We start from the raw sequence: 129,083 nt of genomic DNA on the forward strand, positions 1-129,083 counted from the left end.
GGCAGGGCTGGGGGGGTGGAAGGGCAGGGCTAAGGGGATGGAAGGGCAGGGCTAAGGGGATGGAAGGGCAGGGCTGGGGGGATGGAAGGGCAGGGCTAAGGGGATGGAAGGGCAGGGCTAAGGGGAGTGGAAGGGCAGGGCTAAGGGGATGGAAGGGCAGGGCTAAGGGGATGGAAGGGTAGGGCTCGGGGCGTGGAAGGGTAGGGCTGGGGGGTGGAAGGGCAGGGTTGGGGTGGTGGAAGGGCAGGGCTGGGGGGATAGGGCAGGGCTGAGGGGATGGAAGGGCAGTGTTGAGGGGATGGAAGGGCAGGGCTGGGGGGTGTAAGGGCAGGGCTAAGGGGATGGAAGGGCAGGGCTGAGGGGATGGAAGGGCAGGGCTAAGGGGATGGAAGGGCAGGGCTGAGGGTATGGAAGGGCAGGGCTGGGGGGATGGAAGGGCAGGGCTGGGGGGTGGAAGGGCAGGGCTAAGGGGATGGAAGGGCAGGGCTAAGGGGATGGAAGGGCAGGGCTGGGGGGATGGAAGGGCAGGGCTAAGGGGATGGAAGGGCAGGGCTGGGGGGATGGAAGGGCAGGGCTAAGGGGATGGAAGGGCAGGGCTAAGGAGATGGAAGGGCAGGGCTAAGGAGATGGAAGGGCAGGGCTGGGGGGATGGAAGGGCAGGGCTAAGGGGATGGAAGGGCAGGGCTAAGGAGATGGAAGGGCAGGGCTGGGGGGATGGAAGGGCAGGGCTAAGGGGATGGAAGGGCAGGGCTAAGGAGATGGAAGGGCAGGGCTAAGGGGATGGAAGGGCAGGGTTAAGGAGATGGAAGGGCAGGGCTAAGGAGATGGAAGGGCAGGGCTGGGGGGATGGAAGGGCAGGTCTAAGGGGATGGAAGGGCAGGGCTAAGGAGATGGAAGGGCAGGGCTGGGGGGATGGAAGGGCAGGGCTAAGGGGATGGAAGGGCAGGGCTAAGGAGATGGAAGGGCAGGGCTAAGGGGATGGAAGGGCAGGGCTAAGGGGATGGAAGGGCAGGGCCGCGCGGGGCACGCTGGGCTTCGGCCGCCATCTTGTCAAAATGTCGCCTCCCTCCCCGCGCCGCCGCCTCCCGCCTCCCGCGGCGTGAAGCCTCTCCACCTTCTCCTGATCCTCGTCCTCATTACTCTCCTTCTCCTCCTGATCACTCACCAACAACAGCACCATCATCCTTCTTAACAGCATCATCTTGAGCCTCCTCGTCAACATCATCACCGTCATTGTTTGATATCCACTCGTCAGGGGACCCTCGTCTCCTCATCTTCCTCGTCCAAGTTTCGTCGTCTCCTCCTCCTCGTCGTCGTCTTCGTGTGGGAGTTGTAGTGAGTTGCCTTGGTAGTTGTGGCTGTAGTTGTTTGGTTGTAGTTTGTTAGCAAGTGGGCGGCCCGACCGCTCCCTGCGAGAGTTCCCCATACAGGCGACAGCTACAGCCTCGGGGACAGCGACACACAGCTACACAAAGTTACACACCGCTACAGCTACACACAGCTACACAAAGTTACACACCGCTACAGCTACACACAGCTACACAAAGTTACACACCGCTACAGCTACACACAGCTACACAAAGTTACACATCGCTACAGCTACACAAAGTTACACACCGCTACAGCTACACACAGCTACAGCTACACAGTTACAGCTACCTACAGCTACACACAGCTACACACCGCTACAGCTACCTACAGCAACACACCGCTACAGCTTCACACAGTTACAGCTACACACAGTTACAGCTACACACATCTACAGCTACACACAGCTACAGTTACACACAGCTACAGCTACACACAGCTACAGCTACCTACAGCGACACAGCTACACGCTACCTACAGCTACACACAGCTACAGTTACACACAGCTACAGTTACACAACTACAGCTATACACAGCTACACACAGCTACCTACAGCTACACACAGCTACAGCTACACACAGCTACAGCTACCTACAGCTACACACACCTACAGCTGCACACAGCTACGCACCGCTACAGATACACATCGCTACAGCTACACACCGCTACACACAGCTACAGCTACACACCGCTACACACAGCTACAGCTACACACCGCTACACACAGCTACACAAAGTTACAAACCGCAACACACAGCTACACTGTTACAGCTTCGGGTATAGCGACAGCTCCAGTTCACACACACTACACAGCCTTAGCTACACCCAGCTGTAGTCTCAACTGCATTCAGCTACAGTCGTAGCCATAGAACAGCTACAGCCTCGGGGACGGCTACACACAGTCACATGCTGCTGTAATCTTATCGTGTTATACAATTACAGATATAGCAGTTGCTTGATACAGTTAAAGTTTACGGCTACATCCATATACAGGGCATCTCTACAACCATAGCCACACACTGAAGCTACAGCCTGATACAGCCATAGCTCCGCAATACACAGTAACTCCGAGAGCCCCGTCCAGCTGTAATCTTCCATAGCACATTTACAGGACGGCTACAACCATACCCACATACAACTACAGCCGTATAGGAGGAGGGCTACAACCATACCCACATACAACTACAGCCGTATAGGAGGGCTACAACCATACCCACATACAACTACAGCCGTATAGGAGGGCTACAACCATACCCACATACAACTACAGCCGTATAGGAGGAGGGCTACAACCATACCCACATACAACTACAGCCGTATAGGAGGAGGGCTACAACCATACCCACATACAACTACAGCCGTATAGGAGGAGGGCTACAACCATACCCACATACAACTACAGCCGTATAGGAGGAGGGCTACAACCATACCCACATACAATTACAGCCGTATAGGAGGAGGGCTACAACCATACCTACATACAACTACAGCCGTATAGGAGGAGGGCTACAACCATACCCACATACAACTACAGCCGTATAGGAGGAGGGCGGCTACAGCAACTGCTACAGCTCTTGGGATACAGCTACAGCTGTAGCTCCGGATACAGCGACCACTCCTGCAACAGGGACAGCTGCTGCTGCAGCTTACATCGACAGCCTCTTCCGAACAGCTACATCTACAATCGCAGCTGTATCGACAACCACAGCCTCGACGACAGCTGCAGCAGCAGCAGAGATGACGGAATAAGGCGGCCGGCGAGGTGTGGCAGCGGACATTGTCACGATTGTTGTCACCACCACCATCATCACCGTCATGCTTATACAGTAACATCATCGTCGTGGATAACTTCATAATGCTCACACGTTGAACATCACTTTTGCCAATGTCACCGTGGTCATCGTCAGTTATCTGAACAGTTATCAGTGTCGTCACAGGCCTCACGATGGCCATGGTGGCTTTCATCATGACCATCCTCTTCACGGTAACCCACCCTCTAAATGACCACGCTTATGGTCAACCTCGTTATAGTCACTCATCAATGTTATAATTATGGCCTCATCACCACCGGTCTACCTGTGGGCCCGCCTGTCTCCTAGTTTGTGTGTGAGTGGCCGGCTTGTGTGTCTGGCCATGTGCTAACTGAACGTGTCCCTGTGTATGTGTGTATTAATCTATGCCTCTTTGTCTATGTATTTGTTCCTCGGTTTATGTGTTTGTATATAACGCCTGTGTGTGTGTCCATGTCTCATGTCTTTGTATCATTGTGTCTTATGTATCAGCGTCTATGGGTGTGTGTACTGTGGTGTCTGTTTATGTGTGGGTCTAGCTATCTCTTCTGATGTGTCTTTCAGTGTGGCTGTTTATGTGTGGGTCTAGCTATCTCTTCTGATGTGTCTTTCTGTGTGTCTGTTTATGTGTAGGTATAGCTATCTCTTCTGATGTGTCTTTCTGTGTGTCTGTTCATGTGTGGGTCTAGCTATCTCTTCTGATGTGTCTTTCTGTGGTCTATTTATGTGTGGGTCTAGCTATCTCTTCTGATGTGTCTTTCTGTGTGTCTGTTTATGTATGGGTCTAGCTATCTCTTCTGATGTGTCTTTCTGTGTGTCTGTTTATGTGTAGGTCTAGCTATCTCTTCTGATGTGTCTTTCTGTGTGTCTGTTCATGTGTGGGTCTAGCTATCTCTTCAGATGTGTCTTTCTGTATGTCTGTGTATGTTCGTGTTTCTGTAGCCTTGTCTGACAATTTATCCGTCTCTCAGATTGGGTGTGGTCTTTTTTCTGTCTTTGTCTACCTGGATCTCTCTGGTTATGTCGAAGTGCGTGACTCACTGTGTGCGTGTCCCCTTTTGCTCCGTGTACGGCTGTGCATTGTGCGCCTCTGGCTGTCCCCGTGTTTCTGTTTATCTCTACCGTGCCTGTTTGTGTCGAATCGTGTGAGGTGTCCCATGTGTGCATATCACTTTTTTATGTTTTCTGTGTGTATTGTATATGGATGTGGTACAGTGAGGTAAAAAAGTATTTGATCCCCTGCTGATTTTGTACGTTTGCCCACTGACAAAGAAATGATCAGTCTATAATTTTAATGGTAGGTTTATTTGACCAGTGAGAGACAGAATAACAACAAACAAATCCAGAAAAACGCATGTCAAAAATGTTATGAATTGATTTGCATTTTAATGAGGGAAATAAGTATTTGACCCCTCTGCAAAACATGACTTAGTATTTGGTGGCAAAACCCTTGTTGGCAATCACAAAGTCAGAGGTTTCTTGTAGTTGGCCACCAGGTTTGCACACATCTCAGGAGGGATTTTGTCCCACTCCTCTTTGCAGATCTTTTCCAAGTCATTAAGGTTTCGAGGCTGACGTTTGGCAACTCGAACCTTCAGCTCCCTCCACATATTTTCTATGGGATTAAGGTCTGGAGACTGGCTAGGCCACTCCAGGACCATAATGTGCTTCTTCCTGAGCCACTCCTTTGTTGCCTTGGCCGTGTGTTTTGGGTCATTGTCATGCTGGAATACCCATACACGACCCATTTTCAATGCCTTGGCTGAGGGAAGGAGGTTCTCACCCAAGATTTGACGGTACATGGCCCCGTCCATCGTCCCTTTGGTGCGGTGAAGTTGTCCTGCCCCCCTAGCAGAAAAACACCCCGAAAGCATAATGTTTCCACCTCCATGTTTGACGGTGGGGATGGTGTTCTTGGGGTCATAGGCAGCATTCCTCCTCCTCCAAACACGGCGAGTTGAGTTGATGCCAAAGATCTCCATTTTGGTCTCATCTGACCACAACACTTTCACCCAGTTGTCCTCTGAATCATTCAGATGTTCATTGGCAAACTTCAGACGCGCATGTATATGTGCTTTCTTGAGCAGGGGGACCTTGCGGGCGCTGCAGGATTTCAGTCCTTCACGGCGTAGTGTGTTACCAATTGTTTTCTTGGTGACTATGGTCCCAGCTGCCTTGAGATCATTGACAAGATCTTCCCGTGTAGTTCTGGGCTGATTCCTCACCGTTCTCATGATCATTGCAACTCCACGAGGTGAGATCTTGCATGGAGCCCCAGGCCGAGGGAGATTGACAGTTCTTTTGTGTTTCTTCCATTTGCGAATAATCGCACCAACTGTTGTCACCTTCTCACCAAGCTGCTGGGCAATGGTCTTGTAGCCCATTCCAGCCTTGTGTAGGTGTGCAATCTTGTCCCTGACATCCTTGGAGAGCTCTTTGGTCTTGGCCATGGTGGAGAGTTTGGAATCTGATTGATTGCTTCTGTGGACAGGTGTCTTTAATACAGGTAACAAGCTGAGATTAGGAGCACTCCCTTTAAAAGTGTGCTCCTAATCTCAGCTCGTTACCGGTATAAAAGATACCTGGGAGCCAGAAATCTTTCTGATTGAGATGGGGTCAAATACTTATTTCCTTCATTAAAATGCAAATCAGTTTATAACATTTTTGACATGCGTTTTTCCGGATTTTGTTGTTGTTATTCTGTCTCTCACTGTTCAAATAAACCTACCATTAAAATTATAGACTGATCATTTCTTTGTCAATGGGCAAACGTACAAAATCAGCAGGGTACCAAATACTTTTTTTCTCTCACTGTATATCTGCATGTATCTTATATTCCTGTTTCTGTATACAATATCTCAGTATTGCAGTTCCTCTTGTGTGTCTGTGTGGGTATTTCTCTGTTTGCTGTATATCCCTATGTTGACGTGTGTGTCTCTATGTATGTGTGCAGTGTCTCTGGATATGCCTCTGTGTGTCAATGTGTGCATTTGTATATTGTGTTTCCGTGATTATGGCTGTTTGTATCTCTGTATTGATATGTGTATGGGTGTCTCCCCACGTTTGGTTGTTGTCGCCCAGTGTGCCAACACAATAAACAGGCCTGGACCCGCAGTCATGTCGACGGTGGAACCCATGGATGTGCGGTTTGGCCGCCTGGAAGGGATGGTCAAGGACCCCCGCTCAGAAGTAAACGCCGAGGGGCTGCTGGTGAGTGTTCTGGCCGCGATGATCAGGTTTGTCCATCTGTGTAATTGTCTGGAAGTCACAAACCCAGCGATGTCCACTTATACCCTATTTCCACTGGCACATCTGAGTTGAGCCAGTGTGGGTCCTCACAGTATGGGTTAATTTCCGCTGGCTTTTTGCCTTGCTGAGCTGTAACCAAACCATGATAAGTTGGCCACAAGACATTTGAATCTACCTTGGGGCCAAGCAGGGCCAGGTGCGGTGTTAAATACGCGTTCATCGCATGTGACATTGCCATTTACATGCCTCTCGATTTCGCACATTGCATGTGATGTTAGCGGTGGGCATCTGCAATGGAAGAATTACCTGTATCTCCTGACCTGTGACAGCCTGGCTTGGTATGGCACTTGCGCGGCTTGGATTTGCTAGTGGAAAAGGAGTATTGTTAAGTGGTAATCATGGTAGATCAGGGGTGGCTGCTTAGTTACTGAGTTAAGGCTGTAGGGCCTGGTTAGTACATTGTGCTGTGAACGCAGTTAGTCGAGTTCAATCCCCTGCCAATGCTAACATCAGTAAGTGATATCTAAACTGGGTCAGGGCACTCCCCTGCTGTTCAGGCTACACTACCCAGTGGGATGAAGTATGGGCAAATAATCTCCCCTTATAGACATGGCATTAGAGAGGCCTTCATCCAGCAGTGGATTTACAAGTTCCAGGTAAATAAAATAATGAGCAGCAACCATGCAGTACGGTACACGCACTGTCTTGTCGGGTGAGCGTGTGGCTGGATGGGCCGTGTGGGAAGCCGACTGCAGCAGTCTCGAAAAGTGAAACCGCACTTCACGCTTTAGCGGTGAGGTATGCAGGGCTGTGTACCCGTAGCATTCTCACTTGAGGTCAGCAGGGAGCCACCTGTTCCACTGATAACTCTTCAGGAAGGAAAACATTCTTCGCTGGGTTGCACCGTTACTCACGATCAAATGTGTTATTTTTAGAAAGCCCTATTTGCAGAAAAAATCCTCTGGTCGCACCGTCAGGATTTCCAGGTGTGCTGGTGAGGTAGGTTGGGCAGGTGGGGCTGATGTGTGCGGTGGTGCCTGGGTTTCCTTTTGCAGCCTCCATGTGCATTTAGGCCATTGCCCGCACTGGCCACACCCTTCGTGACCTCTCCGGAAAAGCCCAATCTGACTCATTTTCTCCCCAACTTCTGGATGTGAAATTGAACCCTCGAAGGAGTTAAATATGTAGAAGCTGGCAGCGCTGGGCTGTGCGTTATAGCGTTTTATTCAACGTGCACATCTCTTTCCATAATTTGCCCTGAATCATGCTTTTAGTTGCATGACTTACTGCTGCAGTGGTTACAAGCAATTTTAAGTTATCGCTGAGTTTCTTATTCAGTCCAAGTTAGCATTAGTTTTTGCATTATGATTGTGCTGGACATACGTATGCACATTGGCAGGTAATGTGTACAGTGAGTGTGATTTCCTCGCCTTCCGGTGTGCATTAGCACCAGCTAATGAACCGGCTAACGCACGCAGCAAGACGTGCATGTGACTGTTGGTTTACACGCCTGACCACCCTAAGCAGGACATGGCTACTCAAACATGCTCTATTTACTTGCTCCCCTCTCGTCATGCGTTTCACAGAAACAGGAAGACTTCCCGTAAGCTTCCCAGGCATTTGTATGTTGAACTTCTTTCGCACCATACGTAGCCAACCGTGCTAATCGGAGGTGCGGAGGACGGACAACAAACTAAACACAAAAAGCAGTTTGAAAGAATATAGTTTTCAGTCGAGAATTGTACGAGTAGATCATTGAGTGACAGTGCAAACCCCAATGTGGTTGGTTGTATCTCGCAGATCTGCGCCCACTCCCAGAGATGTGGGAAGATGGGTGCCAAGTTGTGTATTAATGTGGCTTCACAAAGCCTTCCCTTGCATGTTTTCTACTTCTGCCTCTGTAGCTGTTTGTGGTGCTATCATTGCTTGGTTCACTTGGAATTGAAGGAGACTGGCCGGCGTTGCAAGCCACACAGTAGTTGGGTTGAGGGCCGCAGTTAAGATCCTCTGTTTTGCTTATGGTCGTAGCTGTCTGTGCCACACAGAGAGCAGAGTATGGGGCAACTGCCCGCTGAAGTGAGCAGCAGTTTTGCCTCCTGCAATTGCAGACAACAGAGACCGTCCTGCGTGGACATTTTTTGTTTTGTATATTTACATAGCGTGCTGAAATATTCGCTCAACCGGACTCACCTCGTGCCACCCAGCACGTTCCAGGGCTGCGCTGTCTTGTTTGCTGTGGCGCGAGCTGCTCACGAGTCACATGCTTTGTTCGTTTAAGGTCAACTGGGTTTCCCAATGCACCGTAAGGTCTAGGTCAGTCATACATACATAATGTACTGTACGTACGTTAACATTTGGTATAACCAGGATAGAGCTCGGTTTGTGTTTGGCTCATTCATTGTGCAGCAGACTCACCGCCCACTTTTCCCTTGTGTACCTCTGACTTGAGGATTGTTGCACATATACAGTTCTTTTGTCAATCCACTTTTAGATGAAGGATTTCTCACGCTGTGTGAGTCGTGGGAGTTATTTGACCAAGCCTCACCACGCTGGTTAGTGGGGGTTGGTGAAGGCTGGGAACATAAGACGTGAGAGGTGAGTAGCAGTAAAGTACAACATATTTGACTGCACTACCGGCAACATAGCCTTACAGCTCGTTTGTGTATGGTGGCAAGCCACCCATCCAAGCATTATTCAGTCTGTTTAGCTGGTGAGACCTAATGTTATCGGGCTCATTATGGGTGATTTGGTCATATGCTGTTTGAAGTGTTTGTTGTGTAAACTCCACAGTCATCATTGTTCATTGCCTGCACTGCCCTATAAATGTTTGTCATGTAATCTCTGAGATGAATCCAGTGGTGGGGCAGTGAGATGCTGGCACGGCTGGATGTGCCACTCTCCGTGTTACTAATCAAAGGGGCGGCGTGCGTCGTGCTCGTGGCGTGAAGCTCTAATTCCTTCTCAGCACGGCGCCCACATTCACATTTAACGATTGTGGCAATCACCTGCTGACACGCGCTGACGAGTGTCCTGTGGCTGGTAGCCTCTGTGGAGGACTGTGCTCTGATCTTGTCTTGTATTTATTTTTTTGTTATCCCATGCACAGATGGTGCTGCTTTGGTGTAACTCTGGTAGCCTTCAGTATTATAAAAAAAATGCAGCCCAAAAAACTGACTATCTCTAATGCTGTGTCCTAGGCTGTCTTACCTTTCAAGCTTTATTGAAAATAATGCTTTTGAACATTACTGTCAGGCACGTCATTATAGTACTCTACTGATGTCATCCATGACTGCTTCCTCATGACGTAACTCTATTGGTGTCGTATCATGAGACAGATTCCATTTGGATCTCTCAAGAGCAGTGCAAATAAAACTGCTAGAAAATGGCCCACTGAAGCAGATACCACAGAGTTATGTCTGAAATCCCTAAAAGTGACCATTAGTCCACTCAATTCTTGTCCACTTTCTCACTCACTCTGCCACTGAAGGTAATGTTTGTCGCATGACAGCCAAGCTAACGTTTTTAAAAATTTCTCAGACCTGACATTTATCCAGATTGAATGCATAACCAAATTCAATACGATAATAATTTTGCGTGCAATAATTGGTGGCAAGGCTGACACCATCAACTCACAACATTTGTGGACCCGGTTTAATCACAGGCAACTTCCTGCATTCAAATCCAAGATCTCAGTCATGTTAACTCAATACTCTGACATTTCAGCCATCCAGCCACCTATGTATGCATGTATGTTGTTGAACTTCTTTCGCACTGTACGTAGCCAACCGTGCTAATCAAGAGAATGTGATACCAGTATGCCTGACCAAAATTTGTTGGTATTTTCATATTATAACGAACCTTAAAACTTGTATTTTGACAGCTTAGGACACAGCATATGTTTCTAGAAGATGAGAGCTGTCTGGATTGTTTGATCGATGGCAGAGTCGTGTGTCTGACAGATCAGCATCTCCCAAGCAGGAGCCCCTGCTGTGTCTGTTACCCAATGCACATATCGCTTTATTTGTGAGCTAAGAAGACTGGCTGACATGGGGAGACAGGGAGAGGGAGTTGTGTGACTTGCTTTAGATGGGTATGTATTCAGCTACTGTACTGTTAGTGGTGTAATGTCTGGTGGTACCCGGCTATGTGGTGGTGTGGTGTGGGCGGTGCTGTATGTCAGTGGTGCCTGGCTGTGTGGTGGTGTTACTTAGTGGCTTGTGAATGGTGATCTTCGTACGTTTTTGGAGTCGATCAGCAACTTGTCTATGTTCATGTCGAAGTTGGTGAGTGATCCAGTGGGCGGCTTCCGGAGTAGCCAAGTGAATATCTGAAATTCTGCCAGCAAAAGTTTGAAGCGAGCAGTGCAGTTACTTTCGAGTACATGGCTTGAGACTGGTGACCCCAGTCACACTGTGGGCTATTCTTAATTGTCCACCAGTGTAAAAGATAGCCAAATCTGTCGTATGATGTTCTGATGTGGTTCAACACAGATCATTGCTTGTGGGAAAGATGAATGTAGTTCGGTTTTTCTGTGGGACTGGCAATTAAGTTAATTCGGGACATTGGCATTGTCCCAGGTTGCTCTACACTGAGCCTTAGGTTTGAGTGTGGACGTTGTGAGAATGTGTGCTCAGTCTCAAAGTGGGTTGCAGAACGTTAGGCATTTTGAGGTTCTGAAAGTCCTCAGGAATTGGTACATTCTGATTGGCCGTGATGCGGATGTAGACACAAGTTGTTTAAATGGTGTGCTATGTGGTGCTGTGTTGTGGGACTGTGTTGTTGGTGGTATGCTGCATGGTAGATCTGGTGCTGGGCTGTGTGGGGGTGGTCTGTTGCATGATGGTGCTATGCGGTGATGCTATGTGATAGTGATCCTATGGTGTGGTGGGGGAGGCTGCAGAGGCTGTGTTCACTGTGTGAAGAAAACACGTACCCACACACAACAGCCGTCTGTTCTGCAGCCGCTCCGGAGATCCACAGGAGAAACAAAGACACAAAACAAGTTGAAACACAGCGGTGCATAAAAAAAACACGTGTTGCCAAATAAAATGACAATTGGGTGAGCGTTTGCATGGCTGTGCTGGTGCTGGGGAAGGCACGGCTGCTTGCGCAGCCCAAGCTCCGAACAGAGCCGCTTTCACGTTGCTCCGGCCCTGCGACGCCACCACACGCTCGGTGGAGCAGCACAATCGGCGTTTGTGACCGCCGGCATTTGCAGAGTGATCTTTATACTTGACGGAACCAGTGTACCGCACATTTGGAAGTTGTGATAAAAAACACGGTGGAATTTAAAACAATTTTTTAATGAGTATTTACACAAAGCGCTCATTAAGAAATCGGCTAAACATCCCTGAGGCAGGACCCTCCTGTCAACAAAAGTTCCTGAGGTTCTGAAACGTTTGTTGGATAAATAATAGGGGGTGTATGCTTACATACATACCCTGGTGATGTTACACATTCCCTTTACTTTTACCGGCATGCCGTTGCAGCATGAGGCTTTTCCTTCAACTCTGCTCTTGTATGAATTACATTTATATTTTCTAATACAAGCAACACAGTCTACAAAGAGAGGAGTCACATTGCTGCTTTCAAAGCTGCAATGTGTGTCGGCTCAACCCTGAGGCTGTAAGTCATTAAGTGTGCCATTAGACTTTCAACAATGCTCTGATTCACCTTTTAATATCAATGGTTATGTTCACAATATTTGCATCGAATCAGAAGTGTATCGATCGTTTTCAATTTGCATATTTTGGATGTAATGGTTTTGTGTCATTTCTGCAGTCACTAGAGGCTGATATGTTCGCCACAGTTTAAAATAAAACAATTCTAAAATCTAATGGGGACCTTGAATTGTGACTTTTAATAAAATCGCCAGGGGCGGTTTGTGGTAAATCGTTACACCCCTAAAAAATAACTCGCATCGTTTGTAGCAGCATTACTAAAAATATGTATCGCTGAAGGCATGTGTGGGTGGACGGACGTGCGTAAATCTGAAGCCGTCACGTCTGTAAGTTTAGCCGTGTGTTGTTTTAATCATTCCACCCCAGCGCCATTTGTGGATTGCCGTCTCTGGAATCTCCTCCATTGCGCTGCTACTGCTGCGTGGCCTCGTGCCATCGCAACCGAGGCGCCGTTGTGCAGCCCGCAAGCATGTGATGCACGGGGTTGTGCATAGAGCCATGAAACTCGTCCCATTATTCTCTTAGCCCTCGTATTTAATTCCTTCCCATAAAAACAGTTTCAAGCGGAAAGTAGCTTCAGCAGATGGCCACTTGAAGGTTGTGCCATTCGCCACCACCACGGTATCCTTGTTCAGTCGTTTCTCACACGCTAATTCACACATGAATGTATAAGTAACAGGCTCATAATATATTAATAACCATGAAATAAGCCCTCTCCATCACTGCCCTCTCTGAGGTGTTACCGGTTGTTAATCCTTTGAAAAACCACACGATATGAAATATTCACTCAGGTCACGCATGTAAGACATGGCAAAGCGCTACGGTTATGCGCATAACGCCTGCCTTGTCATCTCGAAGATCTCTGGTTGAGTGACGCTTGGGTGCAGCGCTGACAGGAAACCTCATGCTGCTTGCGGAGCAGAAGGCGTTCACGCTGGTGGGTATGGCTATGTGTGCTACTCCTCAAAAACCTGACGTGGGTTTTTGTGTTCATGACCTTGTGGTATATGCCTGTGCTGATGCACGAGTGGTACTTCTTATGAGGTGGTACGTACCAAGTCTTGTGTGCCAGGTGGTACATGCTGGGTGATTCATCTCAAATGGTTCGTCCTGGAAGTTACTTGCCGTTTGGTTCTGGTTCATGCTGGATGGTACTTTTTGGTTGGTATTTGCCTGATGATTTATACTGGCTGGTACCTGGTGGGAGGTGCATGTCATATGCCTGCTGTGTCTTCTGAATGGATTGGTAATAGCAATTGATGTGTGTTAGCCGGTGTATGCTATATGGTGTGTGAAGTGGTTCATGCTGGATCGTGTGTGTTAGCTGGTGCTTGTCACTGGCGGAGCCAGTGTAGCATATTATTACGTGCCAGGGACTCTGAGACGATAGGACAATAGTCTGAGTCCATAATTGGCAATAAGTAACGGAAAAGCAGTTATAAGTGACTCCCAGAATTGTGCGCAATTGCGTATACAGTACACGACTTCCCTGAAGGCATTCACCTTCAGCGAGCGCGATGCTGATCACACACGCTTCGAATTCGACCCTCGATCGATGACTGCGCCATCGCCGCACACGCGTCGAATAAAAGAATAAAAATCAAGGGACAAGTCCTTACTTACTATCATTTTTCATTGCTGGAGGGGTTGCCCCCCCCCCCCACCTGAAAATCCTGGCTCCGCCATTGGTGCTTGTTCATTTCTGTGCGTTAGCTAGTGGGTTCCGGCTGCTTGGCCAGAAGTGAGCACCCAGCATAAGTTGCTGGGTGCTCACAGTCACTGGTGCCGAGTTGTTCAGATGAGTGATCCATGTAACGAGCGAGCCGCTGCTTCTCCTGTAGCCGTGCACTTCGGCTTGCGGGTAAAACAATCGTAATGGCAGCCTCGATTGGGCAGGTTCATACTGAACCAGCAGGAGTGTCATGTGCTATCTGCATGCTGGGGCACGAATGGACGGGCAGCCACACACACGCAGCAACACCCAGCCCCAGCCAAACACAAGATGCTGTCGTCAGGAGTCCAGTAATTATGAAACAAAAAATTGTGATTCTGCATTGGCAGTGGTGCACGAAAATAACTTGGCATGTTAATTAATAACACTACCCAAACGACGAAAAGGTATGTAATAGGTGAAGGGTCAGGCAATGACCCTGCTATAAAGAAAGCCATTGCCCGAAACGTTGCTTTTATATATATTTCTTAATCATTAAAAGTGATTTCCTGCTCATATGAGCATAGGGGCAGTGCTCATCTCCTGTTTACAGTCCTGAGCAAGTTGTGAAAATTCCACATTTTGATGGTGGGGCAAGTCTCTCCTTAGTGCAACCGCTTGACTTCACAAAGTGATACTCTTTGGTTCTATTCGGTAAAGTCACTTAGAATAGAACCAAAGAGTATGGATCCTTGCAGTCACGAAAGCTTCAAATCCATAAAGTGATACTTTTTTACTGACCCCCGAGGGAGGGATGATGGGTCAACTCTCAACCAGGATTTGAACTCGCAACCTTCTGATTTTGATTTAAAGCTTTCGTGACTGCAGTGATTCATATTCTTATTCTTGGTTCTTTTGATTGCAAGCCGCTCACTGTATTGCTTAGTCACCTGTAGTTATGAAGCACCTTAAGCATGGTGTTGGATAAGCATTCCTCTGCAATTTACAAAGAGCTGTGTAATCACACTGTTCACCGATTGTGTTTTCAAAAACGGGGCATCTGCTGAACTTTCCTGGTTCATGAGGCTGCTGACACAGCTTGGCCTCTGTAATACCTGGGGCTGTTGGCATTTGCGTCGCGATATGAGCTAAACTGGTATCTAAATGTTACGATTAACGTCGTAACGTAACAATTAGCTGGTCCGTGTTAGCTGATGCATCTTAGCTGGTGAGTGTTAGCTGATGTGTCGGAGATCATCCCTGCCAAACCAACCGCTTGTGTGCCACGCCACCTTCCGAGGTGCTTGCTAACAGCACTTACCTAAAAAAAAACCTATGTAGTCTACACGGGAGAGGGAGGGGTCTTTATCATTTTACTCAATGAGCAGACTGCGAGCGTGAGTGAGCGAGCGGCTGAGCGGAGTGTTGCCAAGTGGCTCTCGGTCACGTGTCACCATGCTGACAAGCCGGGACCTGCAGCGCCAGTGCTGCCAAGCGAGCTGACCGCACCCGTCACCTGGCGTTGGTGTTCACTGCGTGCCGCCTCTGATCCGCCACGGCGTGGCTGGTGGATGGAGCACGTGTCGAGGAGGACCGCCCACTTCAATAACTTACACTGCTGCTGTAAACAAGGGATGTCACAATTCCTCAGTCAGTCAATTAATTGTCGCCTATAATTTATTCACTGCTGAGTAGGTGTGTCACGAAGTCGCTGCCATCCATCGTGGATGGCAGCGGTGGTTTTCCTCTTGAGCAAGTTTCATACTTTGGCTGGCATTCCTTAGTCTCTCACACTGGCTATTGTACCATGTGTCGATGTGTTCTGTCAAAGCCCACTTTTTAATGCTATGGATCTGAGTTGTTTAACTTCTTTCGCACCGTACGTAGCCAACGGAACTATACACAAAGAGCACCTCTAAAGAAATGGGTTTTCAATTTAGATTTAAAAATGCATAGCTCCAGTGGCGTCCCAATATCGGAAGGAAGAGCGTTCTAGACGGCCACAGATGCGCATCTTGAAACTCGCGATGTAGCATGATGGCCTAAACTTGTTTTTGCTCTCTAATCCACGTTCCACTGTTTCAGTGTAATTCCAAACATGCGTCTCACTTCTGTGTGTATGCCTTGCAATTAGCCCTCATTTGGGTATAAATAAAAACTTATGGATATCTGTATCTCTTTGTTAATGGAAACAAATACTTACATGTGTCTGTCAATGTGTAGCAGCATTGTTACGCGCAACATGTATACTTACTTGCATAATAGTATTGTATGAGTCACAACTACAATAACCGTTGACCAGGGGTGAGGGGGCCAGAGCCCACTGAGGGAGGGGGCTGGGGGGGGCAACGGTTGGACACAGACCCTCTCGAGACAGCACGGTTGGGAGAGGAAGAATGTAAAGGGCAGCAGCTCTCCCAGCATGAGTCAGTCCGCACTCACCTCAAGACTCAAGACATCGAGATAGTGCCCTGGGACTTCCCACCTCTGGCCCTTGTCAGTGCCAGGTCCGAACGTGCCCAGTGGCAGTACGCGTTAAGCAGAGTATAGTGTGAGGGCACACTAAGTATGAGGACGTATCCTCTAGGCTATCGGGTGGGAGAGGCTGTTACCTCTCTGTGTTAGGGACGTTCTCTGACGTTAGAGTAAATAAACAGTTTTGCCTACAAAGAAGTCTCTGACACAACTGGTGTCAGAAGAGACAAAGAATCCACACCGCCATGGACACTCGAAACAAAACAACACGCGTGGATATAAATAAACACTTCTGTCCATATTTCTGTCCATATGTCTGTGAGTGGGCTCTTGCATGAGTATTAATGAAGACTTCCATCTGTGTGCCTTTGTCAATGGTTTCTGACCTGCATTTTGATAAAGATCTGTCTTGTTTGTTTATTTTTATTTGTTGATGGGAGTAAGAAACATGGCCATCTGTGTGTTTGGGTGAATCACTACATCCCAGTTTTGGATTTTTATAGTCCACGTGGCATTGGCGGCCGCCCTGCGGAGTGGAGCGTTTCGTATTGCTGGTTATGGGCATGAATAGCTGGAATATATCCGACACTCAGACCTTACACAGAACCTGGACTTTCACTCTTGCTTGCTCTTTGGTTAATGTGGTTTTATGCTTATCTCAGCCCTGCTCTGGCAGTAGTATTGAGTCATGACCACCCTGGGCTACTTTAGGAGTAGTGTTGTTAATTTAGTTTATTTTTCAGTTTTGGTAACGACCTGTAAAAAAAAAGTTTAGTTTTTTTGCGCTGGGAAATCAAATGGAGCTGGTGACTTGGATTGCGAGACCAGTGTGCTAACTGTAACACCACGGCAGTCGTTGTCTACATTGTGTTCCTGTCATATCAAAATTCTCAATCCTGCATTTTACCCAGTTGGGCAAATCATGATGTCCCTTGTAGTTATCACCAGAGACGTGAGTGTCCAAATCCCCTGACTCGGTCTCTGTGGGAAATGCTCTGGCAGCAAATGTAATGCGTCTAATGTTCCAACATTCTAGAGTAGCAGTGAAAATTAGAGGATGCGTCCTGTGTGCACCGACTTGACTCCTGAGGAACGTATTTATTAATTTCCATATGTGTGCGTCTGTGCCGTTATTTTTGTTTTGCTTTTAGGATGGCCTCGACGCGCTGGTGCTAGATTTGGACTTCCCCGCGCTTCGCAAAAACAAGAATATCGACAACTTCCTCAACAGATGTGAGTGCTCTTCATCTTCACCAGTCAGCGCTGACCAGCTTAGTGAAATACGGTCACCCTTCTTCAGCACTCTGCCCCACTCCCTATGTCGCCACCCTGACACCATGCCTAGCATTGAGCTGTGCCACGCGTCCAGCACTTCTATCAATCCACTGCTGGATTAAGGCCTCCCCACGCTGTGTGGGTCTTGGTGTTTTTTTTTTACCATACTTCACTACCTTGGTCAGAGTGCAGGTTTCTGAAGGCAGGGACTGTATACAGGGGAACATGAAGTATAATGCAACAGTGTAATAAATTGCATTGCCTGCCCAAGCTGTACTCGCAGCACCTGTTGTACATGGAGGTCACCCTTCTAAGAACTTTTCAGGTTCATGCCTGCTTAACTTCCAAGATTTGATAAGATCGGCTGCATTCTGTGTGATTTGATTATAGGCTGAGCTGTGGGGTTATCTTACGAATGTACAGTGGGCAGAGGTGCGTTGGGGCAAGAAACAGGAAAGTGTGGTTTTTGCCCCTTCCTGGAGGATAGGGTCATGACCCCTGGTCTAATCCAGCATCCATTCGTCTTGAGAAGTTGGGGGAGGTAACATACTTATCACTTCAAGGTAAGCTCTCTCCACTGTAAACCTTTGTCCCCACTATATTCATTGTAGTCCTAACACTCACAGGCCCCCTTCATGTTGTGCGTTTTGAGTGTGTACATTTACACATTTGTTTTAGTCTTGTGGATCGAGGGATTTTGACCAACGAGGTGTAATGCTTTCAGACGAGAAGGCGGTGGGGAAGGTGCGGGACCTGCGCATGAGAGCCAATGACTACGATGTGGTGAAGGTGATCGGGCGGGGAGCCTTTGGCGAGGTGCAGCTGGTATGACGCACGCCTCGCTCGCACGGTGCAGCACCAGCAGCAGGACACACGACATGAACGCAACCCTACATACAAGACACTTGACATTCACAGGACACACCCGCATGACACATGACACTAGATACCGGACCACACGAAACACAGGACACACAAGATTATGTAGATGTATAGTTGAGGATGTATGGCTACCTGTTAGATGTGTGGTTGTCTACTCGAGATGTATAATAACAACTAACATCGGAAGGTGGTTCCTGCTAACCCCCTTTTCCTGATGACGACCGCTTGTGCTGCGATTGAAACGTCGTAGTTTTTTGTTAATTTTCTTTGAACCTATCTACGCGACTTTACCAAAAGACCCAAAGAATAAGAGTTACATTTGTCTATTGGATGTGTGAGTGTGGCTGCGGTGGTTGACCGTGATTGCTGCCTGCAGGTTCGTCACAAAGCCACCAAGAAGGTGTACGCCATGAAGCTGCTGAGCAAGTTTGAGATGACAAAGCGATCTGACTCGGCATTTTTCTGGGAGGAGAGGGACATCATGGCCTTCGCCAACAGCCCCTGGGTCGTGCAGGTGAAATGGGAGTGAACACTGTCCATCCCTCTCCAGTCTGTGATCGTGTGGCCTACTACACTTGGGCCAACTAACCCTATCCCATAGCCCTCGCTTCCCCCCGGTCCAGTATGCGTTGTCGTATTTCCATTTGCGTCGGTGTTTATTGCTCGCTGGCTTTGTCACTGCAGCTGTTTTACGCGTTCCAAGACCACCGCTATCTGTACATGGTGATGGAGTACATGCCGGGCGGAGACCTCGTCAACCTCATGAGCAACTACGACGTCCCCGAGAAGTGGGCGCGTTTCTACACGGCCGAGGTGGTGCTTGCCCTCGACGCCATCCACTCCATGGGCTTCATTCACAGGTGACGGCGCCAGGGGTTCGCACAGGGATAACGCAGCAGCTTTTCCGCCATTCGTAGAGCGCAAGGCTATCACAACGGTGCTGTATTTCCCAGATGACGGTAGTCTTCAGGAGTTTCACAGGAGCGGGTGATGTTGTGATTAGCATCATGATCTATAACCTCCACTGCGAAGCAGACGGCGTGTAATATTTATCGTCAATACACCCAGAGTATTAACCAGAGCAGCTGCTGAGGCGCAAACCACAACCTCTGCAACAAGTGGTAAGCGTGCTACGGCTTAGCCATGTCACCGCCATTATGCGATGAAGTCGATTAATTCACGAACATAATCCACTTTTTTTGCTGGTGATTACTCAGTGCCCCTTTAAAAATGGTGGCTATCCCCTACATGCCATGCCCATCGTGACACAGCTGAAGATGCCAATGATACAACCAATCCCAACCCATTATCTCTTGTCCAGCATCCCACATGGCAAGAGGCGAGACTTTTTACCCCAACTATTTTTGCGTTATCCGATTATTTGAGTAATCGAGCTGATAATTGGTAGAGTGATCGATAATTACTCAACTGAATATCCTAGCTCCAGCAGCGAGAGCTCCTTGCTAACTCTAGAATGGTCGTTAGTAGTACCTGCCGCTATCCGAGCTAACTGCGAATGCGCGCACGTGTGTGCGTCGCAGGGACGTGAAGCCGGACAACATGCTGCTGGACAAGAACGGACATCTCAAGCTTGCTGATTTTGGCACCTGCATGAAGATGGACACCGTATGTCCGTCCACAGACACACAGACGCACGTTTCTGGCACTGCCGCTTAAAATTTCAGCAGCGTCTCCGACCCGTGGTCGCATGGCCCGTGTGATGGTGCCATTGCTAATATATCTAGATTTAGTAAAGGCTCTAGGACTAAGCCACAGACAAATCAGGAGTTATGAATGGTATGTAATCTGTCAAAAGAGCCGGTGCTCAGTTAATTTTATTGCACAACTGGGACGAGCTATTACTGGCTTGATAATCTCGACCACACTTTTCAGAGCAGGCGGTGGGTGAGAGCATTTGGTGGGCGAGAGTATCTGAGGCCACAGGTGAATGTGCGCACGGGTCAGTAAGGATACGGGTGAGGTGGGGGTATTTGGCGAGCGGGGACACGTGTGATTGGGAGTGAGGGGTGAGCGAGCCGGCTGAGCAGGTTGAACCTGTGCGTGTGCCGCCTGCAGGAGGGCATGGTGCGCTGCGACACGGCGGTGGGCACTCCGGACTACATCTCCCCCGAGGTTCTCAAGTCGCAGGGCGGGGACGGCTACTATGGACGCGAGTGTGACTGGTGGTCCGTGGGCGTCTTCCTCTACGAGATGCTCGTCGGTGCGTCCCACTGTCTCCACAGCCTCACCGCTATGACAATAATTAGAATCGTAAAGGATTTGTACTTTAAGGGTTTTAATAGTGTATGATAGATATGCATGTGATGACAATGTATTACCTAAATTATTAAAATATATTTTACGCTATAAAACACACGTTAAATCACGTGTCTAAGAGTCGATTAGAAATGATTATCGCAAATTGTTAACAAATTCGTCCAAATGTCACGTTTCCATTAATGGAATGGATGAGACGGAATTTTCCAGATTCAACAATCGAAACAGTACAATTCAGACAAAAAAGTTAATGCTGGTTGACATTGGAAATGCTCACTGAATCGTGGGGAGGGCGACATGTTAAATGTTGTGCGACGGTGAGCGTGCGGAGAGAGTGACCGCTTTGTGCATGTGGGGTCCGTGCGGCATGCGATCAGGTGACACGCCATTCTACGCGGATTCGCTCGTCGGCACCTACAGTAAGATCATGGACCACAAGAATGCCCTCAACTTCCCCGATGATGTGGACATATCTAAGGATGCCAAGAATCTCATCTGTGCCTTCCTCATCGACCGGTACTGCCATTGTTCCTTCCGTTATTAGTGAGTGTGTCGTTTCGGTTGTTGTTGCAGTTTTTGTCTTGTATATATACACACACACACATAACTACATTTGTTTAATTTCACTGTATTAAACAAGATTGTGTTCTTAAATTGTGATCTAACCCAGGTCGCCCTCGAAAAACAAGCAATGTTGTTTCCTGTGTCTCAATCGGTTATTTAATCTGCTGGTTAAATAATGGGTGCAACAATATCTCAAGTCTCAGTTTAAAGAGGGTCCTGATGCATTGTGATGTTTGGCCAACACCAATGGCATCACATGTTTTAGCTATGGGAGGAAACCAGACAAAAAAACATTTAGATCAGGGGAGAACATACAAACTCCACAAAGGTGCCCAAGTCAGGAATCAAAGCCAGGCCCTTCTTGCTGCGAGGCACACGTGTTAACACCGTGCCATCAAGCCATCATTTATTTCTATATTTGTTGTTGGCATAGTGAATGTCTTAAAAAGTGAAAGACATGGATGCTTCTCTTTCCTTTCTAATAATAAACTTTGTTTAGAGTCTTAACACGAGGAGCCTCGAGAGATGCTGTACAACGATATAATCAACTAATATGGAGAGAACATAAAATAGTATAGAGACTTACATTGCTCTTCATATAGTAACATAGGTGTCTCTTGCTTGTGATTTATGATGCTGTGTTAATTTGGCGCATGACATGCCCTGCGTCGTGCTTGGGCACGTGCATTTATCGCGGCACGGCAACACCGCGATGCACGATGACACGGGGCTCGGAAATGCAGCCGATTGCTGTATACATTTCGAGAACAGGTTTTATACGTGCGTTGGTGAGAACGCGTTCCAAAGCAGTGAGAGTGTCGCTTATTACGAGGAGCCCGGGATGTTTTTAAAGCTCACGTTTGAGAGAGAGAGAGAGTGTGTGTGTATCGTGTGCCGAGAGGGACACCAGTCTGATGGGCACAACCCCATTGCTCCCGCCCTCGTGAGATCCTGCTCAAGCCTCTATATTTGAAAGCGTGTGTTTTATAGGCTTGAGAAAATATTTTCACATTTTGTTTATTTTTCTTCCAGAGAAGTGCGGGTCGGGAGGAATGGGGTTGGGGAGATCAAGAGACACCCCTTCTTCAAGAACGACCAGTGGACGTGGGAGAACATCAGGGAGAGTGAGTGATGTTGAAAGCAAGATTTGTTTTTTAACTTATCGTACAAAATTGAACAAATGCAGGTGAAGCTAAATCGAGGTGAGGTGATAGCACATCCTTATGACATTGGCCCTCACCTCCTGCAACATTTCATAGTAAACTGTAGCCACTTGTGAGCTGAATGGAAGGTCTTTACAAAGCACTGTGAAACTCTGCCAAGCCTGAATAATCGGAGTGCAGTCATTACATTGGCGGTGGTGTGAGCAGCATCTGTTGTCTACTGCAATTAGACAGACGTTCACGTTAACATGGGCCCAGGTGCAAGCCATTGAATGGCCCCCTCCCACCCCCAAGCCATTGAATGCCTCATTGCCTCGTCCAATGTTTCTGCTCCTTTTAGTCGGAATTGTGAGACTTGGTGCAGTTGCATCACCTGTGCACTCAATAGCTACCTGCTGTACCTGCTTTGAGTGTGTCGCAAGGCAGCGTTGTGACTGTGCAGTTTAATTTCTCACTGAATATTTTCTGGTTCGCTGACAGACTTGAGTAATTTTGCACTGTCTAGTTGCAGCCTATAGTGAGAGTTATACTGGATGTGATGTACCCGGTGCTAAAATATTTTTCGGGTCGCTGGCCTTGACAAACCCAGCTGAAATAAATCCCTGGTTGTGCCATCTGCAGCGGCTGCACCCGTGGTGCCAGAGCTGGTGAGCGACACGGACACGAGCAACTTTGACGAGATTGAGGAGGACAAGGCGGAGGACGAGACCTTCCCCGTGCCCAAGGCATTTTCCGGGAACCAGCTGCCCTTTGTGGGCTTCACCTATTACAGCGACTACCAGTGAGTAGGGTCGCCAATGTATTGTCTAAGCTGGGGTGCCAAGGGGTACTGGAGTGGATGCTGTGACCAAGGTGGGTGATGGCAGCGAATGGTGTGAAAACTAAGTGGTTCCTTGAGACTTTGGGGCTGTGCTGACAGAGCGGCCATACTGAAGGGAGGGACCACCTCATTACTGACGCATGTCTCCACAGGTTGTTCAGTGTGAATGGCACGGAGGTGAACCGCGCATTAATGAACCAGCCCCGTCAAAGCAGTGTGGTACGTACGTTACACCTCTTCTTGTTGTTTTATCTATTCGTGAATTCTGAAATCATGCACACTTAAACACTTTTACAAGGGCAGTGACGTGACCAATTCACCCGGAATGCACCCAACCTCGTCAGATAAACGGATATGTGCCTGGTTAGTGCTTGGATGGATTAACACCATCATGCATAAAACAGCTGTTATAGGCGGTGTGAGGCTACATTTTCAGCATTGGACAGTGTAGAAAAATACAATGTTGTACTGTATTATGCTCGAATGTCTATATTCCCAACATTCAACCCGCACTGACCAGCATGGTGAAGTATGTCAAAGAAACCCTACGACCGACCTGCACAACATGGGAAGGCCCATTACCCAGCTGTGAATCGATAAAGGGTTGTAAAAGTTCAAGGGCAATGATGATGACATTGTTGCACACACCTACTTATCACAAGTACAGCCCAGGCGTAAGCTTGTTTTAATAAAGTGGGAGTTTTGCAACGTGAGACATTTCACAGACAGTTGCTGCATGTGACAGCCCAACCCCTAACGCTGCAGCGACCATTGAGTGGCCCAACCAGTGGTGTAAAGAGTCCAGCACAGCATTTCTGTGTGGTAATTCGGCTGTGCGTGCGTGTGTGTGTCAAGCGCATGGGAAGGGAATAGTTAATTTCTGCCTTGGTCATGAATCCGCGTTGCTGGGGCAAGCAGGTCGTATATATGCGCATGTAAATGAGAACCTGGGGCGGGGGGTGGTGTTGCTATGCTGGGTTCACCGCTCGGCCCGTGACATTTCCTTCCCGGCTGCGTGCTATGCCTCGGCAGACCCATCGCCGCTCCGCTTGGCGCCATTCATTTTGCTTGCGTGTTTATTCTTTGCGTGTCATGACGTGTGTGGGTTTGTGTTTGCGAGGATTTGCGCGCGCGTGCCCCTTGTGCTAGCGGTGGAGATTCGCGTGTGACGAGTTCCTGCTTTGCACTGCTTCGGCAGAATCACCGCGTGGTGTTGCACATTTATCACCTTTGAATGCTTAAAGAAAAACATTGAGCTATAAAGCCATATTCTGTGGTTCTTTCGGTAAAGTCATGTCGACAGATACGTGACTTTACCGAAAGAACCATAGAATATGAATTCCTGCAGTCACGAAAGTTTTAAGTCAAAACTATAAAGCCATACTAATGTCATCTTTTTTGTTTTGCTTAATTTCCTTTTAGGAAAGTAATAGAGAGGTGAGTTATTGCCATTCATTCTTTAAATAGTTTTATAATGGTTATAAATGTTAAAAAGGGACATGTATGTTTAAATTGCCTTTGTAAATCTTGCTGGCTCTTCAGCTGACAGTTGACCTTCAGGGGGTGAATTCTTTAAGCATTTCCTGCATGTTTTTGCTGCTACATTTTATTTTTCCGCCAAACTGCCTGTGGCTTTTACACATAACGGAATGTATTTTGCACGGCCCCGCTGCTTTTTTTCACAATGCAACACAACGTAATGCCGTCCCTACCCTGCGGTGCAGTCACTTCATTCAAATATAATTTCCATTCCATTCTGGCCATGGGGTGTAATAATGGTTGTGTCACCGTGCCAGTTCCTGTTTTGTGTTCCTCTCTCGTGTTCCTCTCTCATGTTACGCCGTGCATCTGTGATGCCGCATCACCGTGGTTACTGTCCGCTTTCGTTCAGGTTGACAAACTCCACCAGAAGGTTTATCAGCTGGAGGAGCAGCTGCACAATGAGATGCAGGCGAAGGATGAGATGGAGCAGAAATACCGGTGAATGGCTCACCCGCCCACATGCACACTTGCATACCTGGCCATTAATTAACAGATCATTAGCATACATAACATGGTTGACCAATAGGGAGCCATCCCTTGACCGCAGCCAGGCATCGATCAGCCTCCCATTGTATATGTAGTATATGGAAAGTCCTCCCATACAGCCATGGAAAGCTTCTCGAACTACGTGGTCAAAGATGTAAAATAGTGTAGGGGCCAAAGGACGTCCCTGTCGCACCCCAAAGTGGAACAAAAAACGCTTTTATCTGGGCCAGCCCACCATCATGAAGGTCCCTCATGATTGTGATCAGTGGGTTAGGGATCCCAAAAGCACAAAGTTTAACCCAGAGCCCTGGCCTATGGATGGTATCATAGGCTTTGCACAGGTCAATAAAACAGAGATGTAGGTCCTGCTGAAATTCCGTATACCTGTGCTGTAGCAGACGGACAGAGAAAATGGCATCCTTGCAGAACCACCCCGGTCTGAAACTACATTGGGGCTCCGTAAGCCTCTCCTGCACACACACACAGCTGTGCACACATCCACCTTCTTGTACACTCGCCCGCCTGCCTGCTTGCACGTGTCCACCTGCACACTCACCTGAGGGCCATCTGTCACACTGCAGTGTTTCTGTATAGCATCTTGAGATGCGGTCGCAGTTGAATGCCACGTAAACCAAATTGTATTGTCCTGTTTTAGTCTCCATGGATGGAGCCCTTGATGATAAGTGTCCTGGACAATGCTTCATGGAGTATTTTGACCTCTCACCTTTTTCTTCTGCAGGAACACAAACATTCGGTTGGAAAAGATCATGAAGGAGCTTGATGAAGAGGTATGAAATAGGCAATAATTGCTGCCCCTCGCTATGTTATTTACTTTGAAAGGCACTCATTTCACAATCGGCGCGCAAGTTTACTGCATTTGTTTGCCACTAAAGTTGCACAAGAAGTTACATCTGCTGTGTATGATCATACCTGTGTGCTTGCGTACCTATGTCTTGTGTGCGTCTTGTGTGCGTTGCCGTGCCCATGTGTGCATGTCTGTACGTGTGTGTGTTGCGCTCGCTAACAGTACTTGCCCTAACAGTCTGTTAAGGCTATACGGGGGATCTTTGCCTGTTGTGTGTGGAGCGGTAGTGTAGAGGTTAGCATGCTGTGCTACTAACCCGGCAACCCGAGATCAATTCCCGCTCATGGCCAACACCAATTGGTCCTGGGCCTAGATGGTCGAGTCAGCCGCAAATGAGTACATGGTGTAGTGTGTAAACATTGCCACTCCGGAGACAAAGGCCGTTGGGTATGGTGCTAACAGCGCTTGCCCCAACTGTCTGCTAAGGCTATATGGGGGATCTGTGTCTTTGTATTTTTTTTGTGTTTGCACACGTTTGCGCGCGTATGTGTCTCTTTTCTTTCGTTTGCATGCACATATCTGTGTGCTCCTGAGCGAGCGTGCATCTACACTTGAGTGCACGCACGTGTCTGTGCGCAAGTGTGTATGCTGTGTGTGCGTGCGTGTATAAAACAATTTTTATTTTATCAGGTAAGGCCCACTGAGCTGTATAGCTCTACAGAATACTTGCGTGCCTGTGTGTGCGCACCGTGCAGACGGCCACTCGCAAGAGCGTGGAGGTGCAGGCACGGCAGATGGAGCGCGAGAAGGCACTCTTGCAGCATAAAGTGGCGGAAAACCAGCGCAAGGCGGACGCCGAGGCCGAGAAGAGACGCAACGCCGATAACGAAGGTGGGACTCACTGGGGTCGGAAATCACAGGTCAGGGTTAGGTTTGGTGAAGCTTGGGAGGAGGTGATAGCAAGGTGAACGGTTTAAGGCAGGGGTGGGGAACTCTATGGCTTGTTCACACATTGGTTGCGGTATTGTTATGGTTTCAGTTGGTCCATACCAAGGGTATATATTTATCGGTACAGCTGTGAAAGCTTAAAATGGGAAATGCATATGGTCAGTAGCCACATGAGGCGTACCACTTCAAAACAGTCTGAAAGCATTTTTGCTGCACTATTCTGGTACAAGAGGGGTGTATAGTTTAGACTGGAAATACTCTTGAATCAATTTTATGGACGCTTGGTCACAATTATCGCTCACTGCAAGGGCCACAAGCGGTGATCGAAGTAATTAAGGCATGTGTTTGCCCGCTAAAGGTATTTGAAAGTCCTATTTGGCCCTTGGTGAGGAAAAGGTTTTCTACCCTTGTTGTAAAGCAGTGGCTTGGCGGGCCCCCAATAAATAGAATTGGTCCCCACGGCCCCCCAGCCCTCGTGCAACCCCCTCCCCCTGGTTACTAAGGCTGTAACGCAGAGACCACATGTCCACGCCGCTAGTTAACGCGGTGTTGTAAGGGCACTTTTTATGTTGTGCATCAGTGTTTTGTTGCTGCAACGTGGCACTGACGTTTCCCGCGCACATTGAAAATGTATCCTGCATAGTCTTCTCTTTTTTAATTCTCTCACCTGACACTGCCCTGGCCCATCTCGCCCCCACCCTCACCACCTCCTCCTGTCTTGTGCTGCAGTGGCTAGCTTGAGGGAGCAGCTGGAGGAGATGAAGCGGCGCAACCAGAGCTCCCACGCGTCGAGCGAGAGGGTCACTCAACTGCAGAAACAGGCACGCTCTCTCGCTCCCCACAGGCGCATCAGTGACCAGCACCACACGTCATGCTATGGCATTGAAGAGCAAACGACGAGTTTCTAACTGTATATATGTGGAGTTTGAGATGACATCACATGTTATGACGTCATGGGGGAGTATGTGACGTTATCGCCTTGGCCGAAAATCTTTATTAACTATCGCCAAGTTTTGAGCAACCCTTTCATCAATATGGCCATTTTTCTTTGTGTTGGTCCCACAATATAAAGTTTTAACTCACCTTTCATATATATTGTATCATCTTTATGAGAGTTATTGGGACGCTAGCAACAGACAGATAGTCATCCTAAATTAAAAAGCGTTAAAACATTAAATTGGCTGTGTTTGAGAGTCACAGCACCGGCTTGGCACCCCGGTCTCATCCCTCGCGCGTCTGTCCGTGTGACTCCATCGTTCGCCCCTCAGCTCGAGGAGTCGACGGCGCTGTTGCGCGCGGAGACGGAGGCCGGTGCGCGAGCACGCAAGGCGCAGGCCGAGGGTGCAAAGCAGGCCAGTGCCCTGGAGGCAGCGAACCGAGAGCTGGCGGAGCGGATGCGTGGCCTCGAGGCGGCCCGCCTGCGCCAGGACAAGGAGGTGCTGACGCTGCAGGCTGCAGTGGAAACGGAGAGGAGAGACCGCACGCACGGCACCGAGATGAATGCCGACCTGCAGGGTGAGATGGCATGAGCGAGCACGAGGCTTGACATTACACTAACCTTGATACTCGGTACGAGCCCTAACCTTGGCCCCAACACTCGCCGTAAGTTTACGTTTATTTTATATGTTACACGGATGATACCGTTTAACCAGTTGCTCGGTTATAAGGGAGATCCGTGGTGCGTGAGCACAGCAACAACAAAACAAAGATTAAAACTTCAATATTACAGAGAACAACGACAGGGTCCTTAAGGAATATTGCACAACTGACTAGCCTCGACACTCAGCACTAGCGTGGATACTCCGCACGAGCCCCAACGTAGCCTCTGAAGACTAGTTATAGTCTTGACGCCCAGTAGTACCCCAGGCCATGCGATTCAAATAAAGAGCTGAGTGGTCCTCCTCTGTTATAGTGTATCACTCCCCATGCTGCTGGTGTTCCAAATTCATTGCCTACACATTCACTCTGCGTGTTAAATTATTAAACGTAGCATTCGTGAGGCGATCAGTGATCCTGCTTATTCCAGACACGTGACACTTTCCCATGCGGTGCTCAGCGCAGTTGCCCCGTGACAGCTTTATCTTGAGATAGCGAGTGCCCGTCCCCCCGGGGCTGGTATGTTTAGCCTCGAAGTGACAGTGTGCCCCTACAAGGGTGTGCGGTAAGAAATGCCAGCTGGCAAGCCACGCCAGTGCCTGCCTGCATGTTCGTGAAAACGTCCAAGTGAATAATAATGTAGAACGTGTACACAGACAGCCGTTTTGTCAATCCACTGCTGGATGAAGGCCTGCCCAAGCCTTGTGGGTCGTGAAGGTTATTTTACTGCACTTCACGCTGCTCAAGGAGGGTTGGCGAAGGGGGGAGTATATATGCTGGTGCGTAAAAGTACAGTACAACCATGGAATTTGCTCATTGCCTTCTGCTGAAATGCAGGCCCAAAGTAGACTATTATACCTGTTTTTCTGCTTGGTGATTACCCATCCAAGCCCTTTCAAGGCCTTAAAAATTCTGCTTAGCTTTCGAGGTCTGTTGAGGTCGGCTGCATTGCATGTGATTTCGTCATCGGCGCATGCAGATCAGCATGAGGAAAAATGAAATGGGGTATGTTAAATTATAAAAATGAAATGTGTGTTCTCACAAAGTGTCATCTACACTTCAGGCATTTTTAAACATTGTTTCGTGAACAGGCACCATTGTATGCAGCCAAACACATGCTCTGGGGCAGACTCAGCTGCCCGTTATGACAGACGCCACCGTGGTTGCTACTGGCCGTCACTTACATAGAGCGCAGGCAGGGCAGCGGCGACAGCTCCGTCTCGGGAGTAATCTTGAGGGGGCGGCGCTCGTCTTATATGGCAACGATTGTCGACACGGCTGTGTGTGCGGAGACGGCGTGGGTCTGAGAGACACGAACGGCACTCGCTCGCGCACACGAAGCCAGCGTGATCCGAGATGTGGCACTTACAACTCCGCTGCCTGACCGTGCTGTCGGATATCACATCGACCGGTTCGCGTTAGTAATGCAAACCCCCGTAATATCGAAAGCGATGCTCGTTAAAAATGCCGTGTACCAGGTGAGGGAGGGAATGTGTAGAGGGAGAGTCTGACCTTTCGTGTCGTTTTACATTCTCTTAGAGGAACACCAAGGAATGAGGAACGCGACTTTTAAAATGCTCTTTACTTGTTTTGCACACCCACACGCACACATTCACACACGCGCACGCTGATGCACACAGCACGCATCAGCTCCCTGCAGGACGAGGTGAAGGAGCTGAAACTTGCTGTGTCACGGACCGAGGCTGAGAAACGGCAGCTTCAAGATAAACTCAGCAATGTGGAGAAGGTGAGGAACCCCCTTCTACCCTGAGCAGTGGTGCGTCGTGGACATTCTGTCCCTGATGGCCACTGGGCTCATGGTGGATACTGGGCACCGAGTGGACACTGGCTAAATGGGTTGACAATGGGTGACTGGTAGGCACTGGGTACCTGGCAGATGCTGGGATCTTGGTGGACACCAGATTCCTGGTGGACACCGGTTGCCATGGCTGTAACCATGAGCGTGATCAGAGATGCAGGTTTGTGAAATATGAGTGTCCTCTTCAGGATTTAATTTGCACTGTTGAGGCAGTCTAGTGTCCTTTAAAAAGGATCTGAGAAGCAGTTTAATTTTTAAACAGAGTAACCCTGGTTAATGCTTCGTCACCTGCAGTCATAGCGTAAGCCTAACTTGCCAGTGCAGCTTAGTTTAGCCCCTTTATTGTGTTAAACATTAACCCAGCCGTGGAACCTGTTATTTCTTTTGCGTTGCGAGCCTGTAGAAACTTGTGTGAACTGATGTTTGTCTCTTGTAGAGTGGCTGCTGCATCTGTGATGGTTATTTTTGTTTTCCTATTATTGAGCTTGTTTACCTCGGAAAGGCTCACTGATTATCATGACTTTTTCAGGGCTATGTACATTCCAATTGAGTCATTTGCGTATGATTTTTCAAATTTGGCAAATCTAGATCCTGCGTGTGAAAATTCGTCTGCCTTCATTTAAATTGAGTCTTACACTCGCAACACTTGCTCGAATTGCACCTGTGGGAATCGATTATTGCCTCTTCCAAAGGTGGTGTTTCTTTAGGCTAAAGGGCAAACTAAATTGTACTGCATGAGGTCAAAAAGAAACTTAAATTGCAGCTCCCAATCCTGACAATCCACCACCATGGGATGAATCGCCATGTGGCCACTGGAGATGCAGTCTTATCTTAGCTGCTCTCATTCCGCGTGCTACCGCGCTTAGAGCGAGAGCTGTGTTGCATTTATGTTGTGTGGTGGTCCAGGCTCAATTCATGGATACTTTTATTTAAGATTATTATACGATGTTAAAATATTTTGGCAAATTTGCCAAATAGAACTGCATGACAAAAAATTTCAACTTTAAAAAAAGGAATGTGAAAAAAACTAGTTCATGCAAGAATTAGATTTGTCGCATAACCAGACTCAGACCTTGGCTGTCACACTGACATCATCATGTCCCCTGTCTCCACCCTTCAGGAAAAGAACAGTGTGCAGATAGAGCTCAACTACAAGCTGAGCACCCTGCAGCAAAGCTTGGAGCGAGAGGTGGCGGAGCACAAGGCCACCAAGGCCTGGATCGCCGACAAGAACCGGAAGTACGAATCCATCGAGGAGGCCAAGTCCGAGGCCATGAATGGTGAGGCCCACAGGCGCACTGCACCCAGCTGGGCTAAACACAGACCGACCGCTCATGGGAATGTAAAATATCTCGGTTATGTGCCAATCATCGGCTCTCTGTGAAACAAAGTCAAATGTCACTTTCCATCATTTTCCATCAGTAAGGATTACAGTTATCTCAGTGCTCTAATTCTACAAATGCATGTTGAAGACATCAGCCAAGCTGTGCAGGAAACTAAGTGGGCCTGGGCAGGACACATCACTGGAAGGAGGGATTGATGGCCGATGGTAAAGAATAATTATGGAGCGACAGGGGATAGAAAGTGCCTGAGAGGACTTTGCTAGCTAGATTGTTACATAGCAGGATCTTGCAAAATTTCGATGGTCTTGGGAGGCCTTTATCCATACGTGGATTGATCATGGCTGATGATGAGGAACTGCTGCCTAAAAGGAGCCTTAGCATCCCCAAAGAAAGATTGCGCCGTGTGTTGTGGTCGCGATGCTTGCCTGCTTGTAGAGATGGAGAAGAAGTTGTCGGAGGAGCGGGCGATGCGCCAGAAGGCGGAGAGCCAGCTGGTGGAAGCGGAGAAGCGCTGCTCCATGCTCGACTTTGACCTAAAACAGGCAGTGCAGCGTGGGGAGCAGCTGGGACGGCACAAGGACAAGCTCGACAAAGAGGTGAGTCGGCGATGACATGATCGAAGATGAGGAGAGGCACTGCAATTCTGTATTTTCCACCGATTAATGGTTCTTCCTGCTTATGGCCGAATAAATAACGTCACAATCGTCGTCCAGAGTGGTGTTTAGACAGGAAATAGCTTCAGTTGATGTGCAGTGGATTTCTTTGATGCCTCCATTCAGTTTTTTTAGTTCACAGTTATCTGCTACCGTGTGGTGAATAGTCTGGTCTATGTTTCTGCAATCCCATGCTGGGCTTGCTTTTAATTTCCATTTCTGAAGAAGGTTGTGGTCGGCTGATCGGCCGTGACATGTGCGAATTCTCTTGATGTGCACCATTGTTTTCACAATAGATTATATCATTGTAGGTTTTTTTGTGGGATCGGTGATGATCAGGTGCTTGTTTGGAATATTGGTATTGCCATTTCCCCGAGACGTTAAACAGAACCGACAGGCAACGGTGAGCGGTAGGCTGCATCTCACTGTCGTCACTTTGCTCTGACCGTGATCGATCGATGTCGACCGCAGCTCAAGGACCTGCTACTGCGGATGGAACAGGAGAGCCAGAAGCGGCAGCTGACAGCCACTGACCTCAAACAGCAGTCGCAGCAACTGGGTGGGCTGCGTGCCAGCGAGAAGGCGCTCAAGCAGGAGCTAAACCTGCTGATGGGCGAGAAGCAGGCACTGGAGAAACAGCTGGCCGATATGCGAAAGTACGCGGCACAACACTCGCGCTGTTCTCCCCTGCAGACACCCGGCAACGCACTCGCTTGCCCGTACGCTCGCTCACTTGCCTGTATGACCCCGAGCCTCTGCCACCAGCTTTAACTCGGCGAGTGAGCCGCTGACACGTTTTTGCCACTCGCGCTGATGTTGGGGACTGCTTTGGCAGGGAGAGGTACGAGACCGATGGGCAGATGCGTGAACTTCAGGACCAGCTGGAGACCGAGCAGTATTTCTCTGTAAGTATTTTATCTTTTAAATGGAACAAACACTCGCATTGGTATTTTTAGACATTTGTAGCCAAGGTTGAACTTTTGTCAGGTGGGTCATGACGTGCAGAGGCACTTCTAGCCTTAGCACCATTTGGCGTTCCTCTATTTTCACATATTTCCACAGACAGGTTTAGCTAATAGGTATTTAAAGAGCGCTTTACTGTCTTACATCATAACCCCCAGCCCGCATTCCATCGGCACTCTGAATGGAGCCTGACCACTGTCATTCGTAACCTACGCCTGCACACCCGTGATGACCGCTTGGAATTGGGAAACCGCCAAACCCACTGGGCTGCTACATGACCAGGAAATTAGTCCATCTGTGTGGGCCTTTTGAGTTTTATCCCTTTGTATGTGTGCTGGGTTTTCTCCAGGGTTCTTTGGTTTATACCAACATGCAATTTACAAAAACCTCAGTGCAGGGTCCTCATGAAAAATAGTTTCGTAACTCCTTGAGGCTGTTTTGGCTCTTTGAGGACAATAGGATCATTTGGTAATTGAGGCTATTACTTTGTTCAATAGCACACAGTGTATGCCATGTAACTTTTTTCCATAAAGCATTATCTGTCCACTTTTGGATGAAGGACTTTCCCGATGCTGTCGCCATCTCTCGTGGTCCAGTGCCGCTGCTTTCGATCTCACTCGCGCACATGAACTAATCTCATTGCTCCTGTGATTGGCAGTCTGTTACCAGTCTCGTCCAACCACCATCCCGTTTGGACACGTGTCCTGCCCAGGTCCATTTACTGTGACTAATGCTTGCTTATTACCAATGTTATCGCTGACTATCAATTATCCCAGGTCATGAGACGTGGGAAGGGATGGCCTGGATGAAGCTAAACTACCATGAATACAAAACATGCAAACGGGTCCATAAAAAGGCATTTATTATGTACCTGCATAAAATGGGAGTGAAGACATAGAGTGGGTTTGTGGTTTTTATTGTTTCCTGAAGCAATCGGTCACTGAGTCACAAGTGAGGAGGAACTCATAATCATACCAACCAGTGCTTCAACAACTGCAGAATAACCTGATCCACAACCCGGTCCTCTAGCATTCACTGTTTATAAAATGTGAATATGAAACAGTCAAAATAAACAATGTCTATTTCGATTTAAAGCTTTCATAACTGCAAGGATTCATCTTCTTTGGTTCTTTCGGTAAAGTCACGTAGAATGAGAATAAAATAATAAATTGATAAAATAAAATAACACAATAATAACACAATAAATTAATATAATATTATTGTGTTATTTTATTTGATCAATTTATTATTTTATTCTCATTCTACGTGACTTTACCGAAAGAACCAAAGAAAACAATGTCTAATGTGCTTTAGAACAACAACGGTGATTTTTGGCCATACTGTTAATGTGGGGCTGACATTCAAATAGCTCTGCACAAATAGATTCAAGAATCCATTGCTGCACTGCAATCTTTTGGCCACCTCTCAACCTAAACCTGGCAAGCCCTGGCTGACTCCTCCTTAGCTTCCTCGATCTGATGGGATTGAGCTCCAGCAGGGCTCCAGCAGCCAAGAAATCCCCAGTCAACTTTATGCTCTGTGGGAGGTCGGTCATTCCCTTCTGCTGCCCCATGTTCTGGTACCCTTCCCCGGCTGGGCTGCTGACTCCCTTCTCATACTCAAGTCCAGGCTGAACACCTTTTTTATTCATTTACCCTTGACAGCTTGCCTCTCTCTACACAATGAATATTCCCACTTTCTGTAAAGCGTTTTAAGATGTGACCATAAAGATGCCCATACTCAGACTTGTAGGAACGTTTTGACTCATAGAGACATATGACGACCTCTTTCTCTCTACAAAAAATATTATGGCCACTGCTTCTGTACAGTGATTGAGATGTGGTCACATTGAGATGCTACATTAAGCCGCATGCTGTGTTGCGTTGTATCAGTGACATCAGTATAGAAGTGACTTGTGCTGTGTGTGCAGACGCTGTATAAGACTCAGGTGAGGGAGCTCAAGGAGGAGTGCGAGGACAATCTCAACACCACCAAGGAGCAGCAGCAGCGCATGCAGGAGATGCTGGAAGAGAGGTGAGGAGGTGGCCGTGGGGGCCCGGGTCAGTGTTGAGTTCAGCGCTCGGGACTTGTGGTTCAGCTTGACTTTGGAGGAACCGCTTTCGAGCCTGTAGAGCATTGAGTGTACAGCTAGGATACCCAATTATTATCCAAAGCAGCCCTCTCAGGAGTGGAGTAGGAGTCCTTCCTAAAGGTCTACGACCTGGCTTGGCCTTCGTTAAACCTGGCCATGGGCCACACTACCCATGGATCGGATGCAATACAAAAGGGCTAAATTTTGCTGTCACCCCAAAACATATACCAGTAGAGGATATCATGTCTCAGGTCGATGTAGCCCTCAAAAGCATAGGACACATCCAAGCAGACGTTGCGAGAGCTGAAATAGCCACTATTCTTAAGAATGCTAAGAAACCCATTAGCAACATCAGCAAAAATGAACGCTCTGAACTAGCGAATTTAAAAAAGAGAGATGATATAGTCATCCTCTCGGCCGACAAAGGCATTGCCACTGTCATTCTGGATAAAAACTCATACAACAACAAAATCCAGGACCTACTCAATGATGGGAGTTACTCAAAAATTAAAAATGACCCTAATAACAGCCTAACAATAAAAACCAACAAGATCATCACAAGTTAGACTTCCCTAATCGAACCAACCAAACGTCCCTCCCTAAAACCCTCCGTTGCAAGACCTCCCAGATTCTATGGTCTTCCCAAGATCCATAAAAAAGATACCCCACTACGACCCATCGTGTCCACTATCAACTCCCCTACCTACAAGCTGGCCCGTTTTCTGTCAGATACTCTGCTTCCCTTCACTGGCAAGACCACCTCAGCAGTACTTAACTCAACCCAATTAGTCTCTATGGTTAAGGACATTGTACTGTCTCCTGACGATATCCTCGTCAGCTTTGATGTGGTCTCTCTGTTCACCAAGGTCCCAGTACCTGATACCATTACAATAATCGAAGATCTGGTCCAACATGGACTAGACCCCGATGTACCTGTGTTGGTTAAGCACTGCCTCACCAACACCTACTTTACTTGGAATGGCACCTTCTACAAACAAAATGAGGGTACCCCCATGGGTTCCCCCTTATCACCAGTGATAGCCAATGTTTTCATGGAGAAATTTGAATCAGACGCCATCCAGACATCCACCCTCAGTCCTTCCCTGTGGAAGAGATATGTGGATGACACTTTTGTCATTTGGCCACATGGCCTCCCAGCTTTGAACCTTTTCCTCGACCACATCAATTCCAGACACCCATCAAATTCACCATGGAAGTGGAGAAAGATGGCAAGCTGCCATTCTTGGATGTTCTGTTTGAGAGAAGGTCTGATGGCTCTTTGGGACATTCTGTTTACAGGAAGCCCACCCACACAGACTCCTACTTGAAACCTGATTCCCACCACCACCCGACTCAGAAAAATTCTCTCATCAAAACGTTATACCATAGGGCTCATTGCATTTCTGACCAACACCACCTGACCAGTGAATTAAAACATGTACATCTGGCCCTCAAGATGAACGGTTACTCTGACCGTACCATCCGCCAAGCTGTTTCTCCCACCATACAGAAACAACCACTTGACACTCCGATCAAAATCATCACGTTACCATACATAGCAGGCGTTACTAAAAAGATTTCCAAAATTCTAAACAAACACAAGATCCAGGTCCGGTTCAACACAGTGCACAAAATCCGTGATCTGATCCCATCCGTGAAGGATGTTATTCCTGACTTACAGTACCCCGGTGTTTACAAATGTAGTTGTACCTGCGGTGACTGCTATATCGGGGAGACGAAGCGACATATCTCTGACCGAATTCGCGAGCGCAAATCAGATTTGAAACACGGCAGAACGAATTCTTCTGCCGTGGCTGATCACTGTTACAACGCTGTGGGTGATCATGATATTGTTTTCTCCGATACCAAGGTACTCTGCAAACCTACCGGTTATTATCAGAGATTTGTCCACGAGGCCATCCAGATATACAAACACAGACACAACTTCAACTGAGAGGATGGTTTCAAATCAAGCAACCATTGGAAAGATGTTATAAATCAAGTCAAACGTTAGCTGCCTTTTAATTGTACAGCAATTCTCAGTGGTGGTATACCAAACTTTACATTTTTTTTTTCGCATGTGTTGGCAGTCCACCACAGCCTTCCACCCGAACCCCCTGCAGCTTAACAAAAAAGGCGGCTTGACTCAGCCCACCCACCCACCCACGCCCCCTTTCTGACTCCTCCCCCCCCCCGAACCTCCATATGTTGGCAGTCCACCACAGCCTTCCACTCGAACCCCCTGCAGCTTAACAAAAGGCGGCTTAACTCAGCCCTCCCACCCACCCACGCCCCTTTCTGACTCCTTCCCACCCCCTTAACCTATATATAAACCCGATCGTCTCAGAGCTGTGTACTCAACACAGATTTTCTGCTGTGACTATTCCACCTGAAGACGGAAGCTTGTGTTGCCTCCAAAACGTCGTGATTTAATTGTTTTCTTTTATTTTACTTTATTTTACCTACGTGACTTTACCGAATAAAACCAAAGAGTAGCAATACAAAAACCCTGAGCGGCAGACGTACGACGTCCGTTCTTATAACACTTACGAACACAAACGTGCGTGCTCGCCATTAGCTCGACCAGCGGCCAGTGCTGCTAGCGACCACTTCAGAGGATTGGTGACATTGGCATCATCATCAGTCACGTATGACTGGGCACAACCTGTAGGGGGGTTTCCCGCCTTCCAAAGGTATTTCGTCAGTATGGCCACCATTTTTAAAGAGAACTGAGCAATCACAAATAAGCAGCCGCTGGCAACTTTGATTTGATTAATTGACGGGGAGCGACGCTACAAGTTCAGTTGTAACGCAGTGACGCTCACTCGTGTTGTGGCAGGGACTCGCTGGCGGCGCAGCTGGAGATCACGGTGACCAAGGCGGACTCAGAGCAGCTGGCGCGCTCCATCGCGGAGGAGCAGTACTCGGACCTGGAGAAGGAGAAGATCATGAAGGAGCTGGAGATCAAGGAGATGCTGAGCCGCCACAAGCACGAGATGGCTGCCAAAGACCACACCATCACTTCGGTGGGACGAGCACGGCATCGCACGCGTTCACGCGCGCTTCACAGCTGCCGTTCTCCACGAAGTGACGGGGACGCCACACGGCGCTTGTGCCAGGCTAGGTGCACATTCGGCCTATCACATGCAGTGGTAAAGGCTCACTGGCTGGAGGTCACGGGACAGATCCAGGGGTTATGGGTGAACTGACTGAGATGACTGGCAGATGCACCACTCGTTTTTGTGAGCGTCGCTCCTCCGTACTCCTTTGATGTTGGAGGGCAGCTGCCTCCAACTGCCCAGTAGCGTCCTTCACTAACTTCCTGCACACACAGACACAAGCATGCATGCAAAACGCACATGCACACATTTACAGTCGGATCCACACGCAAGTGTACACGAGTGCATGATTCTAAGGTCTGCGGTGAGCAGGAGTGACGTGTGAGCACTCGAATGCAAGGTTACCCCATGACTTCATGTCCAACAAAAGTTTTGCATGATAACTGGCAATAGAGCAGGGATGAGCGTCCTTATTTTTAATGAGAGCTAAATAGGAATTGAAAATTCAAGTTGGGCGATTCACACGTGAGCGCGCACACACACCTTGGTCACTTCAGTTACTGCAAACTATAAACAAGTGTTGTCAGCACCAGGGAGAGCGATTTGGCAGTTATTCAGATGGACGTGTCCATTTATGTTCGGAAAAGAGGAGGGGGGAGACGAAATGAATGGATGCGGTCTGAAAGCCACCGTAAGCGTGAACAATCAATTAAGACCCGAAATGGTTTATCAAATCGTTCCAATGATTGCTAAGCCAAAATCCATCTTCTCGGTTGAAATTGTCTCTGGGTTTGTATATGTGGATAGCCTCATGAACGAATCTCTCATGGTAGCCAGATGGCTTGCAGAGAACCTCTGTCTTGGAGAAGTCAATGTCATGTGAGCCTACTGAATTATAACAGTGATCTGCCACGGCCGAGGTGTTGGTCCTACCGTGTTTTAGTTCTGCTTTGTGTACACCAAGCTCTTAAGGCTAATGGTTACTCCGACTACACAATCCGCAAAGCTATCACTCCAACCATGAAGAAGGACCCTCTTGAGGAGCCATTCAAAACCATCACTTTACCCTACATTGCGGGGATCACAAAAGAGATCTCCAAAATCTTGAATAAACACAAGATCCAGGTCCGATTCAACACATTACATAAAATCCGTGATCTGGTTCCGTCTGTAAAAGATGTGATTCCGGACATACAGTACCCTGGCCTCTGTGGTAGTAGTTGCATTGGAGAAACCAAACGACATGTCTCGGACCGCATCCGCGAACACAAAACAGACCTAAAACACGGTAGGACCAACACCTCGGCCGTGGCAGATCACTGTTATAATTCAGTAGGCTCACATGACATTGACTTCTCCAAGACAGAGGTTCTCTGCAAGCCATCTGGCTACCATGAGAGATTCGTTCATGAGGCTATCCACATATACAAACCCAGAGACAATTTCAACCGAGAAGATGGATTCTGGCTTAGCAATCATTGGAAGGATTTGATAAACCATTTCGGGTCTTAATTGATTGTTCACGCTTACGGTGGCTTTCAGACCGCATCCATTATTTTCGTCTCCCCTCTCCTCTTTTCCGAACATAAATGGACTCGTCCATCTGAATAACTGCCAAATCGCTCTCCATGGTGCTAACGTTAAAAAAACCGACACTTTTTTTTTAATTTTCTTGCTGTGGTTTTCACACGTGATGATGATTGCTTGTGTTGCAATCGAAACGTCGTGAGAATTTTATTGTTTTATATTTTTATTATTTTATTGTTTCCCTTCTACGTGACTTTACCGAAAGAACCAAGAATATGAATCCCTGCAGTCACGAGAGCTTTAAATCAATATTTAAGTGTTGTCAGGTTTAAAATATTCCCTGATTATACGTGATTAGTTTGGCTAAGATGCTTGCTCGGCGATGGATAAGTATTGTTTTTCTGGGACATTCCCGAGTGTAGACCCCATGTGTGGCCACATGAAAATTCAGTCGTGCGCCATAAGTTCCGTACCCCTGCATTAAGAGATAGCGCTCACTCCTTTCAGACACACTGACTTACCGGCATAGGCTCTTGTGCGGCACTTAACTCCCACACGCGGGGCAGCCCCGCTCTCATTGGCTTCCATTATGGTAGCAGCGCGCTCATGGCCTGGACAGCACACAGCAGCCGACAGTTGCAATAGAAACTATTGACTGGTTATAATGATGGAACATGACGTTCACCTCGTAAATCTTTATTAGCGTCTGAAACTTCCCCGAAGCACATGAGGAAGTGTTGAAATGTACCCGTCATCAATATGACCTCGTTGGTCCCCTCGTAGCGTGTGCACCCTTGCACTTTGGAGTTTGCGCGCCCGTCTGAGCAGCTTCGCGGTCTGTGTGTGCGAGAGCAGCTAGAGGAGGCGTACAAGACGCTCACGGCCGACGTGACTGCGCTCGCCAATGACAAAGAGGAACTCAATAACCGGCTCAAGAAAATGCATGACGGTACGTTGCCGCGCTCGCGCCTGCCGTGGCCGCTCGGTGCGATGCGGCTCGACCGGTCCGCCCTTTGGCACCGTGGCTGGAAATGGGATATTTGCTCCAGATGTATTCACTTGTAATGTCTTATATGACCTCTAAATAAACTTGCGCATTAACTTGAACAAGGCCAGGGGATTGACATCAGAGGTTTGTGATGTGAAAGCGTGGATTAGGGCCTCAGTGGCAGCTGGGGTCTGGAAAAGGCGGAAGCCGGATGCCTCGCTCATAGGCGGCGTTGCTATGTGTAGAAATGCTTCACGTGGAGGAGGAGGAGAGGGATATCGTTCAGCTCAAGGCTCAGTACGAGAAGCAGCTGCAGACGGAGCGAACACTCAAGACTCAGGTTCGATGTCACTGCCACCGCCGCCGTTGCCACATTTCCTTGTGTCGTCCCGTGTTGCATCGCGTTACGCTGGGTGTGGCGCCGTGTGCGGCTCCTGTCGTATCCACAGCGATGACATACGCATTCAGTACCTATAGCGGTGTGCTGCGTGTGTTTTTGCGTGTCGAGTGTATATTTGTTTTTGATTGTGAGTGTGTAACCCTGGTGGTTGAGGACCGGTCAAAACCACGTTGCAGGTCGTACGTCATGGCACACCCGTTGTGCGGACATATGCTTTAACACGTTTGGTGCCGCCACGCAGGCCGTGAACAAGCTTGCCGAGATCATGAACCGCAAGGACATAAGGCTGGATCGGAAGCGCGGCAGCAGCACCGACCTGAAGCGCAAGGAGAAGGAGAACCGCAAGCTCCAGCTGGAGCTTAACCAGGAGCGCGAGAAGTTCAACCAGCTGGTCACCAAGTACCAGCGCGAGGTCAACGACATGCAGGCCGTGAGTACAGCCACCTGAGTTTAGTGCCGGCAACGCTTACACCCAGGGATTGATTCATCCACAAGGAATTGTTCTCTACCGCTTTCGGACTTGGCTGGCTTCATCATGAAATTAGCGGGTATTGGTGAGTCATGCAACGACGCCATGTGACATCTTACGACATCCTACACGTGACCACTCGTCTGTATTTCTTATCCCCAGTGCTCTTATCTCGACTTCTTGCTTATCTCTTTTATTTTACTAATCTATAACTTGTCTCCAGGTTTTCTCTTGTCTGTATTTCACCTCACTAATCTGTATATATTCATGTCTCAGCGAGCCACATCTTACAGAGTGCCATAGCTCCATGCGTATTCGTTAAGCAACGTGTCCAGAACCCAGACGCGAGATGTAAGTTTAGAGCCGTAAAGTGCGTAGGTTTTCACAGCCACTGTTTTTTGAGCATTTTTCCTCGCCATGTACTACTGCGGGAATCTTCAACTCCGGATGATGCCACTCATCGATTGTGTTGTAAAAATGGCTCGACAGATCATATCGTGTATTTGACACCCATCAGTGCGGCTACACGAGGTTGCGTTCTGTCGTCGCTTCTAACTACGTGTTGCTTCCTCCACCTCCACAACTGCCGCCACCACCCCCGCTCTTTACATACCACCGTCGTCCCCACCGCAGCAAATCGCCGAGGAGAGCCAGATGCGCATCGAGCTGCAGATGGCGCTGGACAGCAAGGATAGTGATATCGAGCAGCTGCGGCAGCGACTACAGGCACTGCAGGTCGGCATTGACACCACAAGCATCGGTAGCGGCCATGGGGACGGCGCCGACGACGACTCGCTGCAGGGGGGACCCGGTGAGTCCCGCTCGCTGTGCCCTCTGCCCCTCTTAATTTAAAGCAGCGCAGGGTGAGGGCAGCTACGTTGGCAGGAGAGGGCAGTGCAGCAAAATGTTAGATGTTTGAGGTATTTTTATGCAGCTGGTCACTGAGCTCTAAACACTAAACCCCAAACCTGGAACCCACAAAATGCTGAATAACTGACCCTTGGAAAACCCTGTTTTCTGTACCACATAAACCACGCAAACATTGCTTCTTAGTCACATAAAACTCCAGTCCGTCTTGCCTGTTGAATCAGCCTTGGCTGTAATCTGCTCAAGAGACTTAAGGCTGCTGCTGCCACTGCTGTTCGACTGTTAACGCCACATGTCTCAGGACCATGGCTTCATTCAGTCGGGTGGTCTGTCTGGGTCATCGACCAGTACACGACGTCCAGTATACCTCTCATTATGGCTGTGGCTACTAGTCTCGTGCAAACTACTCTGGTGTACCATCGACCTGGAAAATATTACTTGAAAAATAAAGCCCTGTTCAGCAGAGGGTGGGTTTAGACCCCTCCCATCGTCTTGTGTTTATCTCTGACTCAATGCCATTGCTGTTTTGCAGAGACGCGTCTGGAGGGCTGGCTCTCTGTCCCAAACAAGAATAACATCAAGCGCTACGGCTGGAAGAAGCAGGTGAGCGTTGCTTGACTCTCCCTACCCGCACCACACAACTGAGGCCGGCTGCCGGCCACCCTGCATTGTGGTTGTTGTGGTCTCACTTGCCTTTGTCGGGTCTGTGTTCGGAGCGTAACGCCGCGTGTCCCTTTGCGCTCAGTACGTGGTGGTGAGCAGCAAGAAGATCCTGTTCTACAACGACGAGCAGGACAAGGAGCTCTCCACTCCCTACATGGTGTTGGACATCGAGTGAGTGGCCTGTGTGGCCCTGCTGTATGTGAACGTGCACCTAAAGATTTGGAGTTCCCACTTCACCAATGTAACTTGCTCCCTAACGGTCACCTCTCTGTGCTTGCGCATGCAGCAAGCTGTTCCATGTGCGGCCGGTGACGCAGGGCGATGTCTACCGCGCTGAGGCCAAGGACATTCCCAGGATATTCCAGGTACGGTGGACAACGCAGCAGAGCGGGCTTAACTATCCTACAAATATACATCCCCGATGTCTTTGCTATAATAAAAGTCCAAATCCTCATGAACGTTGACTCGGCCCTCACCGTGACATCATAGAGTGCGTTAAGGCTGTTTCCACTGTGTGGCCGATAGTTACCTGGCACCCCTCGTAACCGTGGATTATTTTCTGCCGGATCTGTCTGGGTCGGTCAAACATAACAAATTTATGCACTTGGAGCACCGCATCAGTTTAAGATCTGATTGTCGGGAAGTTGTAGGATGCGTTTGTGCCCATTCACTCACTTGCGTACGTGTGTGCATGCGTGCATACCCATCGCGTGTGCCCACCTTCAGATCCTCTACGCCAACGAGGGCGAAAGCCGCAAGGAGCTGGAGTTCCCGCTGGAGCCGCTGGCGCCGCTCAGCGAGAAGGACCGTGATGTGTGCGTGCCGCACAAGGGCCACGAGTTCATCCCCACCATCTACCACTTCCCCGCCAGCTGTGAGGCCTGCACCAAGCCGCTGTGGAACATGTTCAAGCCGCCACCTGCACTTGAGTGCCGGCGCTGCCACGTCAAGTGCCACAGGGACCACCTGGACCGCAAGGAGGAGGTCATAGCGCCCTGTAAAGGTGTGTGTGTGTGTTTGTGTGCAGCGAGAGGGTTGCGGCAATTTCATGTGGGACATTGCGTGCCTGGGTAGCAAAGCGAGTGTCAGGTTAGAGCGGTCATTATCGTCGTCGGTGAAACAACAAGAAACGTTTTGATTTAAAGCTTTCGTGACTGCAGTAATTCATATTCTTAGTTTTTTCGGTAAAGTCACGTTGAAGAGAAACAACAAAATAATAAAATATATATAAAACAATTAAAAATTCTCACGACGTTTCGACCATAACTCAAACGGTCATCTTCAGGTGTGAACCATAACTCAAACGGTCGTCTTCAGGTGTGAACCAACACACCTGAAGACGACCGTTCGAGTTATGGTCGAAACGTCGTGATAATTTTTTATTGTTTTATATATATTTTATTATTTTGTTGTTTCTCTTCAACGTGACTTTACCTAAAAAACTAAGAATATAACAAGAAACGTGTTAACGTGCCTGGGTCCATTTAAAGATTTTTATTATCAGCCATGGTAAGTCCACTGCAAGTTGAAGGCCTACCTAAGCCATCGCCATCCCTCAAAGTCTCCTGATGCAACAACCTCTCTAGTACCTGCACTCTAGCTGATCTCATCACTCCTTGGGTTGCAAACCCGTCATTCGCTTCGTCCACTGGCCGTCATCCCTTCTAGCGCCTTGTTCTGTCCTAGACTGCTTGGAATTTCACCAAGAGATGGAGTGAGGAACACATGGATTAGAGAACATTGCAAGTTAGATATATTGACTTTATTAAGATACTTATCACTTATTATTTCTAAAGCATTCAAAGTCGGCATGAAAACCTATAATTGTCCAGAGGATAGCAGTTCTTGCAGGTGCTGCCCTGGTAATGTTCGATCGTCAAAAGAACAGAGCGTATGTGAGAGCATTTGACTCTTATTTATATTCCACTTCGACCACAATAAAAAAAAAACTCACCACCTTAAAACAGATGTATTGTATTAGACATGTTTTGGGCAATGGTCTTTCAATGAAGACGAAGAGACTGAATTATTGTTGGAGATTGCCTTGCACAGCCAACACATGCGCAGGCATAGCTCCAGAAGCGATTAGATAAGGGTTGACGTTTTGTTAGCAAGCTTTGCTAGCCTGTGTAAGTTTCCCACTGCCCATCCCCCCTCCTCCCGGCGATCCTCAACCACGGCGGTTGTGCACGCTGTGTCTGTCCGCCTGTCCACAGTGAACTTCGACGTGGCGTCGGCCAAGGACATCTTGCTGCTGGCTGGCTCGCCCGAGGACCAGAAGAAGTGGGTGAATCGCCTCGTCAAGAAGATTCCCAAGAAGCCTCCGGCGATGGAGGGTGGTGGTGGCGGCTCGACGCTTGTGCGCTCCTCCCCGCGCTCGTCCATTCGTGTTCAGGTCAACCAGAGCTTCCGGCGCAGTAGCCGCCAGCTGGCACAGCCCAAGCCCAGGTACGGTGACGACATTGGGGAGGGGGGGACACCACGGAGCGCCATGCCATGTGTGTCTGTGTACGTGTGTGGGGAGCGGGAGTGTAGCGGTTCGCGTGCTGCGCTACTAACCCGGTGAAACGAGGTCTATTCCTGCTCACGGTGAAGATTATCTGAACCAGTCCTGGGCCTCGCCTAGGTCGACCTAACCTCAAATGAGTACCTGGTGCGGTGTGTATACATCAGTATTACGGAGTAAAAGGCCATCAGGCGTGCTGGCTACCCATCCCCTTGTGTGCCGTGCCGGACTTTGTAGGTGCTCGCTAACAGCACTTGCCCAAAAGTCAGTTAAGGCTCTACGGGGAATATTTGTCTTTGTATAGGTGTGTGGTATGATGCAGTGGGAGATCGGGCGCTCTGGCCTGTGTGTATGTGTTTTCCCATGTGTGTGTACACCTAAATGCATGTGTCTTTCTGTGTTGTGAAAGTTTGGGCTGGTCCTCCGTGCACAGACACAAACGCTACTACAGCACACACGTGATGGTGACTGTTGGTTGGGCGATGACCCTGACGCGGCAGTGTCCCTGTGGCCACCCCCTGCAGGTGGCCCGACATGGCCCCCCGCCAGTGGACCTGGTCTCTGATCGACTCTGATGTTGAGTACAGTTTTTGACGTCGGCGGTGACTGCCCGGCAAGTGTGCCGCGCACGCGTGCGCTCGCTTGTGTGCCGTGCTGTGATGTTGTGTGTGAGCCGTTCGCAAAACACCATCATTTGCATCGCCCGCATGGGACCGCACGCAGGAGCAACAGACGCCCTCTCAACTGGACAAAACCGTGGCCCCAATTCCAAAAAAAAAACTTCCAAGAGAACGCATCTGGCTGCGGGTCACTATCATGCGTGCAGTGTGCGTGTCTGGATCAGTCGCTTGCACTGTCACTGGAAAGAGCGGTAGTGGCGTTTTTGACCAGTGGTTATTCTTGCTGCCTTTTGTTGTTTGTGCGCGGTGTGCTGTGCGGTTCACATTCTTGCTCTTAATTACCGCTTGCTCTACCTGGGTAAGCTGCTACAGTCATTGGCATGTGCACTGCCTGTCATGTGAGCGCCCTTCTGCTCCTCGTGTCTGTGTGTGTGGTTCTGTAGCTAACCGGGATTCCTGATGGTGGTGACGGCAGCCAAGGAAAAAGAGGTGGCTGCTGCTGCTGCGCCTCTCGTGGATTACCCAGCACAGGGCCCTCGTAGGGCCCGCCTTCACCAGCGCTTCCACAAGTAACAAGCCAATAATTAACATGATTTATATATAAATATACGAGAATTCGTTTTGCCCATGAGAACATGTGAGCGAAAGTGAGAAGATTGCGCGAGGAAAAATTTTCATGGAAAACGAGACTGCGCAGAAATGAGAAGTGGCGATTGCACATGCGGTGCCAAGCACGGGGGGCATACCTCGCTCCAAACCGCCTTGCGTGAGCGAGCCGGGTCCCCCCAGTCCTGAACACTGCCGCTGTCCCCACCACCGTCACCCGTTTTCAGAGTGGGTGCTGCCAAACGTGACTGCAAGCGCCTATTGAGGCGACACGACGCGGCGGGAATGGAAGCCGGGAACGTTGGGGAAAAGTTTTTTTTACAAAGCGGCGATGGTTGTTTCCACGGTTGGCTCACCCGGTGAGTGAGATGCTGCGGACGGTGCGGCCTGCGTCGCTGGTGCAGTGAGCGTGGGACGGGCGCCGTTACCCGTACTGGGCCAGGTGTCCTTGAGCTATGCAGTAATGACCTCCCCCGGCAAGTCACGTTGACTTGCGCTGCATCGTTAAGCCCACTGCAAACGCCAATCAGTTATGTAGAGCAGTTACAGAGAAATATTAACTGGAACAGGGAAGTTTGTTTTATTATATTCTGCTGTTTTATAATATATCTTTTCTAATATGTTTGCAGAAAGGTCATTGTGTTGTCGCCTTACAGCCTCGAGCAATGATCTGCGTCGTCGCGCGTGTGCAAAATTTGAACTGAAATGCAGCGTTTATGTTAAGTTTTTACCAGTTAGCCTGCTGTCGCGTGTAACGCACGCCCAGCTTTGTGTGTGTGCGTGCGCGCCTCCCGTGGGCCCAAAATGCTCTGAATGAAATTGGGGAAGACGATCGAGGGATGGAAAGCAGGGCTGTTGCTGCCTGTTGACCTGCAGCGCCTAAACACAGAGATGATGGCAGCTGCTCTTCACGACCCCACAGCAGCCATTCGCGATGCCTTCACATGACCATCTAAGGTGCTGCTTTGCCCAAGTTGGGACCAGGGCAAGGTTTTAGCAGCAGCTAGGGACTGAGAAACTCCTGCTTTTTGCTGCCTTTGATTGCTTTCCCAACAACAGTGACCGTTGACTTGTGTGGTTAGCCGGCTGCTGGCTGAGGACACTTGTGCTGGAGGCATGATGATCATGGGAAGTGAAGGATTATTTCTCATCACCAACAATAATTTACAGCCCTTTAGCAATCCACTGCTGGATGAACGCTTGTATGTTGAACTTGAACTTATTTTGCACCGTACGTAGCCAACCATCTAATCGGAGGTGCAGCCTGCCCACACCGTATGGGTTATGGGGGCTGTTTGACCATACTTCACCACACTGGTCAGTTCAGGCTGAAGGGCGATTCACCAGGCTTTTAGCGACCAGTCTAATGCAGAAATACGATTTTACTGTGTCCGTGATCCCATGCCATCAACCATGAGGCATAGGTCACCATTCTGTTATGGTGGCTCCCAGCTGCATCTTTCCAATTATGTAGGTACCACTTGCTATGCAGACTCTTAACACTGAATCATTCCATAACTCTCCTGGGTCTCTGTACTTGGCGAGAGACTCCGCTAAGTTTATGTCGCTGTAATTCTCTCCGTCGGCTTTTGGTCAAGCGAGTCCCATTTCCTATTACACTGCGCCAACATGATTTCACGCCTGCACACGACCCGACCCCCAGCAGCCAACTTCCACGGCAAACAGCGATACGCGTTTCTGTATTTTAAATTGCAAATTGTTTATTTTATGTATTTTTTTTTTTACTTTGTCCTAAATATGCCTTTGAGACCATGACAACTTGTATCGATGGAAAAGCGAAGATGTATTTTGTAAAATGCCCCTGAAGGAACAAAATGTTAGTGTTTGGGTCCAATAAGCGTTTCACCACTGCCCAGTGCCACATACACCCCCATCAGTGGAGAGCAGTCTACTGGCACTGCCTTGACATGCATCACCTTACGTTAATGCCACAGACCTAAGACCCATAGTTGCTTTCGTAGCACATAGTACTCAGCCCTGTGCTAATAGCGCAGACTGAATACCTATAACCCCCACGTGACCCTGCCCCCAATGGCCCTGATTGTATTGGCTCCTGCACAGAGCACATAAACAGACGTGGGGCAAACTGTGGTCTCTCTTGACCCCATACCTTGCAATACCCCCATCTGCTGGGGACCCCAGTACCCAATAAGCTGGCACAAGGGTTCGTGGTGGGGGATTAGGTTTGGGGTCCTGGATCCTGTGAACACCAATATTGAGATGCGAGCAAAATGTGAAAATGGGGCCAGTGAAGTGCAGGGGGTTAAAATAGGATTGGGGTCAGTGTAAGGTTAGTCAGAGTTAAGGACAGAAGGCGATTTGTAGTGGCTGGATGGCTAGTTGGTTAAGGCCATTACTAGTGTATGGTTGGATACCTGGTAGGGTTAAGGATACAGTACAAGTGTGTGATTGGCTAGTCGTGCTCTGTTACTCATCGACGTTCAGTTTTTGGCCGCACTTGGTTTCTGGTGTTCACAGCTCTGGGCGCACAGCAGAGAGACGTTTAATTAGTGACCGAGCGCAGGGGCCTCAATATTGAGGCTCTTGCAATTTTGGGCCGAGCAAGCTCCCTGCCAAAAAGATGAAACAAAAAATCTAAATTGACCCCATGATATGACCCCCTGACAGCATCAATCTTCCAGGACCTGGGAGAGTCAAAAGTTTGTGCTGCTCCTGTTTGCAGAGGTGACAAAAAAATAAAACTTAAAAAGACTCCTGAGCGAGCAACTGCTGAGGGCGCACGGTCGGGGGTCATGCCTGGATTCCAGATAACTTGCAGCTCCAGGGTTGGTTTCAAGTCAGTGCCACTTCCTGCCATGTGCTGCATTGGTTATCAGCAAAGCATAAACGAGTGAAGTCAGTGGCCCCAAATGCTATCATATGTCAAGAGACATTGCTGGAAAGATTGTCTCGTTTGCACTAGGCATTTCTGGATAAACTATTACCACTATTGCATTATTTGTATAAGTATGTTTCCAACATTAATGTTTGGCACCCACGAAATCCAAAAGTAGGATATCCATGACCCTTCATCTATAGGGGTGCATGGTTACACCAGTGTGCTGCAGAACTATACGGGGTGTTTTTGATAATACTTGACGTTGGTCAGTGCAGGACTGGGCAGAATACCAGCACCTTTTATCACCACTGTTAGCTGTGGCCGGATATTATATTAGCAAACACAAAAGATGCCCACATAGCTTACATAGGCTCTTGGGGTAAATGGTGTTAGAGACCACACATATATACAGCTGCCATTTTCCACATCACCGTAGCATTTGTGCCAAGCTTGGTGCACTCCGGTACATGTGCTATGCAGTATGGGCAACTGCATATGTATGGGGTATTTGTTAGTGCCACTTGTACTGCGGGGTCTCATTCGTAAGCACGCTGTTCCGACATGTATGAACACGACACCAGTGTTCTTGTCACATGGGGCTCAACAAACAGCAGGGCCAGCTTTACACGACACACACACTCGCGCTTAGCTCTCTTCTAATGAAAAATGACGGTATCCATGCTTCAGTCTGGAGAGTTGATGACATTGTCCCGGGACAGATGCAGGTGTTTGGATGGGGTCACACAGGATCCCTTGAAACATTTTACTTTCTGTAATGGGCTACATCATGGGAGTGTAAAGTTAACGTACTGCCTGTATATGCTAGGTGTTCATTTTTACAATGTACAAACGGTCACCCAATCAGGGTGGTACATGTGGGGTAGAGCAAGGGCTGCTAAATCTATTGTAGCAATTGCATGATTAAGCAATATCACAAATGTAATTGTGCTGATATCACGTCACTATGTTCAGTGCCTCACGTTTTTATCAGTCATCGTGTGGGTCTACTCTGCTCGTTAGTGTAGCTTCACTAAACTCAAAAGGCACGCTAATGTATTCCCACACACAGATAAGTATACATTCACATATAAAGGAATACATAAATACACGTGGACAGTCAATACATACGTAAACACATACGCCCACACATTTGGATTGAGTTGCCAAACATCCTCATTCCTCCGTTTCACTCTGCTACTGCATTCATTCATATTATGTTAGTATTCAGTATATGGGCATCTGCTCTGACCAAAGCTAATAATTGTAGGGGGGAAAAAAATTGCCAAATATTTGTTTTGGCAAAGGCACTTTTGTTTCTAATACTTTTTTCCTTCCACTATCTGAACTGTTCCCACACACCCATTGCAAGCTGCGCGTGCGTAAGAGGCTGGTCGGTCACATCGCACACAGGACAACGAGGCAGCGGTGGGGGTTGACTTTGTTTACCAATCATCATCTTGCTCATTACACATCCCCACAAAGCACGACACTCCAGCATCCGATTCCACCAATCGCAGGCACGTTAAAACAACACTTTTGTTTGTCAACAGTGGCGATTGTTAGGCGCGAGTGTGCGTGCGAGCGAGATCCTCGTGGTGCGGACTCCTCCGTGTGCGAGCGTCACCGCTCACTGCGCAAGGGACGCCACCGCCGCGGGGTTTACAGCCACACCTTTCCTCCGCAAGCCATGCGCATGGCCTTCGTGCATCTTCTCCTGCTGCTCCACCTGAGCACAACCACAAAATGAGCGTGACACTGCTGTTTTGGCGACGGTGGCTGTCGTGGTCATCGGTGCTGTGAAAGACAAGTTCTGAAGGACAGCTTCTGCTGGCAGCCATGCGCTCTCCACACCAACTACACACTACAATCACTCGTTACCGTGGGGATGGGGGATCCTCTGCCCTTCAATGTTATTTAATACGGACCACAGCAACATGACAAAATGACCTGCAAAAGAACGAGCCATTTATCGTTTGTGCCAAGCCTCATGTACGCTACACTAAACGGGTATTAGAGGGCAACATTTTTGTGCACTCAACCCGCGGTGTATTAATGTGTGGCCCGTCAAACTAAGTCCTGTTTGGGCCTCGGTGAGAGAAAGCTTCCTCACTCCAGCACTGCCATGTGAACCACTCCTTGCCCATGGGGCGACACGAGGGGGTACACCCCCAACAATGCAGTCACTGGGTGGGGGTGGGGGTGGGCAGCAGTGACGCAGTAGTCCCTTGGTGGGGCTGAGCGGTCGCTGGCAGAACTCACCTCGGCCAGGAACTCTGCCTCACCCTTGGCGGCGATCGACAAACCCGACACAAGGTTGAAGAGGTCTTGCTCGTCAAGAGCCTCCGGGACGCCTGCCTTGCGGAAAAACTGTGCACAACAGCACGCGGGGAACCGTCACTCGCAGGGGAACGAGGTGTGCAAAAAGGTGCACCACCATGCGGAATGTTGGCAATTTTAACATCGCCACACCATTCCACAGGAGTTGCTGCAAATCCACGCGTTTACACCAGGACCATGCAACGCCCCTTTGGAGACGTGCCCCGTACAAGCGAACGCCTGCACAGAGTACTTGTTACTGACTTTGGAAGAAACCCTACGTGTACCCAACACACACACACCTCCGTGTACTCTCACGTGTACACGCATACACTCGCATGTGTAAATACATGCTCCCACGTGTACCCATCTGTCCCCGCATGTCCACACACAAGTGTAGGACAAAGACCCCCTCCTATAGCCTTAACAGACTGTCGGGGCAAGTGCTGTTCACGAGCAACTACGAAGGCCAGAATGATACATGAGGAGGTGAGTGCCCAGCACCACGCCCGACCGCCTTTGTGTCCCCAGTGGAGATGCTTACACACTGCACCAGGTACTCATTTGAGGCTGTGTCGACCTAGGGGAGGCCCAAGATCGATTCAGATAAACTTCATTGGTGTTAGCCGTGAGCGGGAATCGAACTTGGGGCACAGTGTGCTAACCGCTTCACTATCGCGCCCCACGAGTGTAACCCACACACAGACGCACGCCTCCGAGCGCGCTCACCTGGGACACGTTGCGGCAGTCTCTATAGAGGAACTCGAGGCCATGCGGGTGCGTGGGCTCCACTGACTGGCTCACATCAATCAGCCAGACCTGCACGGCAATGCACAAACCAGTCACCCGCACAACCACGAGCCACAACAAGCACAAACACCACGTTCACTCGAACAAGTATGACCATCGCACACATCCACAGCAACAATGGCTCCCCATCGCTGTCAGTGATGGGGAGGAAGCGTTTTGGGGAGTGCGGGAGGAGGGGGCCCTCACCTCTCCGCGGTGCCACAGGAGGTTGTACTCGCTCAGGTCGGCGTGCACAAGGTTACACCCGTGGAACAGGGTCAGCATCATCTGCACACACGAGCATGGCCGGGTGACACGGTGGGACATTGTGGCAGCAAAATGCCAATGCAGCCAATTCGCCCCACTCAAATCTACACCCAGTAGAATCGCAGAGCACTGTCCCAACAAGATACCACCAGCGCCAAAGAGCCCCTGTGTCGCCTACACAGACTTTTGAGGAAAGTGTGGTTACAAGCGCCTATTAAGGCCGGAATTGGAAAGGGGCAGGGGTGTGATTAACAGCACCACTCTCGGCCACCTTTGCCTCCTCAGTGTAGATGTTTACAAGTAGCAGTGGGTATTCATTTACATCTAAATCAATCTCTGGGTGGCCCTGGACAGGTTCAGATAATCACCACTGATGTTAGCTGTGGTTGGGAATGGAGCTTGTCTCCAGGTTTGCAGTACAGTGTGCTAACCACATGATCACCACCGCAAAATGCACCACCACCATCCCCTCCAGCATCACAGGGTGGCCCCAACAATTCGTTCAGCACTCGCACCTGCACCACCTGCTCGTAGGCAAGGGATAGCTGGGCTGATGACAGCCTCGCCTCCTTCAGCTTGGGGGCCGGCACCTGACCCTCGCCCAGGAACGACATCACCAGGACGTGCTTTTTCAGCAGCACCACCTCGGGGCAGCGGATTCCCACTGCCCTCATCCTATGTGCATGAGTGCACCGCCACAAGCACACAAAACAACATTGCAATTCATTCTCTTAAGACTACTGTAATTTAACCCCGTGAGAGCTCATTGAGTCAATTATATGAAGTATAAAAATATCTTAGACAAGGCGACACGCTCCTTGAAAGCTGTTAAGCAAAAATTGGTGGATTACGCGTTCTCGTCATGTCATCTTATCGTACCTTCTTCTAGCAGACATGGCCGGGCCAGGCCACAGTGTCACTGCCTGCAGTGTCCAGAGCTCTCTGCCCTCCATCTAGTCTGTTTAGGTGACCAACCCTCCTCTTCCTCCACTATAGGCATCAGATTCCAGACCTCACCAACCCTCCTGGCCTTGGCGACCCACTCTGCCCTCACCTGGCCAGATTGTGCATCTCCTTCTCGGCCCACATGCGGATGACCTTGCGGGGGTTGAGCTTGCTGAAGCGGTCCTTGAAGCGGTAGTCGTCCTTTATGTACTTGTCGCGGTTCTTGAACTCGTTCAGCGTCGTCTTGAACACCTTGACGGCGCACTCCGACGGAACCTCCTTGTTCTCCATCCTGTGGGAATGACCCGGCGGTGGAGAAGGGCGGACACGGTGGTCAAGTCAAGGAAGTGATAAAACGGTCACGCTCCGAGCAACACCATCATCCCTCGCCAATCCTCAACCAAGGGCAGCACGATGAGGTTAACGTTAAATGGTTGATACGATGAGGCTGCCTTAATGAGGTTAATACAATCATGATGTGATAAGATCGACATGATGAGGTTGCTACGAAGTTCACAGGCTGCAATGATGAGGTTTATGCGACGATGTTGCTGCCCACCCACCGGCCGCCCGCAGCGTGGAACACCACCGACTCCTTGCCGGTGCTGATGCAGCCGCTGATGCTTTCCAGCACGCCGGCGTTCACCATCTTGTACAGCAGCAGCCGTGTGCGAGCGTCCATTGCTTGGTCCTGGTGTGTGGCACGAGGTCAGCGGGGAGGGTCGGTGTTCGGCCAGCGATAAGCATTAAGCAGGCTGGTGCGATGCACACCTTGTGCTGCACATAAGTTGGTGAGACATAAGCAAACGCCCTATACCTGCAAATCATTATGCTTATCCTGAGTTGAGAGTCGGTGAGGGGGAGGAGTACTCACCACTCACACTTAAGGTCTCAATTACCCCCCCAACACGCAGGACACTACAATGTGGATTTATACAGCATCAAGAGGGTAGAGAAGAGTTGCAGTCGTTCAGTCCGGATAAATGAGGGCACTCTGCACCAGCTGGGAATTGGGAGAATCGGGGCGATGTGGTCTCATTCACAGGTGCCTGAGAGGAGTGTGCCAGTGGTGAGGCCCCCCCCTGCCCCCCGTACCGAGGTGGAGTGCTCCTTCTTCTCGTGCAGGCGGGCGCTGCGCCGCTGCTCGGCCTGTGAGTGCTGCTTGAGCACGTTGAACACTTGGTTTGACAGCTTCAGGTCCATCTGGATGCCATCCCCCGAACAGAACTCTGGAGGAAACTGCATTCCATAAAAACAGCCACAAACACCACCGCCACAGATTACTGCACAAAAAACGCTCAAGCAGCCCAGGTGCGAACGGCACGGTTTCCCTGGCTGCGCTGTACGGGCATACGCTGGTGCACTGCACTCACGTGCTCCATGCGAGCCGTGTTCTTGCGTCCGCACAGTGCCTCGTCGTGCTTGGTGGTCATCGATTTTCCACGGCCGGTGAACCCGCATCGTGGGAACGGCTGTGGCTTGGCTGCAAGGGATCGAGACAAACACATAAACAAAGACACGACGATAGACGTGCAAAAAAATATTTAGACACTCACCCACGTACGCAGTGACACATACACACCCAGAGACAAACCCACCCACAGAGGCACACAGACATCCATACACCCTCAAAATCTAAAAAAAGTGAAATCTCATGCACAGACATGCTGAGATCAGAATCTAGCAAGTGCAACCACTCATCCACACACAAGCAAGTCCAACCACACCACCCAGCAGTATGCAACATGCCCCCAACCCCCATACACCTCCACCCACCTGCTCGGTAGGGGTCGTGCTGCGTGTCCTGCCAGTCCACCTCCTCCTCTGAGCTGTCGCTGTCCTCATACGGGTGGCTCATGCGGTAGTTCTCAAACGAAATGGACACTGCTCACACGGAGTCCACACACAGCGCGTGTGAGTCAGGTCAGCATGGCGGTCCGCAGCACAATGCGTGACCCTGCAATCCCTTACTCCACTACAGTGAATTGTATCCTGCTTGAGCTACTGGTGTCACAGCACGAGAGGAAGTATCCATTCAGGTCTCTTTCAGAGTGGCGCAACTGTCCGTGATAGCCTTAGAAGCTAGGTCTGGTGTGGTGCTCGCCACACCTTTGCTATCGCGGTTGAGCTTGTCCTGCTCACGGCGCAGCAGGGCGTCGTGTTCACGGTCAAACTCCATCTGCAGCAGCTTCGCCAGCAGCACGTCACTCTCAGTGTCGCCAACGGGGCCCGGCACCGCCCCCTCCACTGCGAGAAACCTGCGGCGGACACAGATGATGAGGACGACGGTGATCCACCATGGGGACCAATCAACCATGGGACCCAGGCCTGGATTAGAAGCTGTGCCGTGTTGAGCAGGCTAGGTGACGCACCGAATAATCGTTTCCAGTCGATTATTATGCTCAACACTCATCAAATCGTGAGTGTTTTGGTTCACACGTATTGCATGCGATTGCTTCAAGTAACCATGCCGTAACTCACACTAAAGGATCCTGAATCGTGAAACAATGGTCTGTGCTGAACAGCATCACACCAAACGGCAGATGTGGTAATCTGCTACACCGATGGACAAGAGCCCACGGTGTAACTGCGGTCACCATATCTCAAATCCATGGGCCACCACATTAACCCCACTTCTCGCTTCCATCATTTGCCGGGAGCATTTCAGATATTCACCCACCAACCTCAACATGAACGTACAAACTTTGCTGATGAAATCCCTGCCAATATGAAGGGAGGACAAGAGTCAAATCATGAAAGGGGAAAATTATTACAGACAGAATGGCCGGGCTAAGTCACTGTGATGCATCCCTCGCAGAACACACTGTGAGTAAAATAAACACTCACACTTGCAATTGAGGAATGTGCAACGTCTAAAAATAAACGGACACAGTTTCCAGTTGCTGAAATCAACTCTTTCACAACAATGGTATTTGCGAAAACTCGGGTTTGATGTATGCAACCGAGATGGGGAGTGGTCGGGTTATTTTGAGTAAGGGTGCCGGTGAGTGGTGTTTGGTAATTAATGTTGGAGTGTGGATGGTGGAGGAAAAGTTTATTTTAAAAATACACGGTGGTGGATGGTGTGTGATAGGGGTGATTCCCAGTGGTTGTGGTTGGTGGTGGGAGCTTCGTGAGTGGTATCAGTGGTGGGTGATGTATTGTTGACGATGGCAGTATGTAAAGGGTGTTGCTCGTGTTAGTCCTCGCAGTGTTCGTGGTGGTAGTAGTAGATTGTTGGAAGTGTTGTTTGTTAAGGGAGTTGTGGTATTGGTGGTCGTGTTGTTAGTGAGTGGTATGACGCAAAAGATGTGTCGGTATTGTTTCCGTTGATGGTGCGGGCGTGTAGACTCCTCGTTGGTGTTGACGAGGTGGTAGGTGGGTGGTAGGGTTGTGCATGAGCGATTCTTGTAGGTAGTTGCGGTGTTGGCGTAGACTCGTACTCCAGGCTGAGCGCTTCATCCTGGGTCCCCGTGTCGGCGCGGCTGAGCTCCTGCGCCAGCTCCTCGCTCATCACGTCCGCCAGGGAGCAGGGCGCCGCCGCCCCCACGCCCACCTTGCCCCAAGGGCTCTGCGTGTCGAAGGGCAGGGTGGCTGGCGCGTTACGTGCATCCTGCTGTGACTCACGCGGTCACTGCACGGACCGACCCCGGGCTTGTGTGAGGCCACGAGCTGAGCCAGCATTTTAACTTCACACGGATCAAAGCAATGACGAGTAAGACGAAAAAGGCCGTGACAGCAGACCCAGCCACTGGCGCTGCACGGCTCTTTAGGATTGAAACTCGAGAAGCAGCTGACGAAGGCTCGTAAAACAAAACACACTCGACTAAAGGCAGACTAGGATCCAGAATTAATTCACTGCGACGCCGGGAGACGGGTCCCACAGGGAGACACAGACAGTGAGGCACAGGCGTTGGTGAGGGGACATGCGAAGACGGACACAATATTAATATGGAGATAATTAAACAGGTGCCCCATGCGGTGACAAGTGAACAAGACTCGAGGAAATTCGGTGAGACAGTGGAGACTGGGAAACGGGGAGACCGGGAGGCACAGTGGAGACTGGGAGACACAGGGGAGACGGACACGATCAGGGGAGACAGGGAGACTGATACGCACAGGAAAGACACAGGGGAGAGACAGGGGAGACACGGGAGAGACAGGGGGACTGATACGCACAGGAAAGACTGGGAGACTGGTACACACAGGGGAGACACAGGAGGACACAGGGGAGAGTGAAACACAGGGGAGACAGATACACACAGCGGAGACAGAGGAGACAGGAGAGACACAGGGTAGACTGGTACACACAGGGGAGACAGAAACACACAGGGAAGACAGGAGAGACAGGATAGACTGGTACACACAGGGGAGACACAGGGGAGAGTGATACACACAGGGGAGACAGGAGACACAGGGTAGACTGGTACACACAGGGGAGACAGAAACACACAGGGGAGACAGGAGAGACAGGGTAGACTGGTACACACAGGAGAGACACAGGGGAGACGGCGACGAGTTTGCACCTTGGGCGCAGCAGTCGACGCCACCGCAGCCACCAGCGCCTCTCCCCCCGAGCCCTCCATTGCACTCTCACCCGCCGGCCTTCTCCACAGAGCGAACGGCCGCGCGTCTAAACTCTCCTCCTCCTCGTTATGGGGCTCGCTTGGTGAACTTGAACGGACCAAAGTCTCGACGCGGGCGAAACTTCCCGGCTTCGGCTCAAGATCTCCGCTGTTGTGAACGCGCAGCCTGGGCCTGGCTCATGCGAGCGACCGGGGAGCCGGGGAAAGTGCGGGGCTCGGGGGAGACGGGGGGGGACGAGGGGGGACGTAGGGAGACGGGGGAGACGAGGGGGGACGTAGGGAGACGTGGAGAGACGAGGGGGGACGTGGGGAGACGTGGGGGGACGAGGGGGGCGAGAGGAAACCGCAGATGCTGCCGCCTGCGCCGCTGCTGTAGTCGGCGGCCGCGCGCGATGGTGATTGGCCGCCTCTCGTCACGTGGTACGGAAACGAAAGGTCACGCCACCGCCATTTTGGTTAGGGGTGAGGGAGATTTGGGGCCGTCCATAAATGACGTCACGCACATGGGGGGAGGGGTCAGACATTTGTGACGATGTGTGACGAGGGGGGGTTTGAGAAATGTGACTTCACATCAAAATGCGCAACTTTAAATATAGACAACACGTTCTACTTAAATTTTGATTTAAAGCTTTCGTGACTGCAGTAATTCATATTTTATTATTTTGTTGTTTCCCTTCAACGTGACTTTACCGAAATAACTAAAAATACCTTCTACTTAATTAAATATACTTTCTAATAAATGTTTTCTCTTACAACATCAGAGTGCAGCGCCACATTAAATACGCACTACAATGACAATATGTAGTTTAAAGCGATTCGAAGCATTTTTATTTTTTGATGGGCGGGGCGGTAGAGCTTTGTGACGTCATATTTGAGGGGGGGTCTGACTTTTTGTGACGCCGTGTGACGAGGGGGAGGGGGGGGGGTCAAAAATCGTCCAAAATCGTGTGACGTCATTTATGGACGACCCCTTTGTTGTTTAAACTTGAAAACAAAATCCATCAGCCGAGAGTCGACCGCGAGTCCCGTGCTGTTGCCGTTCAAATTCTCCACAGCGAGGCCAATGATCATTTTGTGTTACGAAATCAAAAGTTCACGCGCCTGAATGGCGCGGGGGGACGCGGGGGGATAATTCCACCCCCTGAACGCGACTGACGAAGCCTCGCCCTGTGACCATGCGACCCCGAGTTGAAGCCGCGCGGTTCACCACCAACCCTGTGGGTCAAGATCATCGCAGGGCGTGGAAACTCAGCGGCACCCGAGAACGAGCGCAGGCGGTCTGGTCTCTAATCGTTGTTTGACCCACGTCTTCCTCGCTTCTCTTCACACTTCTTTTGGCATTTGGGTTCGTTTGCTTTGACGTCCCCCGTGTCTGATCTCTGCGTGTTGAGGGCTCCAAGCACCGATTGAGGATGTTCCTCCTGTGGCCCACATTTCTCTGCCGATTTTCATTTTAAAAGGTGTCATGTTAGCGCTATCACTATACACTTTGCAATCCCATGAATCAACTCACAACCATAAACAAAGACGGCCGTGACTTCTTTATACAAAGTGTAAAAATAAGTCTAACGTTACCCAGCCAGTGGCGAAGCAGCCGAGCGAATGGCTCACAATCGGAGGGTTGAGATTTAAAATCCTGGTTTGGGGTTGACTGTGCCCACCATCCCTCTGGTGTCAATTAAACAAGTGCAGTGCCACGTTGTGAGGAAACCTATCATGATATGAAAACAATTACACCTGCCATAGAAATGTGGAATTTGCACCACTTGCTCAGGGAAGTAAACGGGAGAGGAGCCACATTCTTGGGATTATTTAAGCAGGAAGTGACTATTTGGCATTCTTAATCACAATCACAACTTAACCAAACCTTCAACACATTACTTTTACTTCATCACTTATAGCATGCACACGATTAACACAGTAACGGAAACACAAAGAAAACCTTGATATGAACAAAATCCTTTATTTAACCACAATCCATTAAGTGTGTTTGCAATGGAGACCTGATATTGTATTACTTTAAACATTACAGTCCTTTATAAAACCACTGCTAGGTGAAGGCCCCCATGTTGCTCATGGGGGTTGTTTGACCATACTTCACCATATCGGTCAACACAGGTTGAAGGGAGAGCCCAGGACCGGTATGTGTTTCACTTACCACTGATGTTAGCCACGGCTGGGAATCGAACTGGGGATAACCAGGTTCATAGCGCAGTGTGCAAATCACTGCCACAACTCCAACCCTTCCAGCTGCGTGAATTGCAAATTATCGCTGCCTATAAAAGCTTTATCCTCAAGAAACACTCGACATCACACCCATACCTCATAGACACAACAAGAGTACACCAACTAAGCTCTACATACAATGAAAAACAGATATTCTGACTCAATAATAAAGCTATAAGAAGACACAGATGTTCCCTTGCTCTGAAATAACCTTTTCCACTGGCACATCCGAGCCGAGCCAGAGTGGGACCCCTCACGGTACGGGCGGTGGTTTTCCACTGGCTCTTTGCAGAGCCGAGCCAGAACCAAACCGGGATGCTCTGGTCTCGCAAGACATCCGAATCTGGCTCAGGGCCCAGCAGGACCAGGGTGGCACCAGGCGAACCCTGCACGGTCCCGACACGGCTCGGTCGTACACTGGGAAAAAAAAAGTCCATCGCAAAATCCCGCCATTCCTGGCCAGGGATGCTCGTGAAATGCATCCGATGTGCAGCTTCAAGTATGTACGTTAAACTTCCTTCGCACCTTACATAGCCAACTGTGCTAATCGGAGCGGAGAAATGTTGAGAACCTCAGAGCGTACGGCCACACCTGGCCTACCAGCGGCAAGGCCACGCGCTCGTCTGTTGGGGGAAACCTGGAGAAGCTGACCACACGCATATACGCAGATAACACTTGCACACAGGTGATCCCTCTCCATAGCGGCCAAAGCACTGAATGTAAATGTCTTCCTCATAGAGTGGGGTTTATCCAGCTTGTGTTATGGTCCGACAGATTAGAACCAGCATCAAGTTTAGTCACCACCTGATATTTTAGTCGTAGTCTAAGCGAAGTCGACCAATGGAAATCGAGTCGAGCCTTAGTCTGTGGATTTGGTTTAGTTATTCAGTCGAGTCGAGGAGAACGCTCCGTGCACTGCATTCTCCGATGTCGTTACAAAGTTATTTTTGACTTCTCATCAGTCGGTCGCGCTTTAGTCTTCGTTGGGGTAGCAGCTGCAGTCGCCATCATCGCCCCCTGACTTTCGTCCACTCGTAGTAAAAAAAAGTAAAAATACTTTGACGAATATTTTCGTCTGGAATGTTCATTGGACAAGATTAACACTAATTACCGGAGGTGGGGTTACCCACACTTTACCCCACCGTAAGTGACCCGGCAGTGCATTTCGTTTTCTAGCAATGAGTGAGGAGCGAGGGCGCTGGCCGATGTCAAGAAACCGGTGAAAGGTGACGCCATCGGCGAACCGTTCACTCTATTGGGCGTACACTCGGCGCAACCCTCTTGAATAATACAAACACTTTGGTAGAGTGCACATTAAGTTTGATCTTTAAAATCCTAGCAATCAGCATCAGCTAGTAGCTACATATAAGCTGCCTCGGAGCCACACCGCATCATCACGCACTGTCCGCGGTTTGTTAATCTCTGTGGCGTGGCGCGAGAACTTGGGTTGCCGTGGTACCTGCGCGCTCGGTAGTCCGGCCACCGTTTTACTGACGCCACCGGGCAGGAATTCAGGTGGGCAAAGTGCACAAAATGTGGCCGCGACACAGCCCTAGGGAGGAGTGCGACTCCCTACCTGTGACCACGCGAAACCGACCAAACCAGGTGTGGGTAAACCACAGAGATCGGGCCAGCAACGAGGATGCGAACAGGAAGTTGTGCGTGACGTCAACGCAAACGATAGGAATGATTAATTAAACTGTTATTTATTTTATTGTTGTTGCATTTCTGATGCCTGGAGATAGTGCCCAGGTGTCCGCGAGCACGGCCCGGGAGCACTGCTCAGCCGGTGCCCACGTGGTGCCTCCCACGTGGTGCCTCCCACGTTGAGCCTCCCTGACCTCCCTGGACGCAAAGGGAGGGTCATGTAAACGCGGCTATTGAGGTCGTCAGGCGGGCGCTCGCTGCGACCCCTTTGGACACCCGAAACGCCTGCAGCATCACGGTAGGATGGCTGCGGAGCCAAGCCAGGAGCCGGTAACAATGATCAGGATGACGACGCGGCGTGTCCATGGCTCCCCATGTCTTTCTGACCTCCCGGTGCCACTGCTCAACAAAGTTTCTTAATGTTGGCTCCGCCTCGACCGCACGGACGTGGGTTTTGCCGACGGGCGACATCTCCCGACGCCGTGCTTTGCCACGCCTTGCCAAGCTCGGCGGCGCGGAGCTCAGTCCCGCACCGACAGGCGGCGGAAATGCGGCATGACCTCACGTTCGGGCACGTGCAGCGCAAACTCCAGCGCCACCAGCACTGGGAACTCAAACTCCAGCAGCTCGCGGCGGCTCAGCCGCAAGCGCTCCTCCACCTTCTGAGAGGGCGTACGGGCCACATCACACGTGTCTACATCACACAGGGCACGGCGACGTTACCTCTATCACCGACATCGCACACACATCATGATTCTTCAACAACACCGGCATTACCACCATCACCAACATTACACCCATTACTGTATGTCAACATCACCTACATTAACACCATCGCTGTGATCGCTGTCACCAATTTACTCTTCATCAAAATTACCATCTTCAATTTTTCCACTATCACCACCATCGCATTCATCACTATCCCCAATACCACACCCATCACCAATTGTCAAAAGTAGAGAGAGGCATGGAGGTAGAGGGAACAGGTAAAAATGGTCGCGCGTGTGCGTGCTTGCGCGCGACCGGTACTGACGTCAATGAGCAGCTTGACGTCGCGGCGCCGCAGGTCGCTGGCCAGTTTGGCGGCGAGCAGCAGGCAGGCGCCGGCGCACAGCTTGCGGTTCTGCTTGCTCAGCTTCCCACGCAGCGCCAGCTTCTCAAAGTACACGTGCGCCATGGCGACGGCGCCCTCCTCCAGTCCACAGTCGTCGCGCGCCAGCCGCCGCATCGCCTCCTTCAGGCTGCGCTCCACACGTCACGCGTGTCATGCGCCGCATCACGTGCCGCATCACGTGCCGCATCACGTGCCGCGTCGTGGCGTCGCTGTCACGCACGGTGACCGTGTCATCACCGTCGCCGCTGTCTTCAGCGTGGCACGCAACGCCCTCCGTCGACACAACCAACGTCGCAATCGTCACCGCATTCACCACCGGTCTTTCGGCTGGCTAAACAAAAAGCTTACTTGAGCGATTACGGCGTCCTAACGTCAAGCAGCGGCACTGATAAGTCACACGCTGCTGTCACCTGCAGCTCCAATAGACGGATTGTAGTAGGAAACGTAGTGATGATGGTGACCTCCATCACTATCACAACCACGAGCTTCACCACCGCCATCACTCTAATCACCATCGTCACTTTAACTCCCATTACCACCTCGACTACCATCGCCTTCAACCTTCCCATTCACAGGAACAAAGCGTACAGGAGGCACACAGTCTGCACATGGATGACGTTGATGACGATGATGATGACACCACCGATGATGGTTAATATAAATCCAACGTTGATCACTCTCGCGCGCGCGTGAACGGCTCGCTCGCCTGCGGATCTTGCTGAGCGTGAGCTTGATGTGCGGGAACTTCTCCTTGAATGTGTCGTTCATGTCCTTCTTCAGGTCGGACGGGCGCACGTACTCGATGATGGTCGTCTGCGCACCCACACGAGGATACGACCTCTTGACCTCACGACGAGCAACGCACAAACGCACTCTCCAGGGTGGAGTTCCAAGCGCTGGCAAAGGCTAAAATCTGTGACGAGTGGTAAGCGACCTGGGATGGTGAAGTATGGTCGTGACCGACAAAGTCTGTATCCAGCAGCAGAATGACAGAGGGCAGTAAACAGAAACCTTTCTCAGCCAACTCTGGCCGTGGAGCCTACGCGAGTGAGCGAGTGAGCGAGTGAGCGAGGCGCACCATGTAGCAGGGGAAGATGAACACTCGCTTGTGCTTCCCACATGGCCACTGTGGGTCCTCCAGCAAGTCAGGGTCGTAACCCACACGATCGCCGGACTCTGACAACACACGCACACACGGAGACGCAAAGACAAAAATCCAACGTGTAGTTTAACCTTGGAGGCTTTCGCGACCAATATCATCCATAAGGTTTTTTTGGGTTAGATCGCGTCCATATATAAATGTGTCGTTAAACCCGCCACCACCCGACACAGCCAACTAGTAAGGGTTGTCAAGTAAACAGAACGTGCCAATTCGTCACTAGTACAGCACACCGGTGTGTTGGAGAGCCAAGCCACAACATTTACAATCTGAGTACAATGTTTCACCAGTAATTACAACTAGCTTCATCAGGCGACAGCCAGGTTTGTGGAGAAGTCTTACTGTTTTGTTCCTTATATAGAGGCGTAGACGTGGTGACCACGCTTCTGCGCTCTTGCGCCACGTAACGCAGTGCGCTAACAACTTCACTGTCGCTTCCCTCCACGCACACCCACACATGCACACCCAAACACCCACACATGCACACACCCACAAATGCACACACCCACACTCTCACACACAGGCACAACCTAAAACCACGGCGTCGCAAATACGACTTGGGCCTTCAGCTGCTACCACCTCCCTTGTGGTCTGTGCGTGGTTGTGCATCGTCGCGCACGGCGTTTGCTGGCGTGTGCTGGCATGTGCTGGCCTGCGTAGGCGTGTGTAAGCGTGTGCTGGCGTGCGCTGGCGTGCGCTGGCAAGTACCGGCATGGTGTGGCGCTTGTCGGTGCGGCGCCGGCGCGGTCCCCGCGCGGGCGCCGCGTGCTGGCGCGGTCGCCCCCTCGCCGGCTGCGTGGGCCCGCCGTGTGACGAGCGCGCTGGTCGGGTGCAGGAACTGGGCGTACGACACGGCCTGTGGGGGCACACACGCGGAACCAGCTCGCGACCAGTGGCACCGTCCACCCCGCACGCTCACCGCCGCCGTCATCTAAGGACATGATCAATCCACTGTCGGACGAAGGCCACCCCAAGCCGTCGCCATCTCTCACCACCCTGCGAAGTAATCATCCAACCAGCACTAGATCTAATTTCATCGCTCCATCTCCTCGGTGCCATTCTCTCGGATGCGTTCATCACATGGCTGCCACTCGGTGATTATGCTTGACCATCGACCATTATTCCTTACAAAAACATGTGCTACCCAAGGCCGCTTGCTGAACAGTCAACAGAATTCCCCGAACGTGCATGTTCTCTCATCGCGCTGTTCCCCCATCTGTTTATCGGTGTAATTCCAAGCATGTATTTATTTATGCTTTTATGTGGACTCTTAAGTTTTTGATTTGCATGTTTATGTTCATTATGCCACACATTGATTAAAAACTCTCTTCTCGAGGCAGATTGGTTTAAGAAGCCATGAGTTCACCTGCTCCAAATGTTTGATATGGGATCGCAATTGGGATACGGGATAGGGATGGGGGGTAGGGGTTGAGGTCAAGGGCCGAGGGGTCGAGGGATCATACCTCGTGCACTACTGCCCCGTCCGCTCCCAGGTTCACGCTCTCCAGCCAGCCCAGAGACCCGGCACGCTCCGGGTAGCTGGTGTGCCCTCCCGAGTGGTGGCGCTGTCGGGTGCCGTCCGATCGCACCTCCCTGCAATGAGGCCCCGGCACGGGGAAGAGAGCGAGGTGAGGCGGGGCAGAGGGCGTCGGCGCGCCGTCGTGAACCCCTGCGGTCTCGGGCGCCCTGCATCAGGGTGGGGCTCTGGCTGGCAATAAGTCGGTTCCGGCCGTCGCTCGTGCCAAGGTGACAGAGCCTCACCCGAAGGGGTTGGCGTCTCGGTACGGCACCACCGAGAAGACGGAGCACAGCGAGCGCTTGCTGGAGACCAGCACGATCCTGCACGGAGCACGGGGGTGGAGGGCGTGGAGCACAGGCGGAGCAGCGAACGCGTGAGACGGCGCCGGCGACGACTTCGACCACTTCCCACGCGTGCCCTGCAGGTGCCCAAGGAGCGCTCGCTCACCGATGGTGACGCCGAGACAGGGACAAGACTCCCAGGCAACTACCGGTGGACTCCCCTGCAGTGAGTTCATGAACTGGGACGACGAAACGTCACGGATTGCCATGCAACGCAAGATCCGGTTAATTTTCTTTTCGTTTTTACCGTCTCATTTGTATTCCAATAAAAAATATAATTTGTATGGTTTTGTTCTCTCTGTTCGACTAAAATGTTAACATATTTGTATACAACTATAAATGACCAATTCCGATACGTGCCATTCGTTGCATGTATTGTCAGCGTGAAGCAGAGCTTCATTTCGGATGCGTCTTAGCCAGCGACCTGAAATACAAACATATTTCCACATCCGGTACACCACATCTAGTATACCTCTCACGACGGCTGTGGGTACTAGGCACATGCCTGTCGCAGTCTACCAGCGACCGATGAACGAACGTGTCGGTGAGTGCTCAACGGCTCCCCTCCCACGACACGCGAGCGCACCAAGGACCCCAGAGTCCGGGCAAGCGCGCGTGACGGCGCCCACCTGCCGTTGCGAGTGTCGTGCTGCCGAATGTTCTTGATGAAGTGAACCTTCTTGAGCGCCGCCTTGGGTCGCGGGGAGCACGAGAGCGTGCGGCACCTGGCGGGGGGAGGTAGGGCAGAGGGGGAGTAACTCACGGTCCTGCGAGTGTCCGGGAGATAACGGTACACCAGCATTCGCAAGAGTCAGGTTGCCGTGATGTGGCTGTTTTTTCAAAAGATCATTCCACAATGTATGTTGAACTTCTTTCGCACTGTATGTAGCCAACTGTGCAAATCTTGATTAGCGTTTTTCATTTCATCATATACTTTTTATTTCATACAAAAATATGAAATAGCGCAGTCAAGCCCTAAACACAGCATGGCGGTGAGATGACAACATTATAGTTAACAGTCACGATTTGCTTACTCCTTGTGAAACTGACAGCATGTGCATCGTGAGCGCTACAGATTGTACACGGTTTGCGTAATCTCACAACAGAAAAGCACACATTAAACACGACGAATCCAACTGCGCAAGGTATGGCATGCTGCATAACGTGCGGCGATATTTGCCGCATCGTGAACACGGATACCACGACGGGCCGAGTGGCCGGGCGAGGCGCTGGGGAGCCTCACCTGCGCAGCGGCGCGTTCTCCTCGATCTCCTCCAGGGTGTCCACCGACGATCGTGACAGCAGCCGGCGCCGACTCGGCACGCTGTGCAACAACAAAGACACAGGCCACCCTAAAGCCACACGGCCAAGGGCTGTTCGCGAGCACCTATTGAGGTCGGCACGTGAAGGGGGTGGCTTGCCCGGCACCACACCCGGCCGATAGACACGCACACATCGGAACAATAACCTCCCTTCGCCAGCAAGCCACGGTGACGTCACCATGGCGTTTACGCCAGGCGAGGTGCAACTTGAGGCCATGCAAAGTGTGGAATGCTCGCTGCTACCTGGGCGTCACAGAACACACCCAGGTGCCACGGGTTGAATGGCTGGCAGATGCACCACCTGTGCTCCCCCACTGTGCCAGCTTGATGCGTTTTATCCGCCCGGCGTTCCGCTCGTTGTTGTAAGCGTCACTTCCCCGCAAATAATGGGCACGCACACGTGGGCCCACAAACACGGTCACGCGTCAACAAATACACACGCACCCGCCACGCCTGACCACACGCGCGCAAACGCGCGGGCACGAACACCGGCGCCGGGTGGCATCGGCGCGATCTCAGAGGGCCGAGTGGAGCAGAGGTTGGGGGAGGTGGAGGAAGCGTCACGGGGGAGCGATATGGAGCGAGAGGGGAAGCAGGGGCGCTCGTGTGGCCCCTGTCACACAATTGTGACCCCCCTCCCCTCCTCCAACTCTCCACGTTTCCTGAGCGGGGAGGCGTGGGAACTTAGTGGAGCGCACGGTTACACCAGGCGGGTGTCTCGCAGAACCAGCCTGCGGAGGTGTGATGACGCAGATTAAGATCAACATTATTCAACTCGGGACACAACGCAAACATGAGCTGCATACAAACGAAACCCGGTGGCCTCTACTGAGCCATGCTGGCCGTGGCCACATATCGAACTGGCACAAACACAAAGATCCCTGTGCTGCCGACAGGCTGCTGGGACAGGTGCTGTGAGCGAACGCCTATGAAGGCCAACGCGGTGCATTGCATAGGTGGTGTGGGCTAGCACCAGGCAAGGCCGCCTTTGTCTCCCCGGTGCTAGATGTTTACACACCGCAACAGGTACTCATTTAAGGATGAGTCGGACATAGGGGAAACCCCGCTGTTGTTGGTCGTGAGCGGCAATCCAAGTTCTAAGCGCAGCGCGCTATCCGCTGCGCCACCGCTCCACGACTGCCCGGCCATGGGAACGGAAGGCGCGGGGAGCGGGGTCCCGGCCCCGGGAACAATCACACACGAGGGCGGCGAGGAGGGAGCTGTACCCCCCCCCCCATGCACCCTGGCAGCGCTGGGAACCCGGCAGCGCACGCAGCCCCTACCGTGCCCTGTCTCCACGAGCCATAGACATAGCCTGCATTGTACACGTGCCCTGCCTCCACGAACCATATACATTGCCTGTATTGTACACGTGCCCTATCTCCACGAGCCATAGACATAGCCTGCATTGTACACGTGCCCTGTCTCCACGAGCCATAGACATAGCCTGCATTGTACACGTGCCCTGTCTCCACGAGGCATAGACATAGCCTGCATTGTACACGTGCCCTGTCTCCACAAGCCATAGACATAGCCTGCATTGTACACGTGCCCCGTCTCCACTAGCCATAGACATAGCCTGCATTGTACACGTGCCCTGTCTCCACTAGCCATAGCCTGCATTGTACACGTGCCTTGCCTCCACTAGCCATAGACATAGACTGCAATTTTACACGTGCCTTGCCTCCTCGTGCCAGACATAGCCTGCATTGTGCACGTGCCCTGTCTCCAGGAGCCATAGACATAGCCTGCATTGTACACGTGCCTTGCCTCCACGAGCCATAGACATAGCCTGCATTGTGCACGTGCCCTGTATCCACGAGCCATAGACATAGCCTGCATTGTACACTTGCCTTGCCTCCACGTACATGCAGTGCACCTGAGACAGTTTATAATTCACACAAAGAATACCGATGTTTTACAAGCACGGTGTTGTGCATACAAGACAGAATAAGCGTAGTACTGTATAACGCATTTTAACGCTGCAATAAAAAATAAAATGGTAGTGCTATGCTATCGTGTACTGTTATGCACAGCACGTGCAAGTACTCTTAAACCATACACCATTTCACATTCTGTAGTGTGTCATGCAGCGTATACAACAGAGAATACTTGTAGATATGCTGCCCGTGTATGGCATGTCTCCAATTGCATAGACATCGCACGACGGCTTTGCGACCATGTAGCACGTGGCGTATACTGCATGCGTCACAATAAGACCGCCGTGGTGTAACCCATACGATGTAGTCCACGTGTTTACAGGGCCCATGCAGTCAGGGACACGACATACATTCTGGTCTGTTCGCTGCGGCGCACGTAACGTGCCACTGCGCCTGCCACGTGTGGAGAGAGAGACTCGTGTGGCAGCACCACGTGTGGAGAGAGACTACGTGTGGTAGCACCACGTGTCACGTGTGGAGAGAGAGACTAGTATGGCAGCACCACGTGTGGAGAGAGACTGACTCGTGTGGCAGCACCATGTGTCACGTGTGGAGAGAGACTGACTCGTGTGGCAGCACCACGTGTGGAGAGAGACTGACTCGTGTGACAGCACCACGTGTGGAGAGCGACTGACTCGTGTGGCAGCACCATGTGTCACGTGTGGAGAGAGACTGACTCGTGTGGCAGCACCACGTGTGGAGAGAGACTGACTCGTGTGACAGCACCACGTGTGGAGAGCGACTGACTCGTGTGGCAGCACCATGTGTCACGTGTGGAGAGCGACTGACTCGTGTGACAGCACCACGTGTGGAGAGAGAGAGACTCGTGTGTGGCAGCACCACGTGTGGAGAGAGACTCCGTGTGGTAGCACCACGTGTCACGTGTGGAGAGAGAGACTAGTATGGCAGCACCACGTGTGGAGAGAGAGACTCGTGTGTGGCAGCACCACGTGTGGAGAGAGACTGACTCGTGTGGCAGCACCACGTGTGGAGAGAGACTGACTCGTGTGGCAGCACCACGTGTCGAGAGAGAGGCTCGTGTGTGGCAGCACCACGTGCGCACACAGCGCCACCGATGTTGTTATCGTCACGGGGGGCCGAGGCCAACAGCAGGGCCGGGTTTACCCGACACACACACGCCACACACACACACCATACACGCCACGCACACACCATACACGACACACACACACCATACACGACACACACACGCCACACACACACCCACCACACACAACAACAACCGCCATTCGCCACTAAGTGGCGGTGACGTCACTACGACGCTTGTGCCACACACACACCACACACCACCACCACCACCACACACCACCACCACTACACACCCCACACCACACCCACACCACCACCACACACCCCACACACACCACCACCACACACACCCCACACACACCCACCCACACTCCACACACCCCCACACCACACACCCCACACACACCCACCCACACTCCACACACCCCCACACCACACACCCCACACCACACACCCCACACCACACACCCCACACCACACACCCCACACCCCACACCACACACCCCACACCACACACCCCACACCACACACCCCACACCACACACACACACCCACCCACACACACTCCACACACACCACCACCACCACACACACCCCACCCCACACACACCACCACCACACACACCACCACACACCCCACACAAACACACCCCACACCACACACACACGGGCGACAACACGACTGCATGCATCCACCACGTGTGTCGGTTTCTAATTACCGAGCTCAGCTTCCTTCAAAACATTCCGATGTAAAATACGGCTCCCCCCAATGATTAGCTAATCTCTAGACGACTGTGGTTATCTCTGCTCTTGCAAGGCCATTGCAGAATCGTCAGGCTATAAAATGTGTCGCTCGTCGGCTGTGGTTGATACAATCATGAACACGCGTGGGAGCGCTCACAAACGACGGCGTTGCATAACACACTAACAGTGCACTCGGTGACTGTAGTTTTTAAACCTTTAGCCTTTAAATGTTCAACTATTAAACAATCCCGCACTGCTCAGTATGTCTGTCAAAGGCTCTCATCGTGCGCTCAAGGTTTTTGCTTTTGGCTGTCAAGTGTCCAGGAGAATGCAGCGCGCAGCAATGGATTATTGAATCCATCTGTGCGGAGCTTTGCGTGTTTACCCTCCACCCCGTTGTATTAGGCGTGGTGTTGGGGTTTTCTCCCCGCTTTCCTCCCACAAGAGGCCAAATTCTCATTGATGGATTTGATGGCCATCATTCCTGCACGTGGTTTTAATAAAGGCCTCTTAAAAACCTCGACGTGTCATTGTCCATAGTTTCCCAATAATTATTGCGAAGCTCGTTTATTTGTGAGCACGTTGACCAGCTTGGTGAAGTACGGTCAAACAAATCCCATGATCGGCACGACGCGGAGAGGCCCTCATCCAGCAGCGGCTTGAGAGAGGCTGACAATGCATGACGGGTCGAGGTAAACAACGAGGTGCTGCTGCTGCTGCGTCTCACGCCGCCCACACCACCGCCGCTTGGCATCAATGAGAGCGCTGCGGGCACCCCGGGGTCCCAGGCCTCGAGCTCTCCTGGGCGCACCGCGGAACTCGCGCGAGGGGACGCGGCCACGCACCTGGCTCGGAGCGGGTCGGGGACCTCCACGGGGCTGAGCGCGCGGCTCGCCGGGCACGCGGGGCACGGCGCGGGGCCCGAGGCCGCACCCACGGCCCCGGGACCACCACCAACACCACCGCCCGGGACGCGGGGCCTGCCCCCGAGGCCCGCGGTGGGCCCGGTCGCCGGGAAGAAGAGCGGGGACTCGCGGCCCGCGGGGCCCACGGGGGTCGCCGACGACGGCGGCGGCAGCGGTAGCAGAAGCGGCGACGAGAAGACGGAGGCCGCCGGGGTCTCGGGCTCGGCGCGGCCCTGCGAGGGCCTCCCGTCCAGGGAGATGGACGTGAGGAAGCTGAGCGCCGCCTGACGTCGCGGGTCCGAGCGTCTCCGCGCACCGCTCAGGCCGCTGCTGCTGCTGCTGCCGCCGCCGGCCCGGCCTGGAGCCGCCACGCCGCCCACCTCGGAGGCCATCGCCGCCTGGGGCGGCCGAGCAGCCCCCTCCGTGGGTGTCGCCCCCTGCTGCCCGAGCGCCTCCCTGAAGAGTCTCTGTCTGCAGGGCATGGCTCCCTGCACGGTGACGACTACCAGCGTCTGCAGTGTCTATGTCTGTCTGCAGTGTCTGACTGCCAGGGTCTGCGTCTGTTCGCAGTGCTCCTGTGCGCTCCTGTGCCTAATCTCACAGTTGTGTCTGCCTCACGGCAGTCTATCTCCCTGCTTCGACTCGGCCTCTTGTGGAGCCGCATGAACTGGAGCTGGCGCCCCTCCAAGGAACGGGTTCAATATTTACCCCCCGCCCTCCCGCCCTCATTGGCCCAGTTCCTGCCGACCTCACCACTGCGCCACCGCTCCACCCCCTATCCGGGCCCTATGCGAGTCTTTGTGTCCTCTGTTATGGGTCCGATGTGGCACGGCTAATGGTCCCGTGCTGCTCTCTGGGCCGTGTTTGCGAGTCCTCAGGCTGCTGCTGCTGCTGTTCGTCTCGGGGTGTGTTCTGCTGTGAGTCCTTGCTGCCCTCTCGCGCACACGCGCAGCCTCAATGTGTCCCCGTGGGTTGCAACACGAAGCAGCACAGCAACACGGAACGGTGAACTACAGAAAGTTGCAACCCACAGTTACGTCTCATACAGATATACGGGGTGGAGGGGGTGTCGCAGTGATGTCCCTGTTCACCGCTCTTCAACGCTCATCGCCGATTCACGAATCTGAGTGGCGCTTCGGAGCTGAAGTTGCCATACTTCACCACAGGGTGGCGACAACAGACCTCGGCGTTCAATTGTCACCTCGCGGACCTTCAGAGCCCGAACACAATGAACAACATTGTGGGTTATAGCAAATATCGGCCCAACACCGTCCTCCAGAAATAGATAAGAATATGGTGTAGTCCATGGACCTGTTGACTTTCCACACCAACACGACCCTGCAGCGTTTGTGGAACACGCGGCCTCTGGCTTGATAAGAACACGCGGCTGGGTAGCCAGATGTCAAGGCAAGGGCACTCCTGATTAATTCACTATTACAGTGATCAATCAAATGTTGATCATAATCTCAATAAATACCAGACTGATTCATAATGAACCGTTAGTGATTAAATATGTATATTTTAGAGTGATTCAGTAATCAAATGTGAGCGTAAAACTATTCGCTGAATTAAATTGATACGTTTAAAAAAATATGAACTAGTTTCTTGTTCGGGTAATGTAATATTAGAGCGACACATGCCTTTACCTTGACAGTTATTAACTAATCGAGTTGTTGTTTCCTTAAAACCGTATCGTGGTGAACCAGTGGGGTCCGCAGCTCCACCGCCACTCCCTCCACCATTCTGACCACTTCGTATCTCCAGCGGGATTTGGAAGCCTCGTCGCATGCTTCTCCGCGTGATCCACCCGTCGCTGCATCACAGCAGGAGCGAGAAAATCGTTTCCCTGATTCATCATCAATGGTCATTAGCCATGGTCAGTCGCCTGCTGGGTGAAGGTCTCCACCCCAAGCCGTCGCCACCACTGTTCACGACCCTGTGGTGTGATCACCCTACCCAGCAACTCCACGTGGCCTCATCTCATATTCGCGCCGACTCGGCGGCTAACGACCTTGCGGACGCGTTTCCATTCCTTGGCTGATAAAACATATTTTATTTATTTATTACAATCACCATTCCCCCCCTTCTCTATCCCAAACTCGCGCCCGGGGTTATTTTTGGGGATCCCAAGAGCTGGAACTTCTCAACCCCAGCGAGGGAATAAAATTGGCTCAAGAAGATGGAGCAGATAAGTAAACGAGCACACTGTAAACATATACAGATTTAAACATGTTAAAAATAAGGGGGCCTTTAGGCAAGTGGGTCTCCGCTCCCTCCAGGAATGCACAAGAGTCCGCTGTCGTGTGCGCGCTTCGAGAAGGTCACAGACAGGTGGGCAGCGGTTAGAGCGCTGTGCTATGAACCCGGCAACCCGAGTTCGATTCCCGCTCACGGCCATCACCAGTGACGAGTATCGGTCATGAGCCTCCCCTAGGTCCATTCAGCCTCAAATGAGTACCTGGTGCGATGTGCAAACATCTACCACTGGGGAGACAAAGGCGGCCGGGCGTGGTGCTGGCCACCCACCCCCTCGTGTAACATTCTGGCCTTCAAAAGGTGCACGCTAACAGCACTTGTCCAAAGAGTACGTTCAGGTTATACAGGGGAGCTTTGTACGTACAAATGTACGTGTCATGTTTATTATGAGCCATGACCCACCCACTGGTAGATTAAGCCGACTCCAAGTCTCAGGACCATGAGTCGATCTCGCCTCATCGGTGGAGGTCCTCTAACGGCGACCACTCCCGGGATGTCGTGCCAAGCCCCGTGCCAAGCCTCGTGCCAAGTGCGTTTACTGGAACCCAGTAGCCCCCCACCCCACCCCCGTGCCGAGAGGGCAAGGCGATCTCAGGAAATGTGCAATCACCGAATTTACCCGTTGCAGCCGAGACACCAAACAACGCAGCATCAGCTGGAGATGCATCGCAGATTGCTGGGCCCCTGGGGAAGGGGGCGGGGGCTAAACGCGCTCCCCTCGTGAGAGGCGGCTACGCGATAGGAGGCCATCTCTTGATTTTATATCTTGATTTGATATCTTGATTTGAAGCTTTCGTGACAAGAGGCGATTTCTTGATTTGAAGCTTTCGTGACTGGAGGCGATCTTTTTTTATCTCGCCCATTGGGCGGAGTGCCTCGTTTTTAATCTTTGAATCTCGGCCCCATCATCATCATTTCAGCGGGTCTATTTGTGTTTGTTATGCTGCACCGTGCAATATCAAAGTAACCCACAGCCCTCACCCACCCCTTCAGCATAAAAGTCCACGAGTGGAATGAGACTGAGAGCAAAGCTTGGAGGTCTCCAGACATCGACTGTGCAAACAAATGCTGTGGAATCTGGCAGAAGGAAGGAAGCGATGGCGAGGTGTGGTGGTGCTGGTGATGGTGGCGGCATTCTTGACAATGTCCATGATGACCTCTTCAAATTGATCTTCAGTGCCTCCTCAGCCGCCACCACGAGGAGGAGCCTCCGAATGGGGGGCACACGGATAGGTGATGGGTGGGGGGCATTGCTTTATCATTTAGGGGGGGCATTGCTTCATCATTTAGGGGGCATTGCTTTATCATTTAGGGGGGCATGGACCCCACTCGTGCGCTCACGATCTCAGCGTGATCGCGTCTCACCCGGCCACGCGCCGCTCCCAGTTCGGGACTTTAACCGGCTCCATGGCGCCATCCTGCGGTTGTAGAAGCGATGTCCCCTGGGGTTTGTGGTGTATGGGGTTTGTGGTGTGTGGGGTTTGTGGTGTGTGGGGTTTGTGGTGTGTGGGGTTTGTGGTGTGTGGGGTTTGTGGTGTGTGGGGTTTGTGGTGTGTGGGGTTTGTGGTGTATGGGGTTTGTGGTGTGTGGGGTTTGTGGTGTGTGGGGTTCGTGATGTGTGGGGTTCGTGGTGTGTGGGGTTTGTGGTGTGTGGGGTTTGTGGTGTGTGGGGTTTGTGATGTGTGGGGTTTGTGGTGTGTGGGGTTTGTGGTGTGTGGGGTTTGTGTTGTGTGGGGTTTGTGGTGTATGGGGTTTATGGTGTGTGGGGTTTGTGATGTGTGGTGTTTGTGATGTGTGGGGTTTGTGGTGTGTGGGGTTTGTGGTGTGTGGGGTTTGTGGTGTGTGGGGTTTGTGGTGTGTGGGGTTTGTGATGTGTGGGGTTCGTGGTGTGTGGGGTTTGTGGTGTGTGGGGTTTGTGGTGTGTGGGGTTTGTGATGTGTGGGGTTTGTGGTGTGTGGGGTTTGTGGTGTGTGGGGTTTGTGATGTGTGGGGTTTGTGATGTGTGGGGTTTGTGATGTGTGGGGTTCGTGGTGTGTGGGGTTTGTGGTGTGTGGGGTTTGTGGTGTGTGGGGTTTGTGGTGTGTGGGGGTTGTGGTGTGTGGGGTTTGTGATGCGTGGGGTTTGTGGTGTGTGGAGTTTGTGGTGTGTGGGGTTTGTGGTGTGGGGTTTGTGATGTGTGGGGTTTGTGGTGTGTGGAGTTTGTGGCGTGTGGGGTTTTTGGGCAGCGGAGTGGGGGGGGGGCGTCTCCCCGCGCTCTCGAAGCTGCGGGGAAATTGTAGCCCCGCCCCCCATCCCCCACGCGGGACTCGCTCCCATTCATCCCGCGCACGCGCACAATTCATAGTGGCCAACGCCGCATCGCTCCCTCCTCCTCCTCCATCTCCCAGCCTCCGTCCCTCTCCCCACAACGCAATGACCTCTACAACAGAGTGGAAACCAGGACGGTGGCTGAAATTTACGCTTTGAAAAATCACGGGGCCTCTCGGGGCGTTGTGAAGTTGTTGATGATGGTGGTGGTAGTGGCGGGGTGGTGGTGATGATGATGATGTATTCACGAGCCAACACGCCCCCCCCCACCAACCCCTCCCTCTAACCCTGTGCCTCGGCGACTCACATCTGTCTGACCCCCCCTTCTCCTCCCTCCGCTTCCCCCTCCCCCGTTACTGTCAGAGAGAACGCGTTGTTCACCCGATCAGCAGCACGCTCACCTCTTCCTCCACAGCTCCCCCCACACACCTGTCACTTCCTCTCTCCAGCCCCCCTTGAACCCTCCATCCCCCTCCTCCCCTGCCTTTCCTCCTCCGCCTCCCCTAGCCCCCGCACCCACCTCCTCCTGATACCTCCAAACGCCCCATCCCTGCTTTACATTTGGTTCCATTCCTGGAAAATCCGCACATCATCAGTGGCACGTGGTATTTGAACCCTTACTGGGCCTCCCCTAGGTAGAAATGGAGAGAGAAAGGCGGTCGGGCGTGGTGCTGGCCACCCACCCCATTGTGTGCCGTGTCGCTTACAGCACTTGCCCCAACAGTCTGTTCAAGGATATACGGGGGATGGTTGTCTCTGTGCAAACCAGTTTATTCACAAATGTGTTTCAATTGAATGTGTCCGTGGCGAGTGACATCTGAACCGGTTTTGGGACTCTCCTAGGTCAACTCAGCCATACATGGGAATCTGTTGCGATGTGTGAAGCATTTAGAGTCATCATTGGTGAGACAAAGGCGACCTGGCACGATGCTGGTTACACCACCCCCTCGTGCGCCCTTCGCAATCACCTTATTAGGTGATTGCGAACAGCAGTCTGCATGTTTTTACGTGAGTGAGTGTATGCGTGACTCAGCCTCAAATGAGTACCTGGTGTGGTGTGTAATCATTGCCACTGGCGAGACAAATTAATCATTTGGCGGGACCCTGGGGTCCCGCAAAAATCAGGTCAATAATTATTATTTTTCAGTCCGCCCACTCGTGATCCCGACAGCAACGCGCCGCCCGCCCAGACTCGCGCCAACAAGCGCCAGCAGCAGCAGGCGGCGATCGACACGATGGACGCCACCCCACCGGCCAAACGCAAGCCCCGGGGAGCGTCCGCCGCAGTCGCGCGCGGCGACGACGCCCTCCGATCAGCCGTCGATCCTCAGCTTCTTTGCCAAGGCGAGCCCGCCCCCCCAGGCAGTGAATTTAACGTGTTTATGTATTTTTTCAACTTTTAACGAATCTTAGTGCCCCGAGTAGCTCTCGACGAGACTAATCGATTGACACTAGTTTCGTTGTCGGTAAGGCAAGACTCGTGTCGCTATGCGGTTTTCCCCACCCCGGGGCAGTGATGGGACCCCGGGGTCCCGCCAATTGCTTCAAATGAGTACCTGGTGTGGTGTGTAATCATTGCCACTGGCGAGACAAATGAGTACCTGGTGTGGTGTGTAATCATTGCCACTGGTGAGACAAATGAGTACCTGGTGTGGTGTGTAATCATTGCCACTGGCGAGACTAATGAGTACCTGGTGTGGTGTGTAATCATTGCCACTGGCGAGACAAATGAGTACCTGGTGTGGTGTGTAATCATTGCCACTGGCGAGACAAATGAGTACCTGGTGTGGTGTGTAATCATTGCCACTGGCGAGACAAATGAGTACCTGGTGTGGTGTGTAATCATTGCCACTGGCGAGACAAATGAGTACCTGGTGTGGTGTGTAACCATTGCCACTGGCGAGACAAATGAGTACCTGGTGTGGTGTGTAACCATTGCCACTGGCGAGACAAATGAGTACCTGGTGTGGTGTGTAATCATTGCCACTGGCGAGACAAATGAGTACCTGGCGTGGTGTGTAATCATTGCCACTGGCGAGACAAATGAGTACCTGGTGTGGTGTGTAATCATTGCCACTGGCGAGACAAATGAGTACCTGGTGTGGTGGTGTGGTGTGTAATCATTGCCACTGGCGAGGCAAAAGGCGGGTGCTCGTGTGCCGTGCTCACTAACAGCACTTGTCCCAACAATCTGTTAAGGCTATAGGGTAAGCTTTGTCTTTATATGTGTGTCTGGGGGGGGGTATAATTGGGGGCAAGGGGGCGCGCCGGCTCTAATTCGCACTGTACGGATCAGAGCGCGCGCGCGCGAAGCCGCCAAGGGGCGAGTGATTGGGGGATGGAGGGTGATGGAGGATGATGGTGGTGGTGGTGGAGTGATGGTGATGGGAGGATGGTGTGTGGGTGTCGAGGGTGATGGACCATAGAGGAGCGCAGATGATGGTGGAGGAATTGTGATGCTGAAGATGATGAAGGATCGAATATGATGATCTGGAGGAGTGGTAAGGATGGTTTGTAGGGTGGGATGTTGAAGTTGGACCGTGATGTTGGTGTACGGATTATTTGCATGATCATGATGGAGGGAGTTGAATGATGATGTAGGAGGGAGTTGAATGATGATGTAGGAGGGAGTTGAATGATGATGTAGGAGGGAGTTGAATGATGATGTAGGAGGGAGTTGAATGATGATGTAGGAGGGAGTTGAATGATGATGTAGGAGGGAGTTGAATGATGATGTAGGAGGGAGTTTAATGATGATGATAGAGGGAGTTTAATAATGATGGAGGGAGTTGAATGATGATGGAGTTGAATGATGATGTAGGAGGAAGTTGAATTATGATGTAGGAGGGAGTTGAATGATGATGTAGGAGGGAGTTTGATGATGTAGGAGGGAGTTTAATGATGATGGAGGGAGTTGAATGATGATGTAGGAGGGAGTTGAATGATGATGTAGGAGGGAGTTGAATGATGATGGAGGGAGTTGAATGATGAACATCCATGCGCAGAAGAGTTATCATTGGACCCTGCATCAACTCCAATGTATCCCCAAGTTCGACTGCTGCAGCCCGCCCACTTCTTCCCGGCCACCAATCAGTGCTTTAGCCCGAGCCTGACCTTCACGATTCAGTCACCTTCAAGGGCACCGTGTGCCGAAAGATCACAACCGCAATTATACACCTTTACTCAATGACGAATTTAGGCCAGATTTGTGCACTCAACAGTCGTGTGCCGGGACCTGAACATCGCTCCATACCAAGTAATAATAATGATAAGTATTTCTCCAGGACATCATCAGTGAGTCGCAAGGCTCCTATTCAGGAGGTTCTTGCATTCATGCTGTTTGGCCGATTCAGGTTCCTCCCCAGTCCTGAGAGTTTGGCTTGGGGGTGGGGGGGTTGAAGGGTAACCGGGGAACTCGGAGTAAACCCACCACGCAAGCGAGGCGGTGACACTTCACGCTCCGCACAGCAAGCGGGTTCGTGAACCCGCTTGCTGTGCTGTCAAAATCGTTGCCACTTGGCAGCCCAGCAGCGGGTTTGTGAGTTATACAAATCTCGACGGGCACCATCGTGCGCAGCTCATTGTTGTCATCATCATCATCACTCTTCACTGCTGGATGATGCCCCACGCCAACACATGGGGGTTGTTGGCCATACTTCACCAGGTTGGTCAATGCAGGTTGGTGAAAAGGTGGGGGGGGGGGGGGAATGGTGGGGCTGGGGGAAGTCTTATGACCCTCGTAGTTCGCCGTGACCAGGAGTTGAACTCAAGTGGCTGGGTTCGGAGCGAAGTGCGTTAAACACCATCACTACCATCACCATCACTATCACCACCATCACTACCATCACTACCATCACTATCACCACCATCACTACCATCACCACCATCACTATCACCATCACTACCATCACCACCATCACCACCATCACTATCACCACCATCACTACCATCACCACCATCACCATCACTACCATCACTACCATCACCATCACTACTATCACCATCACTATCACCACCATCACTACCATCACCATCACTACCATCACCATCACTACCATCACCACCATCACCACCATCACCACCATCACTACCATCACCATCACTATCACCACCATCACTACCATCATCACCATCACTACCATCACCACTATCACCACCATCACTACCATCACCACCATCACTACCATCACCACCATCACCACCATCACCATCACTACCATCACTACCATCACTACCATCACCATCACTATCACCACCATCACTACCATCACTACCATCACCATCACTACCATCACCATCACTATCACCACTATCACTACCATCACTACCATCACCATCACTATCACCACCATCACTACCATCACCATCACTACCATCACCATCACTATCACCACCATCACTACCATCACCACCATCACTACCATCATCACCATCACTACCATCACCATCACTATCACCACCATCACTACCATCACCATCACTATCACCACCATCACTACCATTACCACCATCACTACCATCACTACCATCACCACCACCATCACTACCATCACCATCACCACCATCACCATCACTATCACCACCATCACTACCATCACCACCATCACCACCATCACTATCATCACCATCACTATCACCACCATCACTACCATCACCACCATCACTACCATCATCACCATCACTACCATCACCACCATCACCACCATCACTATCACCACCATCACTACCATCACCACCATCACTACCATCACCATCACTACCATCACTACCATCACTACCATCACCATCACTATCACCACCATCACTACCATCACCATCACCACCATCACTACCATCACCACCATCACTATCACCACCATCACTACCATCACCACCATCACTACCATCACCACCATCACTACCATCACCATCACTATCACCAAATAGACAAATATCCCCGTGTAGCCTTTAGCAGACTGTTGGGGCAAGTGCTGTGAGCGAGCACCACGTGAAAGCCGGTACGAGACACGAGGAGGTGGGTGGCCAGCACCACGCCCGACCGCCTTTATCTCTCCAGTGGACATTTATACATCGCACCAGGCACTCATTTGAGGCTGAGTTGATCTAGGGGAGGGCCAGGACCGGTTCAGATCAATAATCGTCACTGGTGTTGGCCGTGAGCGGGAAAATAACTTGGGTTGTCGGGTTCGTAGCGTAAAGCGCTCACGGCTGCGAAACCATTATCACTGCATTACCACCCTGACCACCACCACCATACACACCCATCCGTCTCCCACCATCACCTTCACCACCATCCTAATCATGTTAATTACACTTCCATCGCAAAAACGAAGCAGTCATTAACCCGTCGCAGCTCAAACGCGGCCAAACTGCCGCGGGGCGACATCGCCGCCGGGCGGCAAGGAGCGAGCAGCTGTGGCTGGGGACTCAGTCCCACTCACGCCGAGGGGGGGTGCGTCACACTGCCCCTCCCCCCACCAGTGTAATGCTTTGCAGATGTTCTCGTGGAGCCGCGGGAATTCCGTGCACGGGGAGAGGTGGAGGGGGAGCCGACAGTGAGCGGTTGGGGGTGAGTTGGGGGTAGGGTGGAGGGAGCAGGAGGCGGGGCCGGAGAATAGCGGGCAGGGCACCTATCTCATTAATCTCCTTATTATTCGATTCATGCTAGCGAGCGGAGCGCTCCGTGGGCATCACTAGCTTCTCACACGTGGGTATCACTAGCTTCTCACACGTGGGTATCACTGTCTTCTCACACGTGGGTATCACTGGCTTCTCACACGTGGGTATCACTGTCTTCTCACACGTGGGTATCACTAGCTTCTTACACGTGGGTATCACTAGCTTCTCACACGTGGGTATCACCGGCTTCTCACACGTGGGTATCACTGGCTTCTCACACGTGGGTATCACTGGCTTCTCACACGTGGGTATCACTGTCTTCTCACACGTGGGTATCACTGGCTTCTCACACGTGGGTATCACTGGCTTCTCACACGTGGGCATCACTGGCTTCTCACACGTGGGTATCACTGGCTTCTCACACGTGGGTATCACTGGTTTCTCACACGTGGGTATCACTAGCTTCTTACACGTGGGTATCACTGGCTTCTCACACGTGGGTATCACTGGCTTCTCACACGTGGGTATCACTAGCTTCTCACACGTGGGTATCACTAGCTTCTCACACGTGGGTATCACTAGCTTCTCACACGTGGGTATCACTAGCTTCTCACACGTGGGTATCACTAGCTTCTCACACGTGGGTATCACTAGCTTCTCACACGTGGGTATCACTAGCTTCTCACACGTGGGTATCACTAGCTTCTCACACGTGGGTATCACTGGCTTCTCACACGTGGGTATCACTAGCTTCTCACACGTGGGTATCACTAGCTTCTCACACGTGGGTATCACTGGCTTCTCACACGTGGGTATCACTGGCTTCTCACACGTGGGTATCACTGGCTTCTCACACGTGGGTATCACTGGCTTCTCACACGTGGGCATCACTGGCTTCTCACACGTGGGTATCACTGGCTTCTCACACGTGGGTATCACTGGTTTCTCACACGTGGGTATCACTAGCTTCTTAGACGTGGGTATCACTGGCTTCTCACACGTGGGTATCACTGGCTTCTCACACGTGGGTATCACTGGCTTCTCACATGTGGGTATCACTAGCTTCTCACACGTGGGTATCACTAGCTTCTCACACGTGGGTATCACTAGCTTCTCACACGTGGGTATCACTAGCTTCTCACACGTGGGTATCACTAGCTTCTCACACGTGGGTATCACTAGCTTCTCACACGTGGGTATCACTAGCTTCTCACACGTGGGTATCACTAGCTTCTCACACGTGGGTATCACTAGCTTCTCACACGTGGGTATCACTGGCTTCTCACACGTGGGTATCACTAGCTTCTCACATGTGGGTATCACTAGCTTCTCACACGTGGGCATCACTGGCTTCTCACACGTGGGTATCACTAGCTTCTCACACGTGGGTATCACTAGCTTCTCACACGTGGGTATCACTAGCTTCTCACACGTGGGTATCACTAGCTTCTCACACGTGGGTATCACTAGCTTCTCACACGTGGGTATCACTAGCTTCTCACACGTGGGTATCACTAGCTTCTCACACGTGGGTATCACTAGCTTCTCACACGTGGGTATCACTAGCTTCTCACACGTGGGTATCACTGGCTTCTCACACGTGGGTATCACTAGCTTCTCACACGTGGGTATCACTAGCTTCTCACACGTGGGTATCACTGGCTTCTCACACGTGGGTATCACTGGCTTCTCACACGTGGGTATCACTGGCTTCTCACACGTGGGTATCACTGGCTTCTCACACGTGGGCATCACTGGCTTCTCACACGTGGGTATCACTGGCTTCTCACACGTGGGTATCACTGGTTTCTCACACGTGGGTATCACTAGCTTCTCACACGTGGGTATCACTGTCTTCTCACACGTGGGTATCACTGGCTTCTCACACGTGGGTATCACTAGCTTCTCACACGTGGGTATCACTGGCTTCTTACACGTGGGTATCACTGGCTTCTCACACGTGGGTATCACTGGCTTCTCACACGTGGTATCACTGGCTTCTCACATGTGGGTATCACTAGCTTCTCACACGTGGGTATCACTAGCTTCTCACACGTGGGTATCACTAGCTTCTCACACGTGGGTATCACTAGCTTCTCACACGTGGGTATCACTAGCTTCTCACACGTGGGTATCACTAGCTTCTCACACGTGGGTATCACTAGCTTCTCACACGTGGGTATCACTAGCTTCTCACACGTGGGTATCACTAGCTTCTCACACGTGGGTATCACTGGCTTCTCACACGTGGGTATCACTAGCTTCTCACACGTGGGTATCACTAGCTTCTCACACGTGGGTATCACTGGCTTCTCACACGTGGGTATCACTGGCTTCTCACACGTGGGTATCACTGGCTTCTCACACGTGGGTATCACTGGCTTCTCACACGTGGGTATCACTGGCTTCTCACACGTGGGTATCACTAGCTTCTCACACGTGGGTATCACTGGCTTCTCACACGTGGGTATCACTGTCTTCTCACACGTGGGTATCACTAGCTTCTCACACGTGGGTATCACTGGCTTCTCACACGTGGGTATCACTGTCTTCTCACACGTGGGCATCACTAGCTTCTTACACGTGGGTATCACTGGCTTCTCACACGTGGGTATCACTAGCTTCTCACACGTGGGTATCACTGGCTTCTCACACGTGGGTATCACTGACTTCTCACACGTGGGTATCACTGGCTTCTCACACGTGGGTATCACTGGCTTCTCACACGTGGGTATCACTGGCTTCTCACACGTGGGTATCACTGGCTTCTCACACGTGGGTATCACTGTCTTCTCACACGTGGGTATCACTAGCTTCTTACACGTGGGTATCACTAGCTTCTTACACGTGGGTATCACTGGCTTCTCACACGTGGGTATCACTGGCTCCTCACCCGTGGGTATCACTAGCTTCTCACACGTGGGTATCACTGGCTTCTCACACGTGGGTATCACTGACTTCTCACACGTGGGTATCACTGGCTTCTCACACGTGGGTATCACTGGCTTCTCACACGTGGGTATCACTAGCTTCTCACACGTGGGTATCACTAGCTTCTCACACGTGGGTATCACTGGCTTCTCACACGTGGGTATCACTGGCTTCTCACACGTGGGTATCACTGGCTTCTCACACGTGGGTATCACTGGCTTCTCACACGTGGGTATCACTAGCTTCTCACACGTGGGTATCACTAGCTTCTCACACGTGGGTATCACTGGCTTCTCACACGTGGGTATCACTGGCTTCTCACACGTGGGTATCACTAGCTTCTCACACGTGGGTATCACTGGCTTCTCACACGTGGGTATCACTGGCTTCTCACACGTGGGTATCACTGGCTTCTCACACGCGGGTATCACTGGCTTCTCACACGTGTGTATCACTGGCTTCTCACACGTGGGTATCACCGGCTTCTCACACGTGGGTATCACTGGCTTCTCACACGTGGGTATCACTGGCTTCTCACACGTGGGTATCACTAGCTTCTCACACGTGGGTATCACTGGCTTCTCACACGTGGGTATCACTAGCTTCTCACACGTGGGTATCACTGGCTTATCACACGTGGGTATCACTGGCTTCTCACACGTGGGTATCACTAGCTTATCACACGTGAGTATCACTGGCTTCTCACACGTGGGCATCACTAGCTTCTCACACGTGGGTATCACTGGCTTCTCACACGTGGGCATCACTGGCTTCTCACACGTGGGTATCACTGGTTTCTCACACGTGGGTATCACTGGCTTCTCACACGTGGGTATCACTAGCTTCTCACACGTGGGTATCACTGGCTTCTCACACGTGGGTATCACTGGCTTCTCACACGTGGGTATCACTAGCTTCTCACACGTGGGTATCACTGGCTTCTCACACGTGGGCATCACTGGCTTCTCACACGTGGGTATCACTGGTTTCTCACACGTGGGTATCACTGGCTTCTCACACGTGGGTATCACTAGCTTCTCACACGTGGGTATCACTAGCTTCTCACACGTGGGTATCACTAGCTTCTCACACGTGGGTATCACTGGCTTCTCACACGTGGGTATCACTGGCTTCTCACACGTGGCATTATATCCAGTCGTAATGAATGGCTTCTCGACGTGGCCCCCACAGGCCATTCACTATGACTCAAGGTGGACACTGCTTCCGAAAGCTGCAGCTCGACCGGAACATCATTGTGGAAAAAGACAAATTAAATCAGAATTATTATGCCTAAATGTAATCGTTGGCAAAACATCCCGCTGTTGCAGGACCCTCCCTAGACGGCATTGAGACTCAGCGACGCTATGGTAGGCTGATAAAGGTAAAGTCGCAGCCCTGCAATTGCTTGCTCATGACAGCTGGCGGAAGGGCCTTCACTAGAGGGGAGGGTGAAGCTCTAGAGATGCCTCACTCTTTTAGAGTTATTTTCGGCCTACTCTTCCACACTCACCAGATGTCCATGACGAGGTGGGAGTACTCACACTTTACCGCACCGCACGCTACCTGCCTCTCGACGAACTGCGGTGAGCACCAGTTTTACGCTGCTGGGCGGGCACAAGCAGACGGAGGCGGGAGGGGGCGGGAGGGGAGATTTGAGGAAACTTTTCCCCATTGCTTCAACTGCCACGCCGGGAGAAGGACTCGAACCGGCGAGCTCTCGATCGCAAGTCGAGTGCGCTCACCATTCACCACCAGGGCAGCGTGCGCACGCAGAGGGCGACTCGCTGTGTGTGTGAGTGGGTAGCGGTGGTGGAGCGGTTACCGCGCTGCGCTACGAACCAAGCGACGCCCTAGGCCAGTCCTGGGCTTCGCCTAGGTCGATTTAGCCTCAAAAGTGTACCTGGTGCGGTAAAAACATCACCACTGTGGAAACAAGGGCGAACGGGCGTGGTGCTGGTCACCCACCCCATCGTGTGCCGTGTCGGCCTTCACAGGTGTTAGCTAACAGTCTATACGGGGGATCTTTGTGTTTATTGAGAAAAGGAACCCTGCGATCATCGCCGGCCGATTGACTGCTCTGTGCTCGTAATTGGGGGGGCAGACCCGCGTGCGTGCGTACCCATTGATCAGTCTGCAGAGATGCTGGGTTCTCTCACCGTCATGCCTTGAACAGAGAGAGAGGGCGTTATGGGTAATCGATAACACGGGAGAGGCAGACGCGTGTCGCCCTCGTAAGAGTGAGCCAAGACCAGATACATTGGAACTAATCAACTCATCAATATACAGACTGTTCAAGGGTCGTCAGTGTTAGAATATGGGGTGGGGGGGGGGGGTTTACCGGAGCTCGTCAGTGAGGCATGCCTCGATACAGTTTGTCCAGAACGGTGCAGGAGTTGATGCGGGTCCTTGTGCTCATTTGAGCTCATCAGTCAGCCATGGCCAGAGACAGACCGCCAATTGAATTTTAGAGCAATAATTAGATTTCTCATATTCATTCGGGATCGTCAGTGAGTCATGCCCAGCGACAGGATCTCGGGCTCCTAACGAGGGCCTGGAGATCGTGACGTCACTGCCACTCCACGTGCGGTCACTCGCGATGACGCGGTCCGGCTGATGCTGTTGCTGTTGTTGGTTTTGCTGCTGCTGATCGTGTTGATGACGTTGTTTATTAATCCTTTCAGCATGTCATCTGCACGCTGTGCAGGACCACCTCTTGATAGCAAATAAAGCGAAGGAGGAGGAGACGTCACCGATGGCACGGACCCTTGTCACGGTGAGCGAGCGCGTCAAAGAGGGATCGATCCACGGCGCTGGGTCCACATCGGAGTGCCGTCGTTGCTGCTGCTGCTCTTGTGTTAGTGCTGCTGCTATGGTGGTGTTGTCCCTGCCGCTGATCCTGCTGTTGTTGTTTTATTGCGGCTGCTGTTGTTCCTGTGCGGTTGCTCCTGTTGCTGTTGATGCTGCTGCTATTGTTGTTGTATTGTCGCTGCTGCTTCTGTTGTTATTACTGTTGGTTTTGATGTTACTGCAGTTACCGGTGCCGTGGATGCTATCGCTGCTGTTATTGCTGTCTGGATGCTACGGATGCTGCTGATGGTAATGCTGCTGCTGATGTCGTTGTTTTCCACGCGTCTCTGGGTGTGAAGGAGTTCTCCAGGCAGACGGCACTGAACCCCAGATCCTTCCCGGGTCCCCCCTTGGCCCCCCTTCCCCACTCCCCATTGTGGGGGGGGGGGGGCGTTCTCGGCTCCCGACGCCGAACCCACCAATTAACGAGCGCACTGCCAATTAATAGGAGCACGTGGTGCCGGTAATTGGGTCCTCCAGGCAAGAAAACAGTTCCGTGGCGGAAGCGATTAATTGTAGGTGACAAAGCGTCCCTCGGCTCCGTATCTACATGTCGTCGCGTGCGGGTCACGTGACCGTGAAGTGGACCTAGCCTGGCACAAGAAGGGATGATGTCACCATCTCTAGATCGATATTAATTTTTAAATGTCAACCTGCTCCCACATCCTGGAACTCCCTTCCCCCAGACCCCCGTGCTATTAGTCCCTGTTAAAGTTCAGGCTGAAGACGTCACTCTCCTCCTGCCTTTGACTGACTGCCTCTCTCTCTCTGCGGAATAAACAGTCCACTGTTTATGTGCAGAATCTTAAGCGTCGCTAACATTTAGAAGAGATATACATCTGCATTACATGGCGTACGGAAAGAGAAGGGCATGTAAAAGAGAGAGACAGGGCGAGGTTATGGAGAGACGGGGCGAGGTTAGGGAGAGACAGGGCGAGGTTATGGAGAGACAGGGCGAGGTTAGGGAGAGACAGGGCGAGGTTATGGAGGGACAGGGCGAGGTTAGGGAGAGACAGGGCGAAGTTAGGGAGAGACAGGGCGAGGTTATGGAGGGAGAGGGCGAGGTTAGGGAGAGACAGGGCGAGGTTAGGGAGAGACAGGGCGAGGTTAGGGAGAGAGGGCGAGGTTATGGAGAGACAGGGCGAGGTTAGGGAGAGACAGGACGAGGTTAGGGAGAGAGAGGGCGAGGTTAGGGAGAGAGAGGGCGAGGTTAGGGAGAGACAGGACGAGGTTAGGAAGAGAGAGGGCGAGGTTAGGGAGAGAGGGCGAGGTTAGGGAGAGACAGGGCGAGGTTAGGGAGAGACAGGACGAGGTTAGGGAGAGAGAGGGCGAGGTTAGGGAGAGAGAGGGCGAGGTTAGGGAGAGACAGGACGAGGTTAGGGAGAGAGAGGGCGAGGTTAGGGAGAGAGAGGGCGAGGTTAGGGAGAGAGAGGGCGAGGTTAGGGAGAGACAGGACGAGGTTAGGAAGAGAGAGGGCGAGGTTATGGAGAGACAGGGCGAGGTTAGGGAGAGAGAGGCGAGGTTAGGGAGAGAGGCGAGGTTAAGGAGAGACAGGGCGAGGTTATGGAGAGACAGGGCGAGGTTAGGGAGAGAGAGCCGAGGTTAGGGAGAGAGAGGCGAGGTTAGGGAGAGACAGGGCGAGGTTAGGGAGAGACAGGGCGAGGTTAGGGAGAGACAGGGGGAGGTTAGGGAGAGAGAGGCGAGGTTAGGGAGAGACAGGGCGAGGTTATGGAGGGACAGGGCGAGGTTAGGGAGAAACAGGAGGAGGTTATGGAGAGAGGCGAGGTTATGGAGAGACAGGGCGAGGTTATGGAGAGAGGCGAGGTTAGGGAGAGACAGGGCGAGGTTATGGAGAGAGGCGAGGTTAGGGAGAGAGGCGAGGTTAGGGAGAGAGAGGGCGAGACGGAGAGGCGAGCGGCGATATTCACTCTCCATTAATAGAGGCCATGAGACTAACGTCGATTATAGCGTCAGGACGAATGTAGGTCACCGGCGTTGCTAAAGTGACATCATTGTCTAGGTGAGACATCCGTGTTACTACGGTGAACTTATCTCGTACCGTACGGAGCCAATCGGAGGTGCTTATCACAGCCACAGCCATCGTGATGACATGACCGGACAGCTATCACAGTCATCTCGGTACTGCTGCAAGTATCACACTGCTGCAAGTATCACTGCTGCAAGTATCACACTACGGCAAGTATCACACTGCTGCAAGTTTCACTGCTGCAAGTTTCACTGCTGCAGGTATCACTGCTGCAAGTATCACTGCTGCAAGTTTCACTGCTGCAAGTATCACACTGCTGCAAGGATCGCACTGCTGCAAGTTTCACACTGCTGCAAGTACCACACTGCTGCAAGTATCACACTGCTGCAAGTTTCACTGCTGCAAGTTTCACTGCTGCAGGTATCACTGCTGCAAGTATCACTGCTGCAAGTATCACACTGCTGCAAGTTTCACTGCTGCAAGTATCACACTGCTGCAAGTTTCACTGCTGCAAGTATCACTGCTGCAAGTATCACTGCTGCAAGTATCACTGCTGCAAGTATCACTGCTGCAAGTATCACTTTGCTGCAAGTATCACGCTGCTGCAAGTATCACACCGCTGCAAGTATCACTGTTGCAAGTATCACTGTTGCAAGTATCACTGTTGCAAGTATCACTGTTGCAAGTATCACACTGCTGCAAGTATCACACTGCTGCAAGTATCACTGTTGCAAGTATCACTGTTGCAAGTATCGCACTGCTGCAAGTATCACACTGCTGCAAGTATCACTGTTGCAAGTATCACTGTTGCAAGTATTACATTGCTGCAAGTATCACACTCCTGCAGCTATCACATTGCTGCAGCTATCAAAATCACTGCTGGACTCGTCACCTGCAATATGAATGCAATGAGGCCATGGGGCCCGTGGGAATGGGGACTGGGAGAGGGGGTGCTGGGGAGGGGTGCTGGGGGAGGGGGGCTGGGGGCTGTGGGGGGGGCCTGGGGGAGTGGGTCTGGGGGCTGTGGGGGGGGGGCCGTGTGTGTGTGGGGGGGGGGGGGGGCTGCACTGTAATTCGTGTTTAATCCGAGGGGGCCGTGGGCCTGCACAGCGCGCGGTCCAACGGCGTGACACAAACACAACGGTGTGACACAAACACAGCGGCGTGACACAAACACAGCGGCGTGACACAAACACAACGTGACACAAACACAACGGTGTGACACAAACACAGCGGCGTGACACAAACACAACGTGACACAAACACAACGTGACACAAACACAACGTGACACAAATACAGCGTGACACAAACACAACGGTGTGACACAAACACAACGTGACACAAACACAACGGTGTGGCACAAACACAACGTGACAAACACAACGTGACACAAACACAGCGGCGTGACACAAACACAACGTGACACAAACACAACGGTGTGACACAAACACAGCGGCGTGACACAAACACAACGTGACACAAACACAACGTGACACAAACACAGCGTGACACAAACACAACGGTGTGACACAAACACAACGTGACACAAACACAACGGTGTGACACAAACACAACGTGACAAACACAACGTGACACAAACACAACGGTGTGACACAAACACAACGTGACACAAACACAACGTGACACAAACACAACGGTGTGACACAAACACAACGTGACAAACACAACGTGACACAAACACAACGGTGTGACACAAACACAGCGGCGTGACACAAACACAACGGTGTGACACAAACACAACGTGACACAAACACAACGTGACACAAACACAACGGTGTGACACAAACACAGCGGCGTGACACAAACACAACGGTGTGACACAAACACAACGTGACACAAACACAACATGACACAAACACAACATGACACAAACACAACGGTATGACACAAACACAACGGCGTGACACAAACACAACGTGACACAAACACGTGACACAAACACAACGGTGTGACACAAACACAACGTGACACAAACACAACGGCGTGACACAAACACAACGTGACACAAACACAACGGCGTGACACAAACACAACGTGACACAAACACAACGTGACACAAACACAACGGTGTGACACAAACACAACGTGACACAAACACAACGTGACACAAACACAGCGTGACACAAACACAACGGTGTGACACAAACACAACGTGACACAAACACAACGGTGTGACACAAACACAACGTGACACAAACACAACGTGACACAAACACAACGGTGTGACACAAACACAACGTGACACAAACACAACGTGACACAAACACAACGGTGTGACACAAACACAACGTGACACAAACACAACGTGACACAAACACAACGGTGTGACACAAACACAACGTGACAAACACAACGTGACACAAACACAACGTGACAAACACAACGTGACACAAACACAACGTGACACAAACACAACGGTGTGACACAAACACAACGTGACACAAACACAACGTGACACAAACACAACGGTGTGACACAAACACAGCGGCGTGACACAAACACAACGGTGTGACACAAACACAACGTGACACAAACACAACGTGACACAAACACAACATGACACAAACACAACGGTATGACACAAACACAACGGCGTGACACAAACACAACGTGACACAAACACGTGACACAAACACAACGGTGTGACACAAACACAACGGTGTGACACAAACACAACGTGACACAAACACAACGTGACACAAACACAACGGCGTGACACAAACACAACGTGACACAAACACAACGGCGTGACACAAACACAACGTGACACAAACACAACGTGACACAAACACAACGGCGTGACACAAACACAACGTGACACAAACACAACGTGACACAAACACAACGGTGTGACACAAACAACGGTGTGACACAAACACAACGTGACACAAACACAACGTGACACAAACACAACGTGACACAAACACAACGTGACACAAACACAACGTGACACAAACACAACGGTGTGACACAAACACAACGTGACACAAACACAACGGTGTGACACAAACACAACGGTGTGACACAAACACAACGTGACACAAACACAACGTGACACAAACACAACGTGACACAAACACACCTCGCCGCGCCCACCGCTGTCTGGGGCTCGCGGAGCCCCGGGGCGTTTGCGCTCCGTGTCGGTGAGCGTCGTTGTCCCGCGCCGCGCACACGGGGAGAGACAAAGGAGGCGGAGATGAATTATGCATCAGGGGCTGCCACGTGGCTCTCTGTCTGTAGCCCCCCCCCTCCCCCAGGGAAGTCTGGGCCCAGCTCCGCCACTCATCCACGTTCTAAAAACTCCCAGGGCCCACGGCGGTTCGTCGATCAGAGACGCCGAGTCTGCACCGCTGAGATCCTGGGTTCAAAGCCGGGTGTCAGCTGCCCGTGATAAAGCCGGGATCTCAAATGCCGTGAGCTGATGGTCTCAGTCACCAAGGACTCCCATGGAGACTCAGTCCCGTCGACTGCCCGCCCCCAAACCCCGCTATCTAGGGGATGGGGTTCAGTAACTAATGAAGCCCTTCCCAGGTCCCCCACGGACACCGCTCGCGACGCTCAGTGCGAGGCTGCGTGATAGGTGCTGGTGGTCCCCAGTGAGACCATACAGGTTTCCCTCGTCCGTGGCCGCTCGCCCCGGTTCTAACCGCGCGTGGGCTGCTGGGGTTGATGCTTGCGAGGTGCCGGGGTCCGCGCCGCCCCGGGTGCAGTTACACAGAACAAGAACATCGCGATGTCCGCCGTCATCGCTGATAGACGGAGCCCCCGAGAAGGAGGAGGTTCACCTATCGAAGGGAGGAGGTGGTGGACGAGGGAAGGACGGATGAAGAGTCGGGTTAGGAAGGAGGAGGAATGACGGTGAAGAGGAATGAGGAGGACAAGGAATGAGTCAGGGGGACTGCGGAGGAGGAGGGACGGGGAGATGTAGGAGGGATGATGATGGTGGGGAGTAGCGATGGTAGGAGGGGAGCGGGAAGGGGGTATCTGGAACAGGAGTCCGTGTAACGATTCAACGCTCGCGCTCCGGGCGCACGCACGGGCGGGCACGGCGACCAGCGGGCACCGCGCGACCAGCGGGCACGGCGACCAGCGGGCACGGCGACCAGCGGGCACCGCGACCAGCGGGCACGGCGACCAGCGGGCACGGCGACCAGCGGGCACCGCGACCAGCGGGCACGGCGACCAGCGGGCACGGCGATGACGCGAGACCAACTCGTGGACCTGCGTCCGGGCATTGTCCATAACCGCTGTACGTGTCGTCGGCTGTCACCAGTCCTGTCAGTCCCGGGTGCACTGTCACCCGCACTGCCTCATCACCTTGCACTGTTGTTCGTCTCGCTCTGCCTACTTTCACTTCCACCATTGTGTCTGCAAAGACAAAATCTTAAATAAAAATATAAATCGGTTCCTTCCCGCACGGTCGTGCCACGCATCGATTTCAATCGACGCGGAATCGACGCGGAATCGGTGACGCGGCCATCCCTGCCCCCACCCCCACCCACACAGCAGCACCCACAGGTGAGGAGTTCCTCTCTCTTCTTTATTCACCCGGCGCGACCCCGATGCTCCTCACATCGATCAGCACACCGCGCGCCGTGCGTGACGAGGAGAAATCACGGGGAGGGGGGGGGGGTGATCTCTCGTGGTTGTGGATGATCGCACGTGGTTGTGGATGATCGCACGTGGTTGTGGATGCTTGCACGTGATTGTGAATGATCGCTCGTGGTTGTGGATGATCGCTCGTGATTGTGGATGATCGCTCGTGGTGGAGAATGATTGCACGTGGTTGTGAATGATCGCACGTGGTTGTAGATGATCGCTCGTGGTTGTGGATGATCCCACGTGGTAATGGATGATCGCACGTGGTTGTGGATGATTGATCGTGGTTGTGGATGATCGCTCGTGGTTGTGGATGATCGCTCGTGGTTGTGGATGATTGATCGTGGTTGTAGATGATCGCACGTGGTTGTGGATGATTGCTCGAGGTGGAGAATGATTGCACATGGTTGTGAATGATCGCACGTGGTTGTGAATGATCGCACGTGGTTGTGGATGATCGCTCGTGGTTGTGGATGATTGATCGAGGTGGAGAATGATTGCACGTGGTCATGACGTCTTTAAGTAGCTATAGTGGTTCGCCTCGCGATTGGGAAGCGGGGTCTGGGCGAGTGGTTATTGCTTTAAGACAAGCGTTACACGCACGTGTTACAAGACGCGTATCATCATCATCCTTACCATCATCACCATTACCATCACCATGACTACAATCAACAGAACCATCATCATCATTACAACCACCATCAGCGCAATCACCATCAATATCTTCAATACAACCGCTATCTTGACTACTAACACTATTACCATCATCATCAGCAACAGTTGTAGCAGCACGACCATCATCAGTAGCAGTATGATGATTACCCTGATGCATTGTTTTGTGCCATGTGTACTCTGTGCTCCGCTTGTGTGCAGTGTGTCGAGTATTCGCTCCGTGCTATGCTGCGATGTGCGTGCTGTATTTATGCAATGTGTACCAAGGCCGCAATTCTAATAGATATTGGGGGGGACACATCCCCCCCCCCCCCAATATTTAAATATGCTCAAAATGTCTCCCCCAATATATTGCTATAAAAATATTTGTTTATATGATTGTGGTTATTGGTGTACTTTATAAATCCCTAATGTTTGTGCCATTACATACAATGAAATAAGAAAAGGTAAAAAAGAAAAAAACATAGCAATGTAATACATTCCACTATTAGACATTATTGCTAAAAATAAATAAAAAGTCCATCCTATGTGTTAGTGAATTTTTAAATATTTTGTGCAGGAAATGGCAGGAAATTCGTTTTAAAATTGGATTTTTTTGGGGGGGGGGGACCCCAGACCCCCTGGAAGATTTGGTCCCCCCCAATGTTGACTCCATGGCTACGGCCTTGATGTGTACTATGTGTGTTGTGTTTCATCAGCGCTATGATTAGTAAGTGTACTGCTTGTGCGGTGTGTGACGTGTACTGTCTGTGCGGTGTGTGACGTGTACTGTCTGTGCTGTGTGCTATGTTAACAACGCTGAGCCCCAACACGCCGACTCTCACGCCCGAACGGAGATCCTCTTCATAGGGATCTTCTCGGGTCTCGGGGGACGCGACCTCCCTCGTCAGAGGGGGTTTTCAACCCCGGACACACGCACGGGAGGTCCCTGTGTCTGTACAAACCCCCGTAACACCAATACGAGACCCCCGCGATGATGAAGTTTGTCCGAAAAACAAGGGGGTGGGGGTTCTAGCCACGGGGGGGAAGGGCAGATGAGAGCGATTCGTGGGTCCCTTAGAGATCCCTGTTACACAGAGACCACGTGTCCCCGTGGAGATAGCAGCGGTATCTTTAGGCTGCACGGGTCCCGGGTTCTCCTGGATCCGCCACGCGACCAAGTCGCTCTCAAATGCATCGGAGGCAACAGCTTTGTCCACATCTGAGCGAGCATTTGCGCAACAGGAGGAAAATAAATGTTCGCGTTATTTGTGCTGATCGCAGCGACCAAGCCGTGTCGACTGCGATCAGTCGAGGCGAGCGACTGCCCGCTCAGATGTGGGCGAAACGTCCGCGACATGAGGGTTCACCCCAAACCCCGCAGCTGCCCTCTCCGGATGCCTCGCCGTGACAGCTCCAGCGACGTCACCGCATTCACAACGAGCCCCGCGCCATTCCGATCTCCCCGGCGGGGATTGCAAAATCTGGATCGCGAGTCGATAATCGATTATTATTTTTGTTACATCGCGGTTAATGTAGCGGCCTCTAGCGGCTGCAGGAGACGCACGAAGCCACGGTGCGCACAGAGAGCGCGACAAGGGGTGGCGTCTCCACGCCAGCGCGCTACCCTGATGACGCGACAATACGGAGAACGACCGCGGGACGTGACGGCGGAGAGAGCCGCGCGCGTTGCGAGGCCCACGGCCAATGAGCCCGCAGAGTCGTCGCCTCTCGGGCAGCCGAGCAAGCGTCGAGCCTGCTCAGTACTCAGTGGAAGGGGAACACATCGTGCAAGGCTGGTCGCTGTAGGCCGCAACGCTCCTCCCCGCCTTCACCAAACCCGCACCTGCAGGGCGTGGGGAGGCCCTCATCCAGCAGTGGAGCGACGAAAGGGGCTGCACGAGCACCGCGTGTCGCGAGGCGCCGTTCCGCTCGCGTGGCGCTGAGGGCACGTGCCTGGCTGCTCTCATCACGTGGGGGGCGGGGGCTTAGCCAGTGGTGGGAATGGGACGTTCCCACGACAGTGACCAGTCTGACCATGGCACACACAAACACACGCCGTTAAATTATCGAAAAGTGCTGATTCTAGTTTTCTTCTATCGACCGGAGGACTGTGGTGATTGGCTGAATCGCCCCAACTCAACCCGTCATCCCTCCCATCCGCCATGGATCGCGGCTGCCCAGGTTTTGAACTCGTGTGTTTTCCACACTAAACGTCCCCGTGTTCACCCCTCCAGGGCACCTCGCGTCGACTCGTCTCAGTCCAAGCAAAGTGCTTCACGCCACAAGCACACGGCTCGTCGTGTCCTCTGATTCCTCCACCCGTCACCGGGTGTCAAACCTAAACTTCCCAGCTCCGAGAACTCCCTCCCGTCCTCCCACGTGGTGACACCAGGGCTTGCAGGTAGCCAGTGAACCCCAGGGAGCGGTGGGGAATGCGGAGGAGGTAGGAGAGGAGATCGAAGGTCAGAATCCACTTGTTGCTGATCACTGCTCCAGTTCCTTCCGACCATTCCGGCAACAAACTTTTCCGATGTCTCCATCACCGCCAGCCAGGGATGCGGCGAATCGCCCACGCGATGCGACGCCACGCAATGGGACGCGATGCGACGGGATGCAATGTGATGCGATGATGTGAGCCCGTGGTCAGGAAGCGTCTCCTGGGCTCATGTCGGGAAACTCTCCCTCCTCACAATCATTCCTCCTCCCAGAATCAAAACCTCGTCTCGCAGTCAAAACCTCGTCTCGCGGGTCATCTCCAGGGTCCCCTCAGTCGCAGCTCCGCGGATCCCTGCTTTGGACCCCGATGGGACAGGGGGGTCTCCACGGGGTGGCCGCGGCGAGGAAGCGGTGGAGGAGGAGGGGACCCCAGGAAGAGCAACTCCTCCTCCTCCTCGGGCTCTCCGCATATCATCACGTGGCTTCAGGGTCTCCACAGTGGCGAGCGGCGCTTGCTGCTGCTGCGGCCCCGGCCCCGGCCCCAGGCCAGCGCCCCCGTTGGCCGCCGCATCGATGGCCGACGAGTAGAGGTCGCGCAGGCGGATGAGGCGCGTGTCGCGGTCTCGGCGCTCGTGCAGCACCGCGTTGGCGCAGATGAACACGAAGATCCCCACTCCCATCACGAGCGGTCCCACCACCTTCATGCGCTCGGCGCTCAGCATCTGCCCCGCAAGCCAGCGCAGGCTGCGCGCTGCGGGGAGTTCCTCGGCGCTGCCCCGCTGCCCCTTCTCGCCGCGGACCCCGTGAAAGCCTCGCGCCCGGTCCCTGGCGGCGGTCCCGTTTTCTCGACTCGCCCCCGCCGCGACTCCGGCGGCGGCGGCGGCGTCGTCCTTGGGGTCGGCGTCAGAGTCCGCAGACGACGGCGGAGATGGAGGCGGCCAGTACCCGAGCACCGCCAGGGCGATGCCCAGGGCCAGCACCAGCAGCCCCAGCAGGGCCACCAGCCCGGCCAGGGACACGAGGCGCAGGCGGCCTCGCACCAGCACCACGTCGCGACCCTCGCGCTTTCTCTTGCGGCGCCGCCGTCGCCGTCGGCGCTGGCGGCGCGTGGAGCCGGGGTCGCCTTCGGGGTCCAGGCCCCGCATGGCCTCCTGCTTCCGCGTGGCCGCGGCGAGACCGCGGATGAGGCCGCCCGTGGCGATCATGGCCGGCATCGGTGGAGGAGCGGCGGCCCTGGCTGGAGAGCAGCGCGAGTGGAGAGCGAGAGCCGCGCGGGAGGAGAGATGACAGAGGGAGGGAGAGTAGAGAGAAAGGGAGGGAGGGAAGACAGCGGGGAGAAGAATAGAAGAGAGAGAGAGAGAAAAAACAGGGACGCGAGATGAGAGGAGAGGAAAGATGACAGAAGAGAGAAGAAGCGAGAGAGAGGCGATGGAGGAGAGAGATAGGAGAGGGAGAGGGGAGGACGGGGAGAGGTGCGGCGCGGACGGTGGATGTGAAACGCGGGAGGGTGGAGGAGAGCCGAGGGAGATGGGAGGAGGGAGCCGACACGAGGCGAAGAAACGTTTAGGATGAAAATTGAGATAAATTGACGCAGAGGCAACAGCAAAAGCAGCAGCAGAAGCAGCAACAGCAGCAGGGAGACTTTTAAACAAAACGCAGGGAGCACGCAAATCACAGCTCACACACTCGGGGAGAGGGGAGGCAGGTACAGTGTGCGATGATGGGGATGATGGTGATGATGGAGGTGATGGTGATGAGTGTCCAAGAGTTGTGACGACACGGCCCGGAGCGCCGCTTAATCACAGCTCGCGCGTCAGATCACAGAATTGTTGGCCAAAATAAATAAATAAATATCGCCGCACGACACGGCCGCTCGCAATCAGAGGACGCAGGGTCGCTTCCCGCACACGCCGCTGGAGCGGCTGGTGCCCTGTTTATCCGTGGGCCATCGCAACGGCGAGAGCAGCAGCAACGGGACGATGATAGGAAGAGATGGAGCATCTCCTGGAGAGGGTCGCGGCTCCAAGGCGGGAGGGAGGAGCGGGAGGCGGGGGGCTTGTATCCCTCGCTTCATTTGCCTCCCTCCGCCCCTCTCTACATCTCCCTCTCTCCCTCCTGTGTTCCCTTGCATCCCTCCTCCTCCCCTCGCTTGCTCCGCGGCCGTGAAGCGGATGGAGCCAGGCAGAAATGCAGCTCCGATCTCGATCGAATCACTCCACCAGCCCTCCTCCCCTTCACCTCCCTCTCCTAATTGTGGCCCTTCCCCCACAAGCGACACAGACCCCTCCATCAGCGATGGAGCCCAGCAGCAGGGTTCGCAACACAGCGATTCAGATCGATCTTCTATTTAAAGCCACGATTCCTTCCATCACACGGGCACCACAGACGGGAGCCACTGCGGTGTAGGGCAGAGTCAAGGTCGGGATAAAATCACGGTTAGATTCGGGTTAGGTCGTGGTTGGGCGAGCGGTGTAGGAAAAAGGTCAGCATGCGTGATGAACGAATGATAGAGATACGAGTCGGCCCAAGAGGTTGGCACTGGCTCTAGCATCGGCTGTTACCAACTATCGGGTGCGTGCAGCGTTTTGCGGCATGGCGTGCGCTTGCGGGGTTGAGTAGGCTCCAGGAAATGATGAAACACTCCGTTCCGCACCTGACAGTGACGGGGTCTGCCTCGACCTCAGTGACCTCGCGCGCGCGTAGCCCGTGTGTGTATCCCTGGCGACCAGAGTTTGATTCCCGCTCATGGGCAACACCAGACCCGGACCTCCCCTACGTCAACTCAGCCAGAAATGAGTAACTGGTGGGATGTGCACACATCGCTACTCAAGAGATAAAGGCAGTCAGGCGCGGTGCTGGCCAACCACACCCTCGTGTGCCGTGGCGGCCTTCATAAGTACTCGCTAACAGTACTTCTTTCCCCAAAAGTCTGTTAAGGCTATATAATAATAATTAGCTATGCCACCTATCAGCTGTGCCACATTCGAACTCAGCTGTCACCTATCTCACCTGCGCTTCTCCATCACACATCAGCTGTGCTACGTTCTATATCAGCTGTCACTCAGCTGTCACCTCTTATCGCAACTGTCACCAGTTATCTCAGCTGTGCTGCTATTTCTTCAAACATTATCAGCTGTGCCACCTTCTATCTCAGCTGTCACTCAGCTAAGCCACCTCTCCCTACTCCATTGCCCCCCAACCCCGCACCCTATGGGACCCCTCCCCGCCGCGGCGAGGGGCCCTGGCACGACCGGGCAAGCAGGAGCCGTACCTGGACCGCGGCTCCCCGCGCCATGTCTCCTCTCCTCCGCGAGCTCCGGGAAAGTGACTCTCCTCTCGCACACCTGTACTAGCCACGCCCGCAGCTGTGTGGCCCCACCCACACCTGTAGTAGCCACGCCCGCAGCTGTGTGGCCCCACCCACACCTGTACTAGCCACGCCTGCAGATGTGTGGCCCCACCCACACTTGTACTAGCCACACCCGCAGATGTAGCCCCACCCACACCTGTACTAGCCACGCCCGCAGATGTGGCCCCACCCACACCTGAACTAGCCACGCCCGCGGCTGTGTGGCCCCACTCACACCTGTACTAGCCACGCCCGCAGCTGTGTGGCCCCACCCACACCTGTACTAGCCACGCCCGCGGCTGTGTGGCCCCACTCACACCTGTACTAGCCACGCCCGCAGATGTGTGGCCCCACCCACACCTGTACTAGCCACGCCCGCAGATGTGTGGCCCCACCCACACCTGTACTAGCCCCACCCACACCTGTACTAGCCACGCCCGCAGATGTGTGGCCCCACCCACACCTGTACTAGCCACACCCGCAGCTGTGTGGCCCCACCCACACCTGTACTAGCCACACCCGCAGATGTGTGGCCCCACCCACACCTGTACTAGCCACGCCCGCAGATGTGTGGCCCCACCCACACCTGTACTAGCCCCACCCACACCTGTACTAGCCACGCCCGCAGATGTCTGGCCCCACCCACACCTGTACTAGCCACACCCGCAGCTGTGGCCCCACCCACACCTGTACTAGCCACGCCCGCAGATGTGTGGCCCCACCCACACCTGTACTAGCCACGCCCGCAGATGTGTGGCCCCACCCACACCTGTACTAGCCACGCCCGCAGCTGTGTGGCCCCACCCACACCTGTACTAGCCACGCCTGCAGATGTATGGCCCCACCCACACTTGTACTAGCCACACCCGCAGATGTAGCCCCACCCACACCTGTACTAGCCACGCCCGCAGATGTGGCCCCACCCACACCTGAACTAGCCACGCCCGCAGCTGTGTGGCCCCACCCACACCTGTACTAGCCACGCCCGCAGATGTAGCCCCACCCACACCTGTACTAACCACGCCTGCGCGACCTCGCCCACACATGTCCTGAGCACGCGGCATGCCCACCAACATCCCTTCGACGTCGGTCCCGCGGATCCCTCACGCACATGTGGAAGAGAGGGCATTCTCTCTTCCGCGTGTCACTTGCGGTTCAAACACTAAACCATTGACCATAAAATGTCGCATTGTCCCAAATATACATTTGAAGGCGTGGGTATATGAGCGAGTTGGTAAGTGGATGAAAGTGAGAGAATAAGTGGGTGAGTGTATGTGGAAAATTCACCAAACTATCAAAGCACTAAGCTTTGAATATTTAATCGGCGATCTTCAATGGCCGTACGAAATCATCATCATCATACGCCAGCCGTGACCATACCCACCATACGCCAGCCCAGGCGTTCCCCCAAAGCTCTCCAACCTGCCTGAGCCACGCCCTCACACCATTTGGCTTCACGTGGAATTTCCCAAGTGGCAAGCAAATTGAGCACCTGCGATATTCACCGCACGTTCATCCCGAGCTCTCTCTCTCTCTGGGGGTCGCAATGCTCGGTGTTCTATATTTACCAGCAGCGTCTCATATTTACCCGGCTACACAGCCTTCGTCAACCCGTCACGGCCGGTGCTGCGACATTGCAGGGCGCGTCACTAAACCACGACGCCGCTTGGCGTCGGTCACTTTCAGCAGCCTGCCGACGACTACAGGTGGCGTGGACATCACGACGGCGCTTGTGCCATGCTTGGCGAGGCCACGTGAAGTGTCGAAGGGCCGTTGTCAGGTCACGGAGCATACAGAGGCGCCGTGGGTTGACTGAGATGACTGGTAGATGCATCAGCTGTGCTCCACTCTTTGCCAAATTTTAGCGTTTTATCCCCCCAGCGCTCTGCTCGTTGTTGTGAGCGTCGCCCATCTGCTGGAGGGCGACTGCGTCCACCTCAGCAGCATCCTTCACGAACCTCCTCCAGAGGCCGCTCTTTACACCAATGGTACCAGTCATCGGCAAGTCCAATCAGCTCCACATCCTTTTGCACCACATAAGTCCACCTCTTCTCTAGCCGCGCCCGTTTAGCCCCATCTATCCAGTCGAACAGAATCTGGGTCATGGAGCCCGCATGGTTGGGCATGCGGGCTCCATGACTCAACAGCAACTTCCACCATCAACCGCAGACAACTCGCTTACAACTGAAGCGCCACGACCTCACAATGCACATCATTACCACAACCCAAACACCACGACTCACTTAAATTTCACCACTGCCAACACAACTACAAATGTCGAAATCAATAACACGACAATCTTAGACTCCATAACCACCAACGTAAAACCAACAAAACCACGCGGAACAGCTCACCGTGCACACCATCACCACACAAACACCACAACCACGAGACTCGTTTTTAAAAACTGTATTAAGATATTTGGGGACAAAAAAACACAACAGCGTCGTTTTAGATCCCGCGTCTCCTCAGAGGCGTCGTGCACAGGGCACGCGTGGGGAAATCGATTCCCTTTGTTCCGTCAAGCGTTGCTTCACTCTGTGAACGGGAGACAAAGCTGCAAGATTTGTTTAAAATGACGCCTTCGTGTAACAGGACGAGGACACCTTGGTACAGGTGGTAAGGGGGCTCTTACAAAGTTCGGCAGTGGATTGTAAAGGTGATTACAACGCCATAGGGTGGCCTTCATCCAGCAATGGATAATTGACAAAGGGCTGTAAATATAATTTAAATCACGCAAGTGTAAAGCACAGTCAATCCAGCGCTGGATGGCCTCCCCATTTCGTCAACTGTGATGGCTGTTTGACCATACTTCCAAGTTGGTCAGCGTGGAGAGGGCCCAGGGCCTGATGAGACATTTGTCAGCGATGTTGCCCACGGTTGAGAATCAATACCAGAGTCGCCAGGGTCAAAGTGCAGTGCACCATCCCCATTATCATTATGCAAGGAAACATGAATACTAAATCCAATTCTTGAAATGCACGTTATTTGAAACCAAGGAGCTGCAGTGGTGTACTTGCGTAAATCCAAAAACTCACATTTACTACTCAAGCTGTCTTGGCACCCATATATAATGGGCTACATTTTTGGCAACGGTCCAACTTTCCAGGGCCACTGCCAAAAAGCCTCGGCGCATCACATATATTTTATGTTATACGACAGCGTTAATGATGGTGGGGAGGTATCCCTCACTTGCGTGACATTCAGGTCTACAGGCCAGATTCACCGTTCTGCCAGTGACCGAAATGCATCGTGGCTTTGGCAAGAGACGTAGGCCCACGTCCTAAGTCTCCTCACCCCCCCCCCCCCCCAATCCTCGCTCATTTTCCATCGGCCACATCGCCAATTCCCCACCACTCTTTCCTCACTCCCACAAAACAGACCAAAACGCCCTCAGCACTGGGCAGGAACATCACTCTTACAACTGTAAAGGAATTGCGGACTGTAGGCCAACATTTCAGGCAACAGCACCTTCAAAACAATAACGTGTTTGTTCACCCCCCCCCCCCCACCTAAATTACTACAATCGTGTTCCTGGCATCGTGTCACGGGACAAAGACTCTCTTCTAGTGGAGATTTTTCGGTTCGTGGGCAATTTCTGCGTTGGCGCAACACTTTAATGGTGAGGGGGCGCGAGTCGCAGGTTGGCAATGAGCCACGCGGGCAGCGGAGAGATCGGTGCGCGATTTCCATTCAATCTGCCAAGACGAATCGCGAGCACAGGCTCTGGCGGTCTTCCATCACCGTAAACATGTACGTCGCACTCCGCACCAGGGTTGTTTCGTGTTTTTAGCATTGATGTTTAAATGCAAAAGGAGAAAAAGTCTTCAGTTTATCAACCTCACCTTCCCCAACACGCCATAACCAGGATGGTGAAGTATGTTCAACCATTCCCCATACTGGCAGGGCGTGGTGAGGCCTTCATCTAGCAGTGGAATGATAACGGGCTGTAAGCTCTTGTTAATATGGTTTGTGCCGAGATGCAAAATGACCACAAATAAATGTTGGCGTGCCAATCGGTTTCATTGCAACTCAACTCAAACCGTGTTCCGATTATCGATTCCATGACTTGTGCAACTCGATTACGAATCGGGTAAAATATCAACCCTACTCCCGGCGACTCCTCGCCCTCAACGCCAACACCCAAGACTAAGCTGCGATCACCTACTGGTTAGCGACGCTCCGTGTATGCCGCATGCAATAAGCCTGAAGTGTTTTCAATCAGAAGTCGCGTTACACTTCTAAACCTGTCAATACAAAAAACGATGTTACGCACCGGGGCACTGTGCAACACGGCGACCCACGCGACGTTGACATTTCCCGAAGCCGACATCGACGGGATGCAGTCGAGGCTGGTGAAATGTCTAAAAAAACCCCCACCGAGGTCTCGGCATCCCCACGGTTTCAGAGAACAGAACAGGACCTATTAGATCAAGGGGTCTCTCGGCCCAATCCCCCCTACCCTCTCACTACCTGGAAAATGAAGAGAGCTGTACTCTCGACACAGTGAGCCGCTGTAAGTCATTTGCTCCCAGCCGATTTATTTTCTGCTGTTGGAGGGTGGCTATTACGCATGGTGAACCCCTAAGGAGAAGCACTGCCAGAGCCCACGCCGATGCAAGTGCTGCAGATTTCCCAGGCTGACATGCACCGCCCACACGGTTACAGTGGTAGTGTGGGGGGGGCGGGCAAGCATCCACAGCCAAGCGTGGACCGGATATGCCATCCACACCGAGAGAAAGCCAACCACACCATAACACACCTCGTCACCCACCACCACCAGCACGCATCGCCGACACCGGGATGTGTCGTCGTGGTGGACGGCTCGTCCAAGAAAGAGCCATCCCGAGAGCGACTCGCAGCGGAGTGACCGAGCCGGTGAGCGTGCGGCACGGGAACGCCAAACACAAACCTCGTCCGCTCGATGCCCACACGGCACGCAGCCGTCCTTTCGAAGGTCGTCTTCGCGAGAAGCTATCTGCGGGGGACAACGGAACTAGCGCTGGAAAAAGCAACGACGCAGGCTGGCGGTGGACGGGAACTAGAAATGTTTGATTAACGACAATTTTAGAAAGGTGATTTTGACTGCCGGTCAACTCTCGTATCCTTTTAAGGAGAGACTTCATTAAACGAGAGCCCTCTCCCTCCCTGCTAAAAGCAATTAGGGTTTTACACAATACACGGCTAAAATAAACCATTTACTCACACTTTGCATCAACAAACGGAAATTAAATCGCAGGCGTGATACGAGACACTGGAAATGAACGACTGCCAAGGCGCTACTGTTTGTTCCAGGACGAGACGATGCAAGGGTGAGACTGAGGCGTGTTTCACAATCACAGGGGGAGCAAAGGGGGCGTGCGTCGGTTGGGAGCAGGCTGCGGGGGCAGGGGGACACGGGTGGCGTGAGGGAGCAAGCGGAAGCTGGGGAGCGTGGGGGCACACGTGGGGGTGTTCGTTTGGGAGCATGGACCTCTGCAGGTCTCACTCGTGGCAGAGGCGACAAATGACACATTTTTTTCTGTTTGGTTTAGCACAAAGAGAAAATTGCGTTAGGACAGGAATGACGATGGTAACCATGGCAACACTTTAAACACCGAGCGTGCAAAGTGGGACTTTCGGTGTGGGGCGTGTAGGGGTTAGACATTTCCTAAAGTCACCGCTATCGACAGAGGGCCCCGTCCATCTCACGTGCGGCTACCACGCCCTGCGGTGCCGCTTAACCACAAAATGGAACACTGATTTCACAACGAACATACCGTGCCCACCCACCGCAAGGAAAACAGATTAAAACATCGCTACTTGGGGAGCGGTGTCCGAAACCCCCCTCTCCCTGGCGTTCATTTGTATGGAAAATGTAATAATAATTTTGTAGTTTTATTTTAGGATTGTAACTCGATTCATCTAACGCCGCTGAATCTCCAACCCTGCTGAAGCGTAACACAAGTCTAAAGAGGTTAATATTCATAACAAAACATTGCGAGCTGGTAGTGAATAAAACTAGAAAAGAGAACAAAATTAACTCAACAGGGAAATGGGGGGAGGGGGTAGGCACCTGGGCCAATGGAATCTGCGGGGTCTTTAGAAAGGGGTCCGGGGTCAGATAAAAGGGGAAGTTTTTCAATCGCGGGGCGAGGCAGAGCGACAGCGCATGGGCGACGAAGAGTGCGCCGGCGAGCGCGAGCGAGACTTGGACCGCGCCGGCGACCGGGAGCGTGAGCGCGACCCGGCCTGGCGCTGCGCCCCCCCCTGGTCCCCATCGGCGCCGCCGCCGTTCTGCTTGAGCGGCGAGCGGGATGGCGACCGCATCATTTTCCGTGGCGGCGAGCGGGACTTGGAGTGCGAGCGGCTGCCCTTGACGACGGGGCTCTTGGAGCGCGAGCGCGACTTGGATCGGGAACGCGACTTGGAGCGGGATCGCGACTTGGAGCGGGATCGCGACTTGGAGCGAGATCGCGACTTGGAGCGGCGACTTGCCTTGCCGCGCGATCTGCCGATGTAAACGCACGCACAGTCACAAACACGCAAGCACAGCCACACAGACGGACGCCAGCACCACACACGCGCCAGCACATCCAACAGACACACACAGACGAGCACAGCCACACACGAGCACAGCCGGTCAGGGTGATGACAGGGCCTCAACAACACTACCACTGCACCTGACAGAACGCTGTAGGTCTGGGTGTCGGGGAAACCTTTTCCTTGCCGAGGATTACATTCACCCATCCAGCTGTGCTCCCATAACCGGCCTCACGGTAAGATCACGTTGGCAGCTCCGGTTGTCATCTCCCACCACTTTGCCAAATCCTTAACTTCACGGATATGCTGGTTAAGGTTTAAGCCCGTTCGGTGTGCGGTGCTCCGAATCCCCCTCATCTCCCTTGGGCATCCCCTCGTATCTGGTCTCCTCACTCGTACCTTGTAGGATGCCCATGGACGGCTTTGTGGGATCTATGCGCCAAAATAATTGATTAATGGCGGTTGGGAGTCGTTTTCTGTCCCGATTTGATGGCAAGGGGCTTGTTGTAACTTTAACAAGTATTTGAAGGTCAAAGAAGACTGTCAAATACCTCTGGCGGGCGGTGCATTAACACGCCTCGGTCACCTCTGTCATTGCAAGAAGCCCTTGCTGTGACATAAGTGACCGAGTGTGGCACTAAACTTAGAAACCCCGTGTTCGCCAGTTCGAATGTAGCTCCTGCAAACACCCAATTAGTCCGGTTACGACGCTTGCAGGGACCGGTAAACATCGTTTAGGGGCCGTTTTCGAAGCAACAGGCTTCGTGTGGTCACGGACAGCACAAAGGGGCCCACGTTCCCACTCTGGAGGTCTTCACTCAACTATGAGGCCTCTCACAGAATTCATAAAAACACCATTGCTGCGGGATATGAGACCCATTTATTTAGACATTTCCCTCGTTATTTATGCTTTACTTCAAGTTTGTCATTACTCCCGATTTTTTACGTTGTGAAAAATGCGTATAAATGAGAAATGCGGTCGTTTAAAAACGCAGCGTGCCCTTCAATCAGAATGCGGTTGTGAACGTGGTTGCGTTCTCCCCTGCGGAGAGCCCAAAAAAACCGCACGGGCGGTGGCGAGGGAAGGTCAGCACTGACCGCGAGCGCGACTTGGAGCGCGAGCGGCGGCTCTTGCTGCGGCTCAGGGATCGGCGCCGTGGAGAGCTGGGGACACGCACACACGTGATCAAACCGACGCACACGTAAGACAAAGATCCACCGTGTCATTTTTAACAGACTGTTGGGGCAAGTGTGCTGCATTGATTTGGATGTCATGATGACCCTCCACAACCAAACAGCCGCAAAAATACAAACGGTCCCGTGTTTAAAATATTTTACAACGCGCCAATTGTTATTGTTGCGGCTCACCGAAACGTTTCGTTTAAAATCTACGTTAAACATCCCAAAGACAAAAGAGCCAGGAGGCTGAACAACGACCCAGGGAAGAAGTCCATAACCAAAATTTGCCGAAGCAGACTTGAATTTCGATCTTTCAAGCATTTAGTGACAACGCTCTGGTGTTACCGCACGGTGTTGGCGCGTTTGCCGCGCGGGCGCTCACCGCGTGCGGGAGCGGGAGCGTGAGCGGCGGCGCCGGGAGAAGCTGCGCTCCTCCGTGAGCCGGATCTTGCGGCCGTACATGTCGGAGCCGTCGAGCTTGTCGAGAGCGCGGCGCATGTCAGCGTACGTCAGGAACTCCACCACGCCCTCGTCCCCACGCACGTCCGCGTACGTCACCTCGCCAGCCTGCCGCATGTAGTCCTGGAGCGACAACAACCGCCTCGACTCACACGGGGGTAGACGCGCAATTGCAACGCCGCACCTCCGATCGGCACGTGTTGACGACGTACGGTGCGAAAAGAAGTTCAACATAGGTACACGCAATGTACATCAATCAACTCGCTTGTCTATGAATGGAAGTTGATGCACCCTCGCCCCTCTCCACCCCTACCTTGGGCCAAAGGTAAAGCCTTGCAATTTCTTGCTCACGCCGCTGGCAGAAAAAGGGCCTCCCACAAGCAAGAGTTCTCTAGAGTCCCTCTCGAGTGGCCAGGCCTACTCCTCAACCCTGGCCAGGGGAGTTTTGTGTGTGGGAGGGAGGAAGCCAGAGAGAAATGGGTTTATGATCCCACTTGATGTCCTGCCATATCTTGGAAGACTTTAGGAATCGGGGTGTGGAGTGGCATCACTTGGGTGCTAAAATGAAGCCATTGATGGTGATTTAATCAAGTGACGTCACTAGCTCCATAACGATAAAAGATAACACGAATTCAACGTGTTCGTCAATAAGGGGGCATTTCAGGCAATGGCCCTTCTTCATAGGCCATAAACAACAAAACGAAAGTGGTGTTCTGCTAAAACAACCATTCGGGATAAATATTCTGAACAGCCGTGGGCTGGCAGTGAACATTTCACATTTCCATGGTGTGGACAAATGAACAAGAAGGACATTTCACTGCCAACTTTCCACTCAACGGAACTCATGTTAACGATCCCAGAGATTCGGGGCTGGGATTTCCCAAGACCGCGTGTGAACCCGAAACCTTCCAGCTTCGAGCCTTGCTCTGTGCACGCTGCACCACCCAAGCGGGATACAAGTATCAAGCGGCGTAATCATGATGCCACTGCACAAATAAATTGCTACTTCAAGCGAGTCTGGCTGTGTAATCCACAGGGTACTAAATAGGCCTGCGACGATTCTCCCCCATAGCGTTTGATGATTATTTTTATACCACGGGGCATTGTAGTGCCTCGAGTGGTTGCACGAGCCGTGCGACCTCATTGCATACCGTAGCTTATACAATATACGTTTTGATCCCTTTGTGTTCAAGTACAGCCATTTTGTAAAAGCAACTGTTGAAGGCCTCCCCCACACCGTGTCAGTCATGGGGGTTGTTTGACCATACTTCACCATGCTGCTCAGCACCGGTTGAAGGGAAGTTGCCATGATACACCCATCAATCGTGCGTGAATTTAATTCCATACGGAATACACAAATGGAAACTAATTCTTGCATGCACAACTTAATGCCTACTGACCAAAGCGTAGTGAAGTATGGTCTATGAATCGATGCTGCTAAGAGATTTGGTGGATTTAAATACAAAAACAAGCTGCCAAAAGCATAAAATATATAGCTCACTAATTATACTCAACATTGTGCAAGCTGTAGACAAAACACTACAGTCCAGGGGTTGGAGCGATAGTGCAGTAGTTGGCTCATGACGCGATGAACCTTGCAACCAGTTTTATTACTGAACAGCGGGGAGTGAACGGGTAACCGAACCTTGCCACCCTTCACCAACCCGCAATGACAAGCGTGAAGTAATGCCATCAACCCCCATGACTACTGATATGGGAATGGGGAGAACATCATCCAGTGGTAGTCTGACAAAGTGCTGCTGTACCCACTGCAATCCATGCTTCCACGGTAATCACTAACAGACTGCTCAGACTGCTGCTACTTTCACCACGGGCGCTTACCTTCAAACAAAACGTCAACACAATATCTAACAACCCTCGCTTTCAGCCACGAGCATCATCCATCAGGTCACAGCTGACTTGGCACCCGGTTTGCAGAGTGCAGTTGTTAGTTTAAAGGCCGGCCGTATTTGTTCGCTAAACACAAACAACGGGCCATGGCAAACACTGCCCAACACTCTGAGTAAAGCGGTGGATATTTTACGAGCCTTCAAGGGCCATCGTTTGTCGCCGCGTCGTCGCACCCAACTGTGCTAATCAAGTGGATGCCGTGCGCATCGTCTGTGCAGTACGATTTGTGTTTTAAACGAGATGCTCGTACTGCGAGGGCGACAGCGCTGGTGCGAGAGCCGCGTGCCCGACCCATCAATTTGATGTTAACGACAGTCGGCCGTTGCCGTGTACGCAAGCGCACGTGCGCCACCGTATTGTCAGGAGCGGAGGCGCAGTGGTTGGCGCCCTGTGCTGTGAACCCAAGCACCCCATTTTTTTAATTACTGGCCATAGCTAACATTTATAGTGATTATCTGAACAAGTACTGGGTTTCCATAAGTCAACTCGGCCTTAAATTAATACCTCGTGTGTAAATATAAGCACCGGGGAGACAAAGGTGGCCAGGAGTGGTGCCGTCAAAACCACCCCCTTCCCCTTAGGTCCTGTACCAGCATTAATAAGTCCTTGCAAACATCATTTGCCCAGCAGCCTATGCTGGCTTTGTCTGTGTGACTATACTGCCTCCTGCTGGATTAAAGTCCACCAGCAGGGACGTTACATAACACCCAGTGTTACGCTTGTCTCAAAGAGCAGGGGCATGGCTGTTTTCGCCACCTATTATTGACACCATTCCTGGGCCACTAATCTTAACACTTGCCAAGAGTTTACTTGAGCACGACTGAGTAAGCGAGTGCCCATTTTGTGCACAATAACAGCGCTACGGCTAAAACGAGCACAAGTGTTCAATGTTCAACACCTCCTGAGTGCAGGTTGGGGGGTGGGGAGAACTCAAAGCTCGGCTCAGATAACATTCACAGATTCTGTGTTGCATTCTCCTTGCGGTTCAGGTGCACAAAAAACGGCAGTCTTGCAAAAATTTACCAGGCTCACAGCCTGCAAAGCTTCGGAGATCTGATATCGGGCGCATTTGGAGTGATTTGGCCACATGGAAACAGCCGCCCCTCTGCCTGTGCCACGTACATTGGCAAAATGGACAATGCCCCCATTTCACACACTAACAGCAGGGCGGGTGTTTGCGTAGGGAGGGAGGGCACGCCAGCACCAGACGGCATTGCACCCTCACCACCTCCACCGCGTGTTGACTTGTGTCATTCTCACTGGCAACTTTCGCACCGCAGACTGCAAACTACGAATCCATAAATATCGATGGACGAATCAAGAGCCCAGAGACACACTGTACAGTGCACGGATGATCATGCGGTCAATGCAGAGGTTTGAGCGAAAGGCAGAACTGCCACATCTCTCACTCAACGGTGATCCCTTGTTATTTGTGAAGGCCAATCAGAAGCCCTGCTCTCGTGGGAATGTTCACAATGTCCTCTTTGGGTCATGCAACTTTAAGAACATTTTTCAAGTGTAAGCTGCAGTTTGACAGAATAAAAATCACATTTGAAACGTGAGTATTACAAAAAAATATTAATCAAAAGCTGTGGATTCTCGATCGCGGTGCGACATCAACAGCGATCATTAATTGAATCACTGCTGTGGAGGCGAAGGTTAATATTTTCGTCCCTGCGTTTTACCAATCACAAGACGGACGCGGTAGCAATTTAATTTGTATTCAAACGAAGAATGGTAAGCAGACAAAGGCGGAGACCGCGGTGGGCATTATGAAAGCCACCACGTGATGGCCCTGGGAGCTCCGTCTCACCTTGAGGTCCTGCCAGCTGCAGCGACTGGAGACGTTCTCCACAACCAGGCGGTAATCGGTGCGAGGAGGGGGGCCGTGCCGGAACGCCATGCTGCCTGTCCCAGCCCCGCCCACACACAACACGCATTCGGCATTAGCTGGGCACGAGAGGCACGGGGAAGACGCCTGCACGCGTACACGCACAGACGCTCTCGACAATCCACTACCGGAAACCATACCCGGTGCAGTTTGTAAACAAGTAATCAACACCATTACCAAATGGTGTGGAATGCGCCCAATGTCGTCGGAACTCGGAAGCCAAGCAGCACTAAGCCTGGATAGTGCTTTGCACAAACATAAGTGGATGCAAGGCTATGTAGCAAGATGCGCGCCAAAGTTCAACATTGTACTGTGTACCTCTATACTTTCACATTTTCCCTGCTTTCACCAACCTTCATTGACGAGCATAGTGAGACATGGTTTAATATCGACACAATTTGCATGCCGTGGGGAGGCCATCATCCAAGCGATTGATTGACAAAATGGCAGCCAAAAGCATGGGGTGGACCATGCCACCACTACAAATAATTTGTGCTTAACAAGTGACTATAGACACGCAGCCACGCCACTGGCACGTTAAGGGCCACCACTGCACACACGCCGATAATTCAACCCTGCTTAACGGGGCTCGTTTTTTGCTGCCCAAGCGCAGGGAAGGGCAGAGAAGCTGAGCGGTCTCCTCAGATCGCACTAATGGATCTCCGAAAGCTCGAATCCATTCAAGCCTCCATCGCTATATTCATCCTATCCTCATCCTCATGGCATGTTGCCACACCACAGCAATCGCATTGTGCTTTGACTGCGGTGTACGGTGGCGATAGATTTCTCGCTATGGCTGTGGATAGGCATCACGTGTCTACATTCCAAGAAGGCTGGATTCCATGAGGGTGCAATTCCAGCCATGTTTGTCTGGATTGTGGTTCCACGAATACTTCTGCGCCTAGCACACCACACATCATAGCGGCAGCTCGCAAATGTAGGTGGACTTGGGTTAAGCGGATCATCCAGAAGGAATGATCGACGGACGAGACGAGCGAGAATCGCAGCCAACGGCAAGAATGCCCCCAAGAGGCAATACAAAGGGGTAGATTGTGCGATGAAATGCGCTCATATGCAGGTGCTGGAAGGATGATTACAATGACCGTGATTGATGATGGCGGCATGGGCCGTTATTCGGCAGTGGACAGACCACGGCCGAGGATGATGCTCTTACAATAGCGAATTGGTTATCGCGGTTGTGCTGTACAATGCTCCGATGTGTTTTTGGGTTGCGCCGTGTTGTTCGGTGCGATGTCCGGCGTTTTGCTCCAACGCGCTGAGATTCCGCTCTTCAGATCTTGCAGAAGCCCGCACGTAGCGGGCTTCTGCAAGAACGTCGGACATGGTGCCGGACAAACACACGGCGCAACCCAAAGAACACATCGGGGAGCCGATAATGATCTTACTTCGAGATTGGGTCAATGTGCCAGAGGGCCCAGAGTCCGTACCCCCATATCCTCCGCCGCTGCTGCTGCTGCCGCCACCGCCGCCACCGCCGCCGCCCCCGTATCCGTGCAGGTCGCGCTTGGGCCCGCGTGCGTGCTCGATGACCACGCGCTCGCCACACAGCTCGCGGCCACTCAGCTCGCACACGGCGTCGTTGGCATCGCGGGTGTCGTCAAACTCCACGAAGCCGAACCTGGCCCGGGGGAGGCGGCGAGGCGCAGCGTGAACGGACGGATCCCGGGGGGGGGGTGTGCGGTGGGAGGGGGGGTTGAGTCTGAAGAGCCGCAGCAAAGCGGCGGCAAGACCTGCGCGGTGTCTGCTCGTTGCCTTACTGTGCGGGCCCATGGCAGGCGGGAGCCCTAGCCGCCCCTAACTGCTATGGCTCCGCCCCGGCCCCGCCGCGCCGCCAAGTGAAGTCCCGGACCAGGGAGGGAAGGCCCGGACCAGGGAGGGAAGGCCCAGGACGTGCATTGAAGGCCCAGGGTTGTGCAACCGACGCCCCCCGCCCGGCGCTGCGTGGGGGAATGAAGGCCCGGACCGAGGTCCTGAGATGGGGAAGGAACTGAAGGCCCGAGATGTGGGGACTGAAGGTCCGGATTGGGAAATGAAGGCCCGAGATGGAGGCTGGCAGAGGCCCGAGGTGAAGGCCCGGGCTGGGAACCAGCGGCTGAAGGGCCCGGGCTCGTAATGAAGGCCCGGGCTGTGAAATCAAGGCCCGGGCTGGGCTGCGAAGGCCCGGCCTGGGGATCCCGAGGCGGAGGCCCCGGTGAAGACCCGGCCAGGGGGAGTGAAGGCCCGGCCAGGGGGAGTGAAGGCCCGGCCAGGGGGAGTGAAGGCCCGGCCAGGGGGAGTGAAGGCCCAGGCCCCGCGGCCTCCATCTCCGTTCCTCCCTCCGCGGGAAAACTTTTGTGTGTAATTCGTTAGCTCAATTAACCGAGAATATGCAGTACGCAAGCACAACAAACGCGCGAACACAAAGCATCGTCACCATCGTCTAGAGCTTATTAACATTATTGCACATTACGTCAAATGCATTCAATACAAAGTGAAAGTGTCGTCGTGTGGTGGTGGTTGTTGTTGTTGTCGTCGTGTGCGAGGCGCGCGGTGCAGGCCCGAGGCCTGGGCGCACGCGGCCGCGCCGCTCACCCGTGCTTGATGCTGATCTCCACGATCTTGCCGTAGCCCTTGAAGAAGCGCTCGATGTCCTTGTCGCGCGCCCTGTAGCTCAGGTTCCCCAGATAAATTCGCGACATGATCGTCGTCGTCTATCCTCTCTCTCTCTCTCCCCTCTCTTCTCTTCTTCTCTGCTTCTTCACGAAGCCCGAGTAACGGCCGCCTTCGCTTCGACTCGCGTGACGTCACCGGATCTCGCGGATGACGTCACGGGCACGGAAATTCACACGCGGACATGACGCCATTAAACACGGAGCCGGTGTTGACGTCACGTGCAGACATTACGACTTTAAAAAGTAGTTGGTAGTTACGTGTTGCCGTATGCCAAACGTGTTTACTCATTCAAAGCGTATACAATGATCAGAACACACACACACACACGCAAATAAAATTAAGTTTTAGTCCATCCGCCCATTGGCTTTCCAGACCAATACTTTTTATTTTTCTTGCAAATTACACTCGGTAACCCAGCATCATATGTTTACCAACTCTGACTCTGGTGATGAGACTCAGAATATCGCAGCCAGTCCATAGTTACGTTTGCGCCTGGATGTTTATACTCGTGACGCCATCACGTACATGTAATTTGCTTTTGTAACTGCTTTAGTAACGCCCACGCGGGCGGTAGAGTGACGTCACACCCAGCCGCGCGGCTGACGTCACACCGCGTTATCTTCATCCTGTTATCCGCGAAATTTCTTACTCGCCATCCTCTTATCTGCCAGCCGCTTGTGTGAGAATTATCTCAGCTCTTCCGCTACCGTCAGCCCAGCCACATGTCCGCGTTAGTCATTGCGAATTGTGTACTACGTCACGAGTGTAAGCCTGATAGCTGTACACTAAAGGTGAAGGCGCAGCCCTGAAATTGCGTGCGCGTGCCCCTGTAGGCGGAAGGGACCCTCCACTTGAGAGAGCTCAAGGATCCGCGAACCACTCTTATCCAGTTGTCCACTCTTTCTGGTCTCCCTATGTATGCGCTTTCAAGAAGGGCCATCGCCCAAACCGTCGTCTGTTGTCCGTATACATATTGTTCTATTTTAAGGCCACAGCGGTATTGGCGATTGTGTTGAGTGCAGCATTGTGTTCGCTGTTGTGTTGGGCGGAGCCGGTGGACGCGCCTACGTCTTATAATTTCCCACAGTCCGAAACGAAACAACATGTTGCTCGTGTGAGCAGCTCCTCCTGCGTCAGCGCCGTGTGGAGCGATGGATGTCATCGCAGGGCCGTGAGAGACGGGGTCCGCCTTCGCCCGGCCGTGGACGTCTCGCCCTGACCACGGCTGTGTGTGTCGCCCCTGTGCAGAGTCGCTAGTCTTTGGTTATTTCGGTAAATTTACGGGGGACACAGAAGCCAATAACGTTCGAGTGGAGTGTGTGGGAGTGTGTGTTGTAACAGCTATAATCAGGACCAGTGGAACAGGTTGGCTTGAGAACGAGCTGTTCTTCCGCTCACATTGACTGCAGGTTGATTGACAATGCATTACTCACTGATTCACTCCAGTCGCGAACTCACTGGAAGGCGGGGGTGGTGGTCCGTAGCCTCCTTGTCACTCTTCTATCGCTTCTACCATGGCTACCGTTCCCGTGAAATTGAAACATTGATTCGTTCTCTCGCACTCAGGACTCGATGTGCCAAACTGCTCCGTCTCACCCACACGGCGAATCGATCAAGAAGGGGGCAGTTATAGCGCTACGCCGCGCTACTAAACGCGGCGACCCCAGTTTGATTCCCTCTCACGGCCAACACCAATTACGATTATCTGAATCGGTTCTGGGACTCCCCTAGCTCGACTCAACCTCAAATGAGTATCTGGTGTGGTGTGTAAACATCACCAGGAGGGAGACAAAGGCGACCCACCCCATCGTGTCCCGTGCTGACCCTTCGTAGGTGCTACTCGCTAACAGCACTTGCCCCGACAGTCTGTGAAGGCTACACGGGGGAGCAAGGTGCTAGCCCACCAGAATTCTCTAACGCTTTAACATTAATGACCATCATTCATTATTAGCATCATCATCAATCAATTAAACATGATCAGCGGTAGCAGCAGCGTAATCACCACCATCATCATCAGCAGCAGCATCACATTGTCATCATCATCAGCAGCAGCATCACACTGTCATCATCATCAGCAGTAGCGTCATCACCATCATCAATCATCAGCAGCATCACCACGATCAGAAACAGCATAACAATTTGATCATCATCAGTATTACCATAATCAATTTCCATGTATGCTTCCTAGCACTGGCCGGCCTTGGAATTCCATCCCGGCATCATCTTATTTCCCCACGATCTTATAACATTTCTCATTTCAAGAAACGTGATAACTCTTTATCTCTGACAGCAGCGGTGTTTGATTGTTGCTGGCCGCTCGACGCTTTGCGCCCCGTGCTCAACAATCGTGAGAGAGCAGTGGCGAATCCCCTCCACTGGACAAACCACGGCGGGTTCGTCCACGCATTGGGTCGAGTGAGTGGGCAGCGCACAGAAGCCTCGTGAGATGGCGTGCGTTGATTAGTACTTTTCCAGGGCAATATCCATGTGCAATATGATCGGGGGGACTGTGTGTTGTTTTCTTGGTGTGGTCTGGGAATGTTTTTGTTGTTGTTGTTGTTGTTTTGCTACCTCGCCCCAGCACGAATGTATGTACTTATGCAATTTGTATATTTTATATTAATGTATGTTTAGTGACTCGCTTACCTTTGATCTATTTTGCACTCCTATTATTGTTTTTGTATTGTTTGTTGTTGTTGGTGTAACTTGCTGACCCGCTACTTCCCGACATTCGTCAAAATGAGTTTTATAGCTAATCGGAATCCTCAAGTCTCAATAAAGATACTGAGTCTGTAAATGAAACAACAGCAGCCAGTGGGAATCGGACCTTATGTGTACCGTGGTGTAAATGCCTCGAGTGTACCCCTCGTGCTCCCTTCGAGTGGAGGTCTCTTCGGCCAACGGTGGCGTGAGCGGCAATTGCAGGGCTGAGCCCTGACCTTTCTACCACAGTGTGTGTTTGTGTAAGTGTATAATTTACTTCATAATACAGGTTTTGTTGGGTTAGATCGCGTAAATATCAACGTATCGTTAAACCCGCCACCACCCGACACAGCCCTTTAGTAAGGGGTCTGTCACGTCAACAGGACATGCCAATTGGTTACTAGTACAGCACACCGGTGTGTTGGAGAGCAAATCCACAACATTTCCTGTAATTTCTATCGGTTCAAGTTTAGGTTGCTTTTGTGTAACCACGTGAGAACTCAAGGATTAGAATTCTCATTTACGGGTAACCTAGGTCACCACAATCACAAAATCAAACAAAGCACAGTACCGTACTGTATAGAAATTAAATCCACAACAAAAAAACACCCAACTACATATCAGGGCACAAACAGGAGCGATGCACACGTGTCAAGCTTCCAGGATCGTTGCCCGTGAGACTCAGGGTTTATCAGAATGACGTGTGGCTCACAGCCATGCAATAGACGGTCACGTGTGTTGTCATTGTTGCTGTTTGCTTATTGCAAATCGCACACAAAGCCCCCATTCATCGCAGTGCCGCCCCAGAGCAGCAGCTTCAGCAGATGGTTCAGGTCTTATTATGTAAAGAGTCAGCTCCGTAGCTTTATCTAAACTCACAGCCTTGCAATGAGAGGACAGCGGGAAGTTATTAACTATCCAAGGTTATTGTTATTTAATTTACTAAGGTGAGGGGAGGGGGTCAATAAGTGCTTTACATTCGCTTATTGCCGCAAAACAAACTAATGTAGTAACCAGAAGTAGACTCGCCCTCGTCTGCTGCGCGACGGTTCTATGTTGGTGTCACGCAGATTCTCGGGGTTGCTTCTCGGTTCCTTTGGCGTCTGCCCCAGTTGGGGTCTCGTGAGAGGAACCTGGAGGAGTGGACGTCTATGGACACGGGACATCCGACACAAACACAAGTTTATATTTTAAGACAATTACGTTTCTGGAACATAAATTGTCTCCGAACAATGACCTTCAAAACAATTAATTGTACCGGCAAGTTACAGAAACATAGATTTCTACAGGGTGGCCCAAAAGTCAGGACATGTATGATAATTTATTTTCACACTGGCATTAGAAAATTGAATTATTTATAATTGAAGATAATGTTTAATTTATTATCATGATTAATATTTATTTTCTTTCCTGTGGGGTCACCTCAAGTCTGTCGTTTACACAACTCGACCAAGAATCCGGAGTGAATTGAGACGAAACACAATTGATGGATATTCAAAGATTACACCTGCGATCTTAAAATAAGTTCTACATTAATTATAATAAGGAATCCATGCGTCCATGAATATTAATTAAAGTCAATTTGAACATTTGTTAAAATGAAGAAAAAACATGTCATTTGTTAAATTAAATCTAATAGCCCGATTTGCGCTGACTTTTGTGCCACCCCGTGTATACTGCATATACCGTGATTATTGCATCGATATTTTGTTGTAACGAATGTCATCTGCAAATCCGAAACTGTTGATTTTTGCTCCAATTAAATTTAGCTTTTATTTCTCCGATCCAAATGTTGAAAAATATTAGTTGAGCAAAACTGTTGACTATCCTTGTAATATTTGCTGTCACTTAACGTAATCTCAGAGTAGCTGTGCTATTTTTTTATCCGTAGTGTTTATAGTTGTAAACTAAATTTCGATTTAAAGCTTTCGTGACTGCAATGATTCATCTTCTTTGGTTCTTTCGGTAAAGTCACATAGAATGATAATAAAATAATTGATTGATAAAATAAAAATAAAATAACATAAAAATAACATAAAATAACACAATATCAATCAATTGATTGATATTGTCATTCTACGTGACTTTACCGAAAGAACCAAAGAGGTTGTAAACTATTTATGTATTTAGACTTTGTATTGTGAGCTTGGAGGCCTGCATGAGCAGTGCATAGATCGTGGCTGATGTATTGTGGGAGTTTGTGTAAAAGGTCGTTTTAGTGACTTAAATTAGATTTCCGACCACGGAAAACACGTGGCATATGGTGCCTTATCCCATCCTGGGTTTCCCTTAGGTCGACTCAGAGATGACAAGGTACCTGAGGGGTGGTGTAAATATCAGCATTGGGGAAACAAAGACCGACGAGCGGGGGGACAGCCACACCACCCACAATGGATGCTCAACAAGAAAGGAGGTCCATTCACTCGCGTTCCAGTCTGTGCGGGGACGTAAGGACAGGGTTTGACACAAGACGATAACTATTATGCAATTGATTTGTCCGGAATAGCTTCACGGAGTCTCAAGGCTGACTTTCAGGAGGGTTCTGCTCCATTTTCTTCCACCGGTGTTGCTTTTTGTGTTTGGTTTGTTGTCCTGCGCACTTCCGATTTGCACGGTTAGCTACGTACGGTGCGAAAGAAGTTCAACATACAGTGAGGGAAAAAGTATTGATCCCCTGCTGATTTTGTACGTTTGCCCACTGACAAATAAATTATCAGTCTATAATTTTAATGATAGGTTTATGTGAACAGTGAGAGATGGAATGACAACAAAAAAATCCAGAAAAACGCATGTCAAAAATGTTATAAATTGATTTGCATTTTAATGAGGGAAATAAGTACTTGACCCCTCTGCAAACATGACTTAGTATTTGGTGGCAAAACCCTTGTTGGCAATCACAGAGGTCAGACGTTTCCAGTAGTTGGCCACCAGGTTTGCCCACATCTCAGGAGGGATTTTGTCCCACTCCTCTTTGCAGATCTTCTCCAAGTCATTAAGGTTTCGAGGCTGACGTTTGGCAACTCGAACCTTCAGCTCCCTCCACAGATTTTCTATGGGATTAAGGTCTGGAGACTGGCTAGGCCACTCCAGGACCTTAATGTGCTTCTTCTTGAGCCACTCCTTTGTTGCCTTGGCGGTGTGTTTTGGGTCATTGTCATGCTGGAATACCCATCCACGACCCATTTTCAATGCCCTAGCTGAGGGAAGGAGATTCTCACCCAAGATTTGACGGTACATGGCCCCGTCCATCGTCCCTTTGATGCGGTGAAATTGTCCTGTCCCCTTAGCAGAAAAACACCCGCAAAGCATAATGTTTCCCCCTCCATGTTTGACGGTGGGGATGGGGTTCTTGGGGTCATAGGCAGCATTCCTCCTCCTCCAAACACGGCGAGTTGTGTTGATGCCAAAGAGCTCCATTTTGGTCTCATCTGACCACAACATTTTCACCCAGATGTCCTCTGAATCATTCAGATGTTCATTGGCAAACTTCAGACGGGCATGTATATGTGCTTTCTTGAGCAGGGGGACCTTGCGGGCTCTGCAGGATTTCAGTCCTTCACGGCGTAGTGTGTTACCAATTGTTTTCTTGGTGACTATGGTCCCAGCTGCCCTGAGATCATTGACAAGATCCTCCCGTGTAGTTCTGGGATGATTCCTCACCGTTCTCATCATTGCAACTCCACGAGGTGAAATCTTGCATGGAGCCCCAGGCCGAGGGAGATTGACAGTTCTTTTGTGTTTCTTCTATTTGCGAATAATCGCACCAACTGTTGTCACCTTCTCACCAAGCTGCTTGGCAATGGTCTTGTAGCCCATTCCAGCCTTGTGTAGGTCTACAATCTTGTCCCTGACATCCTTGGAGAGCTCTTTGGTCTTGGCCATGGTGAAGAGTTTTGAATCTGATTGATTGATTGCTTCTGTGGACAGGTGTCTTTTATACAGGTAACAAGCTGAGATTAGGAGCCCTCCCTTTAAGAGTGTGCTCGTAATCTCAGCTTGTTACCTGTATAAAATACACCTGGGAGCCAGAAATCTTTCTGATTGAGAGGGGCTCAAATACTTATTTCCCTCATTAAAATGCAAATCAATTTATAACATTTTCGACATGCGTTTTCTGGAATTTTTTTGTTACTCTTCTGTCTCTTACTGTTCAAATAAACCTACCATTAAAATTATAGACTGATAATTTCTTTGTCAGTGGGCAAACGTACAAAATCAGCAGGGGATCAAATACTTTTTTCCCTCACTGTACATACGTATATACCACGCTCAGACTGATTGTTTAGTCTCATCCACACTGTCCAGCCACCACATTGCAGGTAACGACGCGCTCACCCACCCACTCACCACACTGCAGATTACAATAACACAGTCACCCACTCACCACACGGCAAATTACAACAACACACCCACTCACCCACCCACTCACCACACGACAGATTACAACAACACACTCACCCACTCACCTACCCACTTACCCACTCACCCACCCACTCACCACACTACAGATTACAACAACACACTCACCCACTCACCTACCCACTTACCCACTCACCCACCCACTCACCACACTACAGATTACAACAACACACTCACCCACTCACCTACCCACTTACCCACTCACCCACCCACTCAACACACTACAGATTATAACAACACTCACCCACTCACCGAACGACAGATTACAATAACACACTCACCCACTCACCACACTACAGATTACAATAACACACTGTCCCACTCACCTACCCACTCACCACACTACAGATTACAATAACACACTCACCCACTCACCCACCCACTCACCACACTACAGATTACAATAACACACCCACTCACCTACCCACTCACCACACTACAGATTACAATGACACATTCACCCACTCACCCACTCACCTACCCACTCACCACACTACAGATTACAACAACACACTCACCCACTCACCCACTCACCTACCCACTCACCACACTACAGATTACAACAATACACTCACCCACCCACTCACCACACTACAGATGATAATAACACACTCACCCACTCACCACACTACAGATTACAATAACACATTGTCCCACTCACCTACCCACTCACCACACTACAGATTACAATAACACTCACCCACTCACCTACCCACTCACCACACTACAGATTACAACAACACACTCACCCACTCACCTACCCACTCACTACACTACAGATTACAATGACACATTCACCCACTCACCCACTCACCCACTCACCTACCCACTCACCACACTACAGATTACAACAACACACTCACCCACTCACCCACTCACCCACTCACCTACCCACTCACCACACTACAGATTACAACAACACACTCACCTACTCACCCACCCACTCACCACACTACAGATTACAATACCACACTCACCCACTCACCCACTCACCTACCCACTCACCACACTACAGATTACAACAACACACTCACCCACTCACCCACCCACTCACCACACTACAGATTACAATAACACACCCACTCACCACACTACAGATTACAATGACACATTCACCCACTCACCCACTCACCCACTCACCTACCCACTCACCACACTACAGATTACAACAACCCACTCACCCACTCACCCACTCACCTACCCACTCACCACACTACAGATTACAACAATACACTCACCCACCCACTCACCACACTACAGATGATAATAACACACTCACCCACTCACCACACTACAGATTACAATAACACATTGTCCCACTCACCTACCCACTCACCACACTACAGATTACAATAACACTCACCCACTCACCTACCCACTCACCACACTACAGATTACAACAACACACTCACCCACTCACCCACCCACTCACCACACTACAGATTACAATAACACACTCACCCACTCACCTACCCACTCACCACACTACAGATTACAATGACACATTCACCCACTCACCCACTCACCCACTCACCTACCCACTCACCACACTACAGATTACAACAACACACTCACCCACTCACCCACTCACCTACCCACTCACCACACTACAGATTACAACAACACACTCACCTACTCACCCACCCACTCACCACACTACAGATTACAATACCACACTCACCCACTCACCCACTCACCCACTCACCTACCCACTCACCACACTACAGATTACAATAACACACTCACCCACTCACCTCCCCACTCACCACACTACAGATTACAATAACACACTCACCTACCCACTCACCACACTACAGATTACAATAACACACTCACCTACCCACTCACCACACTACAGATTACAACAACAAACTCACCCACTCACCTACCCACTCACCACACTACAGATTACCATGACACATTCACCCACTCACCCACCCACTCACCACACTACAGATTACAATAACACACTCACCCACTCACCTACCCACTCACCACACTTCACATTACAACAACACTCACCAACTCACCACACTATAGATTACAACAACACACTCACCCACTCACCTACCCACTCACCAGACTACAGATTACAATGACACATTCACCCACTCACCCACTCACCCACCCACTCACCACACTACAGATTACAATAACACGCTCACCCACTCACCACACTTCACATTACAACAACACTCACCAACTCACTCACCACACTACACATTACAACACACTCACCGACTCACCCACTCACTCACCACACTACACATTATAACAACATACTCAAGTCGAAGGTAACGTGTTTACTCTTCTCTGTTACAACGTTGATAGTGCTGATTGTTGGTGTCCGCCTGTCGTGTTTGTCTCTTCGGGCATGTGCTCAGCAACTGTGATAAAAAAAAATCTACAAAAACCCCCCCTCGATGTCTGAACTAATCTGCTAAATCTGTGTTGGGCAGAGTGACTGAAGAAACCCCGCCACGTATGAGCGGTAAACAAAACTAAAAAATCAGCACATACCGGTTAGGAACCCACTTGCTGTACTGTCAAATCTTGCCCACACCACGCACCCAGTGCCGCCTGTGACCACACCACGCACCCACTGCCACCTGTGACCACACCACCACGCACCCATTACCACCTGTGCCCACACCACGCACCCATTACCACCTGTGCCCACACCACGCACCCACTGCCACCTGTGCCACCACCACGCACCCATTACCACCTGTGACCACACCACTCACCCACTGGAGCCTGTGCCACGTGCGCCTTTCTGCAACGGGCGACGCACGCACCTCGCCTGGTTCTGGTGGGCACGAGGCCCAGGGGCAAGCCGAGGGGTCCGAGAGGGGTTTGAGAGAGGTCATCGAGGCTCGTGAAGTTGCTAAACGATCACCAGTCAACAAACAACCATACAGCATCGGCGATGTCATCATCGTAAACGTGCCACTGACATGGTTGTTGATGACTTCATCTACAATTCACCAACAACAGCGGGACATCCACCACTATTTACCAACAATTTAAAGATGAATGAATTACTAAAACGTAACTCAATATCTATCTTTCACCAACGTATTATGATGATTAAGTACTGCATACCGTGAATAGTTTACGAGTGAATACCAATGTACCATCGACCGGCGTGTTGTCATCAACCGCAACGAACCACCTCATCATATTATTATCAATGGGCTCTTCCGCTAGCGGTGGGGGTGGCATGGGCGAGGCACTTTCAGGGCCGCACCTTTACCTGTGCGAGTGACTTCTCGGCGCCGCTCGCGTCACTCTGCTGCCTCGTTTTGGCTCCGCGAGTTGCAGGCGCAATCGCTGTTGAACCCTGAGAATCCGAACGCACCTGAGGCCACAGTCCACCTGCCCCATCCACCCCTCCCCCACCGTGCCCTCACCCCCCCCCCCCAGCGCCGTGACGCGCGTACAGAGGAATTTCAAGCAGGCGAGTTTCTTCACGGCTATTAAAAGCAACCAGCACGAGCCCCCTCCCCCCATTGCCACCTCGCCGCACCCCCCACAGCACGGCCCAGCCACAGGGAGGTGAAGACTTGGGGTAGAAATCTGCGGAAAGTGCCATCGTCACCGAAACAATTGCATATTCGCTTTGATCGAGTCTATAATTGCAATCCCACAATAATCGGAGGGCTCGCGAGCATTGACACCATTGCCTCGCTCGCCCTGCGTCTCGGTGGAGAGGTGCAGGCCGCTCACCCTGCCGCGTGGGTTGGATACCTGGCCGGGCTACAAGCACAGCTCTCTCTCTTTTTAACCATCAGAGTAAACAAGAAGATGCTCGGTGTAGTCGGCACTTTGCTTCGTTCATCATTTCGTTTCTTTTAATGCTTTGCTTTATGTAAACCCTCCCCCCCCCGCTTTTTAAATGAAAGATTTAACAAAATATTTCTCGCACTGCTCTCCTTACCCCTTCCCTCTCTCTCTACCTCCCTCTCTGCCCCCCCCTCTCTCTACCCCCTCTCTTCCTTCTCCATGTCGCTCTCGCTCTCTCTCGCTCACTCCCTCACTCACTCCCTCACTCACTCACTCCCTCTCTCACTCACTCACTCACACCCTCACTCACTCACTCACTCCCTCAATCCCTCACTCACACACTCCCTCACTCCCTCCCTCACTCACTCTCTCACTCACTCTCTCACTCTCTCACTCACTCACTCACTCCCTCACTCACTCCCTCACTCACTCACACCCTCTCTCACTCACTCACTCCCTCACTCACTCACTCACTCCCTCACTCCCTCCCTCACTCACTCTCTCACTCTCTCACTCACTCACTCCCTCACTCACTCCCTCTCTCACTCCCTCGCTCACTCCCTCTCTCTCTCACTCACTCACTCCCTCACTCTCTCACTCACTCCCTCACTCTCTCACTCACTCACTCCATCACTCACTCCCTCTCTCACTCCCTCACTCACTCCCTCTCTCACTCCCTCTCTCACTCCCTCTCTCACTCACTCACTCCCTCACTCCCTGACTCACTCCCTCACCCACTCCCTCACTCACTCACTCCCTCACTCACTCACTCCCTCACTCTCTCACTCACTCCCTCCCTCACTCACTCCCTCCCTCACTCACTCCCCCTCTCACTCACTCACTCACTCCCTCTCTCACTCACTCACTCGCTCTCTCCCTCCCTCCCTCCTCACTCCCTCACCCACTCACTCCCTCTCTCACTCCCTCACTCCCTCACTCACTCCCTCACTCACTCACTCACGCCCTCTCTCACTCACTCACTCACTCCCTCACTCCCTCACTCACTCACTCTCTTCCTCACTCACTCACTCACTCCCTCACTCACTCTCTCTCTCACTCTCTCACCCACTCCCTCACTCACTCACTCCCTCACTCACTCATTCACTCACTCACTCCCTCACTCCCTCTCTCACTCACTCACTCCCTCCCTCACTCACTCCCTCACTCACTCACTCACTCCCTCACTCACTCACTCCCTCACTCACTCCCTCACTCACTCCTTCTCTCACTCACTCCCTCCTTCACTCACTCACTCACTCCCTCACTCACTCACTCACTCACTCCCTCTCTCACTGACTCACTCACTCCCTCACTCACTCACTCACTCCCTCACTCACTCACTCCCTCACTCACTCACTCACTCCCTCACTCACTACCTCTGTCACTCTCTCACCCACTCCCTCACTCACTCACTCACTCCCTCACTCACTCACTCCCTCACTCACTCCCTCACTCACTTCCTCTCTCACTCACTCCCTCCCTCACTCACTCCCTCACTCACTCACTCCCTCACTCACTCACTCCCTCCCTCTCTCACTCACTCGCTCTCTCACTCCCTCACTCACTCACTCCCTCTCTCACTCGCTCTCTCACTCACTGACTCCCTCACTCCCTCCCTCACTCCCTCCCTCCCAAAACCCACTCACTCTCTCACT

The 129,083-nt window shown here is 51.6% G+C and overlaps 5 protein-coding genes across 8 annotated transcripts; 1 reads left to right on the top strand and 4 right to left on the bottom strand.

The window, feature by feature from the left end:
• Nucleotides 1-1,030: 1,030 nt before the first annotated feature.
• LOC116942542 (rho-associated protein kinase 2) lies at nt 1,031-50,122 on the top strand. Of its 2 annotated transcripts, XM_032954581.2 has the most exons (35): nt 1,031-3,131; nt 6,241-6,369; nt 17,367-17,448; nt 18,215-18,315; nt 18,749-18,886; nt 19,057-19,232; nt 19,914-19,998; nt 20,449-20,593; nt 21,027-21,165; nt 22,246-22,337; nt 22,998-23,157; nt 23,349-23,415; nt 24,619-24,633; nt 25,088-25,176; nt 25,964-26,012; nt 26,785-26,920; nt 27,707-27,798; nt 28,246-28,492; nt 30,214-30,320; nt 31,513-31,672; nt 32,171-32,331; nt 32,860-33,044; nt 33,224-33,293; nt 35,282-35,385; nt 38,283-38,469; nt 40,885-40,978; nt 41,263-41,357; nt 41,659-41,847; nt 42,520-42,697; nt 43,286-43,356; nt 43,499-43,587; nt 43,703-43,781; nt 44,143-44,419; nt 45,633-45,864; nt 46,986-50,122. In XM_032954581.2, exons 2-35 carry the CDS (start codon nt 6,277-6,279, stop codon nt 46,987-46,989), a joined length of 4,188 nt encoding a protein of 1,395 aa, XP_032810472.1. In that variant the 5' UTR covers nt 1,031-3,131; nt 6,241-6,276; the 3' UTR covers nt 46,990-50,122. The 2 variants fall into 2 exon arrangements, with proteins under 2 accessions (XP_032810472.1, XP_032810473.1); XM_032954582.2 differs by lacking the exon at nt 24,619-24,633.
• A 1,312-nt stretch (nt 50,123-51,434) lies between these two features.
• On the bottom strand, nt 51,435-59,301 carry RIOK3 (RIO kinase 3). The gene is made up of 13 exons (XM_032954584.2): nt 58,852-59,301; nt 57,769-57,896; nt 56,435-56,583; nt 56,102-56,209; nt 55,699-55,808; nt 55,421-55,564; nt 54,889-55,016; nt 54,435-54,617; nt 53,896-54,055; nt 53,321-53,401; nt 53,054-53,143; nt 52,268-52,375; nt 51,435-51,734 (listed from the first exon to the last, which is right to left on the bottom strand). Exons 1-13 carry the CDS (start codon nt 58,909-58,911, stop codon nt 51,636-51,638), a joined length of 1,548 nt encoding a protein of 515 aa, XP_032810475.1. The 5' UTR covers nt 58,912-59,301; the 3' UTR covers nt 51,435-51,635.
• A 1,557-nt stretch (nt 59,302-60,858) lies between these two features.
• On the bottom strand, nt 60,859-73,574 carry CABLES1 (Cdk5 and Abl enzyme substrate 1). 2 transcript variants are annotated; one of them, XM_032954585.2, is made up of 10 exons: nt 72,819-73,574; nt 68,161-68,241; nt 67,547-67,642; nt 66,819-66,896; nt 66,521-66,650; nt 65,766-65,913; nt 64,977-65,074; nt 64,605-64,711; nt 63,818-64,025; nt 60,859-63,446 (listed from the first exon to the last, which is right to left on the bottom strand). In XM_032954585.2, exons 1-10 carry the CDS (start codon nt 73,358-73,360, stop codon nt 63,306-63,308), a joined length of 1,629 nt encoding a protein of 542 aa, XP_032810476.2. In that variant the 5' UTR covers nt 73,361-73,574; the 3' UTR covers nt 60,859-63,305. The 2 variants fall into 2 exon arrangements, with proteins under 2 accessions (XP_032810476.2, XP_032810477.2); XM_032954586.2 differs by having other exon boundaries at nt 60,859-63,478.
• Nucleotides 73,575-95,369: 21,795 nt separating this feature from the next.
• LOC116942546 (transmembrane protein 200C-like) lies at nt 95,370-102,374 on the bottom strand. The gene has a single exon (XM_032954587.2). The coding sequence runs from the start codon at nt 99,748-99,750 to the stop codon at nt 98,830-98,832; it is 921 nt and encodes a 306-aa protein (XP_032810478.1). The 5' UTR covers nt 99,751-102,374; the 3' UTR covers nt 95,370-98,829.
• Nucleotides 102,375-104,279: 1,905 nt separating this feature from the next.
• On the bottom strand, nt 104,280-116,692 carry LOC116942547 (serine/arginine-rich splicing factor 6-like). 2 transcript variants are annotated; one of them, XM_032954590.2, is made up of 6 exons: nt 116,440-116,692; nt 115,296-115,486; nt 113,770-113,864; nt 109,969-110,168; nt 109,506-109,571; nt 104,280-108,375 (listed from the first exon to the last, which is right to left on the bottom strand). In XM_032954590.2, the coding sequence occupies exons 1-6, from the start codon at nt 116,544-116,546 to the stop codon at nt 108,006-108,008; spliced, it is 1,029 nt and encodes a 342-aa protein (XP_032810481.1). In that variant the 5' UTR covers nt 116,547-116,692; the 3' UTR covers nt 104,280-108,005. The 2 variants fall into 2 exon arrangements, with proteins under 2 accessions (XP_032810481.1, XP_075923289.1); XM_076067174.1 differs by having other exon boundaries at nt 113,770-113,878; nt 115,295-115,486.
• Nucleotides 116,693-129,083: the final 12,391 nt, after the last annotated feature.

Source organism: Petromyzon marinus, chromosome 15 (assembly GCF_048934315.1).
Source record: "Petromyzon marinus isolate PM22_M1 ecotype Great Lakes invasive population chromosome 15, UKy_Petmar_22M1.pri1.0, whole genome shotgun sequence".
Taxonomy (NCBI): domain Eukaryota; kingdom Metazoa; phylum Chordata; class Hyperoartia; order Petromyzontiformes; family Petromyzontidae; genus Petromyzon; species Petromyzon marinus.

What these genes read in the sequence shown, in the direction of transcription:
- LOC116942542 (XM_032954581.2), top strand. Translation starts at nt 6,277, where the DNA reads ATGTCGACGGTGGAACCCATGGATGTGCGGTTTGGCCGCCTGGAAGGG. An exon ending in ACGCAACGCCGATAACGAAG is followed by an intron (nt 26,921 to 27,706) that starts GTGGGACTCACT and finishes CTTGTGCTGCAG; the next exon opens with TGGCTAGCTTGAGGGAGCAG. An exon ending in CTCGCTGCAGGGGGGACCCG is followed by an intron (nt 42,698 to 43,285) that starts GTGAGTCCCGCT and finishes GCTGTTTTGCAG; the next exon opens with AGACGCGTCTGGAGGGCTGG.
- RIOK3 (XM_032954584.2), bottom strand. Translation starts at nt 58,911, where the DNA reads ATGGAGGGCTCGGGGGGAGAGGCGCTGGTGGCTGCGGTGGCGTCGACT. An exon ending in GCACGACCCCTACCGAGCAG is followed by an intron (nt 55,809 to 56,101) that starts GTGGGTGGAGGT and finishes GATCCCTTGCAG; the next exon opens with CCAAGCCACAGCCGTTCCCA. An exon ending in TTCCACGCTGCGGGCGGCCG is followed by an intron (nt 54,618 to 54,888) that starts GTGGGTGGGCAG and finishes TCATTCCCACAG; the next exon opens with GATGGAGAACAAGGAGGTTC.
- CABLES1 (XM_032954585.2), bottom strand. Translation starts at nt 73,360, where the DNA reads ATGCCCTGCAGACAGAGACTCTTCAGGGAGGCGCTCGGGCAGCAGGGG. An exon ending in CACGACACTCGCAACGGCAG is followed by an intron (nt 66,897 to 67,546) that starts GTGGGCGCCGTC and finishes TGCTCCGTGCAG; the next exon opens with GATCGTGCTGGTCTCCAGCA. An exon ending in ACGGGGCAGTAGTGCACGAG is followed by an intron (nt 65,914 to 66,520) that starts GTATGATCCCTC and finishes GTGCCCCCACAG; the next exon opens with GCCGTGTCGTACGCCCAGTT.
- LOC116942546 (XM_032954587.2), bottom strand. Translation starts at nt 99,750, where the DNA reads ATGCCGGCCATGATCGCCACGGGCGGCCTCATCCGCGGTCTCGCCGCG.
- LOC116942547 (XM_076067174.1), bottom strand. Translation starts at nt 116,546, where the DNA reads ATGTCGCGAATTTATCTGGGGAACCTGAGCTACAGGGCGCGCGACAAG. An exon ending in AGCGGCGGAGGATATGGGGG is followed by an intron (nt 113,879 to 115,294) that starts TACGGACTCTGG and finishes GTTGTGTGTGGG; the next exon opens with CGGGGCTGGGACAGGCAGCA. An exon ending in GCAGCTGGCAGGACCTCAAG is followed by an intron (nt 110,169 to 113,769) that starts GTGAGACGGAGC and finishes TTGTCGCTCCAG; the next exon opens with GACTACATGCGGCAGGCTGG.